A 139429-nucleotide genomic window follows, 5' to 3' on the forward strand; every position below is an offset into this window, starting at 1 on the left:
TGATTCTTTAGCAGTTGTTCTATTGTAAGTGTACTGCAATGTACAGGGATTAAAATCAGTTCCATTCAATGTATTTTTCAAATTGAGGTTTTCACTCTGGTATCACTGCCAGCTTTGCAAAGACTCCAAGGGGGTTTCCTGGAAAGGAACCGCATTCTTCCCTCCTTTAGTTAGGTTTTAGATTTTGATTGTCTAGCTCTCCTTGTTTGGGCTGCAAGCCCTTTGCCAAAACGTCTGCACAAGAGTACAAGTTTTAGGTTTTGGCAAGAATAAAGATTAGGTCATCACCTCACTGATAGTCATATTCTGAACTTGAATGTAAGAACATGTATACCTTAAATATGTGTGTGAGTGTGTGGCTGTCTGAGTATTTCTCACATAAACACCTGATTACACAAAAGATAAGTCATTGGGAAACTTTATATTATGCATGTTTTATATGTATGCATCCTAAGCCTAATATACTTCAGGAATAAACAGAAACTAGTACCATAACAGTGTAAAAAACAATTTATTTATTTATTTTTAAATCACATAGTTCTTACTTTGTGCTCAAACAAGCCATCTCTTGTCAGCCCTTCAGACAGATGGAAAACATCAGCATACCTTATTTGCACTATTACTGTGCTCATCAGACAACAATGTGCTTTAAGCAGAATCTGAATTTCTCTTTTTTTTTGGGGGGGGGGGGGGGGGTCGAGAATCTTAGCAGCTTGTGCAATTGCACCTTAAACAAAACTGCTTTTATATTTTGAATCTGCACAATCAACACATTGACTATTTTTTTGTTTGTTGGTTTCTGTGTTAGAAAATTTGCACATAGCAAATAGCCTATTGGCAAATAGCCTATTGGCTATAGAGCCAATTAAAAAAGATTTCACCATCACAAATGATCATACACTCATATCCAAAACCAGATGTTTTTAAAATAAGCTTCCAATAGACTCTTGTCTTGGTGATAACTGTTAGGTTAAGACAGTTATTCATCGGCCATTTACTGGACCGCTTCAGCCATTGTCTAAGGTCTTTTAATAAAGCTTTGGGTTGAACAACACTGTAATCCCTTAACCCTGAAATACCGTAATTGGACTTTTTTATTGCCTTGCTAGAAACATGGCTGAAAACATTTTTACATGTACAGTTTGATGGAGTAGCATAGTTATGTGATGAAATAACCAGGGAATAAAAACAGCATGTAAAAGGAGCTGCACAGCAGAGATATACATTTCTCTCCCAGGCAGATAAGCTGCAGCCAGTGTGTTCTGAGTAAGTCTGAGAAAAAAGTTTTGGAAATGTTGAGGAACTGGACCTCTGTGTAGATACAATTGTTATTAGAGTATAGCATATTATTGAGATGGAGACAGAAAGCTGGTTCTTTGGTCTGATGGTCAGAGCACATGTTTACCACCTGGAAGATCTGGGTTTTAGACTGGTTGTAGTTGTTGCCCTCAGCCTTTGAAACAAATGGTATCAGATGGTATTGTGAAGTCATCAGGAGTGTGCCTATGGTTAAAGGAACCTCCCCTACTGTGAGGGGATGGTGTGAAGCCCAGAGTGATCCCCTGGTGAGGGGCTGGGGTATGACCCTGGATGATGTGTGAGGTACACATGGAATGTGTGAAGTGCAGGAGTGTGCACTCTGAATGAGATAGCAGTGTGAGGAAACTGTCACTCAGGAAGTCAAGTGCGTGTTCTGTCTGCTGGCTCTTTGGTCTGGTGGTCAGAGCACATGTTTACCATCTGGAAGATGGTAACAATTATATTTATTATTCATTTGATGTATGTTTAAGAATTTAATTGTATCCTCTGATCCTCCTACCTAAATGTCTGCAAAAAAAAGGTTATAAATACTCAGCGAGGGCTGTTGCGATCTGTGTACTCCGATATCATTGCATGTCATATATCTATATTCCAGCTCTCATTCCTGGACACTGTCAAACCCTTGTGCCCCCCCAGATTCCCTCACTCTTAAACACACACACTTACAAACTCTGCTGTTGTGTGTCCAGCACTGTTCTCTGTTTGCCAGCTCAGAGAGGCATATCACAGTTATGCATAAAACTGCTGACTGAAAAGTGCCAATTTTTAGTTTACCTAACGTCTACCTTGCGTTTACCTAATGTCTGCTGCCTATATAAGGCCCTGCCTGCCTGTTTCAACTCCCAGAGACTCTTGGACCATTCAACAAGGCTAAGGTAGTGATTTGGATTTAAAAGGGATATCGATATTGGGTCTTAGGACCTCTTTAAATTAGATGGTGTATATGATCAATTTGTGAAAATGTGTCTGTGAAAGTCAGCCCACATGGATGAGCTAGTGTTGGGGCATCCTGTGGAAATAGGTGATATACAAGTGAATTAGCTAACTATTACAAACACTGATAAACAGACTGCTTGCTTACCAAAGGCAATGCAATCTATTGGAATCAGCCCTAACATCCGTTATCTTCTGCTTTGCATTGTTTCACCTGGATCCACTTCATTACCAGGGTAGCACTGGCCAAATTCAAATTGCTTTCATCAGGTGCATAAATGCAAAACACATAATTTGTTAGATAAATGGAATTTATTAGTGACCAATAATCATCAGGGTGACACTGGAAATTTTAATGCTATAAGTCAAACATAATTATATTGCTGCATGATTGTGCTGATTGGACCAATTAGGTCCCATTCCATGGAAAGCAGTAGAGGAGTTGAAACAGATTGTGTAGATTTTCTATAGTTCCGAATTAAAATCCGAACAGACTACACGTGTGTTCTGGGGGGCAAATTAACCCCAAAGAGTATAAAAAATGACAGCTGGATTAGGCATGATTTGATTTATTTGGTCTGCACCAGCAGCATGTTGTGAGTTTTATGAGGTAAACATTTTAGACCTCACAGTAAAAACAAATGTCAGTTTAGAGCAAGGTGTTACAGAATACTGTTCTCCTCACATAGTTCCTCATGTGAGGTGAGTGATGTTCTGTGAATTTATTAGCAATGGGTAATCTGGAATTCAAAAATTATCAAAATGCAATTTGAAAATGCCTCAGTTTGGGACTTCCAGAGTCTGGTGCAATAAAGTTCACATTGGAGTGTGCTCATTAAGAGAGGTCACAAAGCCAAGTTTTCGGCTTTGCTGCCGCATCGTGAAGACTACAATCTTTATGATAAACACAGCAAAAGCAGCTGTGGGACAGCCTTAAAACCAAGATGAAGGAGTCTTACATCAGATGAGTTATGTCATATGATGCCACCTATCATAAGCCCTCTTCTCATAACTCATTAGTCTGAACATGCTGGGGGTCAAAACAATAATATAACTATAACAATATCCTAAGCAAGTACAGTATGGAACTAGAGGTAAGTTAATTAAATATCATAAAAGCAGGCTTGAGAAAGTGAAAAAATCTGGGAAAAGGAAACATCTGCTCTAGATCCTCAAGTTGGACTGATTAGAGGGGTATCATTGAAGGATGGGAGACAATTTCACTTACATCATCAGTGCAGTATTATCTTTTTACCTTCTATTAATTTGTCAAGGGAAACCATTTTTTGGAAATAAAAAATAATCATTTCTGTCCATTCTTCCAGACATTTATTAATTGTTTGAAATATGAAGATTTTCTCCACCTCTTAGACCAAATCATTAGTCGCTATGTCTCTCGTTCAATTTTTTGGTAGGTTTGTTCAGTTAGACATCTCAGTGAATATGGACAGTCCAGGAACAATCTTTAAATGGCTAGTTTTTTATAAATGCTTCAGTCAAAAATAGTACTGGAGCTAGCAGTGCATAAAAGCAAGCATGATCTATTTAGTATGATAAAAAAGATCTTTGTAATGGGATTGCACAATTTGTTAGTGGTCGCATTAGTGTCCTGGATCATTGGTTCTTATATTATTAGAGGGGTTTTAGCAGATCCCTCTATTTGCTTTGACACTTTCCAAGGAATTTGAGGTCTACAGTGACAGGTGAACAAATACACGGTTGAAGACATAATTTGCAATTACTGTGGCCCAAAAAATTAGCTTAAAACTAATTTGGGAAACAATTAGTACAGGGCCACTTTGAAACCAGCCACCCACGTGCACTGATGGATGAAGTTCCCAACACAAAATGAGAATGAGAACAAAGGTCAGGCCAACTTTCTAAAGTGATTCAATGAGAGAAAGGTTTCTGCACCTCAGAGGACATAAATGTTTTGCAATACACACCCTTGAAGATGACAAATATAAAAGAATAATGTCAGGCTGATGCTTCACGAGGAGTAGGCAGCAGGGCAGGGATGGAAAGGGGAGTCAGCAGAATGCCGGTGAGATCACGCCACGCTCTTCCAGGAACCAGTGGCACCAGTAGGAAAAGGTCATCTCTGTTGAGAGGTTATCCCCTAGGAAAAGGTCATGCATGTTCAGAGGTGAGCCAGTAGTGATTCTAATCATAAAAAAGAGGACATGATGAAAAGTGAGAAATAATTGCATTTTTTGGCACTAGTCACTAGATGACCTCAAATGTGCACAATGAAGTTTTGGATAACTAAAAATAATCATAACAGTTTTGTCTATTTTATTTTATTTAACATTTATTCAAAAGGAGAATGGTTCAAATAATTTTGGTTAGCACCCTGAAAGGTTTTTTTTATGTTTCCAAACCCTAAAGACTAATTTAATCCATGTTAAGTTATTTGAAAAACAAATACTGTGTTAAAATATTGATAAAATATGACAATGTCAAAGTACTGACTAGTCAAAGCATGGCAGTCCTTGTTAACATACTGCACAAGAGTGCTTCTATATGTTCATGATTCCAGCTTTAATGCTTTACAACCACTTACTTTTTATGCACTCTACCGCTTATTTGACCTATGTCTTGGCTCTACACATTAACGTCATGACATAAACACCTGTCTTACATCACCATTAGCACTGACAGTCTAGCACCTTCAAAAAAAAGTCAAGCAAAACATAAGTAAGCCTTTCATACCATGGCATAAATCATACATATCAACCATGGTATCAAACATGAAGTGTGTGTTAAATATAGGCCTATTTCATGCCTGAGTCATGAGCACACTGTATATCCACAGCATCAATGCTCACAGACTTCACCACTGAGCAAACAATGCCTGGGGAATTTAATCAGTCAAAAACATAGAGCAGAGAGAGTGAAAAAACAAATGCTTGGTGTTCTCAGTCAAGGTTCTGGCTAATGACTGTACATTCTCTTTGGGGAACATACCTGCACTCTACCTCCTCACTTAGCAGAGATGTGGGGGGTGACGGGGAATAATAATAATTGAGCTTGCTGGGCAGCCAAGATCTTAGTGCTGCATTGTTGACTAGCAACACTTTTTATTAGTTTTATGTCACTGCACATGTTGTTCATGTGCATTGTCATAAATTGACAGGATGAGGGGGTGTTGTTTTGAATGCTGTTCAGCAATGCTATCCTTTTGATCAGCAGTTCATTAAACAGTGTGTTATTCTGTACTTCACACGAAGATCACATTTAGCACTGCATTGAAAGAATTTCCAAAGTAAGGACATAATACTGTTGGGTTAGACCTGTTTTGTTCAAAACCCAAATTTTAAGATGAAAAACAACAATGAGTTCCATAGTCACTTTAATAACTTTGCAAATAGGGATGAATTCAGTTGTAGCCTGAATGTTGATGTGCTTCAGTAATGATAATCACAAACAAAGAGCAGGAAATATTCAGCAGTTTAATGTAAGAATACTGTATGGAAGAAGAGCACTCTGTGTATGTAGCTGTATGCATTTTTAATATTAATTTGCAAGAATATTTGGCTAAGATGTAGATAATAAGATGTATATTTGGTCTCAATGTCTCAGTGTACTGCACACTTATCCAGTTTAACCTCTGTTCCAAAACATGTAACAAAGACTTTGAGACAATTTGATAGCATTTGATTCATTACAGATCCCCACAAACTTAAATACAAACTTTGATAGTAATAATTGTTGTGACAGCAACGATTACTCAATATGTCTCATAAAATACATGCCTTTACCCAGTAAACTGATCCAGCATTTAAGTTGCCTTTCCATCATACTTCAAGATATGGGTTAGCCTCAGCTGTGTTATCTACAGTCTGGACCAGGCCATTAGGATTACTTCACTGGTCTAAGATGAAAACGTTCATGGTATTTGAACAGGACTGTTGTTTTACTTGTGACATAACACTTGATTTGTCAGCGTTGCTGGTGTGAAACCCTTTCAAATGCTGGCTTTCTCTGGCTGTGGTAATGCTCACATCTGCCATATATGACACAGTGCTATGACTGAAACACAGGAGCTACTGTAAATGAACAACACTGGACAACCAGGGAAACGGCCTTAAATATAGAACATAGTCACACCTGCACACCACACATAAATTTTAAAGTGCCAAGCCACTGTGAGTGTAGCTGGTAATCAAATAAAACCAATGGACATTTAATGTAACATGCAGGTAGAGTTAGCAAAATGTAAGACAGAAAGGTACATTTCCATGTTAAGTAACCAATAACGTACAACTACATTGATTAACATCATACAGATAGATTTGGTTTTGAACAGGACATGACACAAAGGCTTATCTATTTTGTAACAACATGATTTTAAAATCACGTTAAAATGTGACATTTTAGAAAAAAATAAGACCCCCCCCCCAGCTTCACCACAGGCATTCTAGACTTAAGCCCCATCTGGCAAACTCTAAAATCTAATAATTCCTTGCCAGTGGAAAACAATGACTCCTTTGTTGCATGTGTCCATAATTCATTGCTTGAATGTCCTCACTCTGAGTTCTGTGTTATCAGTGAACCAGTGTTGAACTACATATATAAAAGGGCTCACCTGTCAGACAGAAAAGAGGACAAGGGTCTCCAGAGAGGAAGTATTTCAAGGGAAAACATTCACTTTATTGAATGTTGATGGAAAATATGGTTTATAGACAGAGAATGTGCCAAATATCTTCACATACACATTCTTTGTAGACTTTTTTATCCTATGAAGGTTAAATGGACCCTGAGCATCTGTAACAATTCAGAGATATTAGTGTGATGTTATGACCAAGTGTAAAGGAGTACTTTACTGGAAATGAATTATGGTATCCAAAAATAGCAGTGTAAGAGCCCCTACAACTCCACCATGTTTTGGCTCCAGGTGTGAAAAAATAAATCTGCCATACCACTACTCAATGCAATTAGAGCAATGAAAGTATGTCACTAGCCTCAGTTCAACAAACACTGAGTTGTCGATTTATTAAGTAATATGTTATGCGTCTTTTGGCCTTCAAAACAGCATTCACCCTTCGTTTGGGCATGCACCACAAGTGCCCAGCTGAGTGCAGAACTGAAGACCTGAAGAGGTGGACTTGTTCATGCCATTCCAATGGGTCAGTGGGTATGGGAGCAATCATGTGTTCTGAAAAACATACATAAAACCTCCATGACAGCTACATGGATTTATGTTGCTTGAGCAAATTCTGACTCTTTCACTAGCATGCAAAATGAACCTGGATTCATGCAACCAGGTGAATTGTTCCACTCAGCAGTCAAATGCCCTCTAGAGAAATACTTACTTGGTCATTGCTGTCAACACTGGTACCCTTCATGATTTTAAGATGTTGTAGTCAATTCATGACCACGTTCAAAAAAGTGATGCATTCTGCAAAGCAGTTTTAACTTTAGAAGCCTGGTTGTGGTAAACACAATGAAATGATTGTGAAAAGCCCAGGAATACAGCCATTTGAGACATGGTAGAAGTGGCCACCTAAAACTATCACACAACATTTAAAAACATTAAGGTCAGTTAAAAACTGACTAATTTATACCACACAACACAGTCATGTGACATATTACTTGTTGGACTGTATTACTTGCATTAAGGATGTGGGGTATACCAAAATCTATCAGAGGCCATGTCTTGTTTAACAGCTGGCAAGGACCACTGATTCCTTTATGATAACAGTGAGGCCAGGTGCCATGAAGGTTATGTATATCTAAGGCAGACCTATGATATAGTGTTTCAAGGCAAGGTCAGATAGTAAGTCACAAAAGATGACATCATAACCAATGAAATTTAAAAAGCAGAAAGTAGATATGTTTATATTCGACTCACCAAAATGATGCAATGTGAGTACCCATGACTTTCTGATATATAAGATCCCAAAAAAATCATCACAGTCATTTGAATTCTGTGGAAAAAAGGTTACAAATGACATAAAACATTAACCGTAAAGGTTAAACTTTAGAGCAGGACTGATCTGTTTTTTCTCAAATCATTTTTTAAAAACAAAAATTCAAGGCGCAAATCAGGGTGACTTAATTGCTTACGAGCATTAGTAATGTAATTTTTAGACTCAACAGACACACCACTTTGGTCACAACCATCCCCTGTGCACCACATCAGAACCTCCACTGGTTAGTGACAGCTTTCTAGTCTGTACCCTGAGACCTGGTTCTTGGACAAACAGTCTGATGAAAGCCAGACTAGGCTCCACGTCTGTGGCCACACGAGAGAGAAACCCATGGATCTGAGAGCATCTCTCTGTGATGTGTCCTCACAACACACCTCACTGCCTCCCAGCCTGTTAAATCCACTCTTAATGTGGTGTAGGCATGATCAGCATGCACCTTTTGGTCTTCATACATTTCATTTCATGGCTACCCGTTCCCTTCCAGGATATCAAGACTATGAGCTTGTCATTCTTGGCGGACATGCAGCCCAGCGGAAGGTCAAAGGAATGTTCAACATGATGTAGATCTACTTTGGTCAAGTTTTCAGGCCAATGCCCAAGGTAACCCACCTACCTGTATATGTTCCAGTGTACAATGTGTGTTTATGTCACTTCCCTGAAACAGATGAAGTCTTGTTGTTGAAAGTGTGACATAGAAGGAAACTTTCACAGTCCATGGCCCATGAGGTGATCTAAGTGAGAAAAATATTATTTAAGTAATTATTTAATGATTTATGCTACTCTATTTCCACACTGACCTCATGTTGTTTTGAGGAGACAATGACGTCACCTGGCAAAAGTCACCTGCTAAGACAGACATAAACAAATTCATAGATCATTTACTATCATATTTAGATTTAAATGTAATGTAACAGTGGATGCAAATCCATCGAATGGGCTATATTGACCAGTATACAAAAATACTTTGGTAAGAAATTTACAAAACGATATCATTCCACCATAAAGCAAGAACACATTTATATAAATATTGAACTAACTTCAAAGGATCCAGAAAACAACTGTTTTCAATGGGCTTTTAAATAAAATCACTTTATCTTTGTAAAAAAAAGTCTCATTCTCTTACCAGCAGTCTTTCAGATTCTCCTGACAGACGGGTGAAGCCCTAGCTCCCCTTTTTAATATGTGACAGAGAAAACCTGCACATTGTCACAACTGAAGCATCTTTAAAGGCCATGGACCAATCAATGAAAAACAAATACCAAAACATAGTAGAAGGGACAGTTAGCCCGAGGACTGTGATCTTCAGGACTGCACAAAATGCTTATGGTTCTACTTTGCATTTAAAATATTAAGGAAACTATGCTTTCCTAATCTAGGGACACTACGGTCATACAATAGGGCTTAATAAACAGGGTTCACAACATAACAAAAGCAGAAGAAGACAGCAATCATTGCAAATCACCACTGCATGCCAAAATTTGGTTTTTACTCTATGGGGCAAAAATTCGTAAACCATGTTAAAATCTTCAGTATAAAATAAACCAAGCTTTATGGAACTGCCATTTTCACACCAACATATAGGCTATGTTTAGCTGCCGGCTAGCTAACCTCTCCATTTCCTTATCCTACCTCTGCTTTCTTATCAGACATGTTACCTCTTTGCTGCCCTCTAACTAAAAGAACAACAGTTTGGTCACATTTGACAGACAGCCCCATGGGAGGGTGAAAATTCGAAGGAGTCAGCTATATAGAATGAATGAGCAGGGCAGTGGTAATCAAATCTTTAGTGCTAAGAGCTATCAGGAACTTTCAGATATCTCATAAATAGTATGATAACTGGTAGTTTAATCTATTGTGGTGTTTTAGGTTGTGTTTATGTATTAAAATTTGCTTAATAATATTGATAATTACACATAGGAAATAACCCATGACACCATTCATTTCTGACTAATGCTAGAGCCATGTCCATAGATAGACAATATGCTTTAAATTGTGATGGGCACATGAATACAGGATTGCAGCTCATATAAAATTTCATCCCACATGTCTAATTATGTAATTTATCTATTATTTATTGGTTGTATATGGTATTTTCTGAAAGGAGAAAACGATTTGAAACTGACGAAGATGTCGCGCTGTGCTAATAATCCCACTGCACTGCCTTAAATGGAAATCACATAGCAACAGACTATGTTCTGTGTGCTTCTGATTAATACCAGATTGTACTGTGTTGGCGCTTGTCCAATTCCCAACCAGGGATTACTTATGCTTGCTGCGTTGAACACCCATTAGAACATGGTATGACCTGTTACCTTATTTTAGACATATCTTATCTCTGTTTTATAAAGACCCTTGTGCATGCACCAGTTAGAAATGCAAGCCAAAAAGAGTAAGAGTTCGAATGTCCACAAAGAGCTTTGCTTGCAGAGCTTTGTTCTACGGTTTAATTTAAGACACTTCACTAACAGCTTTTGCAGATTTTCCACATCACACTGAGGAACATTTTAAAAAATGTAATTAGGTTACATTTAGGTTCCTGAGTCACTTTAACCCGTGCAGCTAGCTTTCATTTAACTGTCGGTCAGGGAGCCACAAAAATGCATGTTAATCAATATTTTGTTCTTCCTTAAACAAGATACATTTAAATGCATCCATACACACGCACAACTGAATGGAATGTGCGATAATGACCCTGTTCACTATGTACAATAATAAACCACTGTACAATAATGTTCATGATCATGTTCATGAACGTACAACACATGAGCAATACTTCTGCATTTTTAGTAAATGTGTAAAATCTTTTTGTTGTTGTTGTAATTTTCTACTATTTTACTGTCTGTCTTTCTTTTTTATTATTACTACTATAAATATTTTTACTGCGTAAACGTCTAGCACGATCGGGCACTGCGTATTAAATTCCGCTGCACAGAACGATAATAAAGCATTCTAAACCCTTTTTACGTGAAGTCTGTTTTAAAGCTTGCAACTGGCCCATTTCTGTGTAAACAAATCCGAAGTGTGTAGAAATGAGAAGTTTCGGTCTGTTTTAATCTTACCATAAAGACATACTATACATAGTCGGCTACATCACTTATACATATGTCAAAGTTGCCAGTCTGCCAACCATTATTCGCAAAACACAAATACTTCAGAATTTGTTCTATTTGAGCACCCGTAGGCAGCGTCATCAATATTCGCACCTTGCCTTGACATTCACTGCGCAGTCTCCATGTGGAACTTTTCATTAACCTAGCTAACTGTTGACCTTTATCTTAGGTAGCTAATTATGTAAACGGGCTAAGATTATAAAACATTTGGCATTTTCGATAGTTAATACTGTAATGCGCCTATACTTTTGAACTCGTTTCAGTGTTAGAGTTGGTCATTTTGCAAACGGCTAGCTAGCTAGCATCACGACGGTTAATCGGGCATATTCTTTGAAGCGAAGTAGGTTTCACATTCCTGTTGTATTTAATTATATAACACATTTATCTGTAAAAAAAAAAAAAAAAAAAAAAGCTTAATATTTTTAAGTACGAATTTGTCAGTTTCAGGAAATTGGAAGTAGCTAAAATGTCTGTGAAACAAGCATCAGTCCATGCAAAATGGGTTATCGGCCGAGTCATTGGAACGAAGATGAGGAAGACAGCAAAGGTTCGGGTTACCAGACTAGTCCTAGACCCATATTTGCTCAAGGTACTTGAAACAGTTACACATTCAGAACGTACTGAGCAATGTGTTTATTGTAAGGGGATCTTTGTGCTACAATATTGGGACACTTCAAAATATGCTACTGAAGGGTTTTGGGTTTTTTGGTTTTTGTTTTTGGTTTTTTTTGTACTAGCAAATTCTTAGTTTAGAGCATAGAATTGATTAGTTTGCTTTAGGCTTTGCATCTTTCATAGATAACATCGTAAATACAAAAGTGCACTGCCTCAAATTTAAAATGCACAAAGTTTTTGTAGACAGCATTTGGAATATTAGGTTTTTTTGAAAGCCGTTCATGTGTATCCTTGAATTGTACTATAGTTGCAATGTATCGTTTGTAATGTGTCATTCTTATAAATTTATTTTTTTCACTCTCAGTTCTACAACAAAAGGAAGACCTACTTCGCCCATGATGCCTTGCAGCAGTGCACTGTTGGAGACGTTGTTTTATTGAAGGCATTACCAGAAAGGAGATCTAAACATGTGAAGCATGAACTGGCCGAGATAGTCTTTAAAGTCGGGGCAGTGATTGACCCCTTGACTGGAAAGAGAGTGGCTGGAGAGCGGTTTCTGGAGCCTCTCACAGGGTCCACAGAACAAAGAGAGACCTCTCTAACAGAAAAACTAGAACAGCTGAACATTTGTGCATCTTCATCACTCCCACAATCTGCCTCATAGTCCTGTGTATTTGTATCAAGGTATGAATGCATCTGTCACGCCAATTAAAGTAGTCAATTACTCTTAAAGTTTGTGTTTAGATGGGCTTTTAACTGAGCGTATAATGATGCTTCAGTTTATTTCATAGTATTGCATATCAGTTCTCAGAAGTCATTGGTATATTTACAGTCTGGCTTGTTTTTCCACTTAGCATTGCCCACATCAACTCTAAAATTGTCCCGTCTGGGTTATTAAAATGTTTTAATTATGGTAAAAGCAATTAACCATAAACAGAGGGACACTAAACATATTAATACATATTTTTGACTGATTAATCTTTTAATCTTCATTTGGTCCTAATACTTGTCTTAGACTAAGCACATACATAAAGTGACTTGTGAGCATATTTTACCTCTTTTATCAATGGTCAACTTCTAAACAGGACCTCTCTCAACCCAGCAGTGATGCTAAAGTGTAAAAACCCAAGCTTTGCCTGAGCTCAACAATACAACCATGCCTACTTCATTGGTGCTGATGCTGTATTATTGCTATGCATAGTATCGCAGCAGTTATTCCTGCTGCCATTGTATGCGGTACAATGCACCTATGGATGTACTTAAGTGGCTAATATAGGAACAAGATAGGTGTTTGTAATGAAGTAAATGATGAGCATAAAACAAAGCTTTAACTGCTAGCGTTGTTGGAAAAGAAACATGAAGCAATGCAGTAGCATTTTGCTGTAAAGCAACTGGATCAAATCACCTCTGGCCTAGTTGGTGTGAGATTTTACGGTAAATGAAGTAGAGGACTCTATGCCACTAATGCACAGATTTTACAACCTGCCTTTATGCAACATTTTTAACTCTTCTGAAAGTTTATTGTATCTAATCATAATATAGATACTAAAGAACCTTCACATAAGGTGTGTTACCAATAGATTACATTATATACTGACATACTGATTCTATTTAGTATTGAGTCAGTATGAAGAAATTACATGTCATACTAAAAAAACAATTCTTAGATACCATCTCATTATGGCTAAAATAATTAATACTGATTATGCTTTATGAATGCAATTTGAATGAACTGACATTTAGCAAAATGTCAAACAATAACAGTTGATAGTACATTGTTTCTAAGTGGTAGATTTCCCAATTAAATAAAAGTCTTTGTACATCAGAGGAAACAGCATTACATAGCTTTAATATTTAAAAATGTTTATAAAACCCCCATTAACACTCTAAAGGCAAAGTTATACCATACTGAATTTGCCTTAATGAACATATGCACTGCATAAACAAAAAGCATTTCTGAACCATTTGGGAAAATCTCCATTCACCTGTCTTGTATTGTACTTTCACTTATTGTTACCCAAATAGCTACTTGGCACATTAAAGAGGGCTGAATGGTCATTGGCCTGAGGCTGCAGTCCTCTGAATGAGAGACACCTCCAACACTGGTATTAAGAGCTGGAAGGCATCCTGGATATATGATGCACTGTTTGAAGCCTGGAAATAAAAAATTAAGTTAAAGGTTGCTGGTGTCAAATACAAAAATTTGTTAAATAAATACATAATCCAACTGCTACTCCCAATGGCAAAGCATCTGTTAAATAGATGCTTTAAAAAATATTCACATATAAATGTTTGGACAGTAGTATGTTGGTCTGATGTATTCCCTCATTTGACATTTAAAATTAAGAGGATGTAACCAGTTCTGAAAATGAAATTTGGTGAGACAAACCTCCAGGAAGACTCCAGTGATTAGTGGATTAAGGACCTCTCTATTTTCATTTGACTGTAATGAAAAGGTTATTTCTTTGATTCAATATATGGTAAGTCACACATGTACATCCAATGAGACAGTCCAACAACAGGTGGCATTATTTGTTGTTATCTTTAGAGTACAGAAAAATGCATGAATATTTACCAGACCAGATGAAGGCAATGAGCACACTTACCCCAATAGTTGTCAAACAAGCCGTGAACTTTTTGGACAGTAGTGTTATTTCCTTGCAGAGAACAATGGTGATTCTGAAAAAAGCACACACATAAGAGCACCATTTTTAACTTTTTATTTATTTATTTATTTTTAGCTGTTAAGTGGAAGAGACTTACTGTGAGAGGACTTTGGCCTGCTCCAGGGCAGTCACCTCCCCACTGCTGGAGTGAAGCAGCATTTCTGCCACCTTGTGGAACTGCTCAATGGATCTGGCTGTGAGCTCAGCCAGGCTGGTTATAGCAGACATGTGAGCATCCTACAGGGGGAGAGGCCTTCCATTAGGTGACGATAATATGAACTCATTCAGAATGATTTCCTGACAAAGATATTCATTTAGAGGCATTTTCAAGGCTTATTAATCTAAAAAGCCCACAGACACAGTAACTGATCTAAAACTAAAATAAAGCTCTCTCTCTCTCTTGCTCTCTCTCTTTTTTTTTTTTTTTTATATTTTGAACAGTAATGACACTGACCACCAGGGTTGGATAGTAACAGAATGCATCAGTTACAAAATCAGGATATAAAAAGATAACTATTCCATTATGATTACAGAAAAACATGCAGTAATTACATTACTGGTACAATTTTAAAAATATAGTGATTAGTAGGATACATTACACTTGAACGAGGATCACAGAGGTTCATGCCTTTCTTTCCTTTAATTAAGGCACACTTTGAAATTTGAGTCATAATAGCTTTTTGTTACTTGTGAGCATATAATTGTTTCATATAGACATTTATCGTGAAATGGGATTTTTTTCCCCCACTGTTGACAAGATTTTCATATGACTTTACATGTTAAATAGGAGCTATATAGATTAATTTTCTTTTGTGTTTATTTGAAGATAAATTGCAGAATACTGTAGTTAAAATAGCCAGTTATTTTCTAACATTTTAGTCATATTTTCTCACTGCATACACTACAGATATAATGCACTGAGAGTTTAAAGGTCATCCGAATCAAGACCTGCTTTGATAGGTATGCCCTTCTCAACCGAGTTCTGCACAATTTCTAACATGAGTTTTATCTTCTGCAATATATTTAAGTAGATCAGATGTGATCTATTGCAGAACAGTGTTTTTAGGTAGTATATCCCAACAAAACGCCACAGCTTTGTTCTCACTGATGGCAAAACCAACTACACCTGTCTGGAATGTTTACACTGTTGGAGCCTACTGATTTAACAAGAGTTAAAGAGCATAAGGATCAGGCATTCTGCATGAAAGGGCCTTCTTAGCAATTCTGGGCTGCAGGGGAAGGAACGATGTTTATATGGATAAATTGTATGCATGTCCTGAGTTGTTCATGAGTCTGCACAGAGAAAATACAAAAGCTTGTGGGACTCTTGGGTACGAGTGTTTTGAAACTCTTTGGCAGTTTATGGTTTAAAAAGTAATCAGATTATATTACTTTAATATAGTAATCCTTTGGATTAGGTTACATATTACATTTTAATCAGTAATATGTAACAGAGTATATTTTAAAGTAACTCTCCCAACCCTGTTGACCGCTGTGCTAATTAGAGGTATTTGAAGACAACATGCCATACCTCAATGGTGCATCTGGTCACTTCTGCATCCTGCACACTGCTCTGCTCTTCAGTTGGCAACTTCATGTCTGTGATGCGATCAAATGCATTCTTCCTGGCCTGAGGAGACATCTCACAGTATAAAGGACTTATATTCACACTGATAATAAACTAGTATTTTATAATTAAAAATGCCAATTTTGTACCTTGCCAAGCCTCTCTGCTGTTGATGATATGTGAAGCTTCTTAAGAGCATCGGTCAGTCCATTTACAAAGTTTTCACCATCATCCTCTAAAGGGAAAGCCATTTTAACATTTTCCATTAATTCAAAAATGAAAACAATGCAAAAATTGTGAAATTGCTTTAATTGTAGTTTTCATAAACCAGTTGTGAAAGTAAGAATACGTTATTCATTTTTTTTTTGTCTTTTTACCTTTCACCTCATCCACCTCCTCCTCCTCATCAAACTCCATGAGGGAGAAGGCCTCTCTGATCCGATCGAGTTCCTCTCTGAGCTGAGCCAGCTCCTCACCAGACAGAGTGGTCAGCACAGACTTTACCTGCACACAGCAGCCAAAATACAAAGAGCAGTGTCTATGGTGTTCATTCACTGTACCAGACAGGTACTGCATCATATTTTATTACAAATGTAATAAACCAATTAAATTTTATTATTATAAGGTATTTTTATTAGGTTTATTCAACAATTTGTTTGGGGTATTAAACATTCAGGAATTAATATCTTCTTTGCTTAAACATTTCTGTATTTTGGGTCAATAATAAGTCAAACCCCACCATCATCTTTGGCTTGCTCACATCTGTTAAGTTGCTTTGTGACAATGTAAGTTATATAAGTCCTATATGAATAAATTTGATTTGACATAAAAAGGGGGACAATACAAAAGCCAAACTCGTTTAAAACTACAAAGCAGGGTCATGAATGACATGCTAGGTACTGCTGTTGTACAAAAACCATTTCTCAATGGTAGCATTGTTTTGATTTTTTTCTCCATAATGGTTTGTTGCTACCTTTGCTTCGCTCTCCCTGGACAGGATTTCTAGAGCCTCTAGGTGTGACAGGCCCTGAAACTCATCAAACAACACCCCATAATGAGCCTTCTTCTCAGTTTCTAAGGTGACATTGGCTGTCTGTTGCTCCTCGTGCTCCTTTGCCTCCCGTAAAACCTTCACAAAAAACACACAAGCCCAAAAAAAAAAGTCACTTTCCCCAAACACCAAGCAATCCATTTTATGAACTCAGACACAGCTGTACAAAGGAGTATTTGTGATAACTGTAGTCAGTCAAGGTCAGTAATGTTCCATCACATCTCCACAACCACTGAGCATTGCTTAGCAAACCTGTGATAGTGTAGATGTTCTGCTCATGAGCCCTTTGGTTTTCTTAAAGCCAGGGTCTCCCTCAGCTATTACATCCATGGTCTTCTTCCCAATAAACTCCAGAGCGTCCAGGCCACCACTTATTACCGTTTTACCCTGCCCAACAGCAAGGAGGCAGACACAATGAGTAGATCGGCACTGAGACCAGAAAGAAACTCACAAAGGTTTCACTGTAGCTTTGTTCTCAAAACCAATACTGCAAAAGAGAGGGGAAAATTATTAGGCCTGCAGATTAACAGACAGAAATTAATGAGCTCTCACCGTATTCTGGACCACACTAGAGAGAGAGGAGAACATTCCCATGGCACCTCCCACTGCGTAACTGTCTCTCTCCCCCTTGTCAGCTTCACTACCAGATTGACCTGAGGTGAGACAGTAGTGTTAACCATCAAGACTAAATCAATCTGTTTCTTTCAGAGAAAGTCCACAGACAAATCTCATAAAACTTTAAAATGACACTGCATCTTGTTAGAGTAATTAAGTACAATGTGTCAGCAGGTTTAAATGCTGCTGAACAACTTTCTGAACACACACACACACACACAACAGTTTGTATGTTCCTTCTTATCAATATATTTGTAGTAATAGAAAAGACTGATAGGGATACATTACCATCTGCTTTCTCTTCCTCTTCCACTTGAGCAGCGAGATCCTCTGAACTGGGGATTCCCAGTGATGTCTCTGCCTTCTCGATGACCTGAGAAAGTCCCTGGCCTACATCCAAACAAAAACAAATGATTGATCTACACATTGTGTACATATTTCATTAATACACTGGTTCCCTCTTTCATCAGCATGGCTTTTGACCTTTTCAAGATTATGTTTACTTGCTTTTATTTGGGACAAATACAGTGTTTGCTATAAGCAGTGATATGTGCAGTTCTCAGAAATCAGATTGCACTATTACAGTAACTATGAAATGGCTTGCCTACTGTGGCCACAGTAGCTGTGGCAGTGGAAAGAAGAGATTTGCCCCAGTTTCCCCAGTAACCCCAACCACCTTGTGCTGTAGTCATCTGTGTGGCAGCCTACAGAGAGGACCGAGAACAAAAATCCAACAACTGATTCGTAATGCAGAAAGAAAATATCTACCCATACTGGCTAACCACAGCTAACCATAATAGTGGAAAACTTTTTAAAATCCATTTAAGATATTATCTCATTCTTAATTCCTGCAACTACATACCTTTCATAGCAGTTTTTTCTGTACTGAATAATTCACAGCAGTTGCTGCAGAAAATGTCATAATTGCTGAATAAGCCAGGACTTAAGGGGTTGGAGAAATATGTGATCAATATCAGATCAGTAAGGTTGTTTGACCTTTTGGATGCAACATGAGGCCTGCAACATGGATATCTGAACAGAAGAAACAAGTTTACCTCTGATGCATGTTCTGCTGGACTGCGTGTATCTGCAGCTTCATGAAATTCAGGTGGAGGTTTGCTCTCTGGTCTCCTCCTCGTCTTGCAAATAGGGGCTACGTCTGTGGACTTGTCACTTTCAATGTCAGCTGAAGAATCACCCTGTGTAGAAGATGATGGCATCTTGGGGTCCTGACCCTCCATGTTTTTGCCTGGGTCACTAGGTGAGTTTTCATTCTGTGACATTTTAAAACATACCAACCCCCTATAATAGACACACAAATGCATAGGTTCTCATTTCTCTATTTAGCACTTCATATGCATCACAGTAGTGATTCACCAAACTGCAAGATGGTTATAAGTGTACTTGGGATAAGTAGCTATCAAATAGACTCTGAAGTCAGTCGAACATCTGTATGCTTTGACTAGCAGCTACAATTATAAGTAATAACTGCTTATGAGCCATTATCAAATTTACATTAGTCTTCTGACTTAAAGGTGAGCAGAGAGTTCGTTGACATAACACTGTACTTAGTCAGGTAATCAGTTAGCTAGCTAGTTATATACAACTAATTATAGTCTAATTCAATGATTAACTTAGGACAAAGTTAGCTAGCTTGCTAGCTATCTTACTGTCAAACCAGTACACAATGCTAAGCATATCTACCTAGCTAAATAAGTAAATAGCTAGGTAGTTAGCTAGCTGTCTAACTAAAATACTGTTGTTTTTAATACTACAATAACAGTGATCAAACTGTTGGTAAACGATTAACTCTTACCTATGTCTGTGTCTACTGTCAGGCAACCCTCTACAAGCCACGTCACTGGACGTTTTTGCTACTAACCCTGATGCGATTTATTTTTCCTGCTTTATCTCTTCTTCGACGACAAGAACTCAAGCGTGCTGGCAACTACATTCCGCCACCAGTTGGTATGGAGCTGTGTGGCGAACGCACTCTACGTGCTTATGAGCGTAAACAATGTCTCATATATAATGTACAAAGTGACACAATGTTGCAAACGGCGTTTTCAGCTTTTTTTCTGATGAAAGATGTGTCAGTTTGGTGGTTCACGGTGTGAAAAATACGTTATTTTCTGAAACTCAATGACGATTATTCAACTCGCTGGTTCTTCGAACTGTTTTAATATAGACTCCCGTGCTCACGCTAGTTGTCTGTCCTATGTTCCATTCTTAACTTATATACGTTAAAAGATAATACTGGAAACATACGGACAGCTGTGTCCGTATGATTAACCCACCACAAACATTAGCTACAATTTCCCATGTTGCACATTTTTTGCAAAACAAACAAGCTCACAAAGTTTCAATACAGAGATGTCCAATCTAAACTACAGCACGCCCCACATGTCCCTTAAGAACCTGATTGGATAGCGCGATACAATCGCCTCTGTGATTGGTGCACTGATCGGCGTGCTCGATAAGCCTGTTTTGTCACGCAGAATCGGAAACAAAAATGGCTGAAGAGGTGGGTGATCAGAGTTCTCCTGGAATTCTTCAAGAAATCTTTACCTCGCCTTTGAACCTGAGTTTGCTATGCCTGTGTTTATTTCTCTTGTACAAAATATTTCGCGGAGATAAGCCCGCGGATTTTTCCGAAACTGAGGAACCGTTACCTAAATTAAAGAAGAGAGATTTCACATTGGCAGATCTAAAGCCGTACGATGGGAAGACAAATCCGAGAATCCTTATGGCTGTCAATGGGAAAGTATTTGATGTAACAAGAGGAAATAAGTTCTATGGTCCAGGTAAAATACTGCACAGTTTAAAAGTAAAATGGAACATGTGCTTTAAATTCGTCTTCTTGACTGAATTAAACCGTTTAGATTATGCAAGTTATGTAAGGGCAAGGAATGAAGGAAGAAAACACGTTTTAGCTACTTTCAAGTAACTTACTTTGCACATACACTTTGTTGTGTTTCTTTTTATGCCCAATACAGAATTTCGGCCACACCCCTTATTCCAGTCCAGTGGTACCTCCTGAAATATTTAACTCCTTTATGCAATCTATAACCCCTAACCCAGTGATCAGTAACCCACATGAGCCCTGAACTATCCGGTTCAGACTGCCTAAGTAAAAAATTACCTTTTTAGTAGAGTATTCTACTGAAGAGATTGTTAGTATTTCATGTCTTTTGTACACACTTTATGACTGAGTGTTTTCTAATTTTGGTGCATGACTAATAAGATAAATGATAGACCAAAGATCAGAGTCTGAACATATATTTGGGGATTTTTTTTTCCCCAGAACTGCATTCAATAAGTGGAAATGTCAACTCCTACCAATTTGTGTTTTGAATTAGTTTAAAGTGTATGAGTCTGGTTAACCAAACCTGAATTTTATCATCTTGTTCCAAATGAAACAACCTTTGCCTTATTATCAATGATAACAGCCTCCGACTGTTAAGACAGTAAACAGACTGAAGTCATTCCTGTGGTGTGTATTTCCAGAGGGCCCTTATGGGGTTTTTGCTGGCAGGGATGCTTCTAGGGGACTGGCTACATTCTGTCTGGATAAGGAGGCCTTGAGTGAGACACATGATGATCTTTCAGACCTCAATGCCATGCAGCAGGACAGCCTGAGCGAGTGGGAGACACAGTTCACACGTGAGTAAAAAGAACTACACTTCCAGTGTTGGGGCTCAATCACCATTTCCATTTATATGGACATAAATTCATCCATAAACTTTCTTATTGATATCCTGTGAAATACTCAAGCCCATCTATCCCTTGATTTATTGTTTTTTGTAATTGTCCATGGACAATACCATGTGTTTAATGTTCCAATACTTTCTGCACAGACAAATATGATTATGTTGGCAAACTGCTAAAGCCTGGAGAAGAGCCGACAGAGTACACAGACGATGAAGAAGTGAAAGACAAAAAGAAAGAGTAGGCCATGAGAAGCACACATATACCCAACTTTCTCTCGTCCGAACTTACTAGCATTTTTGGTTGGTCGTGAAAATAGAAAGTTCCAGTATACCTTACTTTTTCCTTATTTAACCTGTTTTGAGATTATCAACACAACTTTCAGTCTGCATATCTCTTAAGAAAAGTGTAGTGTATGTGACCATGACAGCAAATGTGATATGTGCCTTGGCTGATATGCAACATGCCGTTTTTCTGTTTTGATAGGTTGTTTGGTATTTTATCTAACAATTATGTTTAAGATACAAAGATTGTGGTACACTACATGCTACTTTGCAGTGTATTTGTAATGTTATATACTATACGGATCTACGTGAGTAGACAAAATGTAACATTCCAGGATTAGGACTTTTGGTACTGATAAGAGTGTCTGTCTGAAACAATTGGTTTGTACCTGAAAAAATACTGATTATTAAAGGAAATGTTTGTCCCTGTTTTTCAATGCAAAAACAAAAATTTAAATGTGCAGAATCACAATATACCATTATGTCAATGTTAGTCATTTTTCATGACCATACAAATAAAGTCCTCAACTTAAAATACTTGTTACAGGCACCAGCCTGTCTTTTTTATCACTGCACAGATAAATAGTAATCTGACCAGGTATAAAGATATAAAGTTGTTTTTATATATCTTTATGGGCATTAAATGCTGTGTCATTCATCTCCAGTCATTGAGCGATTACTATTTGTATACAGCGGTATATAATAATGACAAACATTTTTCAAGAATTTGTACTGTTTCCTTTTTTACTTTCATACCACTACATTTCAAAGAAAGTGTGTCAACTACTCATGCCATTACTTCCTGTGGTGTGCTAATACCGACACTCTGAAATTGAAGAAGAAAAAAAAAGATTGTCCTAAATACTTAAAAGAACATAATACAATTTTAAATTGAACCCAACCAATTATAGATAAAACTGTTTGACATGTTACACACATTAAAAACTAGAAAACTGCAGATGTACAACAACTAACAACAAATAAAAAACAACCACAAAATATGTAAGAGCTACTAAGCATCGAACATTTCATGACTAGTGATCAGGGTGATAACTCAAACATATGTTTGTTAGATTTTCAGAGATTAAATAAATAAATAAAAAAAAATGTACATATATTTGTTGAATACCTGTACATACGTTAATAACATATTTAAAAAAAACATGTTTGTGTCAGAAGTGGGATTCGAACCCACGCCTCCATTCGGAGACCAGAATACCCGCTTTTTCTACGGAAGGAAGCAAACCTTGAGTCTGGCGCCTTAGACCACTCGGCCATCCTGACACACATGAATGAACGGCAATACGCTAGCTAACATTAGGTAGCTAGCCAGCTGCTTTGTGAATGCTATAACGAGAGCATAGAGCCGACCTATTTTTGGAATACCATTTTTAAATAGCCTTTACTTATTTATTTTATTGATACTTGCATTTGTACTTTTCGTCGTAAAGATGAGACTGATTTTGTGAAAATCTTATAACATACACAAAAAACATTTATTTTCAGGGCATATTGCCATGACCATCATTTGAATGCGGTTCTCCGTATTATCCATGCTCCTTTAGCGCCCCCTAGCGTTTAAGAGCGCGCGAGTGAAATTTAATAGAGACGGATTTCCGGCCTATGCAATCTGCCATTTTGTTTTAGCTGCACCGTTCAAGGGTATTTGTATACGAGACTTGGCTAGCCAACTAACAAGCATGTATCGTTTCGCTAAAGCTGCTTTGAACATCACTGGTAAGATTACCTATGTTGTTTCGGTTTAGTTACGTTAAACGGCAGTTTTTTTAAAAAACTAAGGTCCAATGAGTGAAAACTGGCTTGTTTGCTAGTTCGCTCAGTTTTGTTGCAAATGTGTGCTACGCTTTCTAGCTAGCTAACCCTAACCAAGTTAATACAATTAACATCAGATCATAAGTCATTTGTTTACCTAGTAAATTTGTTCAGGATTACAAAGGCATTTGTTTTATTTTTACGTGCATTCACCGAATTTACTGAATACCTTTAATTGCTTCTTATATCTAATATCTTCCGGTAACCTTAACTAGCTGACGTTAGCAAAGATTGCATTAACATGGATTATCTCATGTTGGCCATCTTTTGCTAAATCAGTGATTTGTACTTTGTGAAATAGATATTCTAACTAGTTAGATAGCTAACGGTAGATAATTTTAACTTGTCCATGGAAAATAACTAAGTCTGCACCGACAAACGTTAGAATGTATAAGTTATGTTTAACTGGCTATTTGATGCATGATACTAGTATCCTCTTAAAAGTAATTAATTCATTGATGCTTTCCGCAAATGTTGACTAGTAGAAGTAATGGTGCCTCATTTGTAATCTTATGAAACAAAGCTCCCCTCTGTTAGTAAGGTCATTTGAGTCCTGCATGACATGGATAAATATCTTGAGAAATTGTGATATCAACAATGGGTTACCTTCACAGGTCGAAGTGCCCGTCAGGTGGCAGTACGACATGGGTCTTCAGATGCATCCAACGATTTTCATGCGAAATACGGCACGCCTTTGCTGATTGCTGGAGCAACATTTTGCGTTGCAGTCTGGGGCTATGTACGTTTTTATGGCGTGTCTAAGTCACTCAATTTCATTACAGATTTACTGGACTAATAGAGCTATTTGATATAGTTTCATACTTTCCCATGACGTCTTCAGTTTAACATTGAGTTATGATCATTCTACTTCCAGGTGGGCACATCAACTGGTATTACATGGAATCTGTCTCCTGTTGGCAAGGTCCAGCCCAAAGAGTGGAAGGACTAATGGACATGCCACCTTCAGGTTTCCCTCGTGAAAATGGAGAAAAGGATGTCCTTAAACATTCTGAACTCTACAGCCTTTCTCTACACTTAATCATTATTATTTGCATGGCATGCCTGTACAAATTATTAAATTAAATGTAAATACAATGATTTGTTCTGGTTTATTATGAAATGATTCAACATAAATGTGGCCCTAGTAGCGTAATATCTGTGGGTATGTTGTTACTTTTTTTATGTAACAGAAAACTACCAGTATTTTGCCTCACCTTGTATTATGCTGCTGTTTTATACATTTTTAATAGACCATTTTTGAGAGTACACCTGCAGATGTGCTTAAGTGCATCCAGACAAAAGTCAGTGATTGTGCAATACACTTTATGAAGGATTCCTAAGATACACGTTCATAACCCATGGTTTCTTCCTATTCTCTGTGTGTTCCATTAACGTATTCGGTAGTTATGCTTTCTCAACAGGAAACATTATATCCAAAAGATGTCGCTATGGTGCCTTTATGTAGAGTTCCAATACTGGCAAAGTAAGCCACGCCTCACTCGGCCTCGGGGGAATCCCTCCCGCCATGCTGAATGGCTTTTCTAAAGAGATGAGGGAAATTACTATCGCCACCTCTCAAACTCCGTTGTACCCGGGGAAAAAACTTACAGAATATTAGACTTCGGTTTGATGGGGCAAAATGCGTTTTGAAATTGTCGCAACCCCCAAACCTAAGTTATGGAGTTAAATAGACTTAGTAAAGCTAACTATAAACTCAAAAAATACACTGTCCCTTAAGGTTCAAAAGCCATGGTTTGATATAAGTGCAGTGTTTTAAAACTAAAGTCACTAACAAAACAGCTCTGACCTGTCGAAGTTAATCATGTCTATAACAACCAGTATTTTAATTACGTTGTTTTCCCCTATTCAGTAGATAGCAGAACAGTATGCTAATCAGCTAGCTAACATTGAATGACGCTAGCTATATATGGCAACAGACACACATCCATGTTTGTCAGTGTGTTCCGTTTTTAAAAACAGCATGTTGCCAGAATTCCTTTAGCAAGTAGCCACTTGTGTTTCGTTTGCATGTCGAAGTACGGTGAGGCAACGTGAGCAAGAAAATAGAACGGATTGAGTGCGTGTGGAGACTTTTATTAAAAGCCAGACCTAACAAGCTGTTACGGATTTTTGAGTGTTCAGAAACTTAATTCTGTTGGATCTCAGCATGTTCTATATTAGTATATTTTATTGTACACGACTCAAGACCTTTAATATATATATATATATATATATATATATATATATAATGTGTGTAAATAGCAAACAATCACATAGTTATAAACACAAAGAGGGTAAAGATATGTTTGCAACCATTTATAAACCCGGGAACCGTCACGTACCACGGCATGTGGAGCCGTAGTGAATGACAGCAATTGCGTCCAATAACTGATTCAAATGCCCAAACCCTTCCTCCACCAGCCCTCTTACGTCTCCGTTGACATGAACCAATAAACAGCATATTATCGCAAACAGGCCCGCCCACCTTGGATGAGTGAGCTTGAAGCTAAGGTCATTTTCATACGGGAACTACCCAGTGCTGAAGTCTGCAGAGAAGGGGGTAGCGCTGTCTATTAACGCCCACGATGTCTCTGTCGAACAAACTCACCTTGGACAAGGTGGATGTGAATGGAAAGCGCGTAGTTATGCGGTGAGGCTATTACTATTATTATTATTTTTTATATGGGCTATGTAAGAAGCACACAGTCCTCACTGTTCATCACTGTTACTGCCTTTTTAATATGGCGTTAAAATAACCTAGAATCCAAACTATGTTGAGCAATAAAGTCTCTCTGTGCAGTTAAATAGCTAACGTTGCAGGTAGCTACAGTAGTTTGACCTCTATTTAACTGTATCAGAATGAATAACGTTCCGTTTAACGTCTTGCACAGGAAGTACACGTCACGTATCCTGATTGAGCAATTTCCCTAAAAATACCATGCGTAGTTTGAATGAACCATCTTTTGGTTCCTTAAGATGCCGTAACCGTTTATGGATTAATCCATTAGTCCAGTTAATGGCAGATTTCATTCTGGACATAGAAAATCTTTCTGTATTGAGACTTGCGCAACTTGCACCCACTACTGGTTGTCGATAAAATTACACCGATTTTAACCACATACGACTGTCATCGCTTTAGTTTTTGTGATGGATGAAATGGGGGGGAAAAAAATGTTTCTCTCTCTCTTAAAAAAGGCTACGATTTTAAAAAGATATAGCTATATATAATGCTTAAATATTTATCAGTGATATACCCAGACATGGGGTTTGTGATATGCTGTTTGAATTTGTACTGTATATCAAATGCTACCATTTTCCTTGGGATTGTAATCATGCAAGTTTAATAAATGTCTAAAAATAACCTTGCCCATGCGGATAATACATAAATGGGCAGAGACGAACGAACCTAGCTAACAGTGCCCGTTAAGTATAGCCTTTAGATGTGGTCGTTTAAATAAATGAATAAATACATACATACATACATACATAAAAATAAATAAATAAACAGCCTGTCATCACGAAGCAGTGTTCAGCGTTTCCTAGGAAACGCTCTTTAATACTGTGCTTACGTAACATTAAGTTAAACGTTTTCCTCGAAGCTTAATAAAATGTTTAATTTAGACATTGGAACGGTCTTGTGAATGATGCGATCTTACCAACTATTTGACTTTTCTGAGGTGTATGTCCCTCCTAGAACCATAGACTTTGCTAACCATCAATTTTTTTCCGCCTGAGTGCATGAACAGGGACAACGTGGGGTAGGCTGCCGTAGCCTACGTGATATAACGAGTCCGTTGTGATGGGATCTGTGAGAACGTGCATGTACTAACGTGTGTGCTTGCATTAGCTCTTAGTGACACGTACTAATGGCAAGGGAATCTTCAGCATGGAGACGATGCATCATCTCTTTACTTGATTCATATTAATCAGACCTTGATCCAATTTAATGCCTCTGTATCCTGGAAATATTCTCTATAACTGAGAAACCGAATCACATCAAATGTAGCCCCATAAAATACCAGTGCTCAAGAGATGAGTCAGTGCAGTAGCACATTGCAGAGAGTATAACTGTGACTAAGATCACTACCATTTTCTGAGTTTAAGAATGTCTAAACCATGAGTAGCTGATTTCATGTGATGAGTAATAACTACCTGCGACTGTGCAGTGTGTGGAGCTTTTTAAAGTTCCATTAATAGGTTCCCTCTCTGTCCATTACGACATGCAGTAGTAATGTGCTGCACTAGTGTTGGAAAAGAAGGATTTGGTTTCGCAGTTGTTTAAAAAGACTTAGCATGTTACAAAGAGCACAAAAACACAAATGTAGAACAAAAGCAAAAGTCAAATGTGGTGTGTTTGGTGTTGGTTTGTTAATAGTATCTATTACTTCAGTAAGCCTTTGTTCTTAAGTTTCAGGCCATTAATAATGAACAATGTAGCAGCTTTTTAGAGACAGAGAAGTGTAGTTTTTTGTCATCAAATATTTTTCTCACTTGTTTTCTTGTATGAACTTGCTCTCAGTTCTTTCTTGTACTAATATTACTAATATTACTTTGTCTTTACCATTGCTATCACAGAATAAAACAGAATAATTTCAAAGTTTCCACAAAACATTGTTTACTCTCTCATAGGGTTGATTTCAATGTCCCCATGAAGGACAAATCAATCACAAACAACCAGAGGTAAACCACTGTATAAGCAACACTATTTTCATTGCTTTATCGTTCCATTTCATGTTATTTAGCTATGAAATAAGTGTTTCAGAGTCACAAATTTTAACACTCCATACAGGATCAAAGCTGCATTACCATCCATCCAGCACTGTTTGGACAATGGGGCCAAATCTGTGGTGCTAATGAGTCACTTGGGCCGGCCCGACGGTGTCCCAATGCCCAATAAGTACTCTCTGGAACCTGTAGCTGCAGAACTCAAGAGCCTGCTGGGCAAGTAAGTGAAGCATTGTTGTCCATCATGCTACAATACAATGCTGGAACTTCAATGCATGACAGAGCCGCATGGTGCCCACACCTCTATGATTGAAGTGTATTTTTGTCTTCAGCAGTATGTTTGTGGCTGTGCTGATTATATGCTTTTACAGAGATGTGAAATTCCTGAAGGACTGTGTTGGCCCGGACGTGGAAAGCACATGTGCCGACCCCCCAGTAGGTTCTATTATACTGCTGGAGAACCTGCGCTTCCATGTAGCTGAGGAGGGCAAGGGAAAAGATGCTGCGGGCAACAAGGTGAGTGGCAACGATGGAAGCTCTGAGTGTAGACAGGAAAAATACTTGATCATTGTCTGCATTCAGTCAGACTGAGTGTGGCGCAGTCTGCTCTGCTAAAGTATTTGAAATTGGAAGCATTTGGGACTGTAAGTAGAAAAGTAGGTTAGTATGGGAAAACAAGCCATTCTTGTCGGTGTAATTTAATGATCCTGGAAGCACTTGTAGTTTGTTTACTTGGATCCATATATCAAATATTTTATGTGCTCAAAACTATAGTCAGTTGTTTAAATATGAATTGTGAAGCTCAGTGTAAAAGTTTTTGTATAGAAAACAAAACTCATACTGCACATTATCAGTATCATTACTTTTGTCCACACAGCAGAGTCCCCCAGTCAAATTTACTATTATATAGCAGGAACAGTGAGCAGTGAGTCAGTTAGTGTTTACATGCATGTTAAAAGTATAATTACAATCAGATTAAGGTGATACCTAGATTATTACAGTTGTCATGGGAACATCCTAATTGGGTTACCTTAGTTAAATTAAAGTTAAAATCTGCATAAAAGCATAACCTGATTATGATTTCACATCGATCACTCAATTTATTGTGACGTGTATGCCCCTTTATCAGTGCTTTTTTTTTTTTTTTTTTTTTTATGTTTTAAAAATCATGTTTTAATTCCTTAAATATACCTGATGCAGAAACAGCTGAACAAATACATTGCTGTAAGGTGTTAGAAACAAGGAACATAATGCAAACACACCTTGTCCAAAAGCAAATGGCATCCCTTCCATAACCCTAAACTATGGAGCAAGATAAATAACAGTTCAGGGCCTATTTCCTCAAAATATCTACATGTTAAGATAATCTTTAAATGTGAGAGAGAGAGTGTTCAGTGTAATATACGCTCTACAATCTAAATATGATATTTGTTTTATGATGTTTTTGGGAAACCCAGCGTAGATCACTTATGTCCTTGCATTTTAAGACACATGGATTCACTTTAATCTGAATACCTACAGCAATATCGGGTTGCTTAGTGTGGGTAAACACATATGGTTTGGAACATATTACTGTACATCTACCCACCCTTCCTTCTAAAAGCTGTATGGCTGGCCTTTTAACATTGCAGCCAGGTCACTGAGTCGGCCTTGGCCAAGCCTGTTGCTTTTCTGGTCTGCAGAGTCCCGGCTGGAATGCAGTGTGGGGAAGGAGAGATGTGGAGGACATGCAAGCAACCCACTGACCTTTCTGTTAATACTTGACCTTTTTGGGGGGGTGTCTTCATGATCAAATAGTAGAAGTCAACTTCGCTGGATGTTCTGCTGAGCAGGGGTCCCAAGCATTTCAAAAGCATGTGCATGACCTTTCACTCAACCAAGTTCAGGAGTCATGAACTTTAGTCATTTCAGTATAGAAGAAATCTGATTTGGGTTGAATTGTGGTCTCTGATTCTGTATCTTTAGTGTGAATGTGTGCTGTAAATCTGTGTTCTTCATGGGGTTTATTTCCCCTCTCAAAATCTAATTTGTCATTAGAATGGACAATTGTGCAGAAAAGATCAAAACAACCAGGCCTACCAAATGACCTGCCAAGCTCAGGTGCATCTTGTGCATCCTGGCCAAATACATTAGCATTTCTATTATGAGACTTCTTGTTAACCATCAATAGAAAGGTTACATTTAGGAGATACTTAACATTTTAAAGTCAGTGTTTTCACACTTGTCTGCACAACACAGTATTTGGGCATATAATGTTTCCTGTTTTTTTCCCCACCAGCTCAAAGCATCAGAGGAAGAAATTAAAGCTTTCCGGGCTTCCCTGTCCAAGCTGGGTGACGTCTATGTTAACGATGCCTTCGGAACAGCACACAGGGCACACAGGTACATTGTCAGCATTGTCATTATACTTGTTTTGACACAATCTTCCAACCAACCCAAAATGGGAACGTTAATAGGGTTAATGCAGTGTCTTTATCTTGATCACTGTCTTTTCTTTCAGCTCTATGGTAGGAGTGGACCTACCTCAGAAGGCTGCTGGCTTCTTGATGAAGAAGGAGCTGGACTACTTTGCCATGGCCTTGGAGAAACCTCAGAGACCATTTCTTGCCATTCTTGGAGGGTGAGGGTTTAAGAGCTGCATGCACACAGGAACGTGGTATAGGAGAGGAGAAATAGGAGTGGTTGATTTCTAACGTTACCTTTTAAGATAGAACCCTGTCAGAAGGGAAACCATGTTTTTTGGAACTAAATAAATGAAGGAATGGTGATTATTCAAGTGCAATGAAGGTATTATGGATCACTCAAATGCTGCTTTAAAAGGTGGACCTTTTTTAGTCTACTTTTAAAAATGTTAATAGGCTGATATATGGGCAAATGGTGGGAGTTTGTTCCATCATATGGGTGCAAGTACAGACAAGAGTTGGTGGTTACAGTTGTGCTGTGCTAGAGACACGAAGGGTGTGTTATTTATTCATATTAAGCTTTTAGCTTCTTCAGGTTCTTATTCTTAATTGCATTTTGCATTGATTTATTTTGCTTCAGATTTTGCTGCACTCCAGGCCAGTGAGGGTATGGTTTAAAAGTCTTCAAGTGCAGTAGCTCTGCTGACTGCTTTTATGCTAATGTAATGATACTGTCTGAGTGATGTGCTGTTTTCCAGACCCCCTGTCCTCTTTTTGCACTTGAAGAACTCTTGTGAAAGCACAGGAGTAGAGTGTTTTATCTTCTTATATAATATGGCGGCAAGTGTGACGGTGCCTATTTGTTGTGTCAAACCTAGTAATGTGCAGAGGCCTACCACTGCACAGCAATGTCGTTCAGTAACTGTCTCGTTTAGAAGAAGGCCAGAGTCTATACCACTGTTTTTGGGTTTTTTGTGCAACCTTATTTGCCTACAAGGACACTAGTTTTTTTACTAGAACCTGGCAAGCTTACAATCTCAATTTATTAGTGCTTCAATTTACAGTTAAACTCTATACAAAAATAGCAAGGGATAATTCTAGAATTGAGGTGTTTTGTTTTAAGAGAACAGGTCTCCAATGATTTTTGCAGGATTTGTACATATTAAGGCATACAATTGGCCTGTTTGTAATGTGCGACTCCAAGGTAACGAATCCCAGACATTTGCAAGGCTCAGGGGGTGGTGCTTGACATCTGGCTGCACTAGACTATTATCCAAATGCCTCTTCTGCTTTTTATCTCTGTGCCTTTGTGCCAAATGTGTATTGGTGGTTACTAATTTACTATGATGACTCCAGTGTTTTCCATTTTTGGCACCATTCTAGTGATGGGTTTTGCTGACAGGAGTGGCCCCGTTGATGACGTCTGCAACCAATGTGCACAGCACCCTCAGTTTATTTAGCCACTGACAAGCTATTATTTTGCTTTTACTTTACTTGCTCACTGTGTTCTTTCAGGCGTAGGTAACGCAATTACAGTAGTTAAACTGAGGGAATATGCCACACTCACTGGCTCACTGTTCTTTTTGGTCACTGCAGAGCCAAAGTCAAAGATAAGATCCAGCTGATTAACAATATGCTGGACAAGGTGGATGAGATGATCATTGGGGGTGGGATGGCTTTCACCTTCCTTAAGGTCCTCAACAACATGGAGGTAAGTGGACTGGTAGATGGGCTCTTCAGATGTAGCCTACCTTGCTTTGAAATTACTCAGAATTATTTTTTTTACTCAATGAGTGTCAGTGTGTGGTGTGTTGGTTTTTTTTTGTTTTTTTGTTTTCTATTTTATGAAATGCTGAATTGAATGAGTTTTTTTTCCTATACCTTTTATTTGATTAGCAAATGTTTTTTTATGTAAGCTGTTATGTCTAAATGTGAATCTGTGTATATTTGGACAGATTGGTACATCCCTGTATGATGAGGAGGGTGCGAAGATTGTGAAAGACCTGATGGCCAAGGCAGAGAAAAATGGTGTCAAGATCACCCTTCCTGTTGACTTTGTCACCGCAGACAAGTTTGACGAGAACGCTGCAACAGGGACAGCTAAGCTGGCCGATGGAATTCTGGCAGGCTGGATGGTAAGACAATTACTTCAGGGCCTGGTGTATCAGTCCAGCCTTGACTGAACTGAATAAGCAATGTTTATTCATTGTTGAAATTGTGAATTGGTTCCATTTTTTTTTGTCCTGCGCAGGGTCTGGACTGTGGACCCGAGAGCTCTAAAATCTATACAGAGGCTGTGAGAAGAGCCAAGCAGATTGTGTGGAATGGACCTGTGGGTGTGTTTGAGTGGGACAACTTTGCCTCTGGAACTAAGAACCTAATGGATAATGTTGTGGAGGCGACCAAAAATGGCTGCATCACCATTATTGGTAAGTACAGTGAGGAAGCTAACAATGTGTCTGAATTATTCAAGTTCAGATTTACATTTGAGTTTAAGATGCTCCTCAGTGAAGTTATTATTAAGGATGATGGGGCTTTATTTGCTAGTACTTTTATTAACTGTCATTGATGGGTAAGCCTCCATTTTTACTGAGTTTTCTAGTAACCACTAGGTGGCACTAGATTCTAGGTACCGCTATCCTGCTTCATTTGCAGGTATAAATTATTTATACCCAAATGGCTTCTGATTTGCAATAGAACAGTAATTGTACTGTTTCATAGTAGAAAATGTTGGATTGCCTAAGACAGTAATTAAAAGTCCTCACTAGGATTTTGTCCTAACTACCTGAATTTGTTAATTAGCTCAAACCAGAAGGTTGAATGGATGATTCAAAGTCTTGCATTGTGAACCTTTAACTCCTGAAGTAACTGCTGCTTTTATCACACTGAAGAGTGTTTTCCCTTCATTTGTAAACCAGTTCACTCATATAAAAGCATTGTTTCCCCTATCATTCGGTACTCTTTATCCACACTGAATGATGCTGAATAATGTCTTTGTGGCTAATGGTAGGTGGTGGAGACACTGCTACCTGCTGTGCCAAGTGGGACACAGAGGACAAGGTCAGCCACGTGAGTACAGGGGGCGGAGCCAGTCTGGAGCTTCTGGAGGGTGAGTTGCTTACTTCATTTCCTGTGTTGATGAAATGATGAGCTTAGTTTGGACCTCCTGTGGATAACTTGGAGTTAAAATGGTAAACAATGCTTCATGACATTGTGTGCCATGTCTGCCATTTTGAACTGTTTAGACAGTAGAGGGAACATTTTCTCTCTTTCTTTTTTCTCTCTTTTTAAAATTTATTTATCATAAGGAGTTTTACTGGTAGGACATCTTAAAGCATAATGCACCCTAACAGTTCCAGTAATGAACTTGTCTACGTTTTAATAAGTATCCTGAGACCATTTACGGCATTTAGCAGACACTCTTATCCAAGTTTCAAGTTTGGTTTATTTGTCGGATACATAGTCATACACAAACTTGAAACTTGATCCAGAGCGACTTAGAGTGCTTTGTCATTTACTCATAGAATATATCCTAGTACAGTACAGTAGGTTGGAGACCAACATACCAATGAACTAGAATACTGTAGAATACAGTGCTGATGCTGATACAATGCTGATACCTAGAAGTACAAAATACAATGATACCGTTGTTGCTTAGTCATTAATAACCAACATTGGCAATGCTTGACCACTTCAGTAATGGCTTTTGTTTTCCACCATCCACAGGGAAAGTGTTGCCTGGCGTGGATGCCCTCACCAGCTTATAAGCACCTGGCATCTCCTGCTAGAGTTGGGGTGCTCTACCCTGGAAAGGCTCTCGCTCCCTCTTGTTCACTTACTCAGCACTTGTTCAAAGCTATCAACTTTAAGGGATGCAAATGATGAATACCCACCTCTCTGCTGCACTGATGACCAGTGGTGTGCAGTGCTGGTCTCTCCACTGGTTCCCTTCACTTACTCCACTGCTTGTTCTTACTTACCCCATTACCTAATGGAAGACTCTTCTCACCCCAGTCTACAGACAGAGTCCTTCTGCTCAGTTTGCCACAAAGGAGAGTAATGTTGTTACTTGGTTTACATCTCATTTTAGGGAACTGGCCATTTGTTGCAACTGCTAAAGTGTTCGTGTATGTCTTTTGTCATCCTTGAATAACTGCTGTGTGTGATATAACTAGAGTTTATACTCAATACCTCTTCACATATGTTGAGACGGTATGTAAAACTGTAGACACTTTTCCCATTTCCCCTCATTGCACGTGTCATCCTGGTTCTGTGGCTTGTAAATTTTTCCCTAGTGGGGTCACATCGATGGGCTGATCAGTAGACCTGGAAAATTGTTTATGAAATATAAATAAAAGTTCAAACTAAACTAAAAGCAACTTTTGTCCTTGGATCTGTGTTTACTTTATATTCATGTATCTGTCTATGCTCCCAGTGTGAAATAATAGAAGTCATGGGGTCTTAATTTGCTGTTCAAAATACATAGCCTCTTGTGAGCTGTGAGGATGTTGGCTGGATAGTGAGTTGTTCTTTGTCATTGTACTCTGCGGACTCCATGTCCAGTGAGGGCTGTCGAAACTCCGCCCTCACCTGCTGAGGTGTGCGACTGTGACTGACAATAACGCATTCTTAACAGCTGGGAAGGGGGGAAAAGGTAGCACGTACTTGGATTGAACGCGTGAAAAGGTAAGATGTACATATTACTAAACTGAGAAGGTGGTGATGATCCGGGAAATGTATACACCGGTTGTGTACATTTTAAAGCATGGATAGGTCCATGTAGCGTGCTCGATTTATCGAGCACCTGGGCGCATGGCACAAAGACATCTGATTAATAAGCACATGCTGGGCCAAAGGCATCTTTGGTAACACTTGTCTGGATATGAAGTAAGCCTATTTGGTATATAAAGGAAAGTATTAAGGCTATTGATCTTTACTGGAGCACGCAGACGTTTTGGCACGATCATATCTTAAATGTATTGTGTATTAATAGTATGCTATCCAGTTCGCGCCGCCAAAGTTAACGTCTGTGAAAATGAGAACCATGTAGATCCTATGTCTAATATAAAAGCTTGTCATTTTCATGCAAAATGTGACACGTGAGGTCTGGGTAGGTATCCAGGAATCCAGGTATCCATTAGGAAGAACAGGCCTGTGAATACAATATGTTCTTTGATTCAAATAACAGTATGATCCCATCTGTCCCAAAACAACTTAAAAAGTTTTGTTATCCTGATGTAAAGTGAAAGCGCGAACGGAACCATGATTTCAGTGGAAGACTGGGAAACAGACGAAGTTTCAGAATGGATTAAGAATATTGGATTTCCTCATTATGCGCAGAGCTTTTTAGGTAAGCCATTACTATGCAGCCTACTGGAAGCTGTGGTAAATTGAATGAACACAGGAAAACTGTTAGTAAACCTGTTGTAACAGTAAACGCATGGGGGCACACGACTACCATAAAAGTTGCAAGCCTACTAACCTAGTCTTCTATAGGACTCCAAGTATGAGTAATCTGCACGTGCAAATTGACAGTGCTTTCATTTCTTCGCAGAAAATGGAGTTTCTGGACTGACGCTTTTGGAAATCACAGATTCACTCTTAGGTGATTTTTAAATTTCTTTTGCCTAAATGATTAGTCATATAGCCTCTATGTTTGTTTATTTATAGATGTTTTATTCTAATCATCTTCTGATAATTCAAATAGTGTGCGCGTATGTATTTATGCGCGATTTATTACGCATCTGTCGTTTCTTTTGTTATTTTTAAAATATATTTATGCATGATCTGTACGAATAGCCTACACATTCTTTGTTCAGAGAACTTTGGAAATATGCGTATCAGAGACTTGACATTAAATGTCATGTCCAAAATCGGCTTAAAGCCCTTATAAATTGTGGATCTGTGAGATAGTAGGTGCTCTTGTCATCTCCTTATTTGAGTGATTTTACAATGCTTATATATGTAGGTATTGTCACTGACAGTTATTTTAACTTTAACTGTAAGTATTTTAACTCAGATTGTGGAGCTGAATAACCGCTGAAATTCGCACGTCTCTGTCTCAGCATTTTGGACACAGATGACGAGGTGTAAATATAGAATCAGGGTTGTTCAGAAATTAAGTCTCGTGCTGTTGTGGATCAAGACTGTACACTAGTATACTTGAAGAATTTCCACACAAAAAAGTCAGGATCATATAGTAGATTACTTTCATGGACAGATTTTTTTTGGGGGGGGGGGGGGGGGATTTAAAAGTTTACATAAACATTTCAAGCAAGACTATTTAAACATTTGAATAAATGGCACTTTTTCTTTGCCATGGTTTTGTACTACTCAGAATGCGGACACGTAGAATGATTTACTAGCACTACAGGAAAGTGCACAGAATTACTGTTCAAGCTGTTTATGAGATTCTGGAAGCAGTAACTGCTCTCTGGCAGTCTACTTCAGTAAGAGCGCCGACCTTCAAACGCACAAAAGCCTTTTGTCGTTTTTTATTTAATACTTGAGCGACATTTCTTAGGGCCAACGGAATAGTTGCGAACTCCCAGAAGGCGGGCTCTCTCAGCCCCTCAGATCTTTGAACTACCAAAAACCCTCCTACGAAAGGAGCTGAGGGTTTTACTATGACCGGTTTCGGGGCAATTTTGCAAGTGCTGCGACTTTACGGCTTGTGAAGGGGGCCGTCCTTCCCTACATTCTCTTCATAGCGCTTTTTAGGGCATACCAGATTCCATAACTTCTAGACAAACAAAAATGAAATGTGGAAGAAAGAACGTGCATTGTTGGGTGCAAGTGCATACAGTATTGGAATGTGCTTTCGGATTTATTTGAATTTGTCATAACTTTAAAAGCATCACCACAGCGTCGGGATAAACATATGCAGTCTTTAATGAATGTAAAATATATGGACGCATACAGCCGGCGCCAGCTGAAGCGGATCAGAAAACGAAACCTGGTGGTCAAGACTGTATAAAGGTAAATGGATGTAAAACCATGCTAAAGAATGATCTAAGAACATATTTAGGTTGATAAGTTCTTAAAACTACGCTATAGATTGCCCGTCGAACGTGGCCGCAGGTATTCTTTAGTCACCGATTTTGTAATGATGTAAAGCATTTTGTTATTTATTCTTTGACAACAATGACTCCGGTGTGTTTACTGTTTGACATCAAAAAGTGGTTCCAGAATACCAGTACATTTAGTTTAAAATAAAGACAACACCAGTATTGCTGGGTTGAAAATACTTCAACCTCCAAGCAGAAATCTTCCTCTGTTGCTAAAAGTCAAAATCTCATTGCATTTTGTTAACTAACTTACAGGGCAAGTAGGCTACTATAATCCATAACTAGTTTGACTAACACCATGACTCTATGTACAAAACTCTTATATTTTCCATTTTTCATGAAGCAGTAAACCTATGCAGTGGAATAAAAGGAAATGGGAGAAAAAAATACACATTTTATTCCTAAAACGTTTTCTCTCTTGAGTGACCTCAAGCAGTTGAAAGCAGTTAAGGCCTGTAAATGCTTTCTGATGAGATTTTTGTTAAATAGTTAACAGTGCTAAAGAGGGTATCGGTGCTGCTGCTGATGGATGTCACCGTGCTTCTGGGGAATGCCGTCAGAGTGGGTGAGGGTGTAAGCAGGCTGAACAGATACGCACCGTTACATAGGGCAAGAATGCAGTCATGTGTTACTGGAAATCAAAGCAAGAGATTAAATTTTGAGGCATGTTTAGAAGGCCTGAGTGCTTCTCTTTCTTGGGTGAAAGTGATGGGCCCTCCTCACAGCTCAAAGCAGAACCACAGCTGTTTTTATGATGATTTTATTGGATTCATTTCATGTTGGCTTAGTTCCTCATTTTAACTGTAAGCAGACTTTGTTGACCCATTGTTCCGTAGTTACCAGGGTAGCCATGGACATCATTGTAAGAAGTGCTTCTGGCAAAATCAGAAGTGAGCCACAGTTTTAGAATCTGCATGCGGTGCAGTCTGCCTTTTCCCTCTTCCTGTCGTTGGAACAGTGCACCAAGTAAGCTGCGGCTTTGTTTAGTTGTAGAGGTAGTGAATGTCCGCCAGAAAAGTGCCTAGCGGCGTTGACTCACAATGCAGGAATGTCATCTCTCTCTCTCTCCCCCTCTCCCCCTCTCCCCCTCCATCTCTCTTTCCACCCTTCCTTCCTCCTCTCTGTCGCACAGGGCCAAAGTTCTGCCTGCTGACTCAGCCTAGAAATCACCCAAATTACTTTTTTTCCACTGAGCTTTTGCAACACAAAAAGCCTGTACTCACTATTGAAGTTTTACAATGAGGCTGTGTTTTACCGAGGAGTGTACACAACTCAAAGCCATTTAAGAGACAGAACAACTGAATGAGAATCTTTCTTTGTGGTCCTGCACACACATGAAGCCACATGCTTCCAAAATATGCATTATTCAGATTTGCACTGAACTAAAAAATCAGACAAATTAGTCTCCCTGTATCTCACAAGCATTGTCTCTTTGACTTTATTGCTAATGCTGGCTTTAACTGGCAGCATGAAATCACCTGCACACTGAAGAGTATAGTATACTCCAGCAGGACTTTGTTGTAATCTTCCGACACAAAGTATTATTTACTGCAAAAGGAAGGAACTGTATAAAGACCTAGTGCTCATTAACAACATATTTGCCCAGGAGCCTGAGTAACCCAATGCTTCCCAAAAATTCATGCGGGTCAACGTGTGCCAATTTCTCTAATCCCCCCCACCCCTCAGGCAACACAGACAGACACCTCAGCGGTGGAATGTGTCACCATGTTTCAGACACAATCCTATGATGGGCGAGGTTCAGCATCATTCACACATCCCCACTAAAGCATTAATCATGTCTCAGGCAGGATGTGTCACTCCTGTGGAGGGTGCAGATTAACCCTGGTCTCAGAGTACTGAGGAGGTGATCCACTTTTGGACTTAGTCAACACATAACTTATGTGTGGCAAAGATAAGACTTAGAGTTTTTGTAATAAAGGTAAGTCACTTTTCCCACAGATTGTTTTTTTTTTTTTTTAACTGGGTCAGTTCAGCACACAATGGAACAACTTGCATATCTTTATAGATCTTTGTCCAAACATAAACTGTTGTTGTTGCTGTTCATTGTGTAGTTGAAAAGCTGGAGCTTCTCAGCCAACATACTTTTCCCATTGTCAAGGTGAAGGAGCCAAAACTGTCTCTCTCGCCTCATCCTTGTTTGGGGTGAGGGTTGCTTCATTTGGGACTGGGAGCATACAATGTGAAGCTACAGGATATAATGCATATCCAATCGCCACTGGGTTAATTGTCACTTGAATGGACAATTATACTTTCATAGGTCTCTGAAAATCTGGGCAAAGAGAGGGAGCAAGAAATTGGCACAGAACTGTAGTGACAGAGATGAAGCAGCAATCGCATCTCTCCACCACATGCTTTCCATTAAGGCTTTGGATGAGGGTGTGGGGGGAGGGGAAGCGGGGGTCTGAGAGGCAGTGAAGGGGGAAAGCACTGTGTTTCTGAATACTTGGGCCTATATCAGGGGCTTGTGGGGAGAGAAACCACATTATAGAAACCTTGTTGGATTTGGAGAGTGAAGGGAGAAAAGAAATAGAGGGAGTTACTTGGTGACTCATGCTGGGTTTTCTTTCTACCAGATTTGTGCATGGGTTTACAGAGTTTATTATTCCAGCGTCCTCTTAAAGACCTACATGTATTACACACTTTGACTAAAATTTTGGCTACTTTTTAAAATGTTTTTTTTCTTCAGAAGTTTAGGCTAATTCTTACAGCATTTTCTGAAAGATTGCAGATGAATTTGCCATTGTTAACCAACTCGTGACATTAACCTCAAGCAAAGAATGTGGAACACATCACATTCAACAAATATGCAGATTCAATCCCTGGAATAATTTAAACCACTGTAGTAAATCCATTGCCTATCTGAAACATTGTTTCTACAGATGTTGTCTTCTGCTTATTCTCAGCTAAGAACTTCCCCTCAAGTCCTGTGCATGTTTAATGGAATGCAATCCAATGAAATCAATCACAGTGAATTCGAAGTGCAAAGGACAGTAGAAGGGGAAAATGGATTATGGTGGAGAAGACACAGAGCAACAAACATGGAAATGGTGAGAGTAAGGGGGAGAGAGCAGTTTCTTGGCCTAAGTCTTTTCCAGTCTGGCAGTGTGAGACTCTCCCTGTGCTGGGAGTAATGGACACCAAGGAGACCATGCTGTACACTTTCTCCACGGTCCCAGCGCCAGACCTTTCCAGATTGGAATGTTGCATTTCCTGCTTGGTTCCCACCATGTGTTTCTCGGTTTCCTTTTTCTCCCCAGTATCTGTCTCCATATCTTTTCTTCTCCACCAGCCATTACTCAAGTGCAAGATATTTTTCCATTTTTGCTTTATCAGTTTCTTTTTTCTTTCTTTGCTCCATTTTGTTTTTAGCCTTTCACTTTGTATTCACACTTTTACACTTCCCAACACATTTTCTGTCTCCTTTATGCCTTCCTTATGACTTCCAGCTTGTAGTTCTCTTCTTTCCATTGGCTTTGTTAAATGCCCCATAATTCTCCTCTTCCATAGCCATCACAACCTGCGAAAAGCATAAAACAGTACTTGGTGTGTAAGAGAGCCCTCTGGAGTTCATTAAACCTCTGGAAGGCTCCACTGATGTTCCCCTGTTATGTAAACATTGCCTGTGAAAGGTGGGGGTGGCATTCCTCCTGTCAGGAGGTCACTCTCCGCCTCTGCAGGAGCTCCGTGAGGTCACGCATGTCTTCCGTCCCTCTCCTCTCACGTTCTCATGTCGGGAGGTTGTTGTGTCAGAACTCAAGGCCTCCTGGAATGCACCCCTGCTGCTCCTTAACGTTCAGCATTTTTGCCGTTGATGCCAGAGGCAAGGTGCATCGTTTCGCTTACGATTCAGGAAAAGAAGCAAGATGGGACAATGGAGCGGAAAATCCTGCCGGCCAACTTCATCCAGCTCTGAAAACTGAGATGAGTGGAACTAGAGGGGTGAGTTCTTGAAACCTCCCTCATTGAGTTACATATGCCAGCAGAATGAATGGAAAGCTTTTGGGACAATAGGCATAGATTGTGTACTTCAGGTTGTTAGAACTCTGTTCGCTCTCTCCAAATCCTTGTAGTGGTCATTAAAGTGAATGTTCATGTCTACATAAAAGTTTATATTTGATGCCAACACCAACAATATGATTTGTGTTACATCATTCTCCAGGTGCACAACTGTGTTGTATTTCAAGTCTTTCATTCTTGTATTTCAAGAATTCTCCCATGTGGGAGTATTGAAGAAAAGCATAATTTGCATTCATTATATTGAGTCACACAGTAATTAGTTCTTGAATCACTGCACTTCAAGATCACATTAAAAGAATGTTTCTCAAAAAAACATTCAGTGTTTTAAAGTAACTTAGGATTGTTTAGTTATTTACTTATATAAAATGTGGTGAAACTCTAGCAACCAGAACCTTCAACAGGGCATAGAATGAGAAAGCAAAATTGTTTTTAGAAACTTTAATATACAACATATGCAGCATAATCTTATAACTCACCTTGGATGCCACACTTATTTGTATGTTGAGTAATACCATGTGACTGCTTTCAACTGCAGTTGAACGCATACCCTTCAGTGTGTAAACAAGCAAGATAAGTTGAAAGATAATTGAAGTTGCTGCAGGCAGAATACTAGATATCAAGCCAATAGGTAAAAATGTACATGTCTGGTGAATCTGTACCATTCATAATTTACACAATATTAGGCTGTGATGTACAAGCCCAATCATAAACACAGCTCAATGACTAGACCATTATGAACCAAAATTGGATGTTGTTCAGTGCCCTTTGGAAGCCTACAGGTAATAAGTGTTTTTTTGGGTTTTTTTTATTCTAGTCCCGAAAAATCCACCAAAATTGTTTTAAAGCACAGAAAAATGAACAAAATATTTCTGTGGAAAATGCTGTTTTCCCTTCAAGTTAGTAACATGCTGTAATATTAGATGTGTTAGGACATGGTTGCAGTGACCAAAGGATGCATACACTCCTGGCACAGTTTCACTTTGATCACAGTCCTTGTCTCATCCAAGAGAACCACAGTAGCTCTGCGTTGCCTTCTTCCAGCCTTGAGTCTTATCTGCTCTCTTCATGGGTCAGGAAATGGAATCGGCTTCCTGACGGCACAGGCAGCCTGCAGTGCCTCAGGGAGATGGACCAGGAGTCAGGACTGCATTGTCAGGTGATGTTCAGGCATTGTTTGGCTGTGTTCCAGCACAAGGACTTTGCTGAGCCTACGCTGGGCCACATTCCTGCTGTATTACTAGAATAAACATTGTCGGCATGGGGCCCTGGGAAACTTGTGCTTGATTGGTAAATATTTACACAACTTAGAGCTCCATTCAGAACATACCGGACCTTCATGAAATCCAGGTTATTGTCCAACAAATAGAGTTTACCATTAGGATTTGCTACTAGAAAATTAAATAACTGACTGCAATCACTTTATGCAAACCATCACAAACCATGGCCCCAATTGGCCTTATTGTGTTAATAGGTTGTACTCAAAACAAGGGAATTAGTCAGGAATGTATGATTGTTGCTGAGTAATTATCATTCCTATTTGTCATAATACTTCTCAGACTGTCCTGAAGTGCATGAATTGTCCTTGTTTGTTCACGTTTACCAGTACAGAGTAACAATTTGATCTAAAAAGAAGGTATCTTTCTTTACTGTTTAAAAGTATCTAAATCTCTTGTCATGTCTGAGTTATTGCTTTTAAAGTCATGGGTTTTCCAGCGGAAGTAGCATGTCCTCTGTTCTTTTGCCTTTTGAACTTGTCTGGCAGAATGTGGCCCAGTCTTTTGGCACTCCTCCACTGCTCTGTCTGCTTGTGTGGCCCCTTTTCTTCATCTCATTCTCTCTCTTTCTTGTTCTTCCATTCTGCGCTCTCTCTCTATCTCTCTCTCTCCCTCTCTCTCTCTCTGTTCTGATAGGTTGAGCGTGGGCCAGGACTGGCCTACACCTGTGCCCAGCGCCTGAGTTGTTCTTGGCTCCACAGAGCAGCTCTTTGATGCAAGCGAGCAAGGGGTGGTTAGTGAGAATGTGAAGCTGGAATGACTAGTGGGTGTTTTCCAAAACAGGCCAGGTGCCTCTGAACTTCTTATCTGAGATCACCTCTGTCACCTGCCTTCTGATTGCTTTACCTTTCCTAGCAGGTGGAAAACTTATCTGGGGGAAGATGACTTGACCTGGAGAGCTTTATTTGTTCTATCTTCTGTATACCATGCTATATGCATAAACCCATAATGCTTGTGTCATGGGAAAAACTTTTTATTAACTTTTTTCTCTCCTTTTTAACATACATTTAAATTAAACACTACTCTGTAGGCCCTTAAGGATTTTTTTTTTTTTTTTACCAAAAGGAATAAAAAGTAAACTTGAAATATTGTATGTTTTATATTTTATTTAATTTATATTTATAAATATACATTTCAGGCTTGTTTGGCCAAATAAGTGGAGAAAGTGATCATTTTCAGTTTTGTTTGAGAGATACTAAAAGACCCTAAACTGTGCACTTGTGTCCAGGCTGCAAGGAGCAGGTTAAATGGATTGTGTGTGACCTGCTCATATTCATTGTGTGTCAACAAACTAGATTCATAAACTCTGTGTAAACAGAATCCTTACAGGAGGAAATTATAAGCGAGGTCATCATATATAGAACTGCTATTTTAAGTAAGCTTGAATTGTTCATTTTCAGTGTTTCTCAGACTAATGAGCTTTCTCTCACTAATTAAATTTCCCTATACTTAAAGAGAAGTGTTTGGAAAGGCTTTCGGCAGCAGTTGGAGAAGCAGGTTGGTATGAGGGTGTGGAGAGGCTCTTGGCTTCACTCCAGACTCACCTGTCCTCGCGGCCACACCTGGAGGAATGCGGCAGGTAGCGAAGCGCGCGGCTGTCAGCAGAACAGCAGCTAGGCGTGTGAAAGGAAGAGCGGCGCATTCATGCAGGGAGTTCAGCACTCACTCCTGACCGTTACGCGGAGTTTTCATGGTACATGGACGGCTTTGGCGAAAAGAATATTGACCATTTCTGAGTGCTATTTCCATTTGCTCTGCATTTTGCTTGCCTGTTCTACCTTGATTTGTTTTTCTTGCCATGGTAGATCGGATCTGTTTTTCAAAGGTGTGTAATTTCAACTTTAAGAGGTAAGATTGATAAAGTTGAAAATTCAGGTAGGCCTAATTGTTGTGAAATGTGGAAAATGGATAAATATAATGAATTGCCTCTTGAACACATGGCTCGAATTGCTGAAGCTAGTGCTTGTGAGTTTACGTGTGTGAGAGTGGCTGGGTATTTATTGATCTATTTGTGAGTGTAAAACAATTAAGTGAGTCTCTGGTTAAAGTCACAACTGCAAGTTGTCATAACACAGTCTTTGATCTTGTCACTGAAAGCACAGTTTCAGCTCCGCTTGGATAGATCTTTCCATCCATGTGTAGCAGACTGGTCGGGTGGCTGTCTGAACAGTTGGGAGGTAAATGGGTAAACATTCTCCATTTTTTGTTGTTTGCTACTCTGGAGTTGACACTCACCATGTCTTGGCCTGTACTTAAAATGTCAGTATGCAGTGTCACTAACATCTGTGGTGAATCTGCGTGGGTCAGAGCCTTTGGGAGCGCACGCAGGGAGACCTATCTGTGGTGTTGTTGGAATGTTGGATTCCACGAATTCACTCCAGGGCGCTTTGCCTGTGGAATAAACAGTTTATCTAAAGCAGGCAAGGAACTTCAAGTTCGAGCGTCAGCCGTCAGGGGTGTGGGGAGACGAGCCATCTGGGTGTCATGTTTCATCGGTTTGGGGGATGACAAGTCGTGATACTGCCTGATTAATTCTTGTGTTTGTGCATGCATCGGTGTGCACGCGCAGTTAAAAGATCTGTTGTGGTAATTGGGTAGGGAATGGAGGGACGCCTTGTCCCCCTTAAGCTGGTTGTGCGGTTAGGCCTCACAGGCTAAGGGATCCGTTTCTGTTGATGTTGAACGGCGACAGAACTCTGTACTTTCACAATGTCATCAGAGATTTACTATAGGAACTTGTTAATGGTAGAAGCAGTCAGACAGCCATGATTGGTCTCAACATGTGGTGCATGTCACCAGAAGAAAAGAAGTTTATTGACTTGGGGATCAGGCGAGATGAAGGGTGGGTTGTTTTTGGACTATAAATGTATCTTCTGGAACAGTTATTTTATCAAGAAAAGCTTCTTTTTCTTGATGTGTTTTCTTGAAATGTCAGTATCCCAAATGCTGTCAGAAAACTTTTTCCACTGATTCCCACTAAAATGTCTGTACAGTTTCACACAGTAGGCTGAGGGGAACACTGTTCCCATAGTGATTGCATTATTTTGCCTCAAATCCCCTTGAGTAATCCCATTTAAAACTATGCACATCCTCACATCCTGTGTTTGAATTTAGCATTTCTCTCACTGGCTAGTTTCTCTTCTTAACAACGGATCTGGAACCAGTCTTAACTTAACATGCCCCAGTCTTAACCATGAAAAGTCAAACGTTTTAACAGATCTCTGTTCAGAATGTAAGGGTGCTACCCATCTACTGCCTGACCACACAGCTGCATGACCATGAAGGGGTGGGGAGTCGGGGTGGTGGGGGTGCACAAGGGCATTTCTTTTTAGTTCTGTCATGGCCAGGAAACAAACGTACTGCAAGCGCCGTATATTCCACATTCCTGAACCCCCACCCACTTCAGTAGTCCGAAAAGCCCCCCTGCTTTTATCTGGACCCCACCCCATTGTTCTAGCTGGTGAGAGTGCCTTCCTGTTGTAGAGTGGCTGGGCATTGGAGAGCTTGTGGACCGCCTGTGCATTTTGGAAAGCCTCGAGGAGCTTGTGGGGAGCAGTGTGCCAGGCCAGGGTCAGCGCCATGAGCAGCCAGTGTTAAGCCGAGACACCAACTACAGCAGCCACACAGGTAGGTAACTGGGGTGGGGGGGGGGGGGGTTGGGCTGGGGGCTGGTGGCACACGTCACCCGTTACAGAAGTAACAGGAGGGCTCAAGCAGGGTGCCCCACACAATTGACAGTAAGACTGCACATAAATAGGTTAGAGAAGCTCTGATAGCAACTGGTGCAGAGTTTATAATAGACACATATTGTATGTGATTCTTTAGGTACTGTTTGTTCACTGTATAATGCATAACTTTCTATAGCATATTCGAAGTGAATGTTCTGTCCGTACTTTCTGTTAGTATAATGGTACATGTTTTCACATTAATTTTTAGCTGTTTCATATCTGCAGAGTTTGACACCTTTTCCTTTTAGCTAAAACAATTCCATATTCAGTTTAATCATAGTATATCTTCATTGGGTATAGAACACAATAAATAGTAAATCTTTAGTGACTGTTACAAATAAAATATACAACCAGCCAATCAGTAACCAAATTGTAATACATGTAACAAAACAAAGCCTGTTTTGTTATACACATATAACTAATTGAACTAATGCTAACCCCTTTTTGTTTGTATTACAATACAGTTACAGTGTTATAAATGTTGACATGCTGTAAGTGCATGGGCTTAATATGGCATTTATTGTTTTAGTGATTCATCACTAGAAAATACAGTTTTTTGTTGCTTGTGTGAATGTTTTTACTCTTTAACACTGCCATATATCCATCGCAGATTGCTAGTAATGTTTTCTAGCCATTTTAACCCATAGAACTTTTAACTTTTGTAGTGTCATCATCTCTGTGGTTAGTTCTGAGGGGGAGGCGGGGGGGGGGGGGGTGTAAGTTATTATGAAGTAGGTTTTTTTTTAACAGGGTGGGTGGGGCCAGAGACAGAGTGCAGCATTGTGAAATGCATTTTTTTCTCTTTGTCATTCTCTCCTTCTGCCTCTCTCTGTCTCTCTCTCCATTTTGATGCAAAGCAGCAATCTACCAATAACCCCCATTCTTGACTTACTGTACATTTTATTTATTTATTTATTTATTTGCCACAGATGTTTCGGAAAAAAGCCTCATCCTCCTTGAGAATGCGGAGAATATCTGAAAGCAATAGATGTAATAAGTTCCCCTTCACTACTTTGTAGATAGTTCATTAACCACTAGACTGCAAACTGTATGCAAAGGCAATTGATGAAACCATTCTGTCCTTAAACAGTGTCAGTACAAACGGAGGACTAGTGTTTATAATGCACTGATTCAACTTTATCCACATTTGTCTTTTTAAATTGCCTGGGATCTAGCTTTGCTTTATTTTGGTAGTTGAATGGATATGGCATTCAGACTGATAGAATGGTTTCATCTGATTGGCTTTGTATGCTTTAACCCCTCACTATAACTTTAAATTGCTGTGTGGAAAATGTAACAGTCTATGAGCTCACAATTTATAGGTTAGGTCAGTTTAGAATTTTGTATTTGGAAATAATATCAGATGTTCTGCACTGCATGTTTTAATGAGCAAGAATTTGTGTAAAGTTGTTCTGGTGTCTAAAGGGTCTGCTGGGTGGACTTCAGTGCCTTGACTCTGGGTATAATCACATTCAATCAGAATTTCACCAATCAAATGTGACTGTGCGGGGACTAAGGTTGTTTAAAATGAAGTGCATTAATTTATTGTGACTATGAACAACAAATGTCTCTTTTCAGCCTCTGAATGCATGTTAACTAAATTTGTGATGCATCACCCAGTTGTCAATGTGCGAAGACTTTGGGGCAGTTGGGGCCTAACTTTATTTTTGGGCATTAACCTTCTGAAGTCACAGAATTATTGCAAACCTTCTGGTTTTATTGCATTTCCATTTTCAATCAATGTTGGCTACATATAACAAGGACCTTCTGTTTTGTTGTCTTACTGTTACACATTTTCTTTGGCCTAGGCTTTGACCTGTACAGTGAACATTTTTGCCCTCGGTGCCTTTCCTAGGGGGCGTGGACCGGGGACGAAGCTCCTCCTTCCATGAGGTGGGCGGCCTGCGAGAGCCGGACATGAGGGCGGCGGCCTCCGTTTCCGAAGAGACTTCGGCCAGCGGAGGCAGCGGTGGAGGCCACACCGTCCTGCAGCGCCTCCTGCAGGAGCAGATGCGCTATGGCGAAGGACGGAACTACCTTGCCATGCAGCAGCAACAGCACCAGCAGCCGCCGCAGCCCCCGGCACCACCGCAGCAGCAGGGTCCTCTGAGTGGCTATCCGGGAGGCCCGGGAGACGAGCACTCCATGATCCCCCACATTGCAAGACAGGAGCCACAGGGCCAGGAGCTGCAGGCAGACAGCGGCATGGAGAAGCAGCTCAACCCCCGTGCAGGGGGCGGTGGGAGCGGCGGGGCAGGCTCCGGTGGTGGCTGCATCAGTGGCCCGAATCCTGAGGACCTGCCTTCTTACGAGGATGCCAAGGTGCAGTCGCAGTATTTCCGTGGTCAGCAGCCACAGCAGCCGCCACTGCCCACGACGGTGGGCGCTGCCTTCTACGTGACAGGCGTCAGCAGCCCCAAGGTGCGTCCACCTGAGGGCCGGCCCACCGTGCAACGGGTGAGTGCAGGCAAGGTGCACCAGGACGACGGCCTAAAGGACCTGAAGCAGGGTCACGTACGCTCACTCAGCGAGCGGCTCATGCAGCTCTCTCTAGCCACCAGTGGTGTCAAGGCCCATGCGCCCGTCACCAGTGCCCCACTCTCACCCCAGCTACCCCCACCCGGTCCCCCGGGCGACTACTACAAGCCAACAGGTCCCCAGCACAGGGGCCCACCACCAGACTACCCCTTCAAAGGCATGCCTTCCCCAGCCAAACAACAGCAGCACCACCACCAGCCGCAACTCCAGGAGCCGGGGCACTACTACTCCGAGCACCGCGCTGCAGGCCAGCAGGGCAGAGCCGAGGTGCCCCATGTCCGCTACCAGCCTCCACCCGAATATGGATCCTTCCGGTGAGTGTGCTAGGTGGGGAGCTTTAGAAAATCTCCCAGCTCTAAAGATGGAAAGAATTTCTCTCATTCCTAAAGTAAAGGTGGCGTCTTAGTTAGTACTGGTTTACAGTGCCTAAATGAAATGGAGAAAAGAAGACTGATATTTTTTTATGTAACTCCTAATATGAAAGTAAATGTTTCTGTATATTACAGCCAACCTTCCAAATGAGTAGTGAAAAGGAAAAATATTTAGAGGCAGTTTTGTTTTAAATAATCAACATTTCCCAATTCATACATGGGCGACTGTCATGTTATATTCCAGTGTTTCCTCGTCGTGGTCCTGGAGTTCCCCTGCACTGTTTCACTTGTTCTAACACGTTTTAGTCTCAAAAAAAGGTCTTTTTTATTGTTCAAATTTGACTTCACTAAAAGCATTTTCAGTATTTTTTTAAAAGAAAAAATATTGTAGACTGTATCATACAAAGAAAAATAATCACCCACAGGAAGTAGATAGGTTTTGTTTTGTAGGAATAAAAGCTGAACTTTGTTTTTGGAGAAGAACTTTCTTCTCCAAAACTAAGAAAATACAGTTTTGACTTGAGTCAAAACTATGTATTAAAAAAGTTTGATTAATGCACTTGGTCACCATCTGGGTTCTGTACAGTCCACAAGGGTACATTTTACACAGGGCCATGAAGTGGAAAAGGGCTTAATTCCCCTTTGAATGGCCCTTCCCTGTAGTGCTGGAACATGTTGTTGTGCATTGTAGGATGAGCCAGTTTTGCCTGTTTTCCTTCGATTCATTTACCTTAGAGCCTGTGTGGCATACTTAAAAATAATCCAATCCGAATTTTAGTAATCAACTACAAGTCACAGCATGACTGTTTCCTTATTACGTTCCATAAAAACAGTAATATTCACCTGAAAAATATTTTTCCACAAGACACTTGCTGAGTGTCACATTTAGCAACTCTTGTGGCTTTTTAGCCTGGACTCAAATCCGGCAGTGTTGCGCACCTATCTCTACACTAGTTATGTCCGCTATAACTCGACTATCTATTCAGTAGTCTGTTATTTTTAGTGTTACTGAGTTATTGCTGTAAGTGTAAAATAAGTTATAATGAGCACAAATTAACAAACCAATCTATGACTGGCTGCACTATTATTCTCATTTCCAGAAAGGAGAGCTCAGGCCATTCTCAGAGGCCCATCCATCATCACAGCCCCACCTCCTCTGTCACATCAGTGGGCTCACTGTCCCGTGCTCAGTCCTCCACTCTCAGTGGCATCATGGCCGCGTCACATCCTCAGCCATCCATGGCCCACCAGGGGGAGCCACCTTTCCCCATGGGACCCCGGAGTCCACAGGGTCCAGGCTCCCACCAGGTCGATCCTTATGGACCCAGTCCAAATCATCCTCCACCCCACCAGCGAGGCCATGGCTTTCCACATGATCCCTATGGCTCGGCCCCCAGAGGTTTCCACATGCAACAACACCAGTTTCACCCTCAGGGGCCCCAGCCACAGCCGCAAGGCCCAGGGCAGCACTACCCCCACCCCCACTCCCTCCAAGGCGACCCCTATGAGATGCTGGCCCGCGCCCGGCAGATGGTGGACATATTGACAGAGGAGAACCGGCAGCTCAAGCAGGAGATGGAGGCGTGTGGGGAGAAGGTGTCCAAGTTGCAGAAGGTAGAGGGCTCTTTTTCAGAGCCCCATCCAGTTTACATCAACAGCTCAATAAACAGCCTCACCACTGGCATAACATGTCCCTCCTCCACAGATGGAGACTGAGATCCAGCTGGTGTCTGAAGCCTATGAGAACCTGGCAAAGTCATCCTCCAAGAGGGAAGCCCTGGAGAAAACTATGAGGAACAAGCTGGAGCTGGAGGTGCGCAGGCTACATGATTTCAACAGGGATCTGAGAGGTGAGTTCCCTGAGCAGGCCTGCTGGCTGTGGCTGGGTTTCAGAGGGGGCTGTGGACACATGGTTTCACAAGGCAGCCTAGAGAACTGTGAAGTATCTGCTAAATTAAACTAGAAAATCAGATAAGAAAATACTGAATGGTTGCTCTGTAACCTTCTCCTGAAATTTGTTCCACTATTTCCATGTGATGCTCAAACCTTTTTTTGTCTTGTTTCCTTCAGACCTTTGATTTTTCTTCCAACATTTTGGTATAGAAACACTGTAGTGTTTTAATCTTTAACATAATGCCCCTAAAAGGTATGGCGTACAAGATCTAAAGCTGGTAGTTCAAAATGAAATAACAGGATGCCTTTGTCATCACTGATCATCATTGGCTAAAGCATGAATAAGCAGAAACCTACTGCAGCAGGAAATAACCTTGACTGAACTGGGACAGCACTGGCAAACAAAAATACGACATTATTTAAAAATAGCCAGTCTTTTGTTTCAAGCTAAATGTATTTTCTTGTATTTTTGTCAATAGTTACCATTTGAGTCTAGGTGTGTGTTAGAAATAGTAGCCGAATGTTTTATTTAGCATTTTGAGTCTTTTAAGGATTTTATTTTTTTTGTTTTTTAAAACATTCAATCCAAAGTAGAGGTATTCTTGCTTGGTAGCTCAGGGCCTGTGAGAGATGCAGAGCCAAGCTGAACGTGGCCACCTCTGCCATTCTGTCTCAGTGTTTTTTAGTGGAGCAGAAAACAGAAACCCCTGATTTATGGCATGAAGCCCAGACTCCAAGTCCACAGGGAGCCTCAAGAGTTTTACAGCAAAATCGCAGTGGAACCCCCCCCCCCCATCTCCTCACTTACTCTTGCCCTCTATTCTTCCTATCCATGTTCCTTATTCTTTCTGCTGTGCAGTCCAATAGACAGAGAAAAGGACACCCCTTTTTTAGAGCTCTGAATCCAAGTTTCCATTGCATATTATGAAAGTGGGAAGTTAAGGAGCAAGGTATTTTGGGTCTGGAATACTCGTCATATAGTCTAGTTGACTTAACATCGGGGGAAATATTGTTTTAACGTTTGGCCCATTTCCTTGATGAATGTTTCGCTATTGGGGGGGGGGGGGACCCAGCAACCCCTGTGGTATAATGGCTCTTTTATTTAATCTTATTTCCCCAGAACTTGAGAGCACTTAGTGAATTATGTCTTAGTCCACCCTATGGGAATCAGGCTCCTGTATAGTTATTGTTTGATTTTTGTTTTCCAAACAGCCCATTTGGCATTTGATGTGAGAAGATACCTAAAGAAAGCTTCAAAATGTTTGGCAAGAAAGGGGGCCATTAAATACGACTCCTGTAAACCATTCAAAAAGATACAGAACTCACGTATAATACCACTTTTATTACTGTAAGCTGATATTGATCAGTTATCAAGAGAACCTTCCTCTTTGTGGCTTCCCTGCCACCCTTCTTGCATTGCTGTAAAGTTTCTGCTGCTATCATTTTGACCTTCTTGAAGTGCTCTTCTTTCCACCATTCTATGGACATAATTCACCTGGAATAACCTCACAGTGCTGTTATTAAGGCTGCAAAGTGTATGTTGCATGTTGCCTTTTTTTTGGTCATCATTGAAGTGTTCCTCTTACGATTGCAGAGCGTATGGAGACGGCCAACAAGCAGCTAGCAGCCAAAGAGTGTGAAGGCACAGAGGACAACCGCAAAACCATCTCCCAACTCCTGGCTCAAAGTGAGTACCCCTTCCAAAACCCTTTTCCAGAGCAGGCTGGGGAGAAAGTACAGACTGTGGTCCACAGCTACATCGAGAGGCTTCAGCTCATAGGTTTGTTTTTCGAAGTCCTGCAAAAGCTTGAGCAACGCCACCTGAATTGAGCTGATTGCCTTCCGCTGTTTGGCTGCCCCTCAGACAAAGAGACTCAGCGGGAAAAGGAGAAACTTGAGATGGAGCTGAGCACGCTGCGCTCTACCAACGAGGACCAGCGCCGCCACATTGAGATCCGTGACCAGGCTCTGAACAACGCTCAGGCCAAAGTGGTCAAACTGGAGGAGGAGGTGAGCTCCTTTTAGCCATCGCTCATTCCAGTATGTTCCTGTGGCACAGGAGGCCACTGAACAGTGCGTTTACAGTTACGTCTGGGATTAATTATCGCCAGGTGCCTCCAAGGGCCCTGCCAGTGTACGTGTACGTTTGTTTGGTGGGAGCCCTCTTGTGGACAAGGTTTGCCTTCTAGCCAAAGGCTATGATGTCTGGTTCAGTTTAAAGCTGAAAAAGATCTGAGGAGCACACTGTGGAATCTAGGGTTTTTCTTCATTGCTGTGAGCATGCCTAACACTTTGCTGAGTCACAGGACCATGTGCAAGAGAGGCTTTTTGTTTGCAGTTATTCATACTGCATATGGCTTCTGGAATTTCAGTTCGTTGTTTCTCGGAAGGACCAAAACCCAATTTTTTTTTTCTACCATGCTGTGCTATAATACAAATTTCGGGCATAATGCTCCCTTTGCTGAAAGCTTTATTAAACTGACATATTTTTTGCAGCACAGTTTTAACCCTCATACCCTAAAGCTGACCACAATAGAACTTCAACTCGACCTTCCCCATGAACGTCAACTCTGAAGTCCTTCCCATCAGGTTTTTTTGATCTTCAGTCTCAAGTGAGCTGCTGGCCATGACCTTCGCAGAATCCAAACAACCTCAGAAAACTGCCTGCCAGCCTCAGCTAGGGCAGATAACAAGAGCGAGAGAGAAAACATACACACACACACATACATTAAGAGAAGGAGAAAGAAAGAAACCACCCAATTCAAGCAGTGAGCTTGAAGTGTCTGGGAGCATTTTGGAACAGTTGGAGTCTGTGGCATGGCTCCACTGTCTGGCTCCCAGATGGCCTTCTGGCCAGCGCTGAACAGGGCGCACACCCAGCCGTCCCAAAATGCACCAGCCTGTGCCACTTTTCTCCGGCCCTGTCACAAACGGCCGCTTGTTCCCGAAACAAAGCCTCTTGAGTTGTCTGCCATGAAAGGACTTGAAGATGTTTGAATTCTTAACTCCCCCCACCCACTCACTCACCCACCCAGCCAGCCAGCCAGCCATCAAGCCAGCACTGTCTAAATAGGAGCTGCATACTTGTCCCCGTTCTCCGGTTCCTCTGTGTTGCAGAGCCCTCTGAGCTAAATTGGGCCATTCATTTGGGTTACCATTATAGCTTCTGGTGGATTTGAAAGTCGTTTCTTTTTTGGGGGGCGGGGACCTGGAGGACACAAGGCGGTTATTGTAAGGTCGGTTATCCACTGAGGAGTGAGTGGTAGAGCTTACCTGTGTTCTCTGTGTTTATGTGTGTGTGTGTGTGTGTGTGTGTGTGTAGCTGAAGAAGAAGCAGGTCTACGTGGAGAAGGTGGAGCGGATGCAGCAGGCCCTGGCTCAGCTGCAGGCTGCCTGTGAGAAGAGAGAGCAGCTGGAGCACCGGCTCCGCACTCGCCTAGAGCGAGAGCTGGAGTCGCTCAGGATGCAGCAGGTAAGAGGCGTGCACGAGCCCCACACGTGCCAGTGAATATGCACTAGTCACTCATCAATAACCACAACCAGTTCTGTGCAGGGCATGTGCACTCGCTGAGGAGGTCAGTGCACAGGCTGGAATGTAAAGTATACTGCACGTGAACGTGGGTTATGCTACAGTTCTCTCCCATGCTCAGTAGCTGACATGGTGTGAATGTTAAACCATCTAGCAGGCATAGCAGAGGTTCAGCTGCGGTCAGTGGAAGCTACTTCTCCCATCTGAGATGTTCCTGCTCTCCTCTTCCACTCCATTCTTCCTTTGTGTTCAGTCCAAATGTCTGCCAGCATTTTTACATGACTCTTAATCTAGGGGAAAGGTTACCCAGTGTGTGTGAGAGAGGGGAAAAAATTGAAAGCAAGATACAGGAGGAAGAGTAAACAGCTGTGCTCTCTATTAGGGGCCCAGAAACTAACCATCCTCTGTAACGTTTGTACAGCATTCAAAACCTCGAAACCTAGAAGGGCTTTTATACAAGCAACTGAGTGATGGATACACCTTATATTAAAGAATAAACTTTGATGGACCAAAAAGATTCACAAGCTACATACTACTATGGCCAGTCTATGTATATGAAAATATTCAGTATATCATTGTTCTGCAGCATACAGCAAATGCATGTAACTCAAAACAAACACTACCATGTGCTCTTACACTTTTAATAACGTAGTTTTAAAAATTAGCTTACCTATGGTCAGTTGACCTAATACAGAGGCCTGGAGAACAGGACCTTAAGGCTCTCTTTCTCTGCAGAGGCAGGGCACCTCGCAGAACTCCATGGGCCCAGAGTACAGTACCACGGCCCTGATGGAGCACTTGCGAGAGAAGGAGGAACGGATCCTGGCCCTGGAGGCCGACATGACCAAATGGGAACAGAAGTACCTGGAGGAGAGTGTCATGAGACAGTTCGCCCTGGACGCAGCTGCCTCCGTGGCCACACAGAGGTACCTATGTGTGCACACATACAGCTGGCAATGGAAGCTGTGTGTGGGGTAGCTTGTTTGCATGCACATTATACACCCTGTGTGGTTGCGATCCGAGTAAGGTCTGTTTGAACAGGTGACATCCAAAAATTAGGTAGCTCTTGGTAAGGGTGTAATGCTATTCACAATTTCAGTTTTTATATGATTTTCAATACTCAGGTCAAGATTTGATTTGATGTTTTAGAATTTAATACTGCAGTGCTATTGATACAATACAGAAGCCTAGCCGCTTCATATAGAACCTTATATAGCAAAGATCCCTGTCAGAAGAGACTGTGAGTAGTATTGACAATACTTTTAAATTTAAATAACTGTTTGAACAAAACTTAAAAGTTGAAGTTTTGCTCAATTCAGTTGGAAAACAGAAACTGTCAACTTTCAAATGAGCTAATTATTAACCTTGCTAAGTTTCTGCTGACCTTGTGAAGGATGGTTAGGGCTTCCCTGCTTTTGACCTCAGCTTGCGCCCTGCTCTCAGATTCCTGATTGCTCACATTGGGTAGTAAACATAAAAAAAAAAAAAAAAGAATTTATTTTTAACAAAAAACGCTTCTAGTATCCACTTGCCCCTCTTTTTGTGCTATTTACCAGTCTGCTAATTTGCTATATCAGCAGAGGCAAACACAAAAAAACGCAAATTAATTAGCTAGGTTAGCTGACTAGCTCTTTTTCCAAATTAACAGCCATTTATGTAACCTAGCCAACAATCGCTCCTCTAATTACCTGTTTTTACTGAACCGCACAAACTGAGTTGTAGAATATTGACCTAACGTTAAGACATAGTTAAAATGTGTAGCGCAAACTAACGTTACTTTCCAATGCACATCTTCACCAGCTAGCTAGCTATCTACTAATGTAACTTCATAACATTAGACCAACAAGTTCAGTGACAGCGGGTAGATGCTCAATGAAATGTTACGTGTCGATTTTATCTAGATGGTTGACAAAAAAAAGTTGTTTGCTGGTCACATTTGCTCTGCATTCAAGTTCCTCAAGGTAGAAGGTGTGGTTAAATGTTTTGCAGTGAAATCAAAAGAATTATGTTTGCCAGTATTTCAAAATTCAGCCACTGAAGTGCTCTGAAGCGACAAGTGACAGGACAGGGGTATTTCTGGGACAGTCTGATTTCAACTGGTCCTGTGCCCCACCCCTGGATTTGGCAATTCTTGGGCATGAATTCTGTTAGTCTGGATTAAACGGACTGATCTCTTGCCTCCCTTCCCACAGGGACACATCTTCAACCACAATCAGCCATTCCCCCAGCAGCAGCTATGACACGTCAGTGGAGGCACGCATCCAGAAGGAAGAGGAGGAGATCCTCATGGCCAACCGCCGCTGCCTGGACATGGAGAGCCGCATCAAGAACCTGCATGCTCAGATCATCGAGAAGGATGCCATGATCAAGGTGCTGCACCAGCGCTCACGCAAGGAGCCTGGCACCAAGGCAGATGGCCCATCTGCCATGCGCCCCTCCAAGTCACTCATGTCCATTGCCACGGGTACGGGCAGCTCAGGCCTGCTGTCCCACTCGCTGGGCCTCAGTGGCAGCAGCCCCATCACTGAGGAGCGCCGGGAGGACCGCAGCTGGAAGGGCAGTCTGGGTAAGAGAATCCTGGCTGCTAGGAATGTTCATTGTGAGATTTGGTCAGTCAGACCCTGAGCTTTGTTTGGTTGCACACTGTTAAGCACCCTGCGTCCTTTCTGTCCGGCTCTGCAGGTGTGCTCCTGGGGCCGGAGTTCCGAGGCGACTCACTGAGGGCCGAGTCCATCTCTTCTTCTCCATCCCCGGTCCTGCCCTCCACCCCCATGCTAGCAGCCACCCACTCCAAGACGGGAAGCCGGGACAGCTGTACACAGACAGACAAGAACCAGGAGATGAGCAAGCCCAGCACACCGGCCCTGCAGAGCGTTGCCGCAAGCAACCGTATCAGCAGTCCCAGTCCTGTGTACATCCCTGACCGCATAGCAGGTAACACACAAGCCCATACATGTACATTTACATACAAACCTTGAACAGTTACATGCATTAGCTCCCTTTGTTGAGCATGGTTGGAATAGAAACCCCAAATGCCGCTTTGATTTTTAAAAAAAATGTTTTTAAATTTATTTTTGCCCATGTTACGGACAAGCCCAGTGACCCCAATACCAGAGCTGTTAGTTACATCTTTGTTAATATTTAAGACTTTTTATAGTAGGTATGTTGATAGCTTGTGCATTTTTTTTTCCAACAGATGTGCCAGTGTTCCACAGCAGTACTCTAGAGAGGAGAGCCCCAGTGCAGTCTCTCCCCCCCCAGCCCCCACCCCCACCAACACCCCAGCAGGATGTGGACAGCGAGATGGTGGAAATACTTATCTGAACCTTATAACACTCCTCACACACACACACACACACACACACACACACACACAGGTGAAGGATTCTTTATTTCTACCTGTTATGCTCTGTCAACACTTTGTTGGGGGATGCTAATGGTGTGGTGAAATGCACTACATTTTAGTGGTATTTTATCTTGTACAGAACAAAAACCTTACTATACCTTGTCATATACTATTTACTAACCTTTTTGTACAGTATTCTGTGGTGGCGTTTACATCCTCCAGAGTTTAGGACCAAATGTATGGCAACCCTTTTTTTTGCATTTATTGCACTACTTTTTCTTCCTTTTAGCTTTCAATATTTGACTAGTTTGTTTTTGTGTAGAACACATGTACCAATGTTACAAACATGGCACTTGAGTATATAATAGAACAGTGACTATTAGAACAATCATTACATGTAAATACTGTTTCCGAATACTGTAAGACACATGTAAGATAGCAGAACTGAATGTGAGGGGCCTGGCAAACTAAGCGGGGTACTCAGCATAGTACCACGGCATCAAAGAGGACTGGGACCAGCGGGGTCACCCTGCCACCCAGAACCTGGCACCGATGTGCAGCTGGAACAAGTCCCTGACCCAACTGGTTTGGGTATGTTTTTGGCCTGAGTGCATGGCAGGAGAGGATGGGGGTTCGGGATTCGGAGCAGCACTAGGAAGTGCCACTCGTTCTCAGAAGTCTTGCTGCTCCCCCTTCCTGAGAAGCACAACGCTCATGCACACGGACAGCTTGCTTCAAGCGTCATTGGTTTTGTGATGTCTCAAGCCATTTCAGACCTTTTTAAATGCAATGGTTACTATGAGTACATTGTCAGTATGAGTGGTGTAGTAAAATGTAGACATAGGTGTATTTCATTGTTTGGAGTTGAGTTTTCCAGGAACACATGATATACATTTCACCTTTGACCAAAGGTTACTGAAAAACATGTCTGAAAGCAAGATCTAAAAGTAGATTATGGTATGCTGTTGTATAAGTTCAATTTTCCTATAAAATTGGGCACAAAAACGGATCAACATTTATTGCATGTCAGTTCAGTCGTCTGCCAAACGAAACCAATACTGTGACACTAAATCAATATTAAATTACAAATATATAAATAAGAATTTTATTCAGTGGGCTGTTGGTGTGCTTTGAAGTTGCCTTAAAAAATCTGACCATCCTAATAATTATTCATATTCTTTTAACAACACTTGACAAATACAGGACCAAAGAAATGTGTGACTGACCTGTTCAGTTCTCTAGGACAAATATGACATGGCTATTTTATATTCTACAAATATCTGTAAGCACTGAAAACATACCATGAGTGTTTCATCTTTATTTTCAAAGTCAATTCTTTCTATTCTAATACTTTAGTATTCAAGAAGAAATACATTTCACCAACATTTTAAAATACCTCTCCTATATAGTGACTCAAAATACAAGTTTGGGGTATATTTTGAATAATCTTATGTAGTGCCTTGATTTTGTATGAACATAAGATCCCCTTGCCATGTTTCAAACATCCCGTGTAATGTTTAAATTTAGAGTCTCATTGTAACTGAATACATGATGACCTAGTTGTACAACCATTCACTGTAATTATCAATCACTGTCAAATGGGGATCTGGGAGCAACTACGAGAGTCTGTAACAAAATTGGGTGATCTTAAAAAAGGTTTTACCAATAACATTGAAAGAACTCAACCATCTGAGTCCCACAAAAGTGCACTTGCAGTCTGTATAATTCATATGGAGACAGGAACAGTTATCATCCTTGTTGGTTAATAAGCAAGCAGTGTTGTTTCTTATGTGGAGTAATGACTTCAGTGAGGAATTAATCAGTAAAAGGGGTCTTTGGCATGAAGTCTCAGAACCCATGTTCTGTATTACTCAATACTGGTACTTGACATTTCCTGCATAAAAATGCCTATTGGTTTACTATGTCATGTCATTTTGATAAGTTTTCCAAGTTTTAGGGTTTTTTTCTATTATTATTTATTTATTTCTCTCTGTTTTATAATCATTCCAGCACAAATATACCAACCACTATCAAAATGTGCCTCTCAGCCAGCTTTTAGAAACTCTTCTTAAAAAAACAATAATAAAACTTGCTACTAGGATATTTCCAGTATTTTTGTAAATCAAACTTTGTTTGGGCACAGAAATGGGACAACAGACCTAAGGGTTGCTGATTGAGCCTTGGGTGGGCCCAGCACCATTTAAAAAGTATGTATAGTATGTTTTAGCATCAGATTTCAAAATATAGGACTCAAGCCAAAACAATGTGGTTTTCATTAAAGCAAGTTTCTTACTTTTGTGTCATAGCAAAACCTTAATCACAATAACACTAACAATGATATTAGCTGCTACCACCTTAAATGGTGTAGGTCAGTATAAAGAATGTTCTGGTCATGGTGTCAGGGTATTACAGTACCCGAGGCTCCACCTAAGGTTCAGTCACTATATTATTAATCTTGATGGTCTTGCTACATTCTTTAATCAAAATAATGTTACGCAGAGCTTCAGAGGGTGAATGTGTTATAGTCCAGCTCAGGACAATCTAGGATCCAGGGAAATATGTCCCTCCCTTGTGAATCTTCAACTCTTTATAACGTCTGTCCCTTTTTGGGCCAGTGACAGCTATTCTGTTGTGCCGTGTAGTATCTGTCCCTTTTTCTGTGTTTCTTCAGATTTGCCTACCCCGGGCGAGGAATGTCCTTCAGTTTCTTAGTATGTTTCATCACAAATTGTGTATTCTAGTTGCTGCTTGACAATGTTATTACTGTACAATCATGAATAATTTTTTAATGAAATTATATTCTCTTTAATCAAATATATTTTGTTTTACAAAATTCATCTCAAAGTTTTCCTTTGCAATTTGACTTTATTTGGTTTATACTCCTGAATACGTTCCAAGTAACATTTTTTTCCTTGATAAAATTTAATTTAATTTAATTTTTCAATAAATAAATATACTGAGCAATTGTCTCATTTTTCTGACTGCGTGGCAGATAGGAATGTACCAACTTCAGAGTCTAGAATCCTACTTTATAAGAGTAAAGGTATTATGCTATATTACAAAAAAGTGTCCAACAAGTCACTATGGGGGGAAAGGGGCAAATAAATAAAAGGTAAACTTCATGCATTATGTTTTAAAAGACTTCTTTTTGAAACAGGCAAGATCTGATGTATGTTCCAGATTTTGTAGAACAATAATACAACCATGGCTTCTGAATAGTTGGACCATATTCAGATATTTTGATGTCACAACTATTATAGAACATTTTCTATGCAAGTGACTAATTTGCCCATTGTATTTTTTAAATACACATTTTTAAATTCATGCTTTTACAGTGGTTAGTGACAGAAATGCCTTACAACATCTTGGTGTCTTCTGCCTCAAACACAGCACGCAACCAAGCCCTTTATGTCCTAACGAAGTTCATGGTTTAATAGCTGGTAGCGGATGTGTTCTATTAGGTTTGTTTGAACAGACCATGGGGGCGTGGCTCAATGCCCAGAAAGCTTCGTGGGGTTATCTGCGTATCCACAGCCAGCCATTAAACAGGCACGCAGACACCAGCAGGGAAAAGAGCACCAGTTCAGTCTGCCTACGTTCAGCATTATGTCTCTCCAGTGCCACTATCCGCCTGCTCATCTTCACTACCTGAGAGAGTAACATGAAGAGAGGATTAACAGGAACTCACAGGATCGTTCACAAAACATCTGGTGTGCTCCAAGGGCATGCAAACTGGTGAGTTATTTCATTTGGCCACTACTTATGTCAAGTGTGGTGGAATGTAGTACCCTCTTCTGGTCACTTTGCATATGACAAGACCAAAAATAAGATGTCCCCTCACCATCCACCCACAGAATCTATTAGATCACCACAAGTCAAAAATCAAGTTCTGGGGGGTACTATGGACTCACCTGTCTTCGAAGCACGATGAACTCGACAGCGGTTCCGGCCTCCCCCTCAGGACCCAGGCAAGACTCCTGCATGGCACTGTGGGATGAACACAGGTCAACAGGGAGAGACTAACGCAGACTGGACCTTTACCACATACACATGCCTGCTAATGTTACTTCCAAATCTGTTCGAATTCAACTACCTTCTATCCCAGCAGACAACGTGAAGCAAAGAAAGATTAAAAATAAGACCAGCTTAGGAGTTGGGGAAGTAACAGAACAAAGGCATCTGAATGGTTCCATCCTCAGCTATGACAGGAGCCAGAGAACTAAGAAAAGCCGTCCCAATTTTCTGGCCATTAAAATCCACATAGCATGAAACGACATTAAATAAATCAACCAGCAACAAAACACCACATTCATCCAATTAATCAACAACAGAACATGAGCCACAGTCACCTTTTCTGGGCCCGGTCAGAGTGGACCTCAGCTGGCTGACGTGGAGGGCTGTCAGGGGAACTGAACCTTGAAACATAAGAGACAGACCATGGCCCACAATAATGGAATTATATTGAACTGGTATGGAAGTAAGACCTTTTTAAGAGTCCATGAGGACAACCTATGAGCTCTAGCAGACAAGGCAAGAAGGGTAACCAAGGTGCATATAGGTTGTGATGGATTGTTAGTGAGAGAGAAAGGATTCCTAATCCAGTGCTGGTGTTAAGCAGGTGTTTTGATGGCTCCAGTGAAACCAGATATGTGGAGTTAAAAAAAAAACAAAAAAACAAATGAAGTAAAAGCTTCAGGGTGACCGAGTACAGTCTTCATTCGCAGTGACTGATGTGGGAGGGGGCGGGGTTGGCAGTGCATCACCTGGAGGAGTATTTCTGACTGACAGTGTGGAGGATTCTCTGTGAGGCCTGCTGGCCCAGCTGCCTAGCCACCTGCAGCACACTCTGGGGGGACAGGAGGCTCTGTGGAACGGCAGGAAACCCAAGGGGTGTGGCCAGGGGAGTATCTGAGTGTGCAGTTGACGCCCTTCCAACACTTCGCCTACCACGGGCAGGTCAAGGGGGAGGGGCCACGGCCAAGATAAACCAGAGGAGTACCATTGTCAATCAAAGCATCTACAAAACACTACACAAAGTAACATAGAAAAACCCCTATCCATTCTGATGTCAGTGATGTATTCTTGGAACAGATTTCTCATTCATCTTATTTATGTGATGACAAAGGCCCAAAATTGTACTGAAGAGAGTACAATAATGCATGAAGCTCCCTGATTCCCTGGCCAAGTCCACAAAATACTGGCTAACTTTTGGATGGTAGTTAAACATCACCTGCCAGCATGTGCTTCAAAGGAGCAGTTTCACATCTTTGACCTAAAATGCGTCACTATAGCATACATAAGAAGCATTATGCATGTAGCAACATTTATTGCTGTGAAGGCTGCTCTGACTGCCTTCTGCCATGACTGCTGCTCCTTTCCCCCTAAAGTTTCCACTGCATGGGCATAAACACTAGATCAATACTGGTTCACTTGTATCTCACTAAAACAAATCTAGGGGATTTATAAAATAGGTTCACTGATAATTGCACTGCAGTTGCCTAATATGCTGTTTACTCACAAAGAAGAAGAATGCACTGCTTGTCTGGGCTGTGTGGGGGTTCTAGGTGGAGTTTTACCAAAGGCCTGGTCACTGTATGACCTCCGTAGTGGGCTCTGTGAACAATACAACAGAATGTTGCCACAAATTAAAGTAATTTCTCAACTTTTACAATGGCCACACTATACAGCCTAAAAACGACATTTTAATGAAAGATCAAACATCAGTTGCTAAAGTGAAACAATAAGGTCTGAACAATGTAACAGTCACCATATTTGTGGAATACAATGGACTAGCAGACAACCGTAGACAGCAAGCAAATATCAGCACTCACAATCACACTCTACTGATCATGAAACACTAGCTTTTTGTTTCCTGACACTACTGCAATTAAATCACAAACCAAAAACAAAAGAATCTTTATCTGGTGTTTTATCCAGTCTCCCTGTGGCCTAAGAGAATTAAAACAAGGACAGAATTAAGACAAAGTGAGGCCAAAGGGACATTTACTAACAGCTGGTGTCATTACCTGAACCTCCCTATGCCAGGCTCCATGCTGTACAATTTGCAGGTCCCATGATGACAAGTCATGGCCTGTAATGCTTTGTTTGGAGAAGAGGGGCTGCGGACTCAAGTCAGGAGCATCTATGATAAACATATTACTTTTTGGTACCTCATTAGTGGATAAACGGATATGTTTGACATGGATTAGCAGAAAAATATTCATGTTCAGGTTTTAACAAAATATTAGCTTTGTTAAAATCTAACTTTTAAATGCCTCCCTGCAAGTGCTGACACCTGTTAAAGCCAGTCTGTCTGGTACGTGCATGCTGTATACTGTAGGGGGATCCTCAGACGTTTGGTTCAGCTCGTCAGGTAGTATACCGTGTCCCACTCGCAGCCTCTCTGGCACCCTCATCCTCTGGTTGATGACTTCTGTGAAGTTTGAGTCGCGACCATACATCTGCGATCGTTCGCCCAAATATACCAGTGCGGCCATGACCGTCCAACAGGCTGTGAACCAGAAGCGATTATTATAGCCCGTTATTACTTTCTAAATACTGAACAGTACATTCGGTTGTTACTTTCGTCTGATTACAGAATATTCTGATTCTGATATCAAAATATCAACGATAAATGCTATTAGGTGGTCATAAGGTTAACGGTTCAGCAACTAAGTTAGCAAGCTAGCCGGCTAGCGTTAGTATCTTTGCGAATATGGTACTAGCTATAACAGTAACTACTTGAGCTTTATAGCCTACGACATCGGGCTAGGTTATATAGCTTAGTTAGCTAACTATACAGCTCTAGGTGGACAGAAATAAAAGCGTCGATAGAAACTATTGCTAGCTAGCTAGCTATATGTGGAATGTCAGCCAATATAAATTAAGGTTAGCAAATGTTATTAGGACATTCAGATTCTTCACATAACCTAGATAGCTAATCCTGTGGGACAGGACTGACGATTTAGTTATACAAGACGTTCAAATTCACCGTTTGTCCAGTTAAATGTGGGATCACATAATAAGGAAAAAGCGGAGCAAGCCACAAGCCATATAGCACAACTGACGCCTTTTCTAAGTTAGCGTTAGCTAGCTGCAGTAGAATGTAGATAAGGACAGGGTGACATTAAAAAAACAAATTAGCTGCACAAACGCCGGTATTTCGTGTTAGCATAGCTTCACCGACATTCCAATTTATACACATGTAAATGCTACCTAGCTAACGCAGGCTCAAATACTTTTCTAGCTGGTTTGCTAACTTCTCCAAACTAATTCAACAAACCTTCCAGTTCACGCCGAGAAATTGCATCACATGATAGTCAGCGTTAGCTAGTTAGGCTTCGCAGGAAAAGGGAGGGTCGAACTGCTTGACAAACCTCCAGTTTATAGGTAAAGTAATGCTAACAAACTAATTCGAGAATGGGAACCCCTGGTGTAAAATGATTACAGACAGAGAGTATGGTTCACTGGTTTAATATTCGCGAAGGATACAGTGCTTTCACGAACAGTAGCTAAATTTGGCACTTAGATTGTGAGGACAGAGAAACTGAAAGGGGGAAACTGTCGGGGGCATTTGACAGGAGCAAAATACCGATATTTTCAAACCACCAACCAAAGCAAGAATATCAGAAATAACCATAGCTTTTTGTGCATATAGGGTCCGTGACTTTGCCATGGCATAAATGGCGTGAGAGGAGAAAAATCATGAAAAAAGTAATGAAAGGGTATTTTGTAATAACTGTTCTCTAAGGAAACTCCAGTATTTTGAAGGTGCATTCACGACCATGAATATCAGATATAAAGGTCAACAACAGTGCAGAATGACAAGTAGCCTACGCGAATTGATAGATGTGGCGAAAGCTTTGCACTTTAGTCTGTCAACAAATCCGTCATCTTGCACATCCTATAAAGTATTCGCAACCACTATCTTGTTATACAATAATAATATCATATTCTTTACATCTTGTGCTATATATTTGCTTTTAAGACAGTCGAATTGCAAGCTCTTCAAATAAAATTGAGAGAGAAAGAGTGAGAGTGATTTTGGGGAAGACTCCAGCATCTTTCTGATTTTAGGCAATGAAATTGGTCAAATCAGTAGTCTTATAGCATGTGGTTCAGCTTCATTTTCTTTCGGTGAGCTTCACTGACCAGCTATAATGCTCTCATAAGCCCTGCGTTAAGCAGTCTAAGTTTAGCACATGATTGAATTATTTTTACCTTTTTATGTGAACAAGATAAAAGCATTCATAAGTTTGAAAAAAAGAATTCATACATCAATGGCTGGGAGTGCTATACACTTAAATGTAGGTTATCTAAATACGTAGCATATAGACATGATAAAATAGTAAAATAGTAAGTAGTCTATGGAATGGACATGTTAAAATATGGTCATATATTTTTATACAAGTTCACATAAACAAATGTACAGTTTTATATTACATAAATATGTATTACAATTTCAACAGTGCTTATGTTGATTTAAAAAGTGTTTAAATAGGTGTAACCAGCACATGAAGAGTCAAGATATATAGAACCTCACTAAAATGTTGACATGAAGCCTTAAAAATATAACAAATTAGTATGAATGATAAAATATAAACATGCAATTAGACTGATCAGAAAAACAAAAGCTGTAGCCTACATAAGTTCAGCAATTTCATAGATGACACATGTTTAAGTTGTGGGGGGAAAACTAGCTTTGGTGAAACATTCTATGTAGATAGGTGGGAATACACACACACACACACACACACACACATTCACATATTTGTCTCATTCTCCACAAAAAAAACAACAAACACACATGATGTGAGGTTATAGCTTATGTGTTGCACTTTAGTCACAACCCATAACCCCTTTGATGCATCACCGTTCCTTCAACGCTGAATGAAACAGGTGACATTAACTTAATTTCCAATGGTAAGCTTCAGCTCATTTACTCTTTATTCTTCTGAGAACAAAGGTGCAACCCCTGATCTTAGATCAGCAGTTTCAGCCATCAAACAACATGGTCTCAAGGACTTGGTGCCTGTGCTTGATCCTTCAATGTAAAATGGTTTGTTCAGAGCATTCTTTTCATTCTGTTCACCTGGGTCAGTTCAGAGGCTCAGGTGACATGACTGAAGGGTGAGTCAAAACCGCATCACCGTTGGCTCTAAAACAGCTGTGCCAGCCCTATCTTCATGCTCAAAGAGAGGTCAAAACTTCACAGCCTGAACACGCAAAGGCACAAGTCACATACCAACTAATAAATATATCTGGCATACTTTTCTCATTCTGGTTATCTGAAGGTCATATCGCAACGTATATTTAAAAAATAATTGCGGATCATTTCATGCTGTGCTCCAGTGGTATGTCCCAGTCTTTGGACAAGTGTCTTAACACGTTTGCTTGAAGGGGTGTTAACCATCAGGATTTGATTCCCAGATCACACGAACTGCATTAAGCGTTACTGTAATATTTCACACAATGACTTCTCATGTTCTGTAGATTTGTCTATTTAATTCAGTCTGCTAACGAGAAAGTGCCAAAAATCAGCATGGACACAGGTTTCAACGGTTGTTTGTCGTCCCGGTTTTGGAGGGCTTCGCGTTTGTACCTGATCAATAGCTAGCTATCGGTATTTAGTTGTATGCAAAACGGTAACTGAGTTTTAGTTCTCGAATCAAGTACGATAAATATCTCGGTGGAACAGATCGTCTCGTACCTCACCTACCGGCTAACCGCATAAAGTCTGCGCTATAAATGCTAGTCAGTTGGGATGTTTACAATGGTATGAAAATGCCAAGAAAAACGAATTCGCTTCTCACTGGTAATCATCCGTAATTCAATTTCTGTAAACTAAGCCAGACTTAAATAGAAGTAGGTGCCACGTTTGGTGAGTAAACCATTCATTATATGATAGCTTTCAAAATCAAACAGGAACTCTCTGATAGCTAACTAGACAGATTAGTTTTAATTTTGTGTTAGAATTGTATGCGTCCATATCCTCCTTTTAGGGGTTATTTTCAAAGTGGAAAGTTCATTTAAATGTGAATAAGTCCAGATATGTAGCGGACTATTTGATATTTAGTAGTTAAATAAAACAAAACCTCAAAACCTGAGGAGAGTACACGTGAAGGGAAAAGTCCAATGGAGAATGCACTGCAAATGTTACTGCAACGTGTTGCAAGGCCAAACGCAACATCCAGCTTGAAACGAAATTTGTTGGACTGCAACGCAATAAGTGTGCAGTCGGTGTGATCCACGTATTCACCTACATAAGCACCATTTGAGTCACTGGGATAGACTGGCATCTGCTATACGTTTATTCACATGATTATATATTGTGCAGAATAATTTTCGCGCTATGTTATAAATGTAGTGCTCGGCTTCTACTCTGCAACACTGAGGAACACCATGTGTAATGACCTAATGTGATGTTCTTCTGTATCACTCAAAAACACAGCTTTCAATGCATAACCCCTTGACCCATTCCCCCATTGGTTGGCAGTGGGAAATTATTTACATATTTACTGCAAAGGCGGCAGTTCATTGGCTTAAACCTGAGCTGAAAAAACACTGTTCAAGCGCATGTTATGGACAGGCAATTTGGCTGATTCGTTAAGACTATAAGCCAAGGGTCATAGACAGTGTGTGAGGAACATAATGTGAGGACAAGCAGCATTTGTACTACATTATAGCACCTGGTGAGGTTGAAAGCCACATAATGCTTTATACAAATTCACACAGTTTGTTTTATGCCATTATAAAAAAGAGTAACAAAAGCTGTAAACAGTCAGAGAGCTGTAAATGGAGAAGGGGTGGGGGGAGTGGGGTCTATTAAGGGTCTGGAATGTTATATTATCCAGTAATTGTGCTCTCAGTGGGTTTTTGTGTATGGCGCAGACAAGCAGTTGCGTCTTGGAAAGTGTTGTATGAGCACAGTATTGGGAGTAAAATCTCATACATTTGGTGAGATCACTCAAAGCAAGAAACTGCTAAATAGACAGACAGACTGATTAACTATTCTATTGATTGTGACATGTGTTTAAGGCCTGTAACCAACTGTGTATTCAGGCAGAGTGAGCAATGGTGAGCTTAATAAAAATGTGCAGCAAAACCACATGCCTTACAAACCAAGAATATTTTCCACATGGTAGCACATTTTTCAAGTGCCATTGCTGGCACACAGTGCTCTCAAACAGCCCCTTTAGACATGTCAGAGATCTTCTGTTCCTCGTTTTATAAAACAGTTCAGATGACCCGTCTCCAGGTCATTTCTTTGTCTGAGTGCTTTTTGAAGATCTCCTTAGAAGTTTTACAGTTTTAATCCTGCATATAGTAAACTGGAGGGTGAGCACATTTGTCTCACTTCTTTTCACAGCTGTATCTTTCTCCTAGAAAAAAGAAAGGAAAAAAAGACTGGATTTGTAAGAAGCTTTGGGTATATAGTGGGGGTTGAAGGGATAGGAAGTGAGGGGTTAGAGTGTAGCAAGTTGATGCCAGGGTTCCGGAAGAGGGAAAAAGCAGTGAGTAGTCCCAGCCACAAAGCAAGTCTGACCTTCAAAAGATTTGAATTCAGGGGCACCACGTAACGACAACAACCACATCTCTTAGTGCAGCTCACACACTCCCACCAAGACCTTCGGCATCAGCCTGGGGCAACTCAAGAAGTCAAAAATGCAAGTAGCACACTCTGGCCTGACAGACCCAAACTGTGATGAGCACTTGGGAATTAGGGCATCTTCAGTTGCTTCCCATGCCTGGCAGCAAGCGACCCAGTTTCACATCTCTTGCATGCGCGGTTTCACTTTTCTTTAACGATCTCCTCGTACTTGGGTGGTGGATCGCTATAAGGGGCAGTGGTCTCGTCGCTACTGCTCTCCAAGTGGCCTGTCACTTCCTCGTAGGAGGGAGGAGGTGTGGCCCCTGACAAACGTGACGCCACGGACATGGAGGAGTCCTGGACATAAAGGCTGCGGCTGTTTGGAGCTTGCCCGCCATTCTGTGAGGAGTCTGGGGCCACACCACTACCTCTTTCCCCGCCGCCGACTACCACGCTGGGCCGCTCACTGGTGTGGGAAATCTCTGCGTGGGAGGGGCTATCACGGTGCACTAGGATTCTGGGAAGGCTGCGGGTGTTGCGGTTGGCCAGGTAGCGGTTCTGGGTGTACGCTGGGCGGCGGCGTGTGGCTTTCTGGAGCTGGCAGCGCCAAATGAGGAAGAGCGCGATGATGATGAGGAGGGCCACGCCCAGAAGAGGCACCACCATGTACACAGTGTCTGCGCGCTCTGAGCGAGATTCGTTATTGCTGTTCACTGCGTAGATACTACGTGTCTTCCAGAACTCCATCTAAAGGGAATATTGTATTTTTATGTGATTATATAGCTAATGATAATAAGGATAGAACATCAATCACTGGCAAATGCTTTACTGTTATTTGTCCAAAATATTTGACCCTGGCATATTAAACTTGCTTGCAAATTGATTTTGTCATAATTTAACTACAGAACTGCACTTAACATAGTCCATATTTTATGAGAGACTTCATTAGTTGGGAAAGATCGGAATCAAGCACCAGGACTTACTGTTTTTTCCTTGTTCTCGAACACTTCATTAGCCTCCTCGAAGCTGCAGCTCTCCTCCACACACTCCCTTTCAATGTTGCCCTGCCGAAACTCCTCGAGAAACCCATTAGCCCGTGGAAAGCGTTTGAGAAGAGAGTGTGCATCCTTCCCATTTACAAATTCTATGGTGGAGAGAGCAAGAGAGCAAGAGAAAGGTAGATAGACAGGTAAAGAACTGAGTTGAGGGCAGAGGTGATGTCAGAACCAGGGACAAGCAGACAGAATTGTTGAAATGTGGCAAAGCCCTGGAGACAGTGTGGTGTCATTGCCTTTGGGTGGTCAACCTTTTGTTGTTGTTGTTAGATTGGGTTTTGTTGGGGGGGGGGGGGTACTTATTTGTGTACTCATTGGTGATGAAAACACTGGCCTTTCCATCCCCTTTCCTAGCCTGAGTGCATGTCATTCCCTTCTTCATGAATATCCATGTCCCATATAAATATGTATGTGAACTATTTAAACACTGAAGTAAGTGTAGCACAGCTAAAGGAAGGTCAAAGTGGCCCTGCCACCCATGACACACCATCCATCAGTTACAGGTTCATGAGATTAAACACATTCACCAATATATACTATACTGTTTTCTTTAATGCCAACTCTTTCCAGAAACCCTTAACCTACTTTTAAAGTCTTTAGCATTTCAGTACTGAAACCTGTCCAAAAATGTGCCTTGTCATCAAACCACATCGAAAGGGTTTTTTTAATGGCTAAAGTTGACTGTGTGTGTGTCCACTTGTGCATGCTCAAATGTAATGCCTGTGTATATGTGATATGTGTGATGTAGGTTGCATTCAGCCATGCAAGGTGGCATGTTGATGACATGCTAAGCACTCACCCGCTGCCATGCTCCCACTGGAGAACCTAGCCTAGGATATTCTGTACTGGGGAGAAAAAGATCTGTTTAAATAGTTACATGTATCATGCCTTATTGTGGTTTTCTACCTGTACTAATGTTCTGTTCAACCAGATTAAAATACAAACACAGGATTTCTTCTCCAAATTATATAGGTTTCATCTGAGTAAACATGCTCTTGAACATACTCGGATTCTTTCTTTCACACACAAATATAGAAAGAAATTGTGCAGTTGCCCTATGATGTATAATTTATTAAAGTGGCGTGACAGCACAAGAGAATGTCTTAGAAGCATTTATTACATACTGAAGTTTTTTATTTATCGATTTATCTCTTAACGGATACCACCTTTTATAGACGTATAACCGCTTGCACGTAAATATGCCGGAGGAGGGCGAGGGAGGATGTTTCCATAGAAACGGACCGGGGCAGACGTGTCGAAAGAGATGTGCTATCTAAATTTATATCACTCGAACCTACTAGAGAATACAGTATCACTATTACTGCCAGGATACGAGTTCATTGGCCAGTTTACCGCTTGCAATTCCAGCTTTATGATAGAGACGGACAATAGAAGATCAGCAACTTGTATCAAATTGGTTACAGTTGGCTAGGACTAAGGATCGAAACGTGCGAGGTTATTTGCCGCTCAACAATGTTTCCATAATTAATTTTGGTACCTATTGATTAAATTTTGTCGTAAAAGTGTAACAAAGGCAATAAGCACGTTGAAATAGAGGCGCAATTCGACACGTCTCACACATCTTAAATACCATCTTGCTACCATAGGCAAATAAAATATTCATTAACGCACGCAGTCAGCCTAAGAAGTAGACTCAGAAAACTCCTTTGGGCTGAGCGTTATATGCTGGTATCATATTTCGTACAAAATTATTGAGTTTCATTTCTTTGCTCCGCTTATTTCAGTCATCAACAGAAAACAAACAGAAGACTACACGTGTAGCTGGCATCTATAACTTACGTGGATACACATAGGAAAAATAAACCCCCTACCTTCCGCGCCGTTACGATTGCGGATCCATTCCATTCCTGTTTCTACCAAGGGAGCACCCACATGAGTCACACAGAACGTCTGACAGAGATCTAGATCGACCAATAAAAACTATGAGTTCCCTCTCCTTGCCCAATCAAATCTCTTGATTATTTTGGACGCTTAAAGTCATGCCTCTGGAATGGAAAAAATAAATAAATAAATAAATAAATAGATAAATAAATAAATATATATATATATATATATACACACACACACACACACACATCCTGGGTACTGCAGTCTACAAATAGATAAGAATATGGCACTTTCGCGTAATTTCAGAAAACAGCTAAAGAATTTTTACATGCCATCTGCGCTACATTTTCCTAGCAGTAATGTAGCGGACACCACAATCTTGGATTTTTATTACACGGAGTGTAAGATAACGGGGGTCTCATCCCATGCCACACCTTGTGTCAAAAGACTACATTTCCCTGAATCCAGTCCTCTTCACCGTTTCATCGCCTCAACTGATTTATTAGGTCACCGATGAACCTTATTTGTACGTCACATATAGTGGGAATAGTTTTCCTGTGGTAGTGCTATCTTATTTCATTGGATGACTATGAAAAGAGATGCTGGAAATTTTGTAGAGAGTAAAACTATGAAAAGCTCGATATTATGTAGCATGTAACAAAACCAAAACTTGAACACATGCTCAATAAAAATGCACAATAAATAAATAAAGGTCCTGGGTGTTACTGGACAAATTCTGTGTTCCATCGTTACTACACTGAATTGGCAGCACACGTACATTTGCAATAAAAACATTGAACATTTTCTCAGCAAAAATCTGGGTGAATGCATGAAAGATTCCGTTCCTTTGCACCCATTTTTGTCATGTGCAGATGCAGTATAACTAAGAACAGCAGGACTATCCTGTGACCTGACATCAGAGGAAAGAGCCAAATCTTTTAACCTCTGACATCCTCCACTCTCCTCTATTAGACCTGTTACGCCTAAAAACCAGACAGACGTGGAACAGGCCTTCCCAGGGAAAGCAGATAGGGTCAGCTAACATCAAAGAAACAATCATGATACCAGAGATAAAAAAGGAGAGGCACTTCTGATCAAACCCAAACTAGCAATGAAAAGAGAAAAATAAAAATAAAGAGTCAGAGTCTCTCTTTTTTGTACACATATAGTTTATTCTGTGTCAAATGCAAAAAGTAAAAAAATAGGACATAAATATATATGGATATATACAACATAAATTAGGGACATGGGGGAAAAAAGGACCCTGAGATTGGAAACAACACATTCATCCCAATGTGGGACTGTGTGATTGGCATTATTCAATTCCCAGAGGAAATTACAATGAGGAGGATAGTTAGAAGGACTTTTTTTTTTAATAGCATTGCATGAATTGAATTCCTGCTACAAGAAAAAAGAAAGATGCCCAAACCATGCAGCCTGTGGATGGCATGCCCTATCAAGAGGTTTCATCTGTGAAGAGATGGAGCAGACCTGCCAGAATGAGTGATAGGTCTTGGGTCTGCTGGAGGCTGTTATCATTAAGTCTGTGAATTCAGTTGGAGGTGGTGACATGGCCAAGGGGTTTGAGGCACTCTTTGTCATCTGCGTCCTCTTCTTCAGCCCAGTCATCCTGCTCCTCATCCTCATCCTCGCTGTCAGACTCATCATAGAAGCTGATGGTTGCCTGCACTGGGAAGTTCCTCAACAGTGCTTCGCCATCACTGTACAGGTAGTCATATGACTTGGACTTTGGCCAAAAAAGTCTGTGGCAACAACAGAGGGAATATTTAAAATAACATTAATTTGGGATGACAATAGACTTTACCTTCTCTGTTTGGCTATTAGCATAATTTAATATTCTCAAACTGTTACTTATTTCCTTTGACTGACTGTAGATTAAAGTTTTAGGCCCCTCCAAACACTGCAAACTTGTGTGTGCTAACTAAATGAGCACTGACCTGACAGGGTGCTGGAAAGACTGAGTTTTGCCATCTGCTGTTGTGTTACTTGGCACTGTAGCTCTGGAGTAAGGCTGTAAAGAGAGAGGAAAGAGGTGTAAGGGCTACATTCACAAAACACAAAACAAGTGAAAACATCCAACACAGCTTCCTTCCCAGCATTTATGGGGTGATATCAGCACCAGCTAAGAGGCTGTGCAACACCTCAGGCTTGGCTGTGACTTGGTGGGTGTCAGGCAAAGGGTGGGAATCCGGCCCAAATGCTCTCCCCAGAGCCCGAGGTGTCTACTTCAGTCTTGGCAGGCACACACTAGCTCTCTGGAAGCTATTCTCTCTACACCTCTGCACTGGGTGCCAACTCAGTCTTCCCGCTCAGCTTCAGACAGTGGTGCCATATGGCAGAGTGTCTCAGTGTTAAAGTTACTCTTTACCTCTGTCTGTCTGTCTGTCTGTCTGTCTGTCTGTCTCTATCTCTCTCTCTCTCTCTCTCTCTCTCTCTCTCTCTCTCTCTCTCTCTCTCTTTCTCTCTCTCTCTCTCTCTCTCTCTCTCTGTCTCTCTCTCTCTCTCTCTCTCACTGAGTGGCACGGTGTCAACAAACAGCTTGACAGTCACACCTTCTCCTCCAGCATCCTGTTGCTAATGTGCACCACCTGCCTATCTCCTCAAAGCTCCTTGCAGGCTCCATGGGCTCACATTGCTTTTTTATAAACATTGCAGGTAAATGCACTGCTCATGTATTGGACATTTTTTTCCAGATAGAATTTCTTTTTAAAAATCTTCTAGGTTTTCAAATAGCTCAGCAGCCAACATGAACCATTCTTTCGTGGGGGCTACTAAATGTTTGAACATGAAGTCAAGGCTCACAATGCTTAATAAAGGTCATTTATTATTATAAAAAAAAAAAAAAGACAATCAAACTTCTTCTATAAATGTACTTACTATTAAAAATAACAGCAATGCATGCTGTTAAGACATGCAGTTATGATACTCATAACTACGACAATCATAGAAAAACTTACACAAGAGAGCTTGCGTCTTCGGCACCCAGTTTGCGCATCCTGACTGGACACGAGCCAGGGTCTCCACAGGACAGCGCGGCTGAAAACAAGGCACGAGCCAGGGTTGGTGTCAGACAAAAGCAGCTTTGGAATGTGGAATTTTAGATTTAACCTTGGGACAACGTACTTGGTTTATTAGCTGATATAATGACACAAAATTCAAATTCCCGTATTTAAATAAAAGCAGCATTTTGCTCGCTAAATCACGGGTACTGCATATCATTGTAGTGTCCACATACAGCACACGATTTGAAACTTAATGGAAGATCTCACTGGTTATTTCTTTGTCTGAAAAGCTTATTGATGTTTAGATTAAAGCTCACCTGCCGACGTGTGATTGTTGCATTCGAGAGTCTGTCGCAGCCGAGATAAAAGCCGGTGCCTTGCCGAAAGGCGTCTGGGTGGCGATGAGACAAGCAAAATTCATATTTCTTTCCTCTGGTAGTCCAAAATAGGAAACGAATGGATCCTCTAACGGATGGTCCGCTTAAGGTGGCTATTCACCTTTATAGTTCAGGCACGAAGAATCGTCGACTGCAAGTGAGTGAACGGAATGAATGGCGAGGAGTTGAATCCCGGGGTTTATAAAGAGCCAGAGCCGCAGGGGCGGGGTGGGACTGAATTATGGCGACAGAAGTTGGAGGAGTGAGCCCATCTGCCAAATGACTGAGGTGCTAAGGGCATTTTGGTGTGAAGGCTTCCCCAGTTGTACAAACAATGCGCCACAGCATGAGGGTGAGAAATCTGGTACCGTGAGGTTATTGCAATAACACAAAGGGGCAAACTTGGACACCATCTGCGAGAAGCACGACGGGGGTCTTGGATGCAGGAGAGGGGCCATATATAGTTAATTAACAGGTTTCCAACCCATAACTATGACTCATAATGATCAGATATACATTACCTAGAGAATAAAGAAATTGGAGGTAAACAAATAGTGATATTTACACATGACGTAAACATATTTATAGCTATAGGGATACATAGAATGGGTTTACGTTTGAGGAAATTCAGCAAATAATTCTAGATTAACTTAAAGTATCTGTATTCTTACACATCAAATATAAGTATAAAATGCACCAAAAACGCAATGGTGCATAAAATAATGCCGTATCGTCTATATCGTCTTTATGTGTACAAGCCTCTACTATATTGTTGCTCTTACAACTGATCTATGATCTGCTCTCTTACTTTTACACGTTGACAACCATTTTAAAGCATGTCTTTAAAACTGACCTTGGAACAGTCATTGCTCCTTCAGCTCGTGATCCGTATGCATGTTTTTGTTGAAGCACGCGTTCGCACTTCATCCCGTTAAGCCAGGTGCAAAATATCTCACTACACGAATTTAATGAACCTCTAATGGAGGCTTGATAGACTTTGTGGCTCCGTTTGGAAGAGCAAATTTGCGTGTCAGCACCACATTGGCCTCCTATAGGGCCAGCAAACAGACAAGCAGGCAAAAGGCGCAAACGGACTCGGTAAGAGCATGCTATCAATGGGCAAAACAGTCAGGATTCAAATATTAACGGAGGATAAACCAACATAAAAAAATAAGTTAATATAGTCTTCGGGTAATTATTTTTCCCATTTTAAAGAACACATATTTCGCTTTATGGTAATGTTCTATAACAATAAGTATCATAGAATAAGCTGAGCTTCGCCGGTGCTTGAAGTTTTTCTCGTAGATATGTAAAGCCTATATTATAGCTCTTAAGTACAAATTTGCCACTAGTGTGGATATATTTTATACCATGTAAAGCCGAAGGAAGAAATTAGCGTTTAGAAATGCATCGAGAACTCGTAGACTGGGTTCAATAATTTAACTTTAGATTTTATATGGGCCCTTCACGGTACACTGAACGGTACACTGTTGACGCATTATCTTGACCAAATGTCTAATCTCGAAATAACAAATCTAACGAAAACAACAGAAAGGAACGTTGTTTATTCTGTTCATTTGCGTCTGTGCCTTTGGGGGTAGACACAAGTTAACAAACGTATGTTTTCACGTTTGTTGAGCTTTGGAAACCCCCTGCCACTAGCCTCTCCTAAACCTTTTCTCCCCCGGAGTTTGGAATTTCAGTAATCACCAGCCTACTGGTCTTTCAGCTAATGATTTTTTAAAGTCAACACGAATCCTTAATTTAAAGCAACACTTCATACTATACGATAATTAGATAGGCATATTAATGAAATGCTGAAAGTTCTTTCTTTCTTTCTTTCTTTCTTTCTTTCTTTCTTTCTTTCTTTCTTTCTTTCTTTCTTTCTTTCTTTCTTTCTTTCTTTCTTTCTTTCTTCACAGAACATGTTCTTGTCTAGATTAACCAAAATGAACATTCTGCCACATAAGCAAGAATCATCACACCTGACACGTTTCACTGACTGTGGCTAGCAATAACCCTTTCCTTAAACAAAGACATACTTTTCTAGATTTCTAGACATAATTTTGCACTCAAGGTGCACTATTGATGGACATTGGCTTAAACATAATTCTAAATAGTTTTCACAAAAGCAATAGTATCTTATCCCTGGGAATGTTATCCAGATAAGAAACTGTTGACATAGCCTGCTGCTAAGCCTATGCTGCTGATTAGTTTGGAACCAACAATTAGTAGGAACAAATATCTTTCCAGTCTGCAGTGAAAGTTAATCTATTAAGAGTCTTGCTGAAGTACAGTACAGATAAAGTTATCGAATATTTGCCTTTATTTGGCGAAGTCTAACAGCTATTTTAGTTCATAAACTGTATAAATAATTCTGTTATGTCAAACTGTTGATATACTGATTATAATGATATAGACCCTGATTGCTCAAGACCAGTCAATCACAGATTCTTAATTTACTAACATTTGTCTGTGGTAATTTCATTTATTACTTGATGAAGTGTTGATTGAACTAACAGTAAGTTAATGGATTGTAATATGGTTGATATGGACAGGCCAAGCAAGTCTAGGAAGACTGTAAATAAACCAGTGAGATCAATTGCTGAAATGTGTTGGCTGATAGTTGGTAAACATGTGAAGTTACATAACAATTTATGTCATTTTATGCATTATTTGCACATATAAATAATATATGTGCTAATCAAAACTTTCTTACAAGTTGATTAATGTTACCATGTATCAAATTGGCCACATTCCTTTGTTTCTGTGCAGTGACCCTGCTAATCTGATTCCTCTTCACCAGGTCTCACACCTCTGCCCTCATTTGGGGAGGTGCAGAGGTGACACCAGCCCTCACACCTCCATAGGCACACTTCTCTCACCCTTTCTGCTCCTCTAGTCTCTCTGCTGGTACCCAGTTACACTCAGTACATGTAGAAGAATCTGCAGTATTGTTCCCATCCCAGCACATTTACATTTTGACATTTTGCTGAATGCACTGTTGTGTAGTTACCATATATGTATTAGTAGATGGATGCAGATAAATTAATTTAAAAATCCTGCTGGACATTGAATAATTTGACACAGGAGTTGTAGTCTTAGTAGTCAAACGTTCTAAAACTTTATTTGGTAATTTATGCTGAGATCTTACAAGTTAGTCAGTGCCTTTCTTCTTGACCAGTGGATGCTTGCCCCCTTATGCAGACATTCAAGGCAAGAGCCAAATGATCATCAGCACTGGGTGTCTGCTGCCTGCCAGGTTCTGCCCTCATCAGGACTCTCTACTTATCTCAATTATGTAATGTGCCAATGCAAGCATCCACAATTCAAAACCTTCATCTTTGACCTTACTTGTTGGCTGAAAAACAGAGTTAGTCTTGGGCTGAACAAGTGCAACTAGTTGGTGGATGACTTTGAAAACCTGGCTAAAAATTAGTTCATAACTGTGTTCAATGGAGTACTCACTGGATGCTGCATGCACAGAATGTGTTTATGGAACTGTGGTTATTTTCAGGGGCAGGGGTCAGTGGCATGGTGTGTAGGTGCTGATGTGGGAATGGTAGTCCTGGCTCCGCTACTCACCATGACCTAGACTAGGTGCCAGTAAAGAGAGAGTGTTTGGGGAATGTGAGGGCCGGTGTCACCTCAACACCTCCTCAGATAAGAAGAGGAGTGTGAAGGGCACTGGGACTATCTGGGTTGTTTTCATGTATCTGTGCCCATTAATAAACATCAAAACCATTTGTATAAAAGAAAATAAGATACATTGTAATTATATTTAATACAATATCTAAAGCAGGGGTGATCAAGTGTGGTTCTGGAGATCTTTTGTCCTGCATAATTTAGTGCCAACCCAAATCTAACTCACCTGATTCCCTTATCATGACCTTCAGAAACATTCAAATTTTAGAGCCAGGTGAAAGATGTGTTGAAATAGGATGTAACTACATTTTGTAGGGTGGTAGATCTCCAGGATTGGACCTGGATACCCCTGTCCTAAGGGTTATCTATAGATGTACAATGATGTTTAAACAAATTTAGTCTCAAACAAGAGGCAGCTTTGAGGGATACCATTTAAACTCCACATTGGCCTAAAATTACATATGAAGTGACTTTGCCAATAGCATCTTACTAGGTGTAAACCACTTAAATTTCTCATGCAAGAAAAGAGTTAAATTTAGTGATAGTGCCCCCACTGTTCAGTGAGTGAAAGCTTTCCCCACAACATCATTTTTTCTCCCCTCGTGGATGAGAACGCAGAGAAACTCCACAACGGTGTTTTCATTTCACAAGTGCACTAAAGAGTTATTTTATAGCAAAGTGCATAAAAGGGTCAGAAGAGTACTTAGAGCTCTTATCCTAAAAGTTATCACAAGTTATCACCTTGTTGAAGTAGTATACAGCCATTTCCGAGTCTAGCCATGACTGGTTCTTTTGGACAGGTTTCTTTTGTGAGTCGAATGCCATTTCAGATCCAGCAAGACAGAGAGATATATGATGAGCCAGTGAAGTCGTGAACTTGTTGGTTCTGCACAATATAGCTCCAAAGACGACAGGAGCCTTAAGAAAGAGACAAGGATTGACAGGGTTTTTTTTGTTGTTTATTTTTTTTACTGGACATAAACACACACGTAGTTAAAAGGGACTGAACTTAAAAGGTGTACATAAGAAAGAATAAGACTACCCAGGTAGCAACTTTTATTTTGTTTATTCCCCCTTTTTAGGCCTGAATTGTATTTGTACAGTTTGCTATTGTTGTGGAAATACATTTACTAAATCCAGATTTGCCTCCTTGTTGTTTAAACCCTCCTATCGAACATAGGAAAGGCCCATTGAGGTTTACTCACCTTAACTGATGTAACTTCCATCACTACACTACGGTTACATAGGCATTACCACTAGCACAGTAGCATGGTTTACACAATAGAGTACAGTATCAGTGAAAAGGCTAATAATAAAATGTGCCAAACAGTGGCAAAGATATACATATACTCTTTTTTTCTTTTTTTTTCTTTACAAATGTTGGTCACTTTGATATTTTGAGTTATAAGTTACGACACCATAACAAAACACGCTATTAAGATATTACTAAAATTCTGCCGAAACACATCTCAGAAGTGGGAATTTACCTTAAATGAAGAATTTCTTCCTGCTTAGCACTGTGTTCTGTCCAGCTATCTCACTCTCCCTTATTGTTTAGCAAGTAGTTGTGAATATCTTGGTTGAAAGCAGTTAATCAACTGTTGCCTCTAAACCAAAGATTATAAAGTGACTCCCACCATTTTAAACATGTAGATTTCCATATTGCTGTAGCTAACAGTGGTAGGTACAGGTTTCAGTTAGAACTAATATTCCATATGAGGTCAGTAAGAGGTCAGTGTTTGTGTCCAGGTCAGAGTGTCTAGGTGCAGGGGTGGGAACAATACTGTAGATTCTTCTGCATGTACTGAGTGTAACTGGGTGCCATTAGAGAGACTAGAGGAGCAGAGAGGTGAAAGAAGTGTGTCTATAGAGGTGTGAGGGCTGGTGTCATCAATGCACCTCTCCAAATGAGGGCAGAGGTGTGAAACCTGGTATAGAGGAATGCGTTTGGCTGGGTCACTGCATGGGGAAGCTCTGGACACTAAGCCTGGACACTATGAGATCACACAGGAGTCTAAGAGAGAAATAGTGATGAAATATTGTTAAAACAAATTTGAGATGAGCTAAGGACCCTAGTGTTGGTAGGTTTGAATTCCAGCTGTACCGTCTACTGTCTGTAGCCAAGGGTACATGAGGGAAAAGGTGACAATGTTCCCATTACAAGAAGACGGATAGTAGGGTCAGTCTCTCTTACACTTATAAAACATATAAGCCGGTAAGGCATTGATTTTGTGCCTTTGCAGAGTAATGAAGAAGCAAAGATTTAGTGCTCTCCTCTAAGGACACTTTCACTGTGACCAAGCTGTACTGGTTAATATTTTTGAAAACAAGCATAGGAGGCTTCATACACATATATAAAGTGAAAGTGTTTGTGGGGACCTTCACAGAGCTGTTGTAGAAAGGGGCAGAAATACTGTATTGACTAAGTTAACTGGTTAAACAATAATACATAGCATAGCATACATGCCACTTTAATAGACATAGTGAAAGCATATAAGGTGAGTAACTGCAGGTCTATGCACAGGTCAGTAAGAGGTCAGTGTTTGTGTCCAGGTCAGAGTGTCTAGGTGCAGGGGTGGGAACAATACTGTAGATTCTTCTACATGTACTGAGTGTAACTTCATGCTATTAGAGAGACTAGAGGAGCAGAGAGGGTGAGAGAAGTGTGTCTATGGAGGTGTGAGAGCTGGTGTCACTCCTGCACCTCCCCAAAAGAGGGCAGAGGTGTGAGATCTGGTGAAGAGGAATGAGTTTGCCCAGGTCACTGCAAGGAGAAGCCCTGGACACTGAGATTATCAGTATTTGAAAGCCAGATTATAAGAAGAGGTTGGTCTCAACATCAGGAGCCATTTGTCAGGTATTTAGTTCCAGCATTAATCTAACACTCGTGATCCAGTTACTCAAAACCTTCAAGTGTCTTGGAATTTTACAGTCAGATTATGGTTAGTAACAATCTACATATGAGGATGCCAATCATGCACTTCCACAGCCTAAAGTGGGTTGTTTAAGAGACTCATCATTACTTAATTTATTTGGTATCGTTCCTATCTTTACTACACATATAGAGAATAGTTCAACAAGAGGTCATTGTATGTGTGTCCAGGTCAGAGTGCCTAGGTGTTGGGGTGGGAACTGTATCTTACTGCAGACTCAGCTACATAGACTGTGGTACATGTAGCACAGTCTCAGATGGTGAGACAAGTGTGCCTAGGTGTGAGGGCTGGTGTTGTCTCTACACCTCCACAAATGAGAGCTGAGGTGTGAGACCTGGTGAAGAAGGGCAGGATTGGCTATGTCACTGAACAGATCACCACTGAATCCTGAAACCATAAGGTCACACAGGGGACTGAGGTCAGATGAAAAAATATTCTAGTATTGGTACCCAGTGCGACATAATGTTCTGTTTGACCTTGATATGACTAATTTTCCCGAAGCAAAAGTATTTTCACCATTAGGATCTAATTTCTTCAGGACGCCAGTCAGTATATATGGGTTTCAAACACCCAGAAAGCTCACAGACTACATTGTATTGTACATTTCCCTCATTTACATTTCATATAGGTCTGTTAGGAATATGTAATATGACATGTGGAGCAGAGTCTAAAGCCCTTTCCAGCTCTGGGAAGGTTCCAACTTTCCAGCTTCCAAAACTTTAGTCCCACCCCTAATCTAAGATGACCGGGTCTCCTTGAATATTTGAGCTATGCTTAGTATCTCAAGTTTACTACCAAACTATACAGCAGACCCCAAGACATCCCACAATTTTTTCAGTGACATCTCCTATTTATTATTCATAAAATGTTAAAGAGCTCAAAAGGAGAAGCCTTGGGAGTAGCTAAGATCTTTAACAAAGAGCACAGTACAACCAGCATATTGTGTATTTTAAAAATTGTATTCATGTAAAGATGTTGCTTATTCTCATTACAACAACCAACTAAAGTTCAGTAGAAGCAGCCCAGTACTATTTAAACTTCACCCATAGCAACGTCACTGTAAAAGAGGGTTAGTTTTCTTGGAAAAAAGGGGATCATTTTGATGCAAAACAGTCCTTGTTGTAGGCACACACATAAAGTAAGAGCATATGTACCTTTGTGTTAGGGTCAAAGGTAACACATAACACACATAGGTGCTGATGTGGGAATTCTGGTTGGGACTTTCAGGCCATGCTGTAGTGTGTCTCTCAGCACCTCTGCCCTCATTTGCGGAGGCGTAGGGACGACACCATCCCTCACACCTCCATAGGCACACTTCTCTCACCCTTACTGTTCTTCCACTCTTTCTGTTGGCACCTCCATCCCTGTGTGTGAGGTCAAGATCACTATTCCCACAGCAGCACCTACCCACACTGCCTCTAATCCAGAGCCAACCCAAACATATAATTACTAACTGACTACATTTTGACTCACTCGCAGCTATATTATGAACAATCATATTTCAGGGTTACAAACCCAAACACTACAGGTTCACTAGCAATGGGGTCTAAAATATCTAACTATGTTATACAAGTGTAATATAGTTACATTACAGAAATAGAATTATACCTACCATAATGGACAACTCAAATGTATATTATGTGAAATAAAATATTTCATTATCACCAATAATTTGACTTTTCTAAGACTTTCTATATTTTGTGAATACTTGCATAATCATGCAGATTCTGACAAGTTAACTAAATAGCATTAACTAATGCATATAGAATATGCATTTTGTATTAATACATTGAACAACAGCAACCTCTAGAGACAAGAAACCTAACAAGTGAGGTTGATTAAGTTTAGTGTGTGTTGATCCAAAAAACTGAACTTTGACCAACTTCCCTTTTATTTGTAGATGGGGGACTTACCAGTTTAATTTTATTTGCATGAGCTGAGATTATGAGTTACAGCACCAAGAAAACATGTCAAATATACGGATGCAGTATATGAAGGGTTGTGCATAAAAGTTTGTTGGTCAGATCATTCAGATGCTGGATTACATTTTAATCTCATTACTGCATTGGTGACATGTGAGCAGAGATTTGGCTATATTAGGATCAAGTCTAAACCAGCCCAAACTATGCAGGCTCACATGCACACCCTGCCTGGAACCATGACTGTCCTAGCAACAGAATGCTACTTATCATCATTCTGTATCAAACTAAGAGAATTATATTACATTGGTAAGTGTGTGTCTGTGTGTATACATGAGATAGAGATAAGAAGATAAGAGGCGAAATGTGCTTGTTTTTGTTTTTTGTCACATTTACAATAAAAAATACATAGCAGTTAAAAGAGTGAACAAAGTCTTTTGGTTGGTTAGTTACATATATTTTATAATGGATATTACAATCTAACAGCAGCATTGTACTTGTATTCCACTTTGTTGTTACATGTTACTCCATTTCATTGTATTTTATTGTAGCCTATTCATTTTATGTCAAACTATCTATTTCACTTATAAGTGAAATGCATCTTGTATTATTACAGTGGTAATAAGCCCCTTTCTTCTGTTCATTAATGAAATCACAGAATATCAATAAAACTTTTAGCTCTTCAAATTATGAAATTGTCTGGATAATATTCTTCAGTTACTTTACCGGAGTTTCATTTTTCCCCAAATGGTCAAAATTATATTTTATTATTTTTAGGACAAAGAGGAAGAAACCCGTCACCCTCCTGTGGCTGACCTCGTCCTCTCCTCTGTGGCCTTGGCTTTGGCATGGTAGCAAAGGTGAATCTTTAACTCATGCTACTGTGTCTGAGTGATACGTGGACTGTGGAAACATTCAGTATTTAGACACTGAAGTGAGAGTAGGAACACGCACACAGAGAACACACATACCATCACCTATAGAGAGAGCAACACTTAGACCTCCATTCTTTTTTTAAAAACATTTTTTGTTTTCTTGTCTTTTGAGTCTTTAGCAGATCAAGAAGGTAGCTAGCTAAGTCATTATCCATTTTCAGTGAGCAGACTTTGTGTTACACTGTGAGGGTGCACTTTGCTGCATACGGTGCACTGCTTGACGATGGCCACAGCTGCACTGGAGATTATGGGCTTCTTCCTGGGCATTCTGGGTATGATTGGGAACTTGGCGGCCACCCTGCTGCCTTACTGGGAAACCTCTGCACACATTGGCTCCAACATAGTCACTGCCATCGACAGCACGAAGGGCCTGTGGATGGAATGTGTCCACCAGAGCACCAGTGTCTTCCAGTGTGAGACCTACAGCACCATCCTTGGCCTGCGGGCTGACTTGCAGGCGGCCCGGGCGATGATGGTTATCGCTATCATCCTCTCCATCATGGCCTGCATGGTGTCCAGTGTGGGGATGCAGTGTACTGTGTGCATGGATGGATCCATGGCTAAGACCAAGGTGGCTGGACTGGGAGGGGGCCTCTTCCTGGCAGCTGGCTTCTTGTCCCTCATCCCTGTGTCCTGGAAGACTCATGAAGTGGTGCAGAACTTCTACCACATCAACATGCCCGAGGGCTTCAAGTTTGAGATTGGCAGCTGCCTGTATGTAGGCCTGGCTTCCTCTATTCTGTCTCTAATAGGGGGAGGCCTACTGAGCACGTCCTGCTGCGACGACCCAGATAGGAATCGGCTTTTCAGGCGCCATGGTGGTGGGTACCCATACCCCGACCGCACGGGTACCAGCGGCGTGGCCCGTGGGGGCACTCACTCTGTGCCCTACCGCCCGACTGGCATCACCCTGAACCCAACCAGCAAGACCCAGACCCTGGCCAGCCAGATAAGCACAAGCAGCCACTCCACGGCTGCTGCTCACGGCTCGAGGAAACCAGCACAGCAGAATCCAGCAGCCGGCTATGACGTTACAGGGTATGTCTGAAGACTTGTTCGTCTATGGTTCATTTCTGTTGCTCTTTTGCACCACTACATAAAATAGACTATAGTGGCTAAGTTGGAGTGACTGTAAAAATATGTTTCTGTCAGTGACAATGTAGGGCACAGACAACTGGATATCTAGAGGAAAAGTGGGCAATTTTTCTCTCCCCCTTTACAAAGCACAACATTGTCACATTTTATGCTGAATGCTTTAAAATAAACAAAATGTGTCTCTAAATGAAAGAAATCAGTACCTCTCAGTTCAACTGTGCAACTGTGCTTGGGACTTCTCTGTGTAAATACACAGAACTGATGTTACCCAATGCCTATTTGGCTGTTAAACAAGTATCTGTAAGAAAGATAACTAAATGTTTTTTGACTTCAGAAATGTTATATAACAAAAATATAAATGCAGGATTTTTTTTTTAACACTGTGTATTTTGTATGAATACATACAGTATTTGACAGATTGTGTTGTAAGTTTAGTTTTTTTTTTTTTTTTTTGGGATGCTACTAATAAAGGAGATTAAAAAATCACAATACACATGGTTTTGGAGCTACATTAAAACACTACAATGCTAAATTACCTTGTTTGCTTAAAGTTTAAATGCATGAATTATGCAACATCATATATCCATGTTGTAGAGTGATGCCATATTATTATGACACTGATATAAAACTTTTGCAAAGATTACAGCAAAGTCAGTGTTAAACATCGCAAAAGCGTAACTCTGTATTATTCTAATTCTCGGTCTAAAACATTCCCAACAATCAACAGCCCATTATCACAGTTAGCATTGTAAGGTAAATGCCTGACATTACTAGATTGCGAAGCACAGCACAGAAATCAGTTGCATTGATTTTAGATTAGTGATTCCGTGAGAAAAAACGTTACTGTAAACACTGCAGTGTATTTTTTTTTTCCTGTTGCTCAAGCACAGCAACGACTTCCCTGTTCTCGGTAGTCACTACACTGTGCTGAGCTCAAGGCCATAAGACAGATGGATTTTAGTGACCTCTGCTGGTAAATGAGAAAACACCACTTAAAACTAAACCACAAATAAATCTTACCTCACTGAGTTCCCGAGATCATTTGCAGAAAGATGCTGACATATTTCCATATCTACATAACATATTTTATTTAGACAAATAACAACATTTATGGCATTTTACTCACTGGTAATTTCTGAATGATGAATGAAATGCTTTAGAGAGCTTAGTCCTTGCAGAGTTCCACAGACCCTTGTACTGTAGTTATACTAGTGTTCCTACAACAGTTCCCACTGTTTGGATCTTTCCTCTCTCGTCCAAACTCAATCACAAGAGGCTTGTCCAGCAGCCTGTACCCATTCAACATTTCCAAGGCTGCCTGTGCAGTTTCTATATCTGCAAAACAAGAGACAATTAAGGGTTAGGCTTACTATGGAAGATTAAGTTACTAAATCAGAAACTGCAAAATATCTGTTGAAATCCAATGCTCCTTTCCTGTAGGTTTGTTTAAATTATGTGCATTTATAATACCACAGCTAAAAGCAAACAGTTACACATACATTACTGTTTTGTGTTAAATTTTGGCATGCAGTGAAATACAGCATTCAAAAATTACATTTCTGAAATGAGCATTTTTTGCCACTTTGTGATTTATACTTCCAAATCCAAACACCTATTGCACTTCACTTCCACACAGAAAAAAGTGAGACACATATGTGAATGCAATGCACACCACTGCAGATCCAATTTAAGAGTATGCATCATTTTTTTCACTGAAAAACATCTTGTTTAGGAGCGTAAATGGACATGAATGCACTGCCTTGCATTCATGCGTGTGAATTTTGGGGAAAGCTAAATGCAACAGCTACTCGGAATTCATTCAGAGTACTGCATTTCCAAATGGCATTAAAAGTAAATTCAGTGCACACCGAGGACCAATTCTGGGCTTGTTTTTGGGAAGGGGCTCATTTTTGCTGCTTTTCTGTCATACAGAAGTATTCCATCTGAACTATGGCTTGATCGAGAAATACCATACATCACTTTTCTGTGCTCAGATTTGCAAAATGTTAGGCACTAGGTTAATCCATTTACTTGTTTTTTCCTTGGATACAAACACACAGGAGTTGAAGAACAGTGTTTTTGGATACATACATTTCACTGTGCAGGTACACATGCAAACAAGGAGCCCTTCATGGATGAGACACCTTTTAGCCATGTAGGCCAGTGATTGATGTTCGTTTTTTTTCTTTTTTTTGCTGTGCTCTCAGTACAAGAACTTGCTCCACAGTGGTAAGCTTATTACAGTAACCCTGCTCCAGTCCTTGCTCCCCTTCCCCAAGCTGACTGCTTCATTCAAAACATCCACAATTGCAGAGCTTGACACCTAAAAAGATTCCTTCATTTGAAGGTCAGTGTTAGTATGGTGATGGCCACCCTCTCCTACCAGAGAATGTGATGAAAGCCTGGCCCTTAAGTCTTCCGGTGAGTAGGCGGTACAGTATCGGCTTTGCTTCACCCTTCTGAAACCTGGAGAAGAGGGACACCAGCTGGGCTAGAGATGCCCGAAGACTCATGTTCTTCACACACAGCACCTGTGCAGACACCAGTCCAGTGACATATGGGAATCACGACAGATGTTTCACGAGATGCAGTGACTCTAAAGGAACCATGCACCTCGGAACATGCTCATACTGGTAATATATACAAATTAGTACAAAGTTGATACAGTCACTAACTTAGCAAAACTTTGGAACACCAGAGGCAAGATCACAAAACAACTGCTGCCAGCACAGACTCTGTGCACTTTTTCAGTGAGCTAATTAGCAACTGCAAAATGCAGAGCTACTATAAATTTGAAAGATGTAATATAAAAAGAACAATAACTAAAAAAACAAACTAACTTGCTTTCATATATAATTCAGTGCTTTAAATACAGACACACACACAAAATACAAAAACCTACACTGGATGGCTCTCCACGCTGGTAGTTCCGAAAACGTGAAATTCTCCTGATTCCCTCCTCCGTCTCCCGATTGTTTGCAATCTCCTCATTGGAAATCTCCTCTATCCTACCACTGACTGTCATTGGACTATCCTGACCCTGCCCAGAAAAAGCAGTAAGATGTCCAATAGGCTGGTTTACTGCTATTTTTTGTGAAATAGCCAATCTGCTGCACTTCCCTTGATTTAGGGAGTGTGTCTGGGTATTCATGTTGATAGCTGTTTGAAGCTCATGACTAGACGATGAAGTGGTAGTACAGTCCTCAAAAGCACATGATTGATCAGGGTCTGTGCCTTTAAGTGTTGACTGTTTATGACTGATATCTGTATGTGAAAAATCAGGTCTAATCGAAGGTACAGGTTCAGCGGAGACCACCAAGTCTTTCTGCTGGTCTTTGAGGAAATCTCTATATAATGTATCCACTGGTTTACAGGATGTTGCCCCCTGCTGGTCATTTTGTGAATCTTCCTCTACAAATAAGACAATAAGAAAAAAAAAACAAATCCCAAACATAGTCAATACCAAATAATAATAATAATTTATCATCTTATCATCTTACAATATTAAATCATCTTATAAATGACCTCCTAGGGCATTATAAAAATCAACTAGAAAGAAAAGCTGTACATCATGGTGGCTTGTATGGTTTATCCAACCTTGATGGTAAAGGGCGGTAAGAAAGCTGCAGCGGTCATTGCCATGGAAAAGCGCCCTTTCAATCTCCATCTCTCGGCGAGAAAGGGCTCGGCTGGCTGAGAAGCGCTGGGGGCGCGTGAGCAGCTCTGCCCGTGCTGCCATCTTGTCCCGGATCACCTGTAGCCGCTCGTCCCGCGCATCAGGAGCCGCGCTCACTCCCCGACTCTACGAGGAGAGGAGACGACAGATGACAAACATAAGACTGGATCTCTTGGTGCTTAATGTACAGCTAGAAAAAAACTATTAATGCTAGCAGCAACCAACCCTCTCCCCACTTTTGGACTGGTCCCTGCTCCTCCACAGTTCGATTTCTGTGTCGGTGAGGCCCAGCTCTCTCAGGCTGGCCAGCTCCTGCTCTCCATCCTGCAGGGCTTGAAACTGGGCGAGGCTTCGCACGCCTGCTGCCTGTTTCCCAAAGGGCTTGTACAGCGTGGCTGGAGCGAAACATTTCTTCTTTGCTACACAACTGGGGGGGGGGGGGCACAGGGAAAGGATATCTGTAGGTATACATCCAGCATGCTATCATACATGCATGTGAACACCATAGAAACACAGAGTTTGGGTGTTTCTGTAAAATACAGACATCAATGAGCAGTTGTGAAAGTAATTTCCTATATTCTCTGTCATTTTATGAAAGCATGTCATTCAGCATGTTGCTGTTGATGGAGCCGCTTGTTCTGAACTTGTCATGTGTTATATGTTGTGCATACATGATGGGACTTTTGTACTGCTATTACACATAATGCAGTTTACTCTGGGTTTACAGGTAATGGGACACATTGGGTCCCATCACATTACCTATTTGGGAGTGATCAATTTCTCTCAGTGATTTTCACATGATAAACCCACAGTCTGAGACGTCGTCTTATACAATCAACTCAACCTGATATTTCCCATCGGAGTGTCTTTCCTTGGCGACATGCTTAAAGAGCAAAGTCCTAAACAAGCATGGTCGCTCCTTGTGCTCCAGCCGTTCAGGCAACTTCTGAGTGTCAGGGAACACTCCCTAAGCTCCCCACTGTGAGAAAATCCCCTCTGCCTCTGAGTGTTATTGCAAGAGTTCTGATTCTACACTGTGTGGGCCTAGTTATGTGGCAGCAACGCTCGAGATACCGGTCAATGTTGACGTCTGTGTGAAGCTGCTGGAGCAGCAGACTGTGAAGCTGCCTCTGGCCCTCCGTTTCCTGCTCCTCGGGGATGGGGCCATCGTCACAAACATGACGGGCAACCCTGTGGAGGGAACCGCCAGCATTAGAATATTTCCGTATGAATGTGGATCGTATGGGACTGCGGGAATACGACGTATGGGACTGAGGGAACCTGTTGGTGTTTTGAATAGGCAACACTAAAGACCTCACTAAAGGAGTAACAGGGTGTGGCTAATTGCCTATGACATTAAAAGGGCTGCACATTCAAAAGCAACTTGTCAAAATACAATTCAATTTATTTCAGGTTTAGTCAGTTTTAGAAGCCTAATTTATACTGCATTCAAATGTTACACAGATATTTGCATTTAGTATAGTTTGGTATGTGTTATTCAGTCATTACCTAACAACAGGGGAAAAAAGCAGTACATTAAATAGATGGGAGTTGACTGGGACATTGCCCGCCTCACCCTTCTTCAAAACGTTCACACCCACTAACTAACTGACAGTTTAACAGGATCACTTCAAGTACTGACTTGTTGATTTTAAAATCACTGGTCATGTTTATACATGGTAGCAGTAATATGTATTTAGTAGTATTGTAAGCTTGACTATAGGTTAAAATCTTCTTAGGTAAAATTTATCTTTGCCTTAGCTAACCATGCTAACATGGATCTGTTAATGAAGTAAGCAAGTAGTATAATAAATTAAGAAAATAACCTAGCAAGAAATGTCCTGTGGGATGCAAGAACATTATTCCAGAAACAGGTCCTAAAGTTATAGATTTCAGTGTTTACAATAGTGGAACAATAAGACTCATGTTCAGTCTGAATTCTAGCCCAGCAAACACCTAAAAAAGCAAATATGGGTTTGCCTCCTGACTTTCAAGATGCTATGTATCCACCCAACAAGATTGCATAAAGGTAATGACTTGTTAGTGAACAAAAAAAATAAAAAATCCCACATAAACAAACATAAACAAACACTACATATGATATGTACATCACGTACATTTCCAGGAACAAAAATGCTCAAAGTAAGCATTTTGAGTAATGCAGGTCTCACAGAATTCTACATATATTTGCTTCACTTTTAATTGGTAAACTTTGCCCTATACTCCATAGTGTTTTGAGCCACCTGTTCCCTTATTCCTAAGAAAATGTACCTGTGTGCTATTAATAAATGAGACTAGGAGCAGGTGCATCACTTTCCAGCAGTTCAGTATCTGAACTATCATAATCTTAAAACATAATGGCCCACCAGAGTGTTTAAGAAGTGACAATATAATTAAACAGTATTATTAATCAAAGCACAATTAATGAGTGCAAGATGTCCAAACAAATATTTGTGTTAGAGATTAGCCAAGAAAAGTACTGCTGTGAAAACCTCGCTGTACTGATTCAAAAGCTCACTGGCATTGTTTTATTCATGACTTCAGAAGGTGTGATCAGCTATGCCGAAGAGCATGTTTCAGGGTGTCAGTCATGTTTGTATACAAATACATGCTTTGAATAAATCGCTAAAATCAGCACTGAATAATTTAAATATAAAAATGGAATGATACATTATTGTCAGTCATTGTCTTCTTTATACATGTAAAGTTATACACAACATAGATCTTTGCTGTTTAAATGTTCAGCAAAAAATATTTTTGTTATAGACAATTCAATTTTAAGTAATCCAGATGAACAGGACATCCACTGTCGATTTTATATTACATTTACACTGCTCCTCAAAGAATAGCCAGCAATTTTTAATGCCTCATTAACTACTGATTAGGCTAAATGCTTGTAAATATGGTTGGCTGTCATACGAAGAATAAATTCTAGCTGTCAAGAATAATTTTCGGTAAAAGCAATGACCATCAGGAGCTTACACCTTCTCCTGCGCAGTGTAGGAATCAGGCTTAATATGGTTTCTGACTAATATGGTAGCCAGCATAATGCAAACGTGCGAAACATTTACTGTGATTTACTTAACCACACAGGTTAAGAAGCTCTTCAAATAGCTAACCCAAGTCTTCGTTGTTGAGTCTGAAGACCGCGGTACTCAAACACTTCTATAACACAATGTCCTATTTTTTTTCAACAGTGTTTCCTAAAAGTGCCGTACTGTTAAGATAATCTTAAACAATACAGCGTGCTCAGTTTAATACTTGCTCTGCCACACAGAGGCGACCTTTTTATGATACCTGAGGAAACCCGGCCCAGTTCAGTTCTTGTTCTTACTAACTTTAACCAAGATAGCAAGGTAGCCAGCTTTGTTGTTTTCGCTAGGTTGGTAAACTGATGCGCACAATAACGGTTTTTAGATATTACTACGACGTAGCAGCAAATTAAAACGATCGTTCCAGCATTTTATCAGGAAGTAACAGGTTAAGCAATCGAGATTAAATGTTTATTCCTTACCGCTTCATGTCTGCAAAAACAGATGTACTTCCTGTTTTAGCGGAAGTGTTCTTTTTCAAACAAAGGCGCCTGGGATGTGTAGTCAAAGCTAGTTTAGAATGAGTCATAATTGTTAAAAAGCTTTAAAACAACATTTGTGAACCGAAGAGTAGTCGTATTTACTTTAATACACCTTTTATTCTTAAAATATATTCCTCAAACCGAGCGCGCTTGAAAGTTAAATGGAACAACCTCTTAACCCTTGGATAGTCTAATGAAACGGAATACTCACTCATTGCTTCCCCACAATGGAAGCAATGAGTGAGTATTGTAATATTGTAGCTTTTCCCCCACTGCGCTTAACTTACAATGAGGAGAAATTAGTTTATATGAAGCTGAATGTGTGGGAGTGATACGTTCTTAGCACAGAAAAATACATCTGACATTTGTGTTTTCGGTACACAGGTGTACGAAAGTTCTAATGCAGTCAAGAAGAAAAGAACATCCGGTACATCTTGACGTCATTAGGTGAGGTGATAGGGTGTGTACAACAACTGTGTACCGAAAATGGCGATGATTTTGAAAAACTGTTATCATGCAAAGGCTGACTTGGGCAAGGTTAGGCGCTGTTGCTGGTTCGAGCTACTCTGCAGCTGGCTGCACAGCCTCTGATTGACACAGTTGAGGGGTGGGGACGCAGGGTGGGGTCAGAAGCAGGGAGAGGCGGAGGAGAGACGGAGAGCTTGAGCCCAACCCTGAACACGGCAACAACACACACCGAAAGACGCTAGGGGAAGGAAAGAGGATTTTCGACGCCGAGGATATGATTTATAAGACTCGCTAAGGCAACGACCACTACTTTATTTTTCCAATTTATCTGAAAGGTGAAAACTGCCATCAAGATTACTGTTATTCAAATATACCCCGCCCGAGCGACCCCCCCCTTCCACTCCACCCCTTTTACCACTGCACCCGCTTAGCTACCGAGATGCACACGGAGACCCGTAATAAGAAAGTAAGTATTTTTTATCCGCTATTGATTTTTTCTTATCCGGAAACTAGTCGCTGCGTTTCAGACGAGTTGAGATCTGGAAGTGTCTACGCAAAATTCTGCGCTGCAGAATTGTGTCAACAAGCGAACTGTATGCTCTTACTACAGGCAGCTGAACACTTTGCTAGCTAGCTGCGAGCCCAAATTAGCAGGCGAGGCAGTAAGGTAGCCGTTAGCTTAGCAAGTGAGCTTCATTATACGTTAGTGTTAGCTCAGCAAGAGGCGAACCTTAGCTGCTAGGTGACTAGCGCAGTAACGCTACCGTTGCTAGCTAACGTACTACACTCTCTTCGCCTATTCGCTCTGATCGGTGTTAGCCAAGTACCTCCTGCGTAAAGTTAGAGAACGGCGAAGTCGTATCCAAAGTACTCATTTTTATGAAAACCGGTGTCATCGAATTGTGCGGCTACGTTAACGTTTGAATAAGTTTTGTTCCGCCCGTCCGTCTGATCCCCATCCTTTCATTATCGGTGCGGGTTTTAAGTGGTCAGTGCAAGGCAGGAAGGAAATACAGCGAATGCAGCTAGCTAGTAAGACACCATCTTAGTTTCTTAAAGTGACAGGAACCGTAGATGGAAATATTCATGTCTAGTGTGCGAGCAGTTGCTCTCCACTACTCCTTTTATATTTGAACGTCGACTTGCTAACGTCCTTCTTGAGCACGCATCCTCTCATTTCCTGTAATTGGTTGCTTAAACAGAAGTTTGTGCATGATTTACAGTCTGCAAAATGGCACGTGCGGACTACATTAAAAGTCACGACTGTCGCGTTTCAGCTGTCATAGGTGTGTCATAGTTTGGATGAGCACCACATTCTTAGTACTTGTCGTGCTACATGTCTTAAGTGAACAGGATATATTGCAACTGTAGCCTGCATATGTGCATTATTATTTATGAACAAAAGTTACTAGCGAAACCACATTTATCTTAACCCAACTTCTATTGTGCGAAACACAAGTAAGGCAGGGCCGTGCGCCATAACAACAAAACAACTATTTATATTGTTACCTGAGTAAGTACGACACCCTTAGCCCTGTGACATAGATTAGCTCTAGTGTAAATGTGTACGGGAGGCCTAGGTGCCGCTGCAGCAGGGCCTGACGCTGGCAGAGCCAGCTAGGCGAGCGTGCCGACGCGTTGCCATTGGAAGAGCATCGAATGTTTGGATCTGGGCGTGCCAGAGCAGCTGGCAATCAATCATTAACTAAGACTGTGGACAAACTTTGTTCAAACTGGTTAAACACTCAGCACCCGGCCAGCGGTCCCAGCCCTTGGATGTTGTCAGGGAGATATTGCAGGGATCGACATGACCTGGGGTTAGCAAGGGCTTGTTATGGAGGGGGAGACTGCTTTTAGGCATTGAGACAGTTGGGGTCTGTCACTGTCCTAGAGTGGACGGTTATTTTTAGGAGCTGGTACCATGTCCACAGTACACTCACTCTGGGTGTGACTGAGGTCATGTTTTTTTTTTTTTTTTTCTTGGAGGGTTGTAGAGATGGTGACTGAAGGCTTAACTACACCTTCGTTCTCCCTCCCTTGCTTGGTTTTCTGTTCTTTTTGTTTACCTTTTTTTTCAGTATCTCTACCACACCCATATATTATACTGGAGCTTAGTTGTTGGACATATGAACAAATTATTTCAGTGGTAACCTCAGTGGTTAAGGTACTTGACTTGTAATCGGAAGGTTGCTGGTTCAAGCCCCACCACTGCCAAGTTGCCACTGTTGGCCCCCTGAGCAAGGCCCTCAGTTGCTCAAGTTGGACTCAGTCATAATTGTAAGTCACTTTGGATAAAAGCATCAGCTAAATGCCATAAATGTACATGTAAATGCTGGTTCTCTTTGATGGTGCTAGTTAAGTAGGCCCAACTTATCTGATGGCCAAGCCATTTCAACATAGGGTTTCTCAGTAGACCTGACTATGTACTCTTAGACCTTTACCCCTTTTTAAATGCTTATTGTATGTCTGCCTTTTCAGTGACTGTATGCGTAATTATATAATCAGGCTAACAGGAAACCTAATGCACTGGGCTGTCAGGTTTCAAGCTTTTTTTCCCTGAGACAGAACTTTCAAAATGTGTGAAAACCTGGCCTTCTTTTTATGATCTGGTAATGCCAAGTCATAAAAGATAAAAGGTGTTCGCACATAGTCAAGTTTAAAACCTTTTTACTTCCATGCAATGGCTGACCTGGAGTCAGGTTTTACACCTGAAAATCTAAACTTACTTTCCATGGCGAGAGGCCACACTCTGTGCTCAGAAAGGAGACTGCATCAGGCCTCAGACTGTCATAGTGAAAATGACGCAATACTTTTCAGTGAAAGCTGGTTTTGTGTCTAGCAGTCGTAATCCAATGCTGAACGCCTCAGTGAAGATTCTCTCTGGCTCAGTTGAGGCTGTGGGATTGATTGATTGTCACCTTAAGAAATCTCAAAGAATGACCTCATCACAAAACAAATTAAATGACATCTTTGGAGGTCTGTCAGCTCGAGAAACATGGCAACTTGATTTGCTCTTCTGCTGCAGTAACGGAAACTTTGGGGACGGTTGTCGGTTTCCTCCGCTCTCTTGCTCTCTCTCTCCACTGCCAACTGCCTCATCGTTCCACTCTCTGTTTCTTGTCATTGTGGTTTCCCTCAAATGTCAGAGGTGTCTTCTTCCTTTTTTATACTGTCATTCTTGCCTTGCTGACCTCCCTAAACTCAATATGTAGTCTTCATTGTGCGCTCTCGCCCACCTCAGCCCTACCTGCCCTGTTTTGAGGGTTTTGGCTTGCTGTTTTGCCATAGAGATATCCAGGACTGTGTCCCCTGAAATCTTGTATTGCAGATTCCCTAGTAAACCTTCATGGGTGGTATGATTAATTGCATTTGCCTGTTATCACTATAGCCATTTATACAACACACTACTTGTGAACTTGCACACTCACTGCAGTGAATAACAGGTATCATGGGTCTGTGACCGATATGAGACGGTGCCAGTGAGTGGCAAGCAAGCAGTCTGACAGATGCTCCCATGAAGTACTCCGTGATTGTCCTTCGATATGAGCCATTAATAGTACTGAATGATAACAGTTCTGCCTTTAGTCTCATACGTGTAGACCCCCACCCCCCGGAAGCATGCAAGATTGCACACGTGGTTCTATATGTGGGCAAGTGTCACATTGCCACCCTTCCTCAACATTTGAGCTTTTGTTCTATAAACCAGCCAACAGAAAACACACCTGATATGAGTCAGTTGAAGGGGCCAACCCAAGTGCCTGAAAATTGCATAATGAACACAAGTTGCAAAATGAAACCAAAAGTACGTTTTGTCTGTGAAGAAAAGTGGAGGCCTCCATAGCCAAATGGTGGCCATGTTCAAGTCAAAACAAACAAATAAACAAAAAAACCCCCACATTCCAGTGTTTTTGTTTTTGTAATGGTGGCGGTTTATACATATGACCTACTTCAGTGGAAACGTCTCCTTGTGACGCCTGTGGTTGCTTATAGAGTGAAGTATGGCTGGAGGAGGAACAGACTAGCATGAGGCACATGTGATTGTGGAGCATTTACTTTGTAGGTTCTGCCTGAGGAGAGGTGTGGGTGTGTATATGTTGAGGTTTTCAGGAGCATACTTTCAGGAGGGTGGAGGGAGTGTAAGGGAGGGAGAGGATAAACTGAGTTTGCTGTTTTGTGGCTTAAAGTAAGTGTGGTGTGTTGTGAAATAAATTTTATATATATAAAATTTTTGTTTAGTTTTTTTTTTTTGTTTTTTTTTACTGGTGTTGGAATGGGTGGAGGTGGGCTTTGCAAGGAGAAGACCTGAAGGCCTTCAGATGTGTGTGTGTGTGTGTGTGTGTGTGTGTGTGTTGCAGGGGGCTGTGAGGATATTGTCCATGTCTCCCCAGATTAGAGGCGATGTGACAGAATGACCCCCTACCATTGCAGCACAATCATTAACCAGGGAAAGAATCTCGTCCCCATAGCAACCCCTGCAGTTCTGCCAAACTGGCTGCAATGAAAAAAAAAAATGGGAGCGGAGGTGGAGGGGGTGGGGTGCTCAAGGGTGGAGAGGGTGTGTCTGAATGTGTGTGTGTGTGTGTGTGTGTGTGTGTGTGTGTGTGTGTGTGTGTGTGTGTGTGTGTGTGTGTGTGTGTGTGTGTGTGTGTGGCAATTGGCGTTGGATGCAGGGAACAGCCCTCAGCTCAGTTTGTGAGGCCAAGCGAGTTGGTAATCTAGATACAAATCCCATATGTGTAGCCTCGACAAGTGAGTGCCAGTTATATTCTCAAGCTTGGTGTAAAAGCCAGAAATACCAAAAATGGTATCATTCACTGCCACTGTTGTTCCATGGAAATAGAATAGAACTATGTACTCAGGTGTGCACTCAGGGAATAGCAGCCTGTGCCTCTATGCCTCTAAGGCTGACATCACCAGGTCTTGCTCACTCGCGCTCGCTCTCTATCTCTTGCTCACTCTTTGAGGTTGGTTCAGCTGCAGTCCCCTTCGAGAGAGAGAGAGAGAGAGAATGAGAAACTTCCTTCCTGTCTCTGGTGTTAAACTGCTTCACAGTCAGCAAAGGCCTTGCCAAAAGAAACTGCTTTTATTAATTGTGACATCTAGACTTTTTGATTACATCGATATTTGAGGGAATTTTTCCTTTTGTGGGTGCAGAACACAAAGTAAAAAAAAAAAAAAAAGAATATTAAAGATTGTGTAGGAATTCTTTAAAGAAGTTTTGTTTGCTCAAAGTAATAGGCTAGTAGGCCTACATAAACTTAGCATGTTATGGGTGTGTTTGTGTGTGTGTGTGTGTGTGTGTGAGAGAGAGAGGGGGAGAGGGCGGGACGGACAGGAGGCCTGTGGGAAGTAGCAGCAGGGCTTGCGTCAGTAGGGTGTGGTGAGATAAGAGCTTGCTGTCTCTGCTGTGGTGACTGTGCCAGCCATTTGGGAGACACTCCTAGGCGTGTATGTGTGGGGTGTGGGTGTGCGTGTGTGCAGTGTGCTATCATTTGTGTCCATAAAACTGTTGACTTCCAGCTGTCATCTGGGGCTCTGTTAAGTTTTGAAGTATGCTGCCCCAGAGCTGGCATGACTTTAGTGCATACGTGACAAACCGAAACAACATACTGCCTCCATCCCGTGAGCCTTCTGTGCCCTGTCTGTCCGTGTGAGTCGGCACAAACAGGACTCCGTGACCTTGGACTTTGTGAGTTAGGGTCCTGTCTTTGTTGGCTTAGCTTCACACATCATCCCACTCTCTCTCTCTCCCTCACACTCTCCCTCACTCTCTCCCTCCCTCCCTCTGTCTCTCACTCTCTTTTTTTTTTTTTTCTCTCTCTCAGGCACACACACGCACACACGCTCATCTCCCAGACCAACAGGCTGTTATGTATTTCTTGCCGGACTTTTTCTCTCCCACAGAGGTCACACCCTGCTAAAGAGGAAGGGTGGAGTTGTCAGAGGAGCTCTTGCCTCGCTGTGTTTTGTGCATGCTGTGCGGAGAAAGAAAGAGTGAGAGAGACTTCAATTTACATGGTCAAGGAGAGATCAGGGTGAGACCTGCCACCACAGACAGTCAAAGTATTGAAACTGGAGGGAGCTCGTTGTGTGGTACGCCGAGGCCCTGCAAAAACGAGTGCAGAGGCACTCAGACTGCAAAGACAGGTCAACAGCACACATGCAGGTGTTTTATGTAGAGGGATTGGTGATTCAACCCCATAGGCTTTAATGGAGATGGCTCAAGTAGGGGCCAGCATTTTGACTTCAGGCTACTGAACTGAGCCATGCCAGCATCTTTGTATAGAGAGAAGAGCGTAATCGAATTGCAGGACCCTGGACGTCTCGGAGAGATACAGGTGCGTGAAAGCAGCAGGACAAAATTTGGTCGCAAACCAACCCGGCAAATTCTGGTAGCCAGGAGTGCATATGTTATGTGTACCACCAGTCATAGGAGAAGAAAGTCAGACATGATGAGAGACTACAGGGAGATAACCAGAAAAAGAGACCAGCAGTAACAAGGGGACATAATGTAGAGGGGGTCACTATGAGGTGGTCCTTGTACCTTTAAGAGAGTAATGCAAAACTCCAGAGGGGGAGCAAGTCCTTGCTTCACCGCCTTCTGCTCTGGTCTAGTGTGTGTGTGTGTGTGTGTGTGTGTGTGTTTGTCACTAACCCCTCTGCCTCATCCTGCTTTCTTCCTCTCACACCACCACACAGCTGTGACCTTACATGTGTATCCCCTCTCTCACTCTCTATATCTCTTTTTCTGGTTATTCTCTCTCTCTTTCTGCCCCCCCCCCCCCCATTCTCCCACCCTCCCCCCTTTCTCGCCCTCATTCTCTTGGACTGTTGGCGCGTTGGCTACACAGAGGGGACGTGGTGACGGCGCAGGCTGGTACACGGAACAAGATGTGCCCCAGGGCCCAACAGCCTGCATTAAAGTGACGCCACCCTGACATATTTAAACAACACGAACGCATGCGCACGCGTGTGCAAACTCCCCCGCTCCTCCCCGGACCGCCCTGTACAGCACCGCCAGGGACTCCGCTTGCTAATCCCAACAGCATGCGGACACGTTTCTGCCCCGCTGGCCAGCCCGCGTTTGCCAGAGTCCGGACTGCTCCGCTTTTTGGCTGACGGTCCCCGTGTGCCTTATTTGGTGGTGCGCTTCATTGCAGGGGCAGCACCAGGGAAAGTGATGGCCAAAATAAATCTACTTAATCGTCAGTCGCATTGCTACGTTCCCAACGCATGTCGTTCGCGGTGCTTGCATGTAAATATGGATACCAAGTTGCAACGGGACTGCTTAAAGTTCTAGAAAGTGGCTGTGGGACTTCATGCCATGAGTCTGTTTTGATTTATTGTTTAATTGAGATGCGGACAGATATAATATCTTGATATGCAGGTGAAGGCGGGTTTTGTTACCATGGCCCAGGTTCTAAAGGGCAGGCTTTTCGTAGGGCAAGTTACGATATAAATGATGGCCTTTGTGGACTTGATGGAAGCAGTCAGAAAGGTTTATACAGGTGCAGGTGCATTAATGTGCATTTACATACCCACTTCAGTCGGACAAGATAGCCGTAGGGTCAAATGTGGCGAATTTAGGTAAAGTAAATTTTTGAAGAAATGCAGGCTTTTGTGTGAATGTTACAGTCACAGACAGAGTACCTTTATGTAGTTTGTGCACAGTAGTCAGCTGTGACTTTCCGGCTGTTTGTGGCCTGTGTTTGTCTGTGTGCGCTGATAGGTCTCCTTGTCCTCTTCTCTCTGTCCAGCACCCCACCCCCTTTTCCACTGGCATCAACTTGCGGAGAGGCTGCATTGTTGACCCCCACCCTACTCCACCCTACCCTTCATGTCAAGCCCCCCACTCTGGTACCCCTCTCACCCCTTGTAATCCTCCCACCAAATTCCGCTCCGCCCTCTGGACAGTGGGAGGGGTTTGTGCAGAATTTGGTTTGACTTGTGTCCCACAGAAGGGTTATGGAAAATGGGTATGGGGGGTGGTTAAAAGTCCCCCTTCTCCCCTCATCTGTAAAACCGGATGGGGGTTGGGGAGGGTCCACTCAGAGCCTGAGCCAGTGTAAAACTTGCTCGCCAGCTCAGGTTACGTGATTGTGCAATGTGCCGTTTTAACCACCCACACACATGCAGTGCCCTTCGAAGTTGACGCTCACACACTCTCGGGGCCGCATGTGGTATGAGTTTAGCTTCTTCTGCTTTCGTTAGGCCTCACGCACCTCGCTCTGCAGGGAAGCAGCCGCTATTGCCCAGCGCGGCCACTTTATCTGCGACTGTCGGTTCTGAAGCCCTGCCCACCTGCCCGTTGAGGAGAAATGGGACTTGTCAAAGCTGGAAATCCCCTGAAGTTCTTGGGAGCGGCCCCCTTGGGCTTGCAGAGGGCCATGCTGGGCCTTGCAGCTGACTTCACCACGTAAGTGGAGCTGTGCTTCCTAGTCCCCGGATGGGTGTTGGGACTGGCGTCCATTTCCCAAAAGGTTCTAGAACCCAGTTCTTTTCACGTGCCCCATGACCGAAGACTTTTAACCTGAAGTTTAACCCCAGAAGGGCTACTACTTGGAACGCGTCTCAAATGCAAGACCTGTTTCCGTATAGCAGGTCAAATCGCACAAAGCACAGATTGCACATACCTATTCCTCTGGTATCTATCAAGAAATGAAGAAATGTAGCTGTGCAACTTGAGCGCTGAGTCAGGACAAATCGGGTCCAGCCAATATTGACCGGGCATTTGTGTCCTACCCCAGGCAAAGACAGGATTTATGGCTGTCGGTCAAGCCTGTTCTCATGCTGAACGGGACTGATTGGATTGGCTTCTCTCAGGGTGCCGAGTCTGTGCCTAATCGCATCGTTTTTGGGTTGTTGTTTTTTTTTTTTTGCGAAATTCAGAGCGGAGCGGTTTGAGACGAATGCTCGCCACTCTGGTCATCAAAAGATAATTGTGTCTTTCGCAGCCATCGCTCACGAGGTGCCCTTTGGGTGAACCTCAGTGAGTACTGGAGGTCAGATGCTGACCTTAGAAGTATTCTCATAAGTAGACATTCTCATAATCGCAAAATGCTCATCAATCAGCTCTTCAGTAGATTAATACCTTTCATGCACCAAGTGGATTCAGTTTCTGCCACTGGGTATCGCTATCCTGCCATCGTTTTGTACATTGCAGTAGATATTTAATGCAGCCTCAATGGGGAAACTTTATAATACAGTTTCACATTTATGTTTTCTTGTTTTGGGGATATCTGGCCTGCCTTTGCTACACATCTTTTTGGTCAATGATCGACAGCGGTATAGATGAAAGACACTGTGGATGAGCTAAAGCACTTGTACTGAAATCCTTGTGACTTCAGCATCCCTATCCCTTGCTGACCTTTGAAACAGTTAATATTCAATCAATGGATATATGAGTTTTTGAACAGTTATTCCTGCTTATGTCTTTAATGTAATCAGCTGGGCCTCAGTGGGCAAAGGGCAAAAATCATGTAAGCAATATGAGGGATGAAATGGCTTTTATTAAGAAATTGTTCACTTTGAACTTCCCCGGAGTTGATTCTGTATATCAGACCTAAGGTGGGGGTTACAACTCCTAAAGACAGGCAATTAAGCACAGGCATCAATTATTGTGTGTGTGTGCATGTGTGCATGTGTGTGTGTGCGTGTGCGTGTGCGTGTGCGTGTGTGTGTGTGTGTGTGTGTGTGTGTGTGTGTGTGTGTGTGTGTGTGTGTGTGTGTGTGTGTGTGTGATGTCATGTCCGTGGGAATGAATGAGAATGGGTCAGAAGAGTGTGGTGAGCATTGCTGTCCCAGGTGGTCACTACCCATGGTCCACTGGGGCAGGGGCTTACTGCCACGGGGGCATGGGAGCGACAGAGTGGAGTGAGGAAGCCATGACCCAGATTGTGATCTCTCTCTCTCTCTCTCTCTCTCTCTCTCTCTCTCTCTCTAATCCCTTCCGTGGCTATTCTCCAAAGTGAGAACCCCCCCACACCCCTACTGTGTGACTTCCTGCTGGCGAGTAGAGGGGCTAGAGTCACACCCACCCCGCCCTCCTTTATTTCTTAAACTACCCACAGTGCAAGCTCCCTGGGGAGTTCTCTCTCTATCTCTCGCTCACACACACACAAACGTATAAACAACAACACATCTGTGCGTGTGCACATACACAGGCTATTTCACTCACACATTTTAAACAACAGAAGGTTGATCAGTTGGTCTCAGGAGAAAGAGGCTTCTACTTCAGATACACTTTAAAGAGCACTCACACACTTTCAGTACCTCAGTAAAGCATGTTTAGAACACAAGTACAGAAGTACCTTTTCCAATGTCATTTACATTGCTTTCCAGTTAATTTTAATACAGCTTTTCAATACCCTTAATATCAGAAATCAGTATGGGTGTATTTGTCTCTCTCTCTCTCTCTCTCTGTGTGTGTGTGTGTGTGTGTGTGTGTGTGTGTGTGTGTGTGTGTGTGTGTGTGTGTGTGTGTGTGTGTGTGTGTGTGTGTGTGTGTGTGTGTGTGTGAGAGAGAGAGAGGTTAGGGGGAGGGGCACACTCAGTGCAGCCACACCCCGGCTGATTGGGGGCCACACCTCTGTGTGGAATCTACTGCAGCTGGGTCACATGGCCCCTGGCACCCACCCCCATGCCTAAGCATTACCACATTGTGCTCTCTCTCTCTCTCTCTCTCCTTCCTCGCCCTTAAAGAACTGGGTGTGACTGTGCTGCGCTGAGAGAGGGAGGATACACAGGATTGCTGACTACTCCTCCCTGCTCCTGTTTCGGTTGCTCTCTCTTTCTTTCCTTGCCTTTCTTCAGTCTCCTCCAGTCTCAGGGCCTGGCCCAGGACACAGTTTGTCCTCTTTATTTCAATGTTAGTCAGGATTTCTACATTCAGTTCAAATAGCTTGTGAAAGGTAACTGTTGACCTTCTCTGCTCTGCTTTTCTCCTTTCAGAGCTTCCCATCTTGTCAGCATTTTTCTTTTTAATTTGTCTGCCTCCGTATCTCTTCTGTGCTGTCGTGTAGTACGACATCTTCCCTCTCTGTTTTTTTTTGTTTTGTTTTGTTTTTTTTTTGTCGTAGAGATCTCTGTGTGTTCTCCTCAATCCTCCTCCAGTTCTCCATGACTTTTCTTTCTTGATGTGTGTCTTCCTTCTGGACTCAGACTAACTTCTCTCGTTGGGGGTTTCTCGCTGTAACTTTTCCACTACGTCGCCCCTTGCTTTGCCTCCTGTTGGATTAGCATATAGGTAACCCACGAGTTGACAGTTCGGTGGTGGTGGTGGTGGGGGGGGGGTGTTGTCCGTGTCTCCGACCACCCTGACTAGCATGTGGCTAACTGTGCTCCTGCTCCTCTTGTCTCCAGTGCCAGTCAAGTCCTGAGAAACCCAACGCTGCCACCGCAGAGCCCACCAACAAGATGCCATCCATACAGATCAAGCCGGAGCCAGAGGAGGTGGCGTGCACGGTGGTGAGTGGCTTTTTGTGTGCGTGTTTGTTTGTGCGTGCGTGCGTGCATGGTGGGGGGTTGGGGAGCTGGGATGAATGGAAGAGGTGGGCGGGGAAGGAGCGGTGGCAGGAGAGGCGTGGTGGCCATGTCATGGAGAATGAAGTGGCTTTCAGAGGTTTACTAAAACATAGCGCAGTTGGCCTTCCTCCAAGCGACTAAGCTTTTTAGGATTTCAAAATATAATAATTTGAAATATGTTTTTTTTTGTTTGTTGTCCCCCCCCCCCTCTGGTTTTGGTTTCATTAGTGATCCGAGTCTCTTCGCACCAGCTGGGTGGCTGAGCACTGTAGCCCCTCTTATAGCCCTGCAGCTAATGGCCATATATGCAAATTCAACACGTAACCGTGTCAACGCCCAACCAAACGGGCACGTCCCTCTTCAGAAAAGCAGCGGGTGTCCACTTTATAACAGAGGGTGTCCCCTTTACCGCAGTGGGTGTCCCCTTAGTTGCAGTGGGTGTCCCCTTGTACCACAGAGAGTCCTTTTTACCATACAGGGTGTCCCCTTTACTGTTTTTTCCACATTGAGAACGCCAGTCGTCTTCCCCAAGAAGTCATTTCCATAGTGGAGAGGCCCGCAATGATTTGTCCAGAGGGGCGGCTGAGGAGAGGAACCAGAGCTGCTCTTGTAATCATTTACACACGGCCCGTTTGGACTGCTGTGCCTTCAGTGGTCCTCATTGCATAACGACGACTGCCATTTGGTGGAGTTTAACCGTTTGGGAGGTACATGGATGTTACTTTTGCTTTAGCCTTGTGAGGAAATGTGAAACTGAGTAAATGATTAACAAAGGCACTTTTGTACTGCGAGTGAGAGTGCTTCTGTAACTCCAAGCCTATTGACTGTCTTCATAATGAGCGAGATGATCCGACTGCCTCATAATTTGCCTCAGCCTTGACTCAAGCATGTGTACGCGGTTCTCTTTGTCTCCTCCATTCAGTACCTTTCTGTTTCTAACCCTTTCTATCTGGTTCGTTCCAAGTCTCAGCTAGGCCCTAATAGGATATATCGAGGGAGGCTTCCGTTCTGCTGTAGTCATGGCAACGGGGCTCTGGCGGGAGTTGGAAAGGCTGTGATGTAGCCTGCCCACACCCCTCCTTCTATACACACACGTGTGCGCACACACACACATGCACACTCCTCAATCTAACCCACCTCCCCACAACAATTCCACTCCCACACTATGCACTCACTTTGCTGAGAGACACACTGAAGACTGCATACCTGCAGGGGCACGTACACACCCACACCCACACCCACACACCACCAGCAACCATGTGCACACTCATACACCCTACATTCTCAGTACATATGCTTATATGCACATAGGAAGTCTAGACCTGCCAGGAGCATTCATGCACCAAACACATGTTCCACACTCCCTTTGTCCTCTTCATCATTCTTACATTTGTGTATACACACACACACACACACACACACACACACGTGTGCACACACAAATTAAATCCTCTGTTTTTCTTTCTCTTTTCTAAAATTGGTCAACAACTGTCATCAATTACAATGACCTGATCAGAGGCTATGACAGATGATACTGCCCCATGGTATTGCTGGATTGCAATAAGACCTGCCATCCGTTGGCTGCTTGAATAGTTGTGGCCGGGCTGCCACACCCTCTTTCCAGTGGGTGGGGCTCCAGGCCCTGGCATTAGTATCTCCCTCAGCTGCTGCTCCCTCCCCCTCCCCCTCTCAGCTCACAGTGCGTATTGCTGTTTCGGTGCCCCGCCCCACAGACGCCACGCGAGCAGACGGGCTCGACTGTCACAGGGACGCCGTGGCTCAGGCTCAGCCAAAGCCAGTTCGACACGACCGGTGTGGTTCTCGCCATGGGCCAGCTGCCGCCTGCCCAGCAGCGTTGGTTCCATAGCAGAGGGGAGGAAGAACAACAAGGGGAGAGATGGAAAGACCGAGCATGTGGACAGTGATGTTGTTGAGTGCTAAAAACGCCCTCAACAACATCAACTTCAGTCACAGAACTCGTCAGGGACAAAGTTTTCACAGGCTGGTGGTTGAACAGCTGGATTCTGATCTTTCAGATGAGCTGGAGAGTTTGACCCAAACTCGGCTCCTCATCTTAACTGCTCAGTGCTTCTTCTCTATCTGAGCTACTTCACACTTCACACTTCGTGGCTCTTTTCAATGGCCTCATTCATTTATAAAATATTCATATAAAATCGCTAAAACCTCCAGTCTGTAGACACACATCCAACAAGCCCTATTAATGGTGTTCAATGTTTATAATTGACAACATTTTTTACAGTAACGCATACGATTAATAATCTAATTCTTGGGCCTATTTTTGTTCCCTCTCTGTAACTCAGTTTAGTAGGCAGTTACAGAATGTGAACTTGTCCCTCTTCTCCCTAAATAACCCATTAATGGTCAGTGAAAAGGTCAATGGAGTGCCCTGTTGAGCTCTGTCGTTCTTAATACAGCTAGAAGGAGTGGATTCCTTTTATTTTATTGCAGGATCTGACAGCAGTTGAAGTGGTACCAAGACCTACCACCCCACCCCACCCTGGGTTCCTTTCCCTCTCTGATTTGCTTTGCAGTGCAGTGTAAGGGAGGTGAGGTGTAGGGAGGTGGGGCAGCTGTGTGGTGTAAGGGAGGTGTGGTGTTTGAGAGGCAGCTCTGGAGGAATGCCCCGCTCTTTCCCGCAAGCCGCCTTTAGTTAAAGAAACCAACCCCCCCTACACACCCCGTAGACCCCAGCCACACTGAACGCTCATCGTGTTCCCATGCAGAACTGTAGAGATCCACAAACCAGTTGATATTGGGTAACATTGTGTGAGCGAAAGAGAGACTTGAATATATCTGAAGATGGCTCTTAGAGGGAAGATGATTCCTACTGTGTGCTTCCACATGCGTCGTTCATGCGGCGCTTGAGCACACCTCCATGAGAGCTCACCATACCCTGCCACATCCTAAGATCTCCACATCCAGGAGACTGAGCCCTCTGTGGGTTAATCCACGCTTGCCTTGGCCTTATTGCACCGCTCCGATCGAGTCGTCAATTTCTTCGGCTCCTGGATGCCAGCGCCTATTGAACAAACGCAGTTAATGCCGTACACAGCTGGCTGATAATCAGGTCACTTATTGATGTGTTTCTCTTACGACTGACTGATTCGTGCGCGGGGAGGAAATCCAGAGCAGGGTGGCCGGGGAGAGAGGTCCTGGAGCAAAGGGGTGGAGCAGAGGAAGGGTGGGGATCGAAAGAGAGTGAGGTGACAGGGTGGAGGAGCGGAAAGTGGGAGAGAGAGCAAGCTGGGGGGGGGGGGCAGGAATGAGGGAGCGAGGGGGGAAAAATGAGTCAGCTGATACCTCCCAGTTTCCATGGCAACTGGAGGCCTTCCCACCCACTCCTTTTTTTTGCTCTCTCTCTCTCTCTCTCTCTGCCTGTCTCTCTTTTTCTTTTTCCTCTCCCTCTCCCTGCCTGTTCCCGCTCTCCTGCATCCTGTCCCTCCCAGCAACCTAGCCTCAACCGCGTGACCTCTTTGTCCATAGGCTGCCCATGAGGGGAATTAAGCGACTCGGGTTGTTTTGTTTTATCCACTTTCCGCCTCTCGCTGCACTCGTTCCATCTCTGCCTGTGGGTTCCACGGGCCTGTGCCATGTCGCCGGGGCAATGCCACGTGAGAACGTGAGCACTAACTCCTTGTTAGCACATGCAGCTCTGACGGGCCCCACGAGCATCAGCGGCCTTTATGCCAGTCTGTATTATGCTTGGCAGTGGTTCACCGTTTACTCACACAGGGCTCAGGCTCTGAGAAGCACCCTTACTTTGCTTAGCCTGTGCTTGACAAAGTGTTGCTTTTCATTGACTTAATAAGATTTGGTAATATTGCTGAAGGTGCTTGTGAGTTTTGGACTCTGGGCCCTCCTAAGGAAAACTGCTCTGCTCGAAGGGTGTTGGAAGTGGAGCGTACATACATGCCCACAGAATTGGCCTGTTCTCTATATCTGCATTTATATATGCGAACTTGTCTGTCTGTGTGTGTGTGTGTGCGTGTGTGTGTGCGCGCGTGTACGTTTGGGCCGGGCTCAGTTGGACACTTGCCAGGTCCAGGCCTGCTCCTCTGCTGTGTAGACAACCCATCAGGGCAGCCATTGTTTCTAGGCTGCAGGAGCTGCAGCACAGCTGAGAGTGGAGCTCTTAGGCCCACATAGCTCGCCCTCTCTTCTCTACCGCTGCGCCTTCCGTCTTCCTTTTCCGCTCACTCCTCCGCGTCTACTGTCCGGCGCTGCTTCGGCTCGGTCGCTTTCGCTTTGGCTTCTGCTTTCTGTTCCATTTCTCTTCTGTTTTATTTCCTCATTTTGCTGGCTCTTCCGTTTCTGTTCCCCCCCCCCCCCCCCAAGTTCTCCATGTCCTCCTATTGACCTTTTGTTTTGTCCCTGTTTCTCTCCCAACCCCCCCCCCCCTTCTCACAGAAGGAGGAGCCCACAGACTGCTCAGAGCCTGCTGACCTCAAGCTCAAGGCCTCACCCCCTCCCTTGTGCGTCGCCACCGCCCACCCGCCTGACGCCGATCAGACTGAACCAGTGGACCTTTCACTCAACAAGCCCCGCCCCTCTCTGCCCGTGGCTGCCGCCCCAGCCATGCCAGCCAACCCGCCCGCCCCTGGAAGCCTGACGGCCACCAGCACGACCATCCCGGCCGTGCTGTCGCCAGGTTCCATCCTGGCTTCCACGCAGGGCGTAGGTGGCCAGCAGATCCTCCACGTTATCCACACCATCCCCTCTGTCAACATGCCCAGCAAGGTGGGCCAGCTGCAGACCATCCCCGTGGTGGTGCAGTCACTGCCCGTGGTCTACACGGCCATGCCCACCGATGGCATGGCTGCCGCTGCTATCACTGTCCCCCTCATCGGCAGCGACGGACGCTCTGAAGGGTCAGGTGAGGAGCCCCGCTCTCCGCTTTCCCACCAGGCGGCCGACGGCACGCGTGCAGGGAGATCTGGGGTTATAGAAGGGCTGAAGTCTTTAAACCTGCATGAGTCATCAGTTCTGGTACTAAGAGGGTTGGGAACTACAGCCTAGACTTTTCATTTTTTGTTCATGCAGCTAACCTCACCAAAGGGCTTGATCATTGGCCAATAAGTTGATTCAGTCTAAATTAAAGTAAAAGAATCACAATCGCAGCGGCTCCACCCCATGTCTGGTACACATGGTTCAGTTGTTCTGAGGCTGCCTTATGATGCCTGACACTGACTCGGGCCAGGAGAGTGTTTGTGAGTGCTGCTTGTCTCACAGAGAGCTCCTCCACCCTGCTGCCCTGCCCCTCTTTCCATCCGGCAGCGCCCAGTACGTCCTTATCACGTTATCAGTGCACATACACACGCTCTCACACAAATATGTGGGAACATGCATGCAAATGACTAAAAGCTTTTAATGGCAGGTGGTTTAGTGACGCCCACAGTGCCGTGTCGGTTAGAGCTGCGTTGACCCATTTTACTTGACTTTTTTTTTTTTCTTCCTATGCTTTCTGCATTGTTTCCACGTAGTAACACTGAGTGGGGTAAAAAACAAACAAACATATGACGTGTTTAAAGGTCCTCAACTTTGGCATTCGGCTGACTCCAAACATTTGAAGGACAGATTTTAAATAATTGCTCTCATTTAACTATAGTTATTAGAATATTAAAAGTAAAAACTAATATCTGAGAATGACTAGATCTATAATACTAAAGTTTTGAGTTAAAAAAAAAAAAGGTTTCTTCAAAGTCTTAAGCTAGGATGCCTCCCCGCCAGGCTAGAATGGTTTGGTCTGCCTTAGGCCTTTTTCTTCTCGGTGCCCTTTTGACTTCACAGCTTTCCACTCCACTCCATAAAGAGGCCAAGGAGGAAACGGAGCCTAATGATGAAAAATAAGAGAATGCAGAGAAGAATAAAGAGAAATGAAAATGAACAAACTACACAAGGCGCACAGGCAAACTCTGGACTGTCATTTGAAAGAGAAAAGAATGTTCTCCGTTTGTAAAATGTGTGTTGTAGTCCTCAGTCCTGAGGCAGGGAGGGGTCTTCTCTGGGTAATGGAGTTCAGATGCTTTTATTTGGCCTTTGGTTATGACTCATTTGAGCTGAGTGAAATGTCATGGGCTAAACGTAAATACGTAGCATGGCGAATTATGATTTTTGGGTGGGGCTCAACTTTTAAAATCCCTTATAAAGAGGATTAGTTTCTCCTGCAGCAATCTGCATTTAGAATGCACCACTCACACACGCACATACCCACACCTATTGAGATCGCTAATATTTAGATACCGAGGTGATGAGTTGCTTTGCCTTTGAATGGTGAGGGGCGGGGGATGGGCGTGTCCAGCCAGGGGTCACCACTCTGAACAATGGACTGTACCCTTCCCCCTTTTCATTGGGGGAAAAGATCAACTCTGAACAGTGTGGAACTTCTCCTGAGCTTTTCCCACCGCCGGGTTGTTGCCACATAGAGAGCTCAGCCCACAACCTGGCCGGCTGCGCCTAGTTTATCCAGCATGCTGGGGGTTCGTTTGGGTCCTCTCTGTCTGTCCATCTTTCTCCTGCCGGCTGGTGGACGTGCTCGACGAAGGCGCTGCATGCCACGACCACGCCCGGTTTTAACGAGAACCTCGCACCGGCTCCCCTGAGTGCGAGGCGGGAAGGGGTGGCGTCATGTCTTAGGAGCGATGTTGTTTGTCTTAAGTAAGTGGAGAGGGGAGAGTTCTGTTTCTCCAGGTTTGGCTAAAGGGGTCTCCCAGAGTGCAGCCTCTCCACGCCCAGTTCAGAGCCGGGCTGGCTCACTTTAACGAGGGACTTAACACAGACTTGAGAGGCTTCATGTTGTTTAGCACCATATGTTGGGGCTAATGGTGGTAAAATGGCTAAAATTCTTGTCTTTGTGTGTGTGTGTGTGTGTGTGTGTGTGTGTGCGTGTGCGCAGTGCGAATTAAGCCTGGCTCAACCTCTCCAGTAGAGTACCAGAGTGACAGTGATGCAGAGAGCGGCACTGAGTCTGGATCAGCCTCCTTCAGAACACAGGGCATGGACAACAGGTGAGCGTGTGTGTGTACTTGTGTAGGGCATCTCTCTGCATCTGGGATTCTCTGCTTGGGGTGTCCGTATCTAGAGTCCCATAGAAATGGCATGGCTGCATCACTGCTGTGGACACTTACATAACCCCCAGCGTGCTGGAACACAGCACCACTGCTCTGCTCTGCTAGGGCTATGAGCTGGCTGTCTGTAGTTTGTGTGTGTGATTGTGTGTGTTGCTGGGCAGGGTTCTCTCCAAACTGGGTGTAAACAAGGTTATGTAACTCAGTTTGCCGTCACACCTCCTTATAAATGCTTTGTAACAGGGACTAATGGTGGGGAAAAGGAGAGAAAGACAAGAACGGAGGGAGTGGAGGACATGAAGACAGGATGGAGGACTGAAAAACCTACTTTTGCCAGCGTGCTGAATTGTGTGATTGGAGATTGTGTGGGTGGGTGGGTGGGAGTGTGGGAGAGAGACAGAAGGAGAGAGGGAGAGACAGATGGAAAGAAACTAAGAGAATGGTGAGTTACGGAAAAGGGAGTGAACTAGTTGGCAGGCAGGGAGGGGAGAGGCAAGACTGGGAGGGGAGAGACAGAGAAGGAGGAAGGAAAGGGGGAGAGAAAGAGACAGTCTGAAAAAATGGGGGGAGGGGTAGTTGGAGTGGGAAAGGGAGAGCGATCAGCATTGGACTGGAAGTACTCCAGCTGAATGGAATTTAGGTTTTCATATTCTTTAGCGCCCTCTTGTGGTGGGCTATGATTATTACAGCAAGGGGTGCATTGCATTTGGATGACCATAACTACCTATTGTCCCTTCAGAGCAGTAGTTAATTCACTATGTTAAAAAAAGACTATATTAAAAAGCTGCCTGAAAAATCCCATTTTTAAAAGTCACAACAGTGGAAGATCTGAAGTTTTACATGGGACACCAAAGGTTGTTAGTGAGTTTTGATTGGGTTACATGTGTGTGCAGGTTTACAAAGTTACTAAAACTGACTTAGTTTTTCCCATTGCCTGTGCAATTTGTACATCAAATCAAGATTCACTCAGTCTGCATGGGCTGTTTCCCCTCATTTTTTGAGATGAATTTATCAACAGCTCAGAGGTTACGAAGTTAAGGGAACTAACAATTTATCTAACAAGTCATTGTGTGTGAAAGAAGCCCCACATGTAGTTATAGTTGTGTCATGTAAAATTTGTTTATGCAGTGAGGTTACACAGTGTGGCGTGCTGAATAGGGTAGATGGGGTTGCCTGGGGAGTTGGAGATCCACCACAGAGCCCAAATCTGAGGAATGATGCCTTTGGAGCTTTTGAAGATGACTGGCATGACCGTTTTAACATGTCTTATCCAGGATTGGTCTAATCCTACATTAAATTCCAAACAGCAGCATAAGTTTTTCTCAAAAATGTCCAGACTGAGGCTTTTAAAGTTCTCTTTTCAGCACTGACTCCTCAGTTACCAACCTAATTATGGCTGTCATTTACACCTCAGTATACATTTATGACGCAACGTCAGTTTCGAAGTGGTTCATTGATATGGTACATTGATAAAGGTGTGACCTTATGTAGGTTGTCAGTGTTCTCACTTTCCCTTGTAGCCTGTTGCTTTGACTCAAGATGAAGCACACTTAGTGTTGGCTAATAGATTCTGTCTAAGTATACAAAAACACATCATGATGTCACATGAGTGGGCAGTCATGCTTCTTCCTGTCACCTCCCAGTACGTAATGGGATGCGTCATGTACATGCAGTGAGAGAATGCTGCATTGATTCTGACTGGAAAGTTGCTCTGGAACATGGGTGACTTCAGCAGATGTCTGACAGCAGAGCTAGGTAGTCTTCTCAAAATACCAGTACTGGTCCATGTTTTTATACCAACCATGCTGGATTGATTAATCAGTCTTAATCAGACTGAGGTTAGCTGATTTAAGCCAGTGCAAGCAGGTGTGCTGAATGAAAACCTGCAACTTCACTGGCTCTTTGTAGATAAGGTTGCCTACTCCTGGCTTAGGTGTATGGTGCCCAATATTCAACTGCCAAGATAGCTTCAGACCTTCCATGGTTAGCATTTATTGTCTGAGTCATAAGGAGCTGTAAAAGTGTCTGGAAAGAAAAAAATAAAGCCTAGGAAAGACATATTTTGGGTAACGGAAAATCTGCTTTACTATCTTATCTGTCATCAATGCAGTCAGATGATTAGCAGAAAGTTCTACCACCTTATATAGACTTTTATCACTCTTGTTACATAAGTGCAGGGTTTCCATTAAAGCTTTGGACTGATTACCTGAACTCTAACTGTGTGAGGGAATGACCAAGTCAGACAACCATCCCGAAAGTTGTCACAGTTAAACAGGAGCTGAAGCTGGTATTGGGGAGATGTAATGTGTTATGGTGTGTTTAGGCTGGAATGTCTCTGCAGAATCTGAGTCATGGAATGTCTGTCTGTGATGCCTACATCAGCGCCATTTCTCCTACCATTCTCTCTAGTTTAAGCACAGATGTCGATATCCAAGCAGACCCTGATTCACCTGACATGAAGAGGAGGCGTGTGCACATGTGCGATTACGACGGCTGTAACAAAGTGTACACCAAGAGCTCCCATCTGAAAGCCCATCGTAGGATACACACAGGTTTGCCTTCTTTAAGAAAGTCTTTAAGGGGATGCCAGTGCCAATGACCAAAAGGGAATAAAAGCCAATGAGAAAGGTGGTGAAAGCTGAAACAATTCACACTATTGGCAATTAGCATTGTTCAGTTGAACTCTCTCTTTTAATATGAAATTATGTAATCTATACCAAGTTGCCAAAAGACCATTTCCCTTGTCTTAAACAGGTGAGAAGCCCTACCAATGCACATGGGAAGGCTGCACTTGGCGCTTTGCCCGCTCTGATGAGCTCACACGGCACTTCCGAAAGCATACGGGCATCAAACCCTTCCGCTGCACCGACTGTGACCGCAGTTTCTCTCGCTCCGACCACCTGGCTCTCCATCGGCGGCGCCATGTCATGATGTGAGCCCAACTCTGTGGCTCCGCCCCCAGCCTCTTTGCCCTTCCCCCGATCCCCCAAGAGGGACTGAACTACGAAGCTGTCCTTCCCTTCCTCAGATCCGGATATGAACGTTTTTGTTTGAAGATGGTGCCGAGGACGGCTCAAGTCTTTGGGGTCAACCTCCCTTGTCAGTACATGCCTGCAGTTGTCTGCCATGCTTCAAGAAGCCACAGTCCGCCCATCCGTCTGTCACTCATGCCCAGATAATGCCCTCTCGATGCTTGCTTTGAAGGCAGTCTCTCAAGACAAGACTACAGGGAAGCCAAACCAGTGAAATGCACTGCTATAAACTGAGACTGAAGGGTAGAAGCTGCCCTGACTCTGAACATGGTGAACCCGCTATTCTTACAAAGCAGGGCCAGACGAAAGGAAAGGGCCTTAAGAAGAGAATGGAGACATTGAGTTCTGAGTGGTTTGGTCATTTTAAGAAGACAGAAAATAAGTCTTCAAGTTGTCTTTATTTTCATTTGTTTTGTATGTTTTACCTGAAATCTTTAGTTGTCCTACATTGGTATGCATGAGCTAGTTCAGTGTGTAGTGGTGTTTGTATGACTGTGTGGCTATAATTTCATGTAGAGTGCTTTTTCTTTCAAAGACAGTTGTGTCCTGCCCCTGTTTGCTGTCATTTTATGAACAAAAGGTGTAAGGGGTTCGCTGTTCTGTCTGTTCTGTTTATCAACCAACTACCCCAAACCGCCTGAGAGGTAGAGCTAACAAGACTGTGAATTTGTTTTTTTGTTTTTTTTTTTTAGTAGAATTCCGTTTCCTTCATAGTGTCAGTCACAACTGTAACCTGGCTAACAAGCCATAATGTTCTGCTGTAGCAGTAGGCTACATAGACCAAACATCCTGGGCACTCACTTTGAAGTTGTCAGCATACGTATTTAAAGAAGGGCCTGTGACTTTGTGCTGATCGTACGGTGTGACTATTAATTATGACAGTTTTTTGTGCTCTAATTGGCTTTTTCTTTTGGTCCTTTGGTATATTATGTTCATTTTCATGAAGAGACAGATCAAGGTCTCATCCCTTGCAAAATATGTACAGTAAATCCTATTGTGGGGGGGTTAATTGAACTATATATATTTGGCTTAACAGTATTCTTTTTAGTTGTTGTTGTTTCAAAAACCTTTTTTGTTTCTGCCAAATTTGGCATTTAATAGAGATAATATTTGATGGATGTACTTTGTCTAACCTTCAAATTGATGAGGATGTGAAAAATGTTTAGTCACACATGTGATGCTCACAGGGAATACGGGAGCTCAATAAGCCTCTGTGTGTGTGTAAAAGAGTATGTTTGTGTGTTTTTAAAGAAGACATAATCAAATTTTTAAGAGTAAAAGTGTGTGGAAGGCACATATTGTTACTTCTAGCCCGTCAGAGCCTTAATTGAAGTAAAAGTGCAACTTAGTTTTGCACATCTGGCTTCTGGAGTTCCTCAGGGTTCTAGGTTGGGACCCCTAGTGAAGTGAGGCACCCTTAAAAACATATTTGCACCTAGATCAATGGTAACCATGTCTTAAATTATCAGTTTTACCTTCAGCCCTAGCTTCTTTTTATTATGCAAAACTACTCAGACCTTACCCCTCATTGTTTTCCATACTGTTTGATGGGGGATCATGTTGAGCACAGTCCACGCCGATCAGTTCAGAGAGGCTGTTTTGACCTTCTCTGTGTCCCCTCATGCTAGCAGTCATAACCATGGTCATTATTTCAACTGCTAGCAGTTTATGAAGAGTGTGTTATGCCTTTTTGAGAAGCTATAAACAACGCTTGTTTGATTCCAGCCTTCAAGAGTTGACTGCATGTCTGCAAAAAGTGGCACGATCTTTGGTCCGGAGAGCAATGCAATCTTCAGACTTTCTATCATTTTCTTGCTTCAACTCTAAAATGTTACTAAGCACATCTTTGTAGAAAAGTATATGCATTTGATTGCGATTCCTTCTTTTTTAAACTGTTCATAAGCATACAGACAATTATGAATAAAGAATAAATGTACATACTGTATATAATCAAAGTTCTGAATAAACGTAACGGGTGGATTTCTATTTTTAACACTGACTAGACAATGTGAAATATTTCTTTTTTCCTTAGTTGGTTCTATGATGTGCTCCTTTTTAAAATTCCTTTTTTTAAATCTTCTAAGTTCCTGATGTGTTGTCCTCCTGTGTTGCATGGAGAGTCAGATTTTTCATTGTGAAAGTGGTGAGCATGTGTGTTGGTTCCCTGACAAACTTGGGCTGTGAGCACTGATAATCCATGAAATCTAGAATACAGTTTGGCATTACATGTGCAACTAGAGCCACTTCTTGCACGTACATGGCTTATACCTGACTTTATACATTTACATTCTCTGGATGCACACTGTAATAAGATACGCAGTGAATTCTTGATCTTTTGTATGGAATCCTCAGTTCATATACAAAATTATGTGCATTGTGTCACTTCTGTCACACACATGCCCTCATCGACCTCAAGTAGTAACTAAGTGGTTGTTTTTTATTCTAAATTGACAAATGGTGCCACAATATTCCATTCACCTATATTTAGTTTGTAAAATTTGTCCCATGACAACAACCACATCTTTTCAAGCATGTTTACTCATTTTCATCTTTGATAAGTTAAACAAAAATCCTAATGTCAAACTAGAATGAAAAAATAAATATATATATATATATATATATATATATATATATATATATATATATATATATAAATAGGGGTTGTGTGAGTGTATGTGTGAAAGCGTGCTTATAAATCCAAATCATCTTTTAAAAAAGTCAAACTCGTAGGTATTTTATATTGAATGCAGTAACTTATGGGCCAGTACTATATTACTCAGTGCAATGCAGTTATCATTATAATAAAACAAGTAATTAAATGTTATTTCTTTTGTATTTGTACAGAACAAATGTGTAAAGATCAGTGAGGCAAACAAGCTTTTTGATACTGTGAGAAATGGTGTTAAAAGTCAGTTTCCCCCTGTACAGTTGTGATTACCCACTCCTTTTATAGAATAAAATGTTTTTGGTGCAGGTTGCTGTCTTTTCATTTGTATCTTATTTTTTGAACCCTATTTCAAATAACCATTATGTTTTCTGCAAGAGCTCTTGCTGATACAGATTTATCAATGTCTTTTAAAGTGTAATGATTTAATCAGGTCAAATAAAAATAGCAACAAAGAGTGAAATATTGATTATATCAGGCTACAGGACATACGATGCTATTAGTAAATATGTTAAGTAAATTTAGTTTTATTAAGTTTAACTCTTAAAGGATATCCCCCTCCTTTCACAGTAACGACCACAAGAGGGGGCGTTATGTTCACTTGTGTCACCGAAAATTCAGCTTTTGCGAATACGAGTCTTAAATTGTGCTCTACTGATTTAGTTCCAGTTAACTTAAGGCTTTTTGCACTGTTAGCTTATTTGTATGTTCTTGAATGCTGTTGAGTTGGGAAAGTCTTGACCCCTGCAGTGCTGTTTACTTTTTTTTTCTTCCAATTATGTATATTTTGACTAAATTGTTACTGTTACCTGTCACAAGTTACTGTTTTCTGTATTTGATTCTAAATGTAGATACAGGCTATGTTCTCAACCTGTAGAGTTTTTAATAATAATAATAATAATAATAATCATAAGAAGAAGAAGGAAAAAATAGAAACATGTGGCTCTTAGTTTGTACAGAAATGGCACTTTGCCATTGTTGTTCATTAAGGTTTATTGTCCTGAGGAAAAAAAAAACCTCCACAAACAAATAAAATAAAAACACAAACAAGAAAACCACAATTGTTTTAAAAGTGCCAGCAAACTGGGGCATGTCCAAACACAGTCTTTAAAACATCTGCTCTGACCGTAGGAGAATGATTAATACATTATTATATGTTGTGATATTAAACGTTTAAGCAGTTTAGTTAATCAGCTGAGTATCTTGCAATTTTGATACACTTATGGAGTTCTTTGACAAATGCATGACAATCCAGATATCTACATATGTTAAAAGTAAAAAAAAAATAAAAAAAAATTGAACTATACCTCATGCAAGTCCAGTGACCCTGCTGTTCAAGGCTTACCAGGTTCAAAGTGCTTTTTTACGTTCATTTTGAAAATGCATAAGTATTTCTTTGCTCCTTAAAACAGTGTCTTTCTCTGTGCACCGAAGTTCATCTAATATTGCATCACGGGGAAAAACAAGGCAAGTTATAACTGGATTCTCACATTGTAGTAATCACTTAAGAGGACATAGGAATGCACAGTGAGCCTAACTTTCAGGAGATAGCATAAAGAGTTTTGATCGCTCTGCTTAGATAGTAATACCAGGGCTAAGGCGCTCACATTTCTAATGGCCACATATGTTCATTCAATGGCAAAAAGACGTGTGTGTGCCCTGACAAACATGATCTGTGAGAATCAAAGTATGCAAGTGGAGTGGCAGTTTCACACTTGAAGAATGAACTCTGCCCCCTCTCCTATCCAGAGCATCTATTTCACGTATAGCTACAAGTAACGAAGCTGTTTATCTATGTTTAACAATAGTGTTGTCATTGTTAAATGAGGCATTTTCACTCACTTACTGACTGTGTTCCTTTGTTGGAACATGCATGTGTAAAGAGTCTCGCTTGCCTTCATTTGAGTATTGCTGAATGGGCGACAGGTTAGCCACATGCATTGTTAGCTATATTGCTACTTGTCTCAACTTTCATGTCAATTATTGAATGAATGAATGCATAGATTAGCTAGCTAGCTAGCTATGTTTAGCTCATATTTTAATCTTTATGAATGGATGCAATGATATCTTGGGACATTTGTAATACTGGTCGTATTTATCTCAACCATTATGCCATTTACATTCATGAGTGAATGCATGTTTTAAATATACCATGATACCTAGCTATCTAGTCATTTTTCTTATGGAAAAAGGAACCGTATCTGGTCTCAGGAGTCCGGAATGGCGTGGAACAATTTGACATGGCCTTAATAGGTGTTTGGCCCTACAATGGAACAGAGGCTTAAGTGTTCGTTATTTTTCAGGGTGGCATGCAATGATATATGAAGACGATAGATGAAGCATATTACATGACGCATTTTTGCCATAGAACGTCTTTCAAAACACATGGTCACTTATGATAAGTATTACTAATGCTGCATTTTGCAGTTGCATCTAGATCAACCCAAAGATCAACCCAAAATTTGCTTTTAACCTAGCTAGCTAATTCACCTAAGTTCCTTGTCGTAGCTAATCTTGCATGAGGACTATGATAAAATTGAAAAGGAAAAAAAAGAAAGAATGAAAAACACAGTTTGAGTGCAGCATTATGCTAAATGTCACGAAATTCTTTTCTGTGCTCACAACTTTCACATTTAAGCTAATGTGTAAAGTGGGACGTTTACACATGTGAAATGGTAAAACGTGCATGTTTATATTTTTCGCCTTGTATTTTTGTGCACGAAATGTTAAAAACATGTGCATTTATGTTTTGCGCCATGTGTTTTTTCGCCTTCTAAGTTTTGGCATGAAAATTACACCATATTACATTAGCTACTTCAAGTTAGCTAATCGGAAACCACACTCGGAGGTTGGTTGCTGGAAGCTGACTAAATCAAACTTTACAAGAACAAACTGTCTTGCAGCCTTTTCGATTATTACTGTGTTTGTAAGTAGCAGACAAGCGATATTAATCGTTACAGTAGCTCCATGTAGATGGGAAGCTTTTACCGTTTAGGTTGTGCAGAGATGCACATACGCTACATTTACTACATCTTAAGGAGCTAACGTTTTGAACAAATTGTACGTTTAAGATTTGCTTTAAAATTATAATTTTCTTAATTGAGTACACGTGGAGATGAAAAAATGTGATTTAATATTCACGTATATTATTCCATTTAAAAACATTTAACTAAATACACATTTCTAGATGGGTCCGTAGAAAAGACAACAACCCAGCAGCAGGAGAGGTATCTGCACCTTTATGTGAGGAGGAAAAGGAGAATTACTGCTAGAGTCCTACAAAATGATCTCCAGTGGGCAACTGGTGTGCATGTTTCTGACCAAACTGTCAGAAACTGACTGAGGGTGGCATGAGGGCCCAGTGTCCTCTAGTGGGACTTTGTTCACAGCCCATCACCATGCAGCTCAATTGGGATTCTCCAGAGAATATTTGAATTGGTAAGTCCACTACTGGCACAGCATTCTCTTCACAGGTTCACCCTGAACACATGTGAAAGATGTGAAAGAGTCTGGAGATGCTGTGGTGAGTGTTATGCTGCCTGCAACATCATCCAGCAAGACCAGTTTGGCAGTGCATCAGCGATGGTCTGGGGAGGCATATCCTGGGAGGGTCACAGAAATCTCCATGTGATAGCCAGTGGTACCCTGACAGCTGTTTGGTACTGGGATTAAATCCCCAGAGCCGTTGTCCGACCTTACACTGGTGCAGTGAGACCTAGACAGGACAATGCCCAGCCTCATGTGGCCAAAGTGTGTAGGCAGTTCCTGGATGATGAAGGCACTGATGTCATTGACTGGCCCACACACTCTACAGATCTGAATCCAATTGAAAACCTCTAGGAAGTTAAGTATCAGTGCATCGAAGGCCACCAAATTGCACCACAGAGTGTCCAGGAGCTCACTAATGCCCTGATCCAGGTTTGGGAGGACATCCCTCAGGACACCATTCTCTGTCTCATTAGGAGCATGCCCAAATGTGGTCGGGAGTGCATACAGGCATGTGGGGGTCATACACACTACTGAGTCACATTTTTAGTTTGCTGTGATGAAATTCACGCAAACTAGTTCAGCCTATGATTTCAATTTTTTACTTTTATTTTTTCAGCATGATTTTGAATACAGCCTTCAGTGGGTTGATGATTTTTGCTCCATTGACCATCGTTACATAATTTTGTTTTCAGCGAAGTACAAAATTTATATCTAAAGATTTTCAAATTTAATCTTTCATTCCTTGAGATCGAGATGTTTGATTTTTTTGAGCAGTGTAATATATAATAATATATTGTAACCCTTTATATAGCTGGCTGTTGTTGTTTTTCCAACTTGTGAGCTGGTCTTTGAAGTGCATGGGGTAGGGTAATCAGAGTTTTATGATGTTGTATTGGTAACATGCACAAAACCTGTATTGATCTCTCTTTTGCTCACTCACTCACTCGCTGAGTAGTGTATATATTGGAACCCACAAGTATCTGGTCAGGGTTAGGGTCCGACCACCAACATGCATAGTTGTTTAGCTAAATAACATTGCTAGCTGACCCATATAGCTACTAGACTGTCTTACTAATTGTTTGCAGTGTAAATTGCATGAAAAGTAAACTATTTAGTCATCTTGGGCTGCTGTAATTATTTATCATAGATATAATATGCAAATGAGCATATGAGCATATTGTTGTGTGCTGTGAGCATCCTTACCAAGCCTGCATGAGTATTCTGGGTCTTTTGAAAAATCACATCATTCATGTGACCTAATAAATAAATTTGGCCATAATAATGGCTCCATCCTATGGATCCACCAGTATGTTTTACTAGAGTCCAAAGAGTATTGCAATTGGAATGCGTAGCTGTAGTATCGCAATGTCATATTTTGACCATATTGTGCAACCCCATATCCAGAGTGTTTCTACAAATTATGGTAATCACAAAGTAATCTCCAAATCCACTTTGATGCTTTTTATACTTATATGTACAATATCTGTCTGATATAGAGTAGATAATACATATGGCATGGTAAATTATCTTAGCTAACTAGTTCGACATCTTGCAATTGGTGTAATACTAATACCACCATATATACTTTCAGATTCCATCCAATTCAGAAAAATTACTACCTTATGTCTGACATGGGAGAAAAAAAAATCCAGAGTAATGAGCAAATCAACCTTAAACAACATTGTGTCCTTACCTCATCCATTACCTTCAGATGTTATTTATGTGGTGTTAAATGGATCTTAAATGCATTGGAACCTAATTTGAAATTGGCAACAAGACATTCTATTATAATTCATTTGAAGAGAAATTATGGTTTGGACATATTTGATTTGGTGTGTCTTTTTGCTGACTAAATCAGACTGATTTTGCAGTCCAATTTTGATAATTACATGCTTAGGTAATAATTTAAATGAGCACTTTTATTTCTACTTGAATCATTATTTTAAAGTAACAGTACACTTTTTGGTTACTGACATCTGAGATTGTAGTAGTTGAATCATTTTAGTTGAATCAGTTTAGCTACATTTTTTTCTGTAGAATATGTTAGAGTAGCTTAGCTAAATAGCATACATTCTAAAGTTGCATGACCAATACTGTCCACGTCTTGGCAAACTTTGTGTTTTATGAAAATATTCAGCAAATTCCTAGTTTGATTTTCAAACTACACATTAAAAGAGTTTTTAACACATGCTAAAAAGTGTCAAGTAACAGAAAGAATTAACCAGGAGTTTAATAAATGGTACCATGCAGTTGCACTGTGAGCCATTTTCATATAATACTCTCATTGGATGGAGTAGTATTGGAGTGATCTTTGAGTGATCTTTGCTCCTTAAAAATATTGATGTGTCATTTGTGAATGAGTTGACTCGGAATCAGTTCTTATGAAGTGAACAATGGAAGCAGACTTGTAAAGAACCAATTTTCTTCTTTTTTTTAGACAAGTAAAATAGTAAGGTTCTGTAACTCACTAGCTTGAAGTACATCCACTGCCTCAGCGTTGTATGCATATCTGATTTTAGATTTAGATCCTAGTCTTGCAATAATAGTGAAACAAATTATTTAAATCTGAATTATTATAGAAATGCTAGAAATGGCATTGAGGTACACTAAGAGTTAATACAGACATCCTAAAGGAATCAACAGCTCTATATCAAATATCTGTAAATCGAACACCTCATGATCTAATTACACACAGATCTTTGTCAGGAAAGCATTTGTAATGAAAGGAAAAAACAAGATTTTCCTAGACTCTCAAGAGGATGTGTATATCAGCCAGTCGTGTCTTGCGCTGCTTGAGGATGAAGAACCTGAGGCTGCTGGTTCAGGAATGGAATACTGCACATTCATAAACTGCATGGATGCTTTTTATAGTCTCATCTAATTACACCCTGATTTAACATATAATCAAATCTGTGATTCAGTTACATCTCTAAAGAAAGATCCATGATGTGTTGAATACATAAAGTTATATAATTGCTAATGTTGGAAAGTTTAATCATCACACACTGCAAATAAATGGATGTGAACTGACTGATACAGCTCACCAAAGGAGTCATTCAGCTATTTTCTACTTTCAACTAACTGGTTAAACAAAAGCTTAATCTGAAACAAACAAACAAAATATTTAGACATGCATATTTATGAGTCCACTGCAGTCGGTGGAGAGAATTTATCATTGAATCCTCACATTGCTGAAAGTTTTAAACTTTCTCCTGAGATACCTAGGATAAGGTACTCACATTTCTTACTGGCAATACATATTCACTCATGGGGAGGTAATAAATCCAAGGGTGTATTGCAGTGTTCATGCACTGGTATTTTTGTCAATTGTACACATGCTACAGTATATCCCTATAACAACAAGGGTGGTTCCCCATTTGAGTAATCATCTTATATTCTTTGGTATTGTTTGGGGGATCTCATCAGTAAATGATTTTGGCAGACAGTGTAATTATTATTTTCAGTGTCAGCTAAGCCCTGTCCCACCCAGTTGTATTATTTTCAAACTGCTTCTATTTTTCTCTTTGAGCAAGGCATTTGAACCGGTTCTCAGTTTTAAGGTTCTCATGCCCAGATGAGAAAGTCAAGAATGCTTTATATTTGTTTCATTTAATTTTAAATATTTATTAACTGGACTATTTCAATACATTTGATTATTGCTTATTTTAAATAAAATTAAATTATAGCATTATTTCACGACTCAACAATGATGACAGTAGAATAACCCCACCAGATCAACAAATACCATAAACCTGAACAGATATGTTTTAAAACTGAAGTCAAGGTTAAGGTAATAATTAACTTAAGTTGGTTTCTACTTAAAAGCAATCAATCAATCTTTTAATATCTTACCAAGTTTGCTAGGAAACTCCTGAAAGACAATGCCAATTCATTTGAAAAATAATAGGCATTAAGAAGCCTAAACAAAGAACTTTATTGTGTTAGTTCCAAGGAAATGTTATCCCTTTTAGATTTCTTGACACCACTGAACATGGCTAATAAGGAAATGTTAAATTGTAAGGGAATGAACTTTACAAATACACATGCTAGAAAATAAAGGCATTGATATTAAATTTTTTAAATTTGTTTTTATTTTAAAGATTTTCTGTATTCAAGCAAGAAAATACAAAATGATTTTTGTTGGTCTTGCACTAACAGTTGACAAACATGGACCATACATACCCATTCAAAACAACTCCCATTTGTTCATAATAAAAACAAAATCATCTTAAGAGAAAAACATATTTACAGGTTACTTAGATTAACTACAGTATGTACAGTACCTCTTGGTACATTAGCGTTCCTTCCATACAGCAAATGATGGAAATTTACACAGGCACGCAGAGAACTTTTACTCATGAGCAGGAAGTGCTTACAATCTGCTGTCAGAAAAAGTGAGTAGAGACCAATAGTTGTCTCTGAGGCACACCTATTAAAGGCAGGTGTAGTCAAATTTTAATGAAATTCCATACAGGAATGGTTTGTTCTTTGTTATTGGCGAGAGTTAACTGTGACAGTCCCAAGTCGCTAAATCATAGTCCTATATTTTCCACAAACTTACAAGAGTTTAATAAAATCTCACTGGAAAGTAAAATACTGTACCAGGGAAATTTTCTCATAGCCTACACTAGCAACAACTGTCCAAATGTATCCCTGCTTTATTAACTAATCTATATATTTGTCCATTCCCAATAAAATGTTTGTAATAATTTGGCACAAATATTTTCAATAGGTTCCATGGGCTTTCACATGCTTTCACACAGTGCTGTTTTGCCAATAATTGGTGTAGGTGTGTTCATCATCACAAAAGAGCTATGTGCAGGATTATTTATTAGGCCATATAGATAAACGAGGCTAACAAATCTTTTTCTTTTTTTTTTTTAATGTACTTGCAATCTCACAGCTGCTTCTGTGGTCATGCACTTTTGGGCAGATATGTGAGTTTATTTAATGTGAGCTTTGTAACTCTAGGAAACTGAGTTTGGTCAGAAAAATGCTGTCACCCTGTTTTAGTTTAGTTTAGTTTTCTTTAAAAATGATGATTTTTAAAACATTGTCAATTATTTACACCAGCTTCCTGGACACATTTTAAAGAAAGAATTCAAGGAAACAGGCCTCATTTGTCTGTATAACTAGTTGGATTAAATCCTGTACCCAGTTCCTATAGCATACAGGGAGAAAAGCTGTCATGCTGGTGATTGAATAGAGTGATACTTTTGTTACTCAAGCTACCCATAAAAAGGTTTGTTTCCATGGATACAGACCTATGAGAAAAACAAACATTACTCAATGCTGTATCATAACTCCTTTGCAAACAAGTTAAGATATAAAAAAGATGGGGGGGGGGGGGGGGGGTGAGAGCTCCAATATAAATAGCGCAGGCTAGACTTCACTGTCAAACTGAACAATGACCTAACCTGCTTATTATTTGGGGACAATCCACTGAAACATGATCAAGTTACGAGGGAAGCCTTTACAAACCAATCAATGCATGAAGTAATCTCTTTCATGAACCTGAACATTTACACTCTAGAATAGTACTGATATGTCTCAGACAAAATGGAAAGAATGAGGTCAGCTATAGATTTAAACACATTCTTTGTATAATACATAGAGCACTCACATTCAAACATACAGTATATACAGTTGCACATCTACATGTAATAAACCTTTTCTGTAGGTGACAGTCGAAAGGGTGTTCCGTCCTCTTTAAGGAAATGTAGCCTACTAGTTCTAGAGCTAATGGTGGTCAGACGGAATTGGCAGCTCTTTCGTAGCTAAAGACAGTTTGTTCTTTGATGAGGAGAATTATATACTTATTACAAATATTATAAAAGGTAAAAAAAAAAAAAAAAAAAAAAAAAAAAAAAAAAAAAAAAAGGATCAAAAGTCTTAGTTTTGGTGGCGCTTCATGTGCAGTGCCAAGTGGTCCGAGCGCGAGAAGCATCGGTTACACGCGACACATTTGAAAGGCTTAGCTCCCGTGTGCTTCCGGTAGTGCCTCGTGAGCTCGTCTGAACGCGCGAAACGCCAGTCGCATCCTTCCCAGGTGCAGCGGTACGGCTTCTCACCTGAAAAACAAGCATTCGTTTGAGAGCAGACCGCGTGTGACAGCCATACTTTACATATCTATTTGTTGTCTTTATTTAGCAGACGTTAAGGCCTCTCTCGTGGAAAAAAAATATTTAAAAGGCGAGAGGAAAAGCCCTCCTCCCAAAACAAAGTACTGAGCCGTTCAATCATAGGGGCTTTTGAAAATAAAAACGGGATTTCCCACAATTTTTCTAGAACATAAACGATTTGGCCCATCTCCACTCATTCAAACGTAGCAACACGCCCAAAAAGCTTCTTAAATTAATCGCGATTGCATTGTTTAGGCCCAATTTGAATGCACAAAAAGTGCAGATTGCATTTTTGAATGCCACTCGGAAAAGTGTCATGGCAGTAAATGTGTTTGTGTTTGTTTTGAGAGCAGTAGTCTACACCTCATTTGTGTAAACAACAAAGTCATTTACATGGATGATAAGATGTTTAATGGCATAATTTGCTATATCTATGTCTTTACGTAATGTCAATACATTAATTATGAATTATAGAGCATTAACTGAACATTGGAACAGGACATGGCAGCATAGAAAATAAGAGCAAGGCCTACTAAGTGTCTAGGTGTGGCAGTACCTCTTACACTATCTCTATTGCTATATTTAAAGAGGTGCCATATTAATCATTGCATACTCATTATTTACTCTTAGGTTGTATATGACAGAATTCATGCAACTGTTTGACCTTTCCTCAGATTACAAGTAGTGTGTTCACCTACAGCGAAGAGTGCTGTTTTCTGTTGTGTTATCCATAAATATTAGCAACTTTTTCTGTACTCCGGTCATGTGGATTGGAACAGTGTATTATGTGATTCCATGAATTTATTATCATAGGCATCTGAGTATTGACATTATGTTATAACATCTGAAGAGTATACATGAATGTGTTGCATCAGTTCTTCATCAAAGTAAATGGAAAAGGCAGGTGAACCGAGAGGGTCAAGTGCTCATGTGAGCAGTGACAGACCAAGCCAACCTCTCTAGACCCATGCGTCTGGTGTTAGCAGGTGTGTTTGTTTAAGCCCTGGACCTGCTCATGGGGTCAAAAGCATTAACTCTGCCCTCTCTTTCATTGCAAAACATACAAACTGACTTCAAGAGGAACTGCTATGAAACAAATGCAACAAACTCTTGATGAACTAAAGTACTTAGAGGCCAGCGGAAAAGCTGGAGATTTGAGGAAAAAAAAAACCCCTGATACTGTTCCTTTGACCTTTCAGCCTGTGGAAACTGGGATTTTAAAAGGACAAGTTTAGAGAAACAATGGTGTGGTATTATTTGGTTAGGTTGTGCAACGGTTGATTTCTTATCACCAAAGCATTTTACTGCTCTTACACACAGGCAGATGCATGCATGTGTACAAGTGTGATGCAGATCAAACAGACATTTAAAACACAGAAGTGGGATAGTAAAGGCATTGTCAGAAATTCAGGTGTATTCTAAAGCTATATTAGGTTTACTCAGAGATGTTGTCACTTTTATGAATGTCTGGGTATGAATGTCTTGTTTCTTAACAAGTAGAAGCAGCACACAGTTACACAGATACACTAGGGTTGTTAGCAGTGGCTCCAGTTTGGGGATGGTGGGCACCAGTCTAAGTCATCAAGATAATATAGTTCTCTGAACAAACAACACAGTCCTCGAAAAAATTATTAAAAGAGTCGTCATGGCCAAAGCTATGACAACTCTTATCATGCTGCTATGAAAATAGCTGTAACTACTTCAACTCTAACATTTACTCTGTTAAGCTGGGCCAAAATTAGCTTTGAGAGCAGTGGATAACAGAGTGATAACTTTGTATTTAGGGTATATTTATCTTAGTATCCTGGAACCACACCGTGCTCCTTGAACAGTATTCCTGCTAAGATTGACCTGATGCATCTATTGTCAACCTGTTTCAGCATTAAACTCATTTGTATTATCAGCATTGAATGTTCTTCACCTCTAAAAGCATTTTTGATCAGTAACATGACAGGGTTGAAACCTAACAAGGGCTCTTGAAACTGAAACCTGAAGGATGTCTGCAAAAGTGAGTAGACATGGGGTTGAAAGGTGAGCCAATCTTTTGTATGATCACATGCTGAAGGACAAGCCTCACAAGTAACCAACAAGAACATTTCACCAGGTCCCCAGTTGAGCTATACTCACCCCTGGAAAGATCTGTAGATCTGCTACAATTTCATTGAGGATTTGGGTGGGGTAGAGTCTGATGAGGTCAGCACTGAGTGTCCAGACATGCCTGGCTATCAGCATTAAAGTCCAACCTCAAGATTATAAGATTATTTGTGCCACAGATAATTTTCTCTAATTAGATAGACTGTCTGACTCAGCAAAGCAATGTGTGCTACATTCTGGATAATGAACAACGTGTTTCATCATTTAGCAGTAATTTGTGATTTGCGTTTGGGTGCTCAATGAAGGCAGTTTAACTTTATTTTGGACAATCCACAGTCCAGCAGATCCAGGAAATGCAAACACCTTCTTATATCAAGGTTAAGTGTCACCTTGTCCAATACAAACAGGAACATACCAAGTCATTGACGCAGTCTTCTTGAAAACTTTGACACTGGACCTCTGTTTCTGTCATTAGGAATAACAATGCAACAGTCCCTTAGGGTAAAAGGGAATCCCTCCACACCAACTCCTAATTCCACCAGAGATGGGTGACAGAGTGACAATAAGATGGGAGGTGCTTTCATAATCTTCCACATCACAAACTGGCATTTTGGCCTTACTAGTTGCTAGACTCCCTTCTTTCATGCTGAAGCCATTTCTGCTTTACTGGCATGGGGGTGGGTGGGGGGTGTTTAGTCTCAGCCTGAGAAGCAGTGGGACTGCTAGGTTTCATCTTACGCAGAGCTGAGCTCAGTGAAACTACGGCTCTCTTTCACTCCTCCCCCCTCAGGGCAGGCACAGAAAAAGCAGGCGGAACAGGTTTTTCCTCCACCACTCGGCGATTTCCCCCTTGGGGAAGCGTGCAAGACTTGTACGGGCATGCACGCACAGTGTGGATAAAAGTGAGAAATGAGAGTCAATTCATCCCACCCCTCCACCCTTGCCCCCTCATTCTTTTTTCTTCGCTGTTTCCCCCAGGCTCTCTTTTCTGTTGGTGCATCTGAGGGCTTTGTGTTGCTGGTACATTGCATGCGGTCAGGCAGTTACAACTGCCTGGAACCCAGCTATTCAGGTTTGTGTGTGGTGCTTTCTGTTTCTTACCTGTATGTGTCCTTTGGTGTGCTTTCAGGTGGGAGCTCTTTGTGTAAACCTTGGTGCATCCTGTCAAGAGAAAAGAATACATAGTATTAAGCCACACCTTGTGAATGCACACACTGTGTGACCCCAAAATAATTTCACAAAGTGGTGGATGACTCTCTCTTCACCAAACACCACAGAAGTATGTCTGTTGCTGACCTGGGAAATCACAGTGGTGGATCCTTCTCTTCTCCAGCTCTGGGTTGTTCCGTCGGTTGTACCTGGGCCCAGTGAGGATGCCCTGCCCGTGGGTCATCAGTATGGAGTGAGGGGTCATCTGGCCTACTTTCATGCCCCCTCGTGCCTGATAAGGAGGTGGAGGGGGCACTGTGTTGATCAGCTCTGCCTGGTTCTCGGGGCTGCCTGGCTGAGAATTGGGTGGTGATGGGGGTAGGCTATGGGGCTGCGCCTGTGGGTAAAACTGCTCAGGCATCACAAACTCGCCTGATGGAGTGGTCAGGGTCACGGTGTTCAGGTTGAGCATGGTCCTGCCACCGCTGTTCACTGCCTGGCTGTGGGAGAATGTCATTGAGGTGAGGTCACTGCTGCTGACCGGCATATGGTAGACCTGCGGCTGCTGGGGGCCAACGTGGAGCTCGTCTGTGGCACCTATGTCAGGCTTGATGAACAGGCTGTTGACAGTCTGGGGTACACTGAAGACTGAGGTGAAGTCAGGGAGGGTCTGGATGTTGCAGGACGTTTCCACCCCAGGCTCAGTTTTGATCTGGGGAGTCAGCGGTTTGGCTGGACGGTACAGACCCGTGCGGAGGTGAGTGGTGTTGGGTAAGATCACATTGATGTTGAGGCTGTAGGGGGCAGGCTTCTCGTCTGCGAAATATTCGTCCACCACAGAGGCGCTCTCCCGTCGATACTTCTTGTCTGTGAGGTGTGTAGATGGCATGGGCCCATTTTGGGGCAAATATTTATCCATCTCCATTGGGGTCTGAAAAGAACACATGAGAAGAAAATAAACAATGTGAGAAACTGCTACATTCTATCCTTGCCAAGTTGATTTCAGTTTTAACCCTTAGGCTTTAACTTATTGTAGCAAGCCCTCTTAATTTTCAGATAGCTGTTGCATGCTAGTAAATTAACATCCAAGCCAACCATTAAATTTTAGACAAGTCTGTTCCACTAATAATAACAATTGTACAATAATAACAGCAATTTTTGGTGATGCCAAGCATAAGGTGCCCTCCCTTTAACCATTCTAGCATTACACACATATTTGAGAGAAAGGGCATAGAGACACCTCACTAACATCCTTTAACTTTGTCTCTTAATGTGTAGGAAGGTAATTTGTTATTCTAGAGCCTGGTAGGACCTCCTATGTTGTGGACGAGCATTTCCTGATTTACTGATGCACACCACATAATGTGTAGCAGAGGAACTGCACAGCGCTGCAATGCCAAAGGTAAATAGCAAACCTTTAGGCATGGTAATCTCAAGAAACAGGAACAAAAAGCAAAACAAAAACAATGGCATGTGATAAGACACACTGGCATGAACAAGAAATAAAGAATAAAGCAGAAAAAATAAAAATTAAAAAAAGAATTTTTCATTCATTTTTCATTCATTTCATTGGATAATAATAGCAATAAATGGTAGTGCCACACAAGAGAAGTGTTCTTGCGCTCACAAACGTGAGAGATTTAACTAAAGATTTAACTAAACTTAAAATAGTTCATACCACTGATGGCAAAAAATTAAACACGAAAGTAAATTCAGATTTTTGTTTATTATTAAATATCCTAGACCAAAAACCTAAAACAAACAAACATAAAACCAAAAAAAAAACCCAGCTAATCCCAAACACATTCGTCAAAGATTTATTGGAAACCTCTCCATCTGCCTTCAATTGTTAACACATTTTCAGTCAGCAAAGTTGAGGAGGACAGACATTTCAATAGCATCTCTTTGTACAGCTATTCAACATTCCTGCTATGTCAACACTGGTCATATTGTTGATTTTCCAGCACATTTCCTTAGCAACCCACTGCTGTGGTTTCATATGTACACTAAATGTCTTCACCCCTCTGGGCAACTCATACCCTATCGAGCAAGGTCATGTACATCCCATGTGTGTCCAATTAATGCTGACAGTGCCACATGGCATGAGGCATTTATTACACCGAATTTGTCCATCTCTCCTCTGTGCTATCATCTACAATGCCACCAACAGTCCCAGCAGAGCAGCTGTGGAAAGATAAAACCAGGTAATTAACAGAAAATGGATTTCGGTGTGTATTGGAGGCCTGGCAAGGGCGCTGCCCAGATTCTTAGGCACAGATTCTTGGGTACAAACAGGCCTTGTGTTGTGGTGGTGCTAGCAGAGCAATTGACCTTGGTTGTGCCCCCTTTTGGCCTATGTACCCTGCAAGCAGTGTAGCTCGAGGGCTCTGTTCACTGTATCTTTGTGTCAGGAGAATGGCGGGCGCCTGAACCCTGGCCCAAGATCCCTGCAGGTTAATGATTGGAGGACATTTACAACTGCGCAGTTATGTATGGTCGAGGCTGATAACGAACGAGCGATGTAAAGCATGAGAATATGGGAGGCAAGGGACTGAGGGAAAGAAGAAAATACAGTTTCTGTCGCAAATGGTTATATGCATTTAAAAGAAAATTGCAGGAGTTGATTTTAATTAATATTGTATAAATCTAATAATTTATTACTGAGGGAAAATATTGTTTTAAAAAAAATAATACAAGCAGTCAGTCTTTCTATTCACCAGTACACTTTTCAAAATTCTGAGCGATTTACAGATCTCTTGCTCAATTTATACAAACTGGTGACAAATTTCATGGGTAGTCCTATTCAAAATGCAGGTAGCCAAAGAGCCCACAGACCTTATTGCAAAACAAATGCTCTTGTCTCCTTACTAATGGCTCTTTATGGCCAAAAGGAATGTAGAGAGATGGTGATTTGTCCACAGTTCCCCATAAAAGAGAACTGATAGGCTTCTTGTCTGTTAACCCAAGCAATAACAGCACAAATCATACCAGGATGGCAGAGAGGGAACACAAAACCTTTGAGACCAAAAGGATGTTTTATTGCTTTCTGGAAAACAGATAACAGTTGTTTTGGCTTTTCAGGACACTAGCTCGTAAAGAAGACATTTTGGATGATCTTCAGAGCATTAAACTCTGACAGAGCCCACTGTCTGTAGCCATATGTTGAGTGCCATTGTGGAGTCCAAACGGAGAACTAAATTACTACAGGAGACATGACATGGCACTAAATGATAAGGTATGACTCAGATGGCCATATCTGCAGTATGCACCTGAAATTATACGTCCAATAACTAGAGATAAAGTAGTTGTACAATTGAACCTACCAGTATACTCCAGGCTCATTGTTTCTACATTCCATCTGACCTTTGATCTAGCATATGCTGCATCATGTTAAAATAAAGAAAGAAAAAAAAAATCTAGGTAATATGACAATATCAGAACTATTTAGGCCATATTGAGGGTGCTAAAATATGATGACTCAGATGTTTCTGTGACATTTGTTACCATAGGGGACACATACAGAGATCAGAACTGCCAGAAGACACTGCAGAACCTTTTGGAATCATTTGTCTATAACAACAAGTTATTACTGACATGCTTCTGTATCAATATCATAGAACTAAATTAAAACCACACTTTCTGATAGAATTTTACCCCTTTACACATTTTTTTAATACCAGCACTAGGATACTAAGCCTAATTCAATGTTTACCTGTAGGATATACTGAAAAAGTAATCAAATACAAGAGCATCTTATAACATAATGAGGTTTATATTAACATTTAAGTGTTTAAGTTCACTCACTGGTCTATATAAAGTTGTCTAAAGTAAATGCCTCAGAATGTCTTTTCTAACAGGTTCAACCACATGTTATATCCTGCTGATGTCACAGTATTTCAGAAAGTCACAGCAGACACAATGCCTTGACACAAAATATGATTGAAGGTATAATCATCTTCAGTGCACCATGTCATTTTAGGTCATCACCACAATGAGAGACTATGCTGGTCATTATTCAGGTGAAAAGACCAGGCAGTTTGAGGCAATATGTTTTCTAGTATTTGTACGTATGAATTTAGTTCTCTGTGTGTGTTTTTACAATGTCCTACACTAACTTTAGCTAGCATTATAAATAACTAACATGAAAATAAAACACTAAGGAATCTGTATTAAGAAGATACTTTTGAAAAGTAACATTTTTCTTGCATTCATTTATAGTTTATTTTAAGCAACTTTAATCAGTATCTTTTATATCACTGTATCTTAATCATTAATTATTATTATCATTAATATTATTTGCTGTTCTTGTTTTTGGTTATGAGGTTAAAAGCAAACCAATCTTTCTGCTATCTATATAAACATATAACCACTTCCTACAGCAATTAATGGAAGAATTCTCATTATGAAACAACGTGCTTGCTGTGTATTTGATGCCATTTGCCATCTCGCCACTGTATCACTGTAAACACATCGATTAAAAATATACATTAAATACTTGGAACAATTTTCATGACAGAGTTAAATGTGCTTTTCACGACCAATAGGCAGTTTATTTTTTTTCGTTGATTTTCGTAAAATCGTTCGGAATAAACGCGCAAATTAACATTTGTATCTCACACAAAAGAACTGCTGGGCCATTTCAGCATTACAATTCTCACCGTTGGTTTGACGTCCTCGAATACAGAAGAGTCCTCTGCGCCGTCACTGCTGGACAACCGAACAGGTTTCAGTTGCGCAAAAACGGCCCTTTCTTCTGTACTTGGGGCGCATACGGCCAGTCCTATACTTGCCATACTTATTTTAAAAGATACTTTATAAAACGTGTATTTCTTAAAGATAACTATCGCGCATAAAGGTAAAGATATACACCGTCTTTTGTGTTAAATCCAGGTGCCCGGTATATCCAGAACCCTCCTTCTGTCAATCAGGTAGCTTTACCTGTTGTGAAGTAGTCGAATAGAAAGTGAACGGAAAAGCCATCATCCAATCAAAGCAAGGAAAGGGCTTCTTGTCCAATCACTGGTAGCCGTAGGTGTAGCTCACCTGTGAAGCGAGAACCTGGAGGCATAAGTTTTACCTCCAGCATTTTGTCGTTTTAATGTAGCTGAACAATTATTTAAACCAATAAATTTTAGTTTATATCAAATTTGTCATGGGATAATGCAGTTTTTTGTTTTGTATGTTTTTTGCCAGGGGTGTTATTTTTTGAACAATTAATATTAAAAACTGCAAAGCTCAGAAACAACCTTTTATATCACTTGAAGATCCCAATAGATATGACAAGTATGTATATCTGCATACTTGTCATGCTGGCTAGATTCTCATAGACTCGGCCATGTAAAATGTAAGGTAACATGTTGGCCTCTGTTTGTTCACAGAACAGCACCACTTTACCTAGCCTGTCTCTCAGGTTAATTGGCATTTTTGTGGCTTGTAACATTGGAACATTGCTTTCAGCTTTATGTACATCTCCCCTGGCTGTAATCCATGGTGCCAGTGTAGACAGGAAAAGAACTGCAGAAAAACCTGCAGAAAATCTCCTGGGAGCTGTGGACTTGACTAAAGCACACGTGAACAAATCCACTGTCATCACTGGGGCCAGCCTACACACGCACATAAGATGACACTGAGCTCAGCCGTTATGACATCATCTCGCATTATGTTCTGTCGGATGTTCACAATACAGAGTCTTTCATCTTTCTTAACTGCATCTTTAAATATCAACTCACGCACATATTCTTTCATTTGTGCACTTGTACCATTGCATACTGGTGGAGGTGGGAAGATAAACTGACATTATGAATTTATGAAAAGAATCTGGATTAAGTAACCAGTAAACTGACCTAGACTTTGATGACTGTGCCTATGGCGTGTACTAACCTACAGACAGACATGGCTTATACAGGTCGCTGAGGATTATCTGGTTTGTGTTTTCTTCCGTAGTGTTTTGACACAAGCCCAGAGGTGGGGCTTTCAACATCCTTAAAAACTCAGTTAGCTCCCAGACCAGTAGCATTTTAAAAGGAATAAAAAAAAACTTGACTAAGTACGGCAACATAATGGAATTCTAGTTGTGTTGTTTGGTCTGACCAAACTGCAGGTTCCATCAGACTAATACGTTATTCCATCAGACTGACTTGGGGACTTGTCTAACTAAACCTACCAGTACCATAGCATCTTTCATCAGTTAAGAGCAACAAATTCCTCATTTCATGTTTTCCTCCCCATAATTCCAAAAGAGTCTGTAATAGGGAAGAGTGGGAATATAGGAAGGTTGAAGAACCAAAGGAAACTGGATACTCTGCATTCCACCAGTCTTTGTTGCAGAGCCTAGAGTCCAGGGGGCAGGATTAAAACAGATGTGGGCACTGCAGGTGTAGGACCAACCTGTTCAGGGCAGATTAGCCTGGATGAAAACATCTTCCAACATAATCTAGGCACTGGGGAGGTCTAAGCACCTGTGTTAAGGTCAGAAGACCTTTGTTCAAGTTGTTTGCATTCACACACATCTCACCATTTGTTTTTTGCATTAAAAGTGGACTAATGATCTTCTAAATGTTGTCTCCGTGATTATATCATTAGAAAATAAAACTAAATTGTTGGTTTAGTCAAAAAGTCAGTCTAATCATCCATCCCAAAAAACTCTGTTTGAACCGACAAGATAAAAATAGAGTAAGGAGACTGGGTGTGCTCAGTAAGAGGGGGTGGGGCTTAGTGACAGAAGAACTTGTAGATGGACTCTAAACACTGTAAGTAGAAGCAAAATGGCGTCACTTGGACTACAGCCCCAAGGCTTCCACTTCAAAGTGAGAAGTACAGCATACTCAAGTTTCATGTGCTTTTCACTTACTCAAACATTTCTGCATGAATTTTTTGACAACACTTCCTTTTGATGACGTCAACACTTCAAGAATAAACATCCACAGGCATCTACCATTCTTTACCTTCAGCTCTGATCTCTCATGTGAAAAATGACCTTTAAGCCATTAGAGTAATACTGAGTAAATCTACAGTGGAATTCGTGTTCTAACTGTGCTGTTAACAAAAACAAAAGACTACCCATACCACATAATTCCCTGATAGCCATCTGTGCACATAGTGTTAGAATTATTGCCATGGTACCAAGAATAAAGCTCTGTGGTGGTCTGTCTTAGTAGATAAGGTCTTTTAAGGTCACTGAAACTTAGTTTGGTCACACTATAACAATTCTTTTTTTTTTTTTTTGGCTACATGAGTGAGTTACTGTTTATAATAGCACAAATGCTTTGTTTTCATCCTGTTCCCAAAGAGTGCAAAGAGTTACACACCACATACTTCCAATCAACTAAACCACCATGCTTTTAAAAACAGATCTAAAATTTAGATGCTACAATGAAGAAGCACAATCAAATGTTCCCAAACTCATTCATTCACCAGGTGCAAACAATCAGTCAGTGTAGCAATGCTACATGTTTTTAAATACCCACAGTCTACCAGACATTCTCCAAATTGTCAGCTCTCCACACAGTAATGAAACCCTATTGAAGGGGAATGAGGTGCTTATTCATGGATGACTTGCTGAGCATAGCACCACTGCGCTGGAGTAC

The 139429-nt window shown here is 41.3% G+C and overlaps 13 protein-coding genes and 1 non-coding gene across 26 annotated transcripts; 7 read left to right on the top strand and 7 right to left on the bottom strand.

Moving 5' to 3' along the window:
* Positions 1 to 11381: 11381 nt before the first annotated feature.
* Positions 11382 to 14740, top strand: mrps17 (mitochondrial ribosomal protein S17). Of its 2 annotated transcripts, XM_027018704.2 has the most exons (4): positions 11382 to 11636; positions 11738 to 11885; positions 12276 to 12595; positions 14653 to 14740. In XM_027018704.2, exons 2-3 carry the CDS (start codon positions 11763 to 11765, stop codon positions 12573 to 12575), a joined length of 423 nt encoding a protein of 140 aa, XP_026874505.1. In that variant the 5' UTR covers positions 11382 to 11636; positions 11738 to 11762; the 3' UTR covers positions 12576 to 12595; positions 14653 to 14740. The 2 variants fall into 2 exon arrangements, with proteins under 2 accessions (XP_026874505.1, XP_026874498.1); XM_027018697.2 differs by lacking the exon at positions 14653 to 14740 and having other exon boundaries at positions 12276 to 12643.
* fam114a2 (family with sequence similarity 114 member A2) lies at positions 13383 to 19736 on the bottom strand. 2 transcript variants are annotated; one of them, XM_027018668.2, is made up of 14 exons: positions 19627 to 19736; positions 18866 to 19112; positions 18415 to 18514; positions 18099 to 18200; positions 17748 to 17848; positions 17448 to 17582; positions 17118 to 17273; positions 16522 to 16648; positions 16294 to 16379; positions 16109 to 16207; positions 14675 to 14814; positions 14518 to 14590; positions 14301 to 14354; positions 13383 to 14065 (listed from the first exon to the last, which is right to left on the bottom strand). In XM_027018668.2, exons 2-14 carry the CDS (start codon positions 19091 to 19093, stop codon positions 13967 to 13969), a joined length of 1500 nt encoding a protein of 499 aa, XP_026874469.2. In that variant the 5' UTR covers positions 19094 to 19112; positions 19627 to 19736; the 3' UTR covers positions 13383 to 13966. The 2 variants fall into 2 exon arrangements, with proteins under 2 accessions (XP_026874469.2, XP_026874477.2); XM_027018676.2 differs by having other exon boundaries at positions 18866 to 19084; positions 19627 to 19725.
* A 561-nt stretch (positions 19737 to 20297) lies between these two features.
* On the top strand, positions 20298 to 22460 carry pgrmc1 (progesterone receptor membrane component 1). The gene is made up of 3 exons (XM_027018153.2): positions 20298 to 20614; positions 21318 to 21473; positions 21668 to 22460. The coding sequence occupies exons 1-3, from the start codon at positions 20323 to 20325 to the stop codon at positions 21760 to 21762; spliced, it is 543 nt and encodes a 180-aa protein (XP_026873954.2). The 5' UTR covers positions 20298 to 20322; the 3' UTR covers positions 21763 to 22460.
* A 512-nt stretch (positions 22461 to 22972) lies between these two features.
* trnal-caa lies at positions 22973 to 23086 on the bottom strand. The gene is made up of 2 exons: positions 23049 to 23086; positions 22973 to 23018 (listed from the first exon to the last, which is right to left on the bottom strand). It is a non-coding gene; the product is annotated as a tRNA-Leu (tRNA).
* A 344-nt stretch (positions 23087 to 23430) lies between these two features.
* Positions 23431 to 24733, top strand: LOC113582416 (cytochrome c oxidase subunit 7B, mitochondrial). The gene is made up of 3 exons (XM_027018163.2): positions 23431 to 23539; positions 24250 to 24374; positions 24510 to 24733. The coding sequence occupies exons 1-3, from the start codon at positions 23503 to 23505 to the stop codon at positions 24582 to 24584; spliced, it is 237 nt and encodes a 78-aa protein (XP_026873964.2). The 5' UTR covers positions 23431 to 23502; the 3' UTR covers positions 24585 to 24733.
* Positions 24734 to 26148: 1415 nt separating this feature from the next.
* On the top strand, positions 26149 to 35141 carry pgk1 (phosphoglycerate kinase 1). Its single transcript, XM_027018445.2, has 11 exons — positions 26149 to 26285; positions 28265 to 28315; positions 28425 to 28580; positions 28732 to 28876; positions 30639 to 30742; positions 30861 to 30980; positions 32359 to 32473; positions 32718 to 32897; positions 33014 to 33191; positions 33773 to 33871; positions 34489 to 35141. Exons 1-11 carry the CDS (start codon positions 26221 to 26223, stop codon positions 34527 to 34529), a joined length of 1254 nt encoding a protein of 417 aa, XP_026874246.1. The 5' UTR covers positions 26149 to 26220; the 3' UTR covers positions 34530 to 35141.
* An 868-nt stretch (positions 35142 to 36009) lies between these two features.
* On the top strand, positions 36010 to 60613 carry amot (angiomotin). Of its 3 annotated transcripts, none has more exons than XM_035527463.1 (13): positions 36010 to 36112; positions 36317 to 36367; positions 46625 to 46768; positions 48725 to 49721; positions 50879 to 51392; positions 51484 to 51628; positions 53266 to 53358; positions 53536 to 53681; positions 54994 to 55143; positions 55936 to 56126; positions 57393 to 57766; positions 57883 to 58134; positions 58397 to 60613. In XM_035527463.1, the coding sequence occupies exons 1-13, from the start codon at positions 36025 to 36027 to the stop codon at positions 58522 to 58524; spliced, it is 3273 nt and encodes a 1090-aa protein (XP_035383356.1). In that variant the 5' UTR covers positions 36010 to 36024; the 3' UTR covers positions 58525 to 60613. The 3 variants fall into 3 exon arrangements, with proteins under 3 accessions (XP_035383356.1, XP_035383357.1, XP_035383358.1); XM_035527464.1 differs by lacking the exons at positions 36010 to 36112; positions 36317 to 36367 and adding exons at positions 37426 to 37740; positions 45239 to 45318; XM_035527465.1 differs by lacking the exons at positions 36010 to 36112; positions 36317 to 36367 and adding exons at positions 37426 to 37740; positions 47799 to 47859.
* Positions 60614 to 61327: 714 nt separating this feature from the next.
* Positions 61328 to 66007, bottom strand: LOC113582153 (mitochondrial fission factor homolog A). 2 transcript variants are annotated; one of them, XM_027017804.2, is made up of 8 exons: positions 65829 to 66007; positions 64842 to 65057; positions 64573 to 64688; positions 64065 to 64159; positions 63310 to 63489; positions 62896 to 62961; positions 62458 to 62533; positions 61328 to 62194 (listed from the first exon to the last, which is right to left on the bottom strand). In XM_027017804.2, the coding sequence occupies exons 2-8, from the start codon at positions 65041 to 65043 to the stop codon at positions 62063 to 62065; spliced, it is 867 nt and encodes a 288-aa protein (XP_026873605.2). In that variant the 5' UTR covers positions 65044 to 65057; positions 65829 to 66007; the 3' UTR covers positions 61328 to 62062. The 2 variants fall into 2 exon arrangements, with proteins under 2 accessions (XP_026873605.2, XP_026873597.2); XM_027017796.2 differs by having other exon boundaries at positions 64812 to 65057.
* Positions 66008 to 66018: 11 nt separating this feature from the next.
* On the bottom strand, positions 66019 to 73095 carry LOC113583279 (transmembrane gamma-carboxyglutamic acid protein 3). 3 transcript variants are annotated; one of them, XR_003411262.2, is made up of 5 exons: positions 73024 to 73089; positions 71991 to 72036; positions 71120 to 71280; positions 70092 to 70883; positions 66019 to 69927 (listed from the first exon to the last, which is right to left on the bottom strand). XR_003411262.2 is itself a non-coding variant. In XM_027019543.2 (4 exons), exons 2-4 carry the CDS (start codon positions 71998 to 72000, stop codon positions 70338 to 70340), a joined length of 717 nt encoding a protein of 238 aa, XP_026875344.1. In that variant the 5' UTR covers positions 72001 to 72031; positions 73024 to 73095; the 3' UTR covers positions 66021 to 70337. The 3 variants fall into 3 exon arrangements, 2 of the variants coding, with proteins under 2 accessions (XP_026875344.1, XP_026875337.1); XM_027019543.2 differs by having other exon boundaries at positions 66021 to 70883; positions 71991 to 72031; positions 73024 to 73095; XM_027019536.2 differs by having other exon boundaries at positions 66021 to 70883.
* Positions 73096 to 74196: 1101 nt separating this feature from the next.
* ripply1 (ripply transcriptional repressor 1) lies at positions 74197 to 76629 on the bottom strand. Its single transcript, XM_027018231.2, has 4 exons — positions 76380 to 76629; positions 76018 to 76096; positions 74998 to 75071; positions 74197 to 74802 (listed from the first exon to the last, which is right to left on the bottom strand). The coding sequence occupies exons 1-4, from the start codon at positions 76481 to 76483 to the stop codon at positions 74592 to 74594; spliced, it is 468 nt and encodes a 155-aa protein (XP_026874032.1). The 5' UTR covers positions 76484 to 76629; the 3' UTR covers positions 74197 to 74591.
* An 855-nt stretch (positions 76630 to 77484) lies between these two features.
* cldn2 (claudin 2) lies at positions 77485 to 87933 on the top strand. Its single transcript, XM_027018218.2, has 2 exons — positions 77485 to 77537; positions 85714 to 87933. Exon 2 carries the CDS (start codon positions 86095 to 86097, stop codon positions 86917 to 86919), a length of 825 nt encoding a protein of 274 aa, XP_026874019.1. The 5' UTR covers positions 77485 to 77537; positions 85714 to 86094; the 3' UTR covers positions 86920 to 87933.
* A 102-nt stretch (positions 87934 to 88035) lies between these two features.
* On the bottom strand, positions 88036 to 95692 carry rbm41 (RNA binding motif protein 41). 3 transcript variants are annotated; one of them, XM_027018206.2, is made up of 8 exons: positions 95512 to 95692; positions 94157 to 94225; positions 91717 to 91833; positions 90868 to 91069; positions 90564 to 90768; positions 89869 to 90377; positions 89350 to 89497; positions 88036 to 88301 (listed from the first exon to the last, which is right to left on the bottom strand). In XM_027018206.2, the coding sequence occupies exons 2-8, from the start codon at positions 94162 to 94164 to the stop codon at positions 88132 to 88134; spliced, it is 1359 nt and encodes a 452-aa protein (XP_026874007.2). In that variant the 5' UTR covers positions 94165 to 94225; positions 95512 to 95692; the 3' UTR covers positions 88036 to 88131. The 3 variants fall into 3 exon arrangements, with proteins under 3 accessions (XP_026874007.2, XP_026873998.2, XP_026873990.2); XM_027018197.2 differs by having other exon boundaries at positions 94157 to 94244; XM_027018189.2 differs by lacking the exon at positions 95512 to 95692 and having other exon boundaries at positions 94157 to 94354.
* klf8 (Kruppel-like factor 8) lies at positions 94862 to 118323 on the top strand. 3 transcript variants are annotated; one of them, XM_035526912.1, is made up of 6 exons: positions 94862 to 95150; positions 106046 to 106150; positions 110636 to 111101; positions 113121 to 113232; positions 115702 to 115844; positions 116047 to 118323. In XM_035526912.1, exons 1-6 carry the CDS (start codon positions 95124 to 95126, stop codon positions 116226 to 116228), a joined length of 1035 nt encoding a protein of 344 aa, XP_035382805.1. In that variant the 5' UTR covers positions 94862 to 95123; the 3' UTR covers positions 116229 to 118323. The 3 variants fall into 3 exon arrangements, with proteins under 3 accessions (XP_035382805.1, XP_035382808.1, XP_035382806.1); XM_035526915.1 differs by lacking the exon at positions 94862 to 95150 and adding an exon at positions 101781 to 103100; XM_035526913.1 differs by lacking the exon at positions 94862 to 95150 and adding an exon at positions 105431 to 105594.
* Positions 118324 to 128368: 10045 nt separating this feature from the next.
* On the bottom strand, positions 128369 to 136636 carry klf5l (Kruppel-like factor 5 like). Of its 2 annotated transcripts, none has more exons than XM_027019221.2 (4): positions 136502 to 136636; positions 131991 to 132774; positions 131796 to 131855; positions 128369 to 128549 (listed from the first exon to the last, which is right to left on the bottom strand). In XM_027019221.2, the coding sequence occupies exons 1-4, from the start codon at positions 136634 to 136636 to the stop codon at positions 128371 to 128373; spliced, it is 1158 nt and encodes a 385-aa protein (XP_026875022.1). In that variant the 3' UTR covers positions 128369 to 128370. The 2 variants fall into 2 exon arrangements, with proteins under 2 accessions (XP_026875022.1, XP_026875031.1); XM_027019230.2 differs by having other exon boundaries at positions 136493 to 136636.
* Between the last annotated feature and the right edge of the window lie 2793 nt (positions 136637 to 139429).

Source organism: Electrophorus electricus, chromosome 6 (assembly GCF_013358815.1).
Source record: "Electrophorus electricus isolate fEleEle1 chromosome 6, fEleEle1.pri, whole genome shotgun sequence".
In the NCBI taxonomy this organism is placed as follows: domain Eukaryota; kingdom Metazoa; phylum Chordata; class Actinopteri; order Gymnotiformes; family Gymnotidae; genus Electrophorus; species Electrophorus electricus.

Coding starts and splice junctions, on each gene's coding strand:
- LOC113582416 (XM_027018163.2), top strand. CDS start 23,503: ATGTATCGTTTCGCTAAAGCTGCTTTGAACATCACTG. Junction 23,540..24,249: donor AGCTGCTTTGAACATCACTG/GTAAGATTACCT, acceptor TTACCTTCACAG/GTCGAAGTGCCCGTCAGGTG. Junction 24,375..24,509: donor GCGTTGCAGTCTGGGGCTAT/GTACGTTTTTAT, acceptor TTCTACTTCCAG/GTGGGCACATCAACTGGTAT.
- pgrmc1 (XM_027018153.2), top strand. CDS start 20,323: ATGGCTGAAGAGGTGGGTGATCAGAGTTCTCCTGGAATTCTTCAAGAA. Junction 20,615..21,317: donor AAATAAGTTCTATGGTCCAG/GTAAAATACTGC, acceptor GTGTATTTCCAG/AGGGCCCTTATGGGGTTTTT. Junction 21,474..21,667: donor GTGGGAGACACAGTTCACAC/GTGAGTAAAAAG, acceptor CTTTCTGCACAG/ACAAATATGATTATGTTGGC.
- cldn2 (XM_027018218.2), top strand. CDS start 86,095: ATGGCCACAGCTGCACTGGAGATTATGGGCTTCTTCCTGGGCATTCTG.
- LOC113583279 (XM_027019543.2), bottom strand. Junction 70,884..71,119: donor TCGAGAACAAGGAAAAAACA/GTAAGTCCTGGT, acceptor TATTCCCTTTAG/ATGGAGTTCTGGAAGACACG.
- pgk1 (XM_027018445.2), top strand. CDS start 26,221: ATGTCTCTGTCGAACAAACTCACCTTGGACAAGGTGGATGTGAATGGA. Junction 28,877..30,638: donor AAGATGCTGCGGGCAACAAG/GTGAGTGGCAAC, acceptor TTTCCCCACCAG/CTCAAAGCATCAGAGGAAGA. Junction 32,474..32,717: donor AGGTCCTCAACAACATGGAG/GTAAGTGGACTG, acceptor ATATTTGGACAG/ATTGGTACATCCCTGTATGA.
- fam114a2 (XM_027018668.2), bottom strand. CDS start 19,093: ATGTCACAGAATGAAAACTCACCTAGTGACCCAGGCAAAAACATGGAG. Junction 17,849..18,098: donor AGAGGAAGAGAAAGCAGATG/GTAATGTATCCC, acceptor GTCTCACCTCAG/GTCAATCTGGTAGTGAAGCT. Junction 16,649..17,117: donor CCAGGGAGAGCGAAGCAAAG/GTAGCAACAAAC, acceptor TGCTGTGTGCAG/GTAAAGTCTGTGCTGACCAC.
- amot (XM_035527463.1), top strand. CDS start 36,025: ATGATTTCAGTGGAAGACTGGGAAACAGACGAAGTTTCAGAATGGATT. Junction 36,113..36,316: donor TTATGCGCAGAGCTTTTTAG/GTAAGCCATTAC, acceptor ATTTCTTCGCAG/AAAATGGAGTTTCTGGACTG. Junction 56,127..57,392: donor GCCTCCGTGGCCACACAGAG/GTACCTATGTGT, acceptor CCCTTCCCACAG/GGACACATCTTCAACCACAA.
- LOC113582153 (XM_027017796.2), bottom strand. CDS start 65,043: ATGGCCGCACTGGTATATTTGGGCGAACGATCGCAGATGTATGGTCGC. Junction 64,160..64,572: donor CCTGGCATAGGGAGGTTCAG/GTAATGACACCA, acceptor TATTGTTCACAG/AGCCCACTACGGAGGTCATA. Junction 63,490..64,064: donor GCAGTGCATTCTTCTTCTTT/GTGAGTAAACAG, acceptor TGCCCGTGGTAG/GCGAAGTGTTGGAAGGGCGT.
- klf8 (XM_035526912.1), top strand. CDS start 95,124: ATGCACACGGAGACCCGTAATAAGAAA. Junction 111,102..113,120: donor CGGACGCTCTGAAGGGTCAG/GTGAGGAGCCCC, acceptor GCGTGTGCGCAG/TGCGAATTAAGCCTGGCTCA. Junction 115,845..116,046: donor CCATCGTAGGATACACACAG/GTTTGCCTTCTT, acceptor TGTCTTAAACAG/GTGAGAAGCCCTACCAATGC.
- klf5l (XM_027019230.2), bottom strand. CDS start 136,636: ATGGCAAGTATAGGACTGGCCGTATGCGCCCCAAGTACAGAAGAAAGG. Junction 131,856..131,990: donor CCACCACTGTGATTTCCCAG/GTCAGCAACAGA, acceptor TTCTCTTGACAG/GATGCACCAAGGTTTACACA. Junction 128,550..131,795: donor ACACCAAAGGACACATACAG/GTAAGAAACAGA, acceptor CTTGTTTTTCAG/GTGAGAAGCCGTACCGCTGC.
- rbm41 (XM_027018189.2), bottom strand. CDS start 94,263: ATGACTCATTCTAAACTAGCTTTGACTACACATCCCAGGCGCCTTTGT. Junction 89,498..89,868: donor AGCGTGGAGAGCCATCCAGT/GTAGGTTTTTGT, acceptor GTGTCTGCACAG/GTGCTGTGTGTGAAGAACAT. Junction 88,302..89,349: donor GGCTTTCATCACATTCTCTG/GTAGGAGAGGGT, acceptor CTTGTTTTGCAG/ATATAGAAACTGCACAGGCA.
- ripply1 (XM_027018231.2), bottom strand. CDS start 76,483: ATGAATTTTGCTTGTCTCATCGCCACCCAGACGCCTTTCGGCAAGGCA. Junction 76,097..76,379: donor CAACAATCACACGTCGGCAG/GTGAGCTTTAAT, acceptor CCTTGTTTTCAG/CCGCGCTGTCCTGTGGAGAC. Junction 75,072..76,017: donor GAAGACGCAAGCTCTCTTGT/GTAAGTTTTTCT, acceptor CTCTCTTTACAG/CCTTACTCCAGAGCTACAGT.
- mrps17 (XM_027018704.2), top strand. CDS start 11,763: ATGTCTGTGAAACAAGCATCAGTCCATGCAAAATGGGTTATCGGCCGA. Junction 11,886..12,275: donor TAGACCCATATTTGCTCAAG/GTACTTGAAACA, acceptor TTTCACTCTCAG/TTCTACAACAAAAGGAAGAC.